This window comes from Melanostigma gelatinosum (assembly GCF_949748355.1).
Source record: "Melanostigma gelatinosum genome assembly, chromosome: 9".
Taxonomy (NCBI): domain Eukaryota; kingdom Metazoa; phylum Chordata; class Actinopteri; order Perciformes; family Zoarcidae; genus Melanostigma; species Melanostigma gelatinosum.
Window position 1 is genome coordinate 22961034 of NC_136642.1, and position 144179 is coordinate 23105212.

Genomic DNA, 144179 nt, shown 5'->3' on the forward strand with positions numbered 1-144179 from the left:
CAAACCGGCCGAACATATTTAATTACAGGCCAAAATAATAAATAGCCTTTTTGTATTTCAGTGCATTTCTTTGAGAATATGTATGCCACATTATTTTGCAATCACAGATGTGACTATCCACCATGACGGGACAGAAAAGTGTTGCTGCATTACCAGATTTTACATCTTCTTTTGCAGCACTGCTGTTTTATTTATTTTTAGTTGTTGAAACCTTCCTCTGATGCAGGGAATTCCTTTTTCCCCCTAGTCTGAATAGACTCATTTGTGTTTATTGTTTAATTAAGACTGAATTGTACACTAAAAAAAATTCTCTTATGTGAGTAGATGGTAGAAAATGCCTTGCTCATGAAACCTGGAGGTGAGGATGTCCTCGAAGAGTACAAGTCCGAAAATTCACTGAAGCACTGAAGCACAGAACGACTCGTATACATATATATATATGTGTGTGTGTGTATATATATATATATATATATATATATATATATACACACACACACACATATATATGTATGTATATATATATATATATATATATATATATATATATATATATATATATATATATATATATATATATATATATATATATATATATATATATATATATATATATGTATATATATATATATATATATATATATATATATGTATACGAGTCGTTCTGTTTCATCATCACATAAATTACAGTTACATTCACATGTATATAAATACAGTTGGGTTTTCGGATTTAAATCAGCATTTCATACTACAACAGTAGCAATATTGATTATTTATGGGCATCAGTGTCCTCAGGGTGCGACCCCGTGGATGTCTTTCGGGACAAACGGCGTGGAGGCGTGCCGTTATGTTGCATATTCACATATTCATTGTCACATCGCTGCAGATTTGAAGCAGAATATTTCGTTAGATTAAAAAAAAAACGTATCGGGAATTTCAGGATTGTTTACTTTCACTTAGCTTCGCTCACCTGCTCCAGTGGGTCCGTCAACCAGAGTGAGTTCCAACCCCACTGTTAGAACCATCGTCTAACTCTTTCTTGGTGCACTCCACACAACAGAACTATACTCACTTTGTCAAACCGTGCATGTTAAGGCCTCAACCCTGGTCTTAAATAAAGCTTCAGTGATATTGCACCTCTGCCAGTGTTCAGTGTTACCCAACCTTTCTGGATTAAAGCCCCCCCCCCCCCCCCACTTATCACAATTCACCCAAACAATATTTGGTTCTCAGACTTTTAATTTAGACTCCTGAAGATGTCAAATATTTCTGTATTTTAGTAGAAAAGCATTTTCTTCTTCTTCCTCTCTTGTCAATCATTTTGCGTCCCCTGAAGGGTCCTCACCCCCTGGGTTGAGAACCACTGACCTTAGCTGTCAATCAAATTCTCCTATTTGGCTTCTCCGGTAATAAAGTGGATAAAGTGCTTCTTCACTGTCAGCTTGAGTTACCCACTGAGCATGAGCATGAAATCGGGGGTGACCACCTGACATCTAAAACAACATCCTGTTCAAAGTTGTCTGAACAACATTAAATTGCTCAAAAAACTAAATAAAAAATGTTCTTTCCAACAGCTGGACTGACCCGTGTCCCTCCGGCTCAGCTCTTCCAGTCCCAGGGGACACACAGGTCCCCGTCCTGCATGACTGAGTAGAAGTGAGAAACACAGATGTGGAGGCCCTGCATGAGGGGGGAGCGCTGCTCCACCAGTCTCCTGCAGCACAGGATCATCTGGCTGGAGCTCACACTGGGCTCCTTGGACAGACTCCTCAGAGACAGATTCTGGAGACACATCTTCACCACAGCCTCCTCCTCTGCCTGCAGCCTGGACACACACAAACGGATGATCAGACAATCTTTTCAATTTCATTTCATTTATTGAAGTTCAGTCTCAGTGACTGAGGTTTGACTCACTGGTTCTTGCGTTGGGTGCGCTGTCGGGCCTCGGGGGCGTGGCTCTGGAGGAAGACCTGCAGCTTGGGGGGGTCAGCGTTGGTGGGGATAATGAAGTGGCCCATCTCATGAAGGCTGGGGTTGGAGCGGTCACTGTGAAGGACACAAACGACAGTTAAAGAAGCGGTGATTACAATTCCCGATCTGACCTGCCGATTCTGTCCGATTCTGAAGAACTGTAACCGACAGCAAGGCTGCAGACCAACTCTTTTATGACAATAAGTTCAGTTTAATGTAGTGTATCGCAGCATGTTTTGCTCCTGCTAATTTCCAATGCCCATCCTCATTGTCAGTGTAAACCATCAACACTTCTAAATGTTATGCTTTCTTATTGTCATCTACAGTGGTTATTTGAAAACACACGGTTCCTAAAAGTATTTGGAAGTTAAACAGGTCCTAATTACCTCTCTAATATCTATTTATGCTGCTGTGAAAACATTCAAGTTTCTCACGCAAGTGAGTATATAACCTGGTAACGTTAGCCGTGAGCTCGGTTATGAGCAGAACTGTGCTCGGGAGAGACAGCATGTCGTGTGTGTGTGTGAGCTCAGTAAAACTATCCGAATAGGAAATAAGAGACTCATCGGCCGATCAGCTGAAAAACGTGTGTTTTTACTCGGCTGCCGATCAATCGGTGCATCTTAATGCTGCCCTACTGAATAACAACACACAGCAGCGCGTCGTGTGTTTGAGGCGCGAGGGAGGCTAAGGGACGGCGTACTTCTCCAACAACATGGTGAGCCCCTGCAGGCTCCTGGGGTGCAGGCGAAGGCGTCGGGACATCAGGCTCTTGTGGAAGGTGCTGAGGGTGCCGTAGTGCTCGGCGATGGACTGGACCGGCCTCAGCCTCTCCACGTGGACCACCTGAGTCCCGCCCAGGAGAAGGCTGATCCTCTCCTTCAGCCAGTCCGTCTGCTGCTGCAGGCTGCGATAGCCGGGCAGCTGCTCGAACAGCTGGAGACACACACAGGCAGAGGACGGCTCAGAGAAAGCGAAGAGGAAACACAGAGAACACTCGGAGGCAGACGCACTGCGCCGGCTTTACTTTGGTCCACTGGTGATGGACGTCCATGGTTCCCAGCATGATGTGTCCAGAGGCGTTCATCCCGGACTGGTCAGCAAACACAACAGTGTGTCCTGGGACACAAATGAATAATCATGACCTCATTATGGATGAAAGTCATCGTGGGTCTCATTATCAGCGAGGCTCCTTACCTTGCAGGTTGATCAGGGCCTCGGGGTTCTGCTGGGACAGTCGGCTCAGACTCTGCAGCTGACAGCACCTGTGGGACACTCCCCAGCTGCGCTGCCACCTGCACCACACAACTGATGTCACCGTCGTGGTGACATGCACAACGATTGTGACGAGTTCACGTACGGGCTTGAATTAAAGCGCAACAGTCCCCAATAGAACCTTCACTGGTCTCTCATTTAAATCATGCTCTGCAGTGACTCACAGAGGAAAGCTTACTCCCAAGGCGTACACTATGAAACGCAGATCGGCAGAGATCTTTTCCAGACGTGGTTTGTGTGTGAGTAATTGCAGAATTGCGGTAGTGTATGGTTGATTGCGTGCAGCGTAATGTCTCAGGGAGACATCGATTATTGTTTCAATGTATGTTTTAAATCTCCTTTACTTTTTACGACTGAATTTTATTTCTTACACTGTTTCTTTAATTGTTTTTAAATCTCCTTTTCTTTTGCCTTATGTTTTGATGCTTTTAATGGTTTTATGTGAAGCACTTTGAATTACCTTGTTGTTGAAATGTGCTATACAAATAAACTTGCCTTGCCTAATCCGGACTGGGCTGACAGAAGCAGTCATTACGGCCCTACCGTACATTCAAAGGTTCTATTGAGGTTTACGAATGAACCCTCAGAATGACTCGTCATGTTCTATAATGCCGATCCCAGCTGACATTGGGCGAGTAGACACGTTCAAGTTGACAACAGTTTCGCTAGCAGCTCCCACAGCCCCAGTAAGAGTTAGAGCCAACAGTACCTGATATCGGACAGATCAAACTTGTGACACAGCTCCTCCTTCAGCCTGTTCAGCTCTGCCCTCCGAGGAAGACTAGCGCTGTGCTTCTTCGTCGCCTCGGGCTCGTTGTTTCTCAGCCACAAGCTGAGAAAGAAAAGGCAACATGAGATCAGTCTTGGAATTCTATAAAACTACTAAAAATGTACAGAAATGTAGGAAGCAACAGCTCCTCGCTGTGTACTGCAGGCATGCGAGCTGAGGTCCAGTGTTACTAACATGAGTGCAGGCTCCACTCTCTTGGCCTGCTGCAGCTCCTCCTCGGGGTCTCTGAATCCAGTGAAGGTGTAGTAGCTCTTGTCCCACTTGATGGGTCTGTAGAAAGGCAGCCCGGCCCCAGGTGGACTCTTGGATGTCTCCGCACTTGCCTTCGGCCCCTTCATGTGCTCCACGGGGAGGCTGCAGGACTTCAACACGTTGGTCACTGTGCTCAACACGTCGTTTGTGTGCAGGGTGACAGTCACTGACCGGAACCCTGCGAAACCAGGGCAAAGGCGGGAGCTTTGTTGGATTTGTAAAGACGGAACTTGGGAATATCATGAGCCGTGTTTAAGGGGAAACTGTACCCGAGGCGAGGAGGTCCGGCTGCACATCGCTGCTGTCCTTCGTGTCCCGGACGTAAAACGTGAGCTTCATTGGCTGAACTGAGCGGGAGCCGGGCTTCTGCAGGTTGTCCAGATAGCCATTCAGCCTCTTTAATGAATTCTCGTTCACTTCCTGTGAAACGCAACATTGAATGTCACACAGTCTGGTGATAATTAGTCCTGTGGTCTGACAGACTGCCGTCCCTGTTAACATGCGTCTAGGGTGATCCGATCACAAGGAGACCGCTCTCAGTACACACCTGGCATTAGACTGCAGGTGACCACTTGTGATCGGATCTCACTTCCCCGCTCTACATGCTGATAAACACGTCGTAAACACACGGCTACATACAGTCTGTAGTCATATCCTCCATAATCGAAAATTCAGGTACATTTTATAAACCTAAAAAAAACAAGGTTGTTGTTTCATGGCGGCCGCCCGAAGACAGATCTGTGACTATAAACAAAAAAGTATACGGTTGTACCGACAGGGATGCGGGAGTGCACAGAGGTAATGCGTCACGAGGCGGCGCAGTGAGACCCCGTGCCCCTTCAATGTCGCCCGGTGACACATTTGCGTACACGCAGCTAACAGGACGTGGCCACATGCGGCCCAGACCACCTCAGAATGTGGTCTGAGTGATCGGATCGCAATGCCTTTTGGGTGCATTCACACGAATCTCACACCTACGTAAAGCGGTCCACTTGTGATCAGATCACCCAGAGACATGTGACGCGAGGTCTGAACATGGCCTGTGTTGGTTTGGTCCTGTTGCTACAAACACAAAGACGACTGACAATCTGAACACCTCACGTCAGTCTACCGATAGTTCAATCACTTTACAGTATATCCATTTGGATTCTAAACAATTCATGATACATGAGAGACCTACCCGTTCTCTGGGATATTGGCCGAAGAAGTCAGGATGGACTGCAAAATAAAAGGGTCTGAGTGCGTTGACAGCATCGGCCCCTGACAGAGCTCTCTGATGGACTAAATGTGTGGCCACGTGTTTCCTCTTCAGCCTGCAGAGGGAAAGAAAATATGGGAATGAACTGTGATCGGTGGTGGTATTGTCACATTGAATGTCTAAGTAGCTCTCTAACTAATGATTATGTTGACTGTTGATCAATCTAGCGCTGGCTTTTCAACCAACTGTTTACTCTTTACCCTTCATCCGATTCTATTCCCTGATGCTCAATGTTTTCAGGGATGGAAACTCATCACGGGTGAAAGAAGGTGACGAAGATCCGAACCCTCCTCGGGGAAGTCCGGGATCAACATTTTATAAATATCAGCTTTAAAATGAGGATGTAGTGGATGAACTGACCCTAGAGCAGGGGTCTCAAACTCATTTTCACTCCGGGCCACATCAGCATCACGGTCGCCCACAAAAGGGCCGGTTGTAAATGTAACTACTCGTAACATATTGTCAAATAACTCTCTGCATTCACAGTTTAAAGTAGTCTTCAATGTACTCACAATACATTTCCATGTCAAATGTACAGTAACCAGCCAAAAAGCTGCTTCTATGACAGTGTGTTTAAGTATCTCATAATTTTGACTTTCAATCTCATCATTTTGACTTTCTATCATAATTTTGACTTTCTATCTCAGAATTATGACTTTCTATCATAGTTATGACTTTCTATCTCATAATTTCGACGATGGGGATATTTTTATTTATTTATAGAAATTACATTTTTTTTTTTGCTGGCGGATTCGCGGGCCGGGAGTTTGAGACCCCTGCCCTAGAATGAATGAAATCTTACTGCTACAGATAATGTAAGGGCGACATCGGTTTAGGGTACTTAAAGACGGTCAAGAGAGCGCAGAGTATTAAAGTGCATCACATCCACTATTCAATAAAGGTCATCATCATGCAAAGTATGCACAACAAACAGCAACAACTCACATTGAAGACACAGCTTGTGTTCTATTTTGGCAGACGATCCTAAAGCCCACGAATTAGTCTCATGTTGCAAAACTAATCCACAAGCAAATTGCTTATTTACATCATCTACACAAATCACACAAATGACATGTTTTAGTTGTTTTTTTTAAGTTTGCATCAATGATTTTGGCATAACATTTTTTTTCTTGTAACTTACATGTATCCTCACGTTAATGATGCTTTTTGTGTTTTAAGACACGTTGTGGTTATTGACCTATTGTGTACACAGAAGCTTTAATTCTCCAGCGTTATATTGTATACAGTAAAGGTCCTAATGTACATATAGTATTGTAGTTTTATACGGTTACTCGTCTTAACCGTGCATCTAATTACATACATGGTGACACATGGCACATGGCAACACATGTTAGATAGACAGCCGTAGCTACAGACCTCGATGAATCCTTAAATCTTGGTCTTTCGTCTATAGCATAATGATATGAACTTAAAGCTTAAGATGACACAGCTACAGTTCAACAAACACCATCACACCACGTGTCAAAGCACTGTTACCTGATGCTGTATCTCAGGAGGGAGTTGACAGACATTGCTGATGCAGCAGTCAACAGATGAGCATCAGATCATGGCCTCTGCAGCGAGTCCATCAGCAGTCCTGTTATCAAAGGATTTGACACAGTACAGCTTTCAGCAGTATCCATTCATTCAAAGAAACTTTGATGAAGAACTTCAGGCAGCCAGGGCAAAATGATCAACTTTACACCACGAAGGGAAATCAAGTTTAAAGTGAATCCGTTTAGTCTTCAATGATAAATACACCTTTTACACTACATATCCAAATAATAAGCAGTTTGGGCTCCTTTGTTTTTAGCTGCTGTGTAGGCTAACTTGGCTAATAGTAGTAGCATGTATCCCTATGTATGACACACAATGCGCTCATCAAAAAACAAATCAAATAAAGGCAGAATAACCACAGTGAGAAGGAGAGAGCTTCAGCTTTGTTTCTTTACGTTCTGTGACTTCTACTCAATGACAGCAACAAAACATGGCTCCTGTTAGCTTCTCCAGCTAGCATACTAAGTATTAGCAGTGTGGTGGGGGGGGGGGGGATGGGCCGTCAACTGTCACTGTCTACCTATAGCGAGGTGGACATAAGTTACAAGTGAGGGTGGTTGTTAAATTGCTCACTGACAACAGACAGCAAGGTGCATCTAACAAGGTGTGCCCTCACCGTGGGACCGCTAGCTTTACTTGGCCGTTCTGTTGACATTTTCCTTCTTCTTCTACTTCTTCTTCTGACGAAGCGGCCGCGCCATTCCGCCCCCTGCTGGACGCGAGGAGCGTTACGTGTGAGTGATAGCAATTCATCCAGATTTAATAACATTAGAGGGTTTTTTTTTTTTTTTAAAGATGACCAGTTAAATGACCTGTTAAGTTACCAGAATTTCATACACAAATGTTGTACTATATACATACCTTTAGCCCGTATGGCTCTTCCATGTGGAATAACAACAATCAAAAGAAAAACTTAAGTCAATCAACCCTAGAATGCAAAAGAAATAAGTTATTTTTGTTGGCCGTCCAACAGGACACGACTGTCTTTCGAATTTGAACAAAGTCAGGGAAAGGTTTGGTATAAAACCCTTTTAAATGGAATTTAATTGAACCTGTAAAAGTAATGCCACTTCAGGGTTCAGATGCTCGCCGGTGACGAACCGCAACATTTACAACATGTGTAGAAATACATTTAAAAAGAGTTGAGCTTGAGGCGGCTCCGCTGCCGTTTTTGCCTTGCAGAGCCGATACTGTCGAGCATCTCTTTCATTCATTTTCAGTCACATCACAGCTTTGGCTGGACCTGCATAACTGTTCTAATCTCAATAATGTTCCATCCTTATATTTTGCCATGTTTCTGCCTTCTGTGTTTGTTGAATGGGTCTCACTATGTAAATGCTTTAAGCTTCAATGATTCAGTTTATGAATCTGTTTTAGTTTTAAATGGTGCTCATGGATTAACCCATTGAATCTAAGCTTGAAGCACAGAATCCATGAGAGTTAAATATCCGACTGCATGCACATGACAGCCACAGTAGACTGGTCGACTTACTCTCATCTTACACTGAATGTATCCAAAAGAGTTTGTGTGCTGATCTCCATCAGGAGTCCATTTCTTCCTGACATTAGAGTAAAGGACAGAGTGCAGGCCACCTATAATGTTAAGTATTTAGGTGTGATTGTTGATAGCAACCCAATCTTGAAAAAGCTAATTAGAAAAATCTCAAGAACAATAAGCACAATTTGTTTTTTTTCCCAATTTATAAGAAATCAAATGAGTATAGATGCAACGCAGCTTTAAATGCACTCAATACTGTCACATTCACTGTGTCACCTCTTAGACACGTCTGTGTGTGTGTGTGTGTGTGAGCGCTGAGGCAACCGAGGAGTCTTTCGTGGATAAAGACGTTCTCGGATGGCAAAGTGAGTCATGTGACCTCAGTCCAACTGAGCATGTGTTTCACTTGCTGAAGATCGATGGCAGAAAAGCCCCTGAAACAAGGAAGTAAAGAGGGCTGCAGAGTGAAGAGTGAAGCTGCCACGTATTCGCCTTTTATTTGAGTTCACATGAACGTCTTCACCACTCTGTGCCTGTTAAAGAGGCCCGGTTATATTCAGAGAGACGGATACGACTGACTGTCAAAGTGTTGATGGGACACCTCCAAGGCCGCCTATTATTCTATGTGTATTATGAATTGTGTGATGATGAGGGTTTACCATTTGACTCATCTCCTTTTGAAGTCTCTTTGACAGGCATTTGGGCACAGGGGAAGGGACACTTCTGCACATGTGCAGTGGACCCCAAACCACAGAACCAAAACCAAGAAGACTAGTAAGAGGAGAAGTGACACGTCATATCAGTGGGGTTGAACCATAGACTGTACATAAGAAGTGGACGTAGTCATCGTGACATCACCCGTTGGTTTGTGGGACTGCAGTTTTTAAAGCCTCGAGTTTCGCTAAATTGTTTTTTTTTCAACCGATAAACAGAAGTTACCATACTTTGGATTCGGAGGAGTGACTTAGAGACGCTGTATACGTCTCTGGTAGCGGCAGCTACCTGTCAGTCACAAGGTAGCCCCGCCCTAAAGCATACTCCTCTTTATGGTCTATTTGACTCTAAATGGACCATCATGTACTAAATGGACATCATGCTGTATTGAAGAAGACTTGAAACTAGAGATTGAGACCATAAACTCATGTTTACAATGTTTACTGAGGGAATAAATCAAGAGAGAAGTAGAGCCATTTTCTCATAGACTTCTATACAACCAGAGGAGTCGCCCCCTGATGGACATTAGAGAGAATGCAAGTTTTAAGACACTTCCTCATCGCCGTCAGTCGGCAGAACCAGAGGTTGCCGCCTGGGTAAAACACATGTAATGTCAGAAGGTTACAGGAGCCTTTCAGCGAGTACAGACACAGATTTCTTTACCGCGCATGTGTTGTACCCAAACGATTTGACACGTGACATGTCCTCTTTTAATTCTCCTTGGAGAAAACCAGAGAGAGCAATCGTTCTTTGGGTCAAGTGATAGGTACTGCACCCCCCCCCCCCCCCCCACACACACACACACACACAGGAGGCGGCTCAAAAAGACATGAGTACAAGGTACACAGCAGGTGAGATTAATGCTTTAATGGACACGTTTTCACATGTACACGTTTCACTTTTACAGGACAAACTAAATAATTCAGGGTTCAAGCTGGTGCACAGCCGCTTCCCTAAACGTTCCAACGGGAAGCATCTGTGACAGACCCACCTGGACTGAGAGGACACTGAACCAAACAGTTACATAGAAAAGAGCTCGATACAAGACTTCGACTTACTACTTCTTACTTGGCAACAGTTTGGCAGTTCAGAGAGAAACGCTCACAGAAACACACCTGATATATGGAACACTGAGCTAATGCTGGTTTATCCAAAGGCATGATTAACGGACATTTAAGAGGCAGAAAATTTAAATGTATCGTGCTAGATGTCCCAGGAAGGATACTGTGAGGGTCGTTTTTTTTTAATTATCTTCATTCCTTTTGACAATGTTTAACACGAATGTATGTTCCCCTGAGTGAGAGTGAAAACGTACGAATACAAACCCTGTGAGGTTATAAAAATACTGAGATACACAAAGTAAACGTCCATTGCTGTTGTGCTTGTGCAGGAGTGCACCAGTATGAGCAGACTGGCTCGGAGTGGCTGATATTTCTGAGTCGTCTCAAGTAATGGACAGCACCTGTATGTTGATATTTAAGAAAGTCACTAGAGAAAACCACTGTACTGTCACAGTAAGAAAACACAGTTTCCATTTCAAATATCCGGTCACAAACCTGGAAATGTTTGCAAAGGTTCGGGGTGTTGGGATATACCGGTACGGACGATAACCCTGATATTAAAGAAATGAAATGTGGATAAATCTCAGGATATGAGACGAGACATCGTCTTAGATTTGGATATCGTTATATGGCATAAGTGTTGTGTTTTTCTGGTTTTAAATGTTCTATTACTTGCCATTACCCACGTAGTCACTATATCCACATCACTGATGATAATTTATCAAAAACCTCATTGTGTAAATATTTTGTAAAAATGGTGAATAGAGGTATTTGGTCCAAAATGATCTTTCATTCGTCCATTTCGGTTTAACTAGAATTGACATTGTCTTTTTTATGAACCTTGGTGTGACCGTGTTGAGTCAATCCACCGGCTGATCACATGTGCTCCGGGTGGCTCTGCAGGCAGGAGATCATCTCTTGGACCGGCTTCCCCTCGAAACAAATCTGATAGACCGCCGTGAACAGAGGGAACCTGTGGAGAGAGGACGGAGAGAATCAGAGACTGGAGAGAGAGCATCGGGAGGCACGCCGGAGCACCGAAGGATCGAAGGTGCTGTGTCAAAGCCCAGCCCAGTTGATACGCATCGAGCTGAAGACCTTTACACAGACATGAGGTTTTTAACTAGTATTTTACAATCTTTTTCTAAAACTAACCAGCGAGTAGTTTTGTTGCCCAAACCTAACGGAGCAGTTTCCTGTGAAGACGGAAAGTTCATCTTGAAAAGACTGTGTGCAAGTAACGAGCGTAAATTGACACGTGTTGCCGGATTTTCGTAGGAAAACGCACTAAAAAAAAAGGAGTAACTTTTCATATTAGATCATACGAACGATTGTACGAGGATACGCTGATGTTTACATCCATCTGACCATCTTACTCTTAGCAAGGAAGTGTCAAACTATTCCTGTAGGTCAGAATCAGAAACTGTTTATTGCCACGTACGGGACACATACAAGGAATTTGGCTCGGTGACTTGGTGCTCTCAAGATTGCTGCAGTAAAGAGCTCAAATGATACACGGACTTCAGATAGACGGGTGGATGAATGTACGTACTTGTCCACCAGGCCCTTCTGTTTGAGGATGTGGTAAACCTCGGCTGAGGTGGCAGGACCCTGCAGCTTCTGACCATTCAACATCTCCTTCTCCAGCTCCTCGATGCTCTAAGAGTGGGAATAAAAGTAAAAAACATGACGCATGCAAAGTGTTTCACAGTCACGCTGCAGAAACAGACTCCGCGTTGCGCCTACCTTCCCCGTTTTAGAGAAGGCCTCCGCCACTCGCCGGTTGCGGCCGCCGTAGCACGTGGTGATGAGGTCGGCCACGCCGCAGCTCTCCAGGAAGGTGGCCGTGGAGACGGTGCCGTTCTTGGAGAAGAGTTTGGCGAACGCTATCATCTCCATCAGCCCCAGGCGGATCACGGCCGCCTTGGTGTTGTCGCCGCACTGCAGCCCGTCGCAGAAGCCCGCGCCCACCGCGACGATGTTCTGCTCCGGACATGAAGACAGGGAGCGCACACACATTCACACACACACAGTCCACGACGCGTACCTGAATGCATCGGCAACCAGTGACTGGGACGGTGGTGGTGGTGTCGTCATCACACTGATGTTCCGGTTTAAGGTGAGTAGTAGTACACCATTATTATAGCTAGATTACATTAATTTGTTGTTATCACAGAGGAATAGAAAATCTCAAACACTGCTCTGAGATGCTGTCAGATACAGACACTTTTTTATTTCCTTTATAAATAAACAGTCCTTTATAAATTGCCCCGTTGTGCTGAACACGGGTTCTTTTCTGTACCATTCTTGCCAGTTTCCCATTTGTACCACTGACATTCTGTGGAAAAGAAAATTAAAATCTGAGCAAAAACACTTTGGATGACTTGACTACTAATAACCCTGATACACAATAACTAGAGAAATAGCGTTTTCATCAGTCTCATGTGTGTTCAGTGTGCGAGTGTGGTTGTGTACCTTCAGCGCTCCACACAGCTCCACTGTATCAGCATCATCCACCACTGTGATTCTGAAGTTTGGAGTCTGCAGCAGCTCTTTGAACAGCAGGCCGTTCTCCAGAATCCTACTGCCTACACACACACACACACACACACACACACACACACACACACACACACACACACACACACACACACACACACACACACACACACACACACACACACACACACACACACACACACACACACACACACACACACACACACACACACACACGTACACACACAGCTTGGGCTTAACCCTAACCCATTCACTATGAAGCTAGAGCTGGATGTCAATTAGCCTAGCTTAGCATAAAGACTGGAAGGAAAGGGCAACAGCGACTGGAAACTTATTATGATATGGATTATGGATTATTTTTTTAAGACAGCCATTAAACTCTGTGTGAACAGTACATCTTGTCAGCTTCTTGACGAACAAAGAAATCATTTAAAAATAGAAAACAGACACAAAGTATGACTCACCCTCCCATTTATTTTTAATGCCGCTTCCTAAAATAGATACTCCTCTTTTTGCAGCCCAGGTTGAAAACTAACATCCAGACACAGCATTGGTCAGGCTCAAATTCATAATATGGGCTATTTTATTGCTTAACTATTATTTTCTATAATTTCAGAGTAACTGCACAGCCGCATGTGTCCCTCCTACCAATAGTGGTTTCACAGAACTTCTCGTCGGCCACTTCGTTGGCGATGTTTGCTCCCATGAGGACGCTGACGTCAATTCCCATCTTCTCTCGGATGATGTCGGAGATGAGCTTCAGGCCCCCAGGACCCGCATCTATACCCTGACAGACACGGAGACAGACGGACGAGAGGAGCGTGAGACGGCGGGAAGAAGGTCAGACATGGCAGCTGAGGGGAGACAGAGGGTACGACATGTACGTCTGAGTATTGTGTTAATGCCACGCACTCTTGTTGTTGCTAACTAAGAGGCCGTAACACTTTATAACCCCAGGTGTTCAAAATCAGCAGATGATGATGATGATGAGAACAGTAGACACAACGTCTCATCCTTCACACTTTCATCTCATCTTCCCCTGACTCCCTCTGCTGCTCCCGATTTGGACTGAAATGTGTCTCTGAAGCACAAAAACAGTGTCGCAGGATCTGACTCACACAGAGACACCAAACACATCACACACACGCGCACACACACACACACGCACACACACACACACACGGATAGGAAGTGTTAATAAGTTGAATTTAACAACTATAAAACCGTGGCGCTTTGAGGATATGAAATGACTGATTATTAACCGCTGCAGCCATTGAAACATTAAATGCTACTTTTAACTGTCAAACATGTTATAAAGCTTTGTATTTACATAGTAACGCATACATTTAAAGGTTACAGCCCAACATGTCGACAGACGTGTTTGGTGCTTGTTTCCTGGAGTCAGATTAGTTATATCCCTGTTTGTCCAGTATTAGAGAATACGTTGGGACTGGAACCACTTTCGCTCCGTATCATCCCCTCTTTCCCCCCCGCTTCCTGTCTTTCTCCAGCTGCCCTAATAAAGGCAATAAAAGCCCTAAAAAAAATGATCTTTTAGCCACTAATGCTGTTTATGCCAACTTCCTACCACACCTCTCTAAGTTCTTTAACTCAAAAATAGTAACATCAGCCAAATGGGAAAAGTATCTCAATGGGGTAGTGTGACCCAAACGTTTTTAGTTTGGATGTATTGTGTAGTTGCTAAATGTGGCTGCATGGGAGCTGTCCGGTGCTGAAGTCGTTCACCTCTGCATGTGAAAGACGTTGTTGCCTTGCAGTCACTTGTATTTGGCTTGTAGCTCTTTCGTTGAATATTCTTTGGCCACATTTAGTTCAAAGACAGATTTATAATGAATGTGCTCTTTGCCATATCTGCTTTAGTTGAAAAATAAAAAAGGAGAACTTCCATTTAAAGTGGCATTGAAGACATGATAATCGACTACTTTCTGAGCTAAGGGAACAAACTTGTTTTAAAGTGTTTCAAGTTTCAACACATTTTTTTTGTTTGTATTCGTTGAAATGACACTTATATTCTGGAGGGTCAGTTATACTCAAAACTGACAGCTAGGAAACAGCTGTGGCCTCGTTTGCTCCTGACTTTCTCTCCTGAGGGGAATTGAGGGTAAATACAGCCTCGGTGTCTCCCTCCGTCCCGCAGCACCTGAAACCTATTTCCTCCAACATGTACACACACAGTACACACACAGTACACACACAGTACACACACACACACACACACACACACACACACACGCACACGCGCACACACGCACACACGCACACGCGCTGGAGAGAGATTGCGTGAGCTTTCATCTCTGTCATCTGGGTCGCAGTGGAAATGCAGCTGACCGTCCAAACAGGCCCAGAGCAGAGCAGACGGGCTGTTCTGTTTGAGAGGAATTATATGTTCTATAAATAGCCGCTTTCAGCAGATTTACAGACACTTCAGCGGTGTGACACATCCATACAACAGATCCTGATGAAAACTTGTGCAGCAGCTAAATTATATTTAAAGATAATGTTGTTGTTTTTATCTGTGTGAAGATTCGCTTCTTGTTTCTAATGCTAGTTCTTTCAGGGTTTTGTAGTTTTGCAATGACACACTAATGTTTTGCATGTGTGGTCAAATCTTTGGCAGCATTTTGCCAAAACACAGACTTTCAAGTTGAGTTTTTATAATGTTGAAATATATAACAATTAGGGCTCAATTCAATTCTATTTATACAATACAAAATGCTTTATTCGTCCCTCAAGTGGTATGAAGGCAAATCCGAGAGCGCAAATGAGACCGCGCGTGTAGAGGTTAACCAGCCGCGTGCGTATTTTACTTTGACGAGCGCTTTTATATCCCTCCGCGCAGAATATCTCTGCTCGCGCGAGCAAAATTGCTGGAGAAAACCATGCTTTGAGTGCGACTACTATCACTGCTCTTCTGCTCGCGAGTCTTTCACCTGCTCGCTCGCTTGTAGATTTTCTTTTTGACACCCAGTCACCGTTGTATAACTACATTGAATTGGTTACAATCCTTTGGATTGGGCGGATATCACTCTGACACAGATGCTAGGGGGCGATTAGATATGCATAATAGCATTTATCCTGCTCAAAATTGTATTGTCACAAGTCAGAATGGTAATAAAAGAATTCCACAATACTACAAATTGTAAATTGAAAATATTTACATTTACATCTTTAATTAAATCCTTAAAAGTGGCAAAACTCCCATTTCAGATATGTACAATCTCATTTTTGTAGTACCCTTCCTCCAACCAGGATGTGAATGAAGCTGAGAGTCTGCACTTTGAGCCCACAATCATTATACAACTGGAACTTGAATATGTTTTGGTAACTAGCTGGGTCTCGTCTAGTCTGGTCTTTATGTCCGTGCCTCTACAAAAGTATTTTTTATCCCTGGTGGAGACAAAATGAAGTCAGAAATAGACTTTTACTGTCAGCTCAGTAAATGGATCAGGGCTTGCCTCCTTCCTGCCTGAGATGTGGTGAAAAGTCAGAGAGAAGTCTGTCATCAAAGCATTCTCATGCTGACACATAGGTGTACACTGTAGCCTATTTATGTTTATGTTAACAGCACTTTGTGCTATTTTAAAGAGGTGTGTTGGCATGCCTGGCAGAGTGGCGCTATCCATGGTGCTGAAAAAGGAGGATTTAATTCTGGCATGTTTAACTAGCAGTGAACCTGTTTTTTTATCCGCTGTGTCAGCATGAGGAATAAACACGGCAAGAGAGGGGACATATTGCGCAACTTGATGAATTGCATTCATATTTCATTTTTAAAACAGATTCAAATATCCCTGCCAATGCAGTGGTTAAGTTTTATCAGAGTTCACAAATATTCTACAAATGCTCCATTAAAGCAGAGGAGCAGCGTGAGTCAGAGGACGGTACCTTTATGAGTGTGATCCCCCGAGCTTTGGCGGAGACGCAGCCCACCATCTCGTCGCAGAGGTTGCGGATGAACTGGTGGGGGACCACGAACACCAGCAGGTCGGCTCCCTCCGCGGCGTCCCGCAGCTTCGGGACAGCCACCTGTGAGGCACAAACAAAAAGGGACACGCGGATCAAAAACGAAGCACTGAGCGAGGCCTCCTATAGTCTCAGCGAGCACCGATTTGGATACAAAACGGTCTTAAATGTGGTTGCAATACTGTGTTGGTGGCTTCAAGAGACCACCAACACAGTATCGCCGACAGCTGGACTTGGAAGTTCAACACAGCTAAAAGAAGATTGTAATCCTCTCTTGATCTCTCACCACATTCTCTGGCAGTTTGTATCCGGGCAGATACTTGACGTTCTCGTGCTCCGTGTTGATGATGTCGGAGAGCTTCCTGCCATCGACATTCTCCTCGAAAACCCACATCTTCACCGTGGTGGCGAAACGCAGCGACGTGACGTTGTTTGCGATTATCCGGGCAATGGCCGAGCCCCTGCAACCAAGGCAGAGGTCAGGTGGTCAGCTAGCTTTCACTTGCTGCATACGTTTAGCCCCCAACTCACCTCCATGGAACACGTACTGAACCACAAAGGGCCGCTGTGAGACCAGACTGGTGACATTTGAAAGCGTTCACTCCCTGCACTCTTAGAAATTAGGGTTCCAAAAGGGTTCTTCCTGAAGGGCTGAGGCTCTAGCCCCTGACGTTAATTATCCTGCAAACGTCCCTGGTTCAAGACCCTCCCTCCACCGTAATGCCATTGAGCAAGGCAATGACTTCTTGTAGCTTGCAGAGACCATGTCCTCTGACCTCTCACCTAAAAGGTATGTATAGAGTGCTGCAGGAATGACTGAGACTACAAAATGTCATCACATCAAACACTAGTCCACCTTTACAGCCTTGTGTATATACTCGCACCCATGTGACTGTGGTATAGTTTGTTTATAGCCTAACTTTAGCTTTATACTTAAAAAAACATAAAAGTGGTGTTTATTTGTGAGGATTATCTTGCTGAACAAAACGCAACGATCCAAAAATCCAATGGACAAATCCCATTGGCTGTTTTGTGGAGGGAACCAGTGCGATGCTAACGTCTGGGTTGGCCTCCAAAAACACGTCATCCCTGCACCACTCTATCTTTACTATCATCACACCCAGCCCTGTCAGTGTCCAGTCATGCAGTCATGCTCTGAAATACACCATCAACAGTCCGTGCATTCACAGATGTAACGTCCCAACCAGGGCCTGAAGGGTGGTGGTGGGTCCCATAGAGAGAACAGGCCCTACAACTATGTGTTGGGCAGAGAGTGAGCCCTAAGTGATTCAAATTGTCACCACAGAAAACAACTCAATAAAAACACTACCTGCACTGCCATCTGCTAAATAAACCCTTTAAAAGGCAAACCCGTCTGTCACGGTTTTCAGTCAGTAGCAAATCAATAAAATTAATAATTTCGTATTTTCTTTGGTATTTTTGTCATAAACTGATATGCAATGATGATTGCTGGGTAATGCATTTTGATGTTGTCCATGTCAAGTCTCTATTCCATCACGTGAAGAGACAATACGATTTACGTCAGCTAGTTTAGGCGCCAAATCTCTCAAGACTTACGAGCTGGGCACATCCGCAAGCCGAGCGAGCGGTCATCCCTTTTGAACGTGAAGAAGGCGGCACTAAGTACATGGTCCTAACAGGTTGCAGCAGCGCATCATGTCCTCCATCACCTCACCCCAGCCCGCCTGACAGCTTACCAGTTTCCGGAGCCGACGATGCACACTTTGAGCGGGGAGGCCATCAGTGATGTTTTCCTGTGTTCAGCCGAGCTCTCTCGTGACTCTTCCCCGCTGGCTAGAGCATGGATGTGGGGCTACAGAAGATGCAGCTAGCCGGTTCACGAGCGAACGAGACGAGCTCGAGCAGTGCGTCTTCTTCTGATGACGTCGTAGTATGCGCCGCGCGCGCACAAGCCTGTTGGACGTTGCAGTTTTCGTGTATGATGACGTAAACGGTGCCTCCAGATTACATAACAGGGTGACTTAATTTTGGATAATGATTAACATAATTTGTAATGAATAATGGTTATGATTTATAATACTTATGCAATATATGTTGTGTTTTTCATGATAAATATAATAAAAATACAAACACCTTTATTGGGCGACTAAAATGACCTTATAGAAGACGGAATTTATTGATACCTGAGGCTTCACAGTATTTCTTTATGGGGAAGGAACAGGTTACCGATTCATCACAATTACAGGCATTAGTAATTTAAAAAACGAAAACATTTTTGGATTGTTGGATTCCCAGTTGCTTACTCTGTATATTATTATTATTAATAATAATTAATATTATTATTATTAATTATTATTATTATGTATTTTTAATTGGTAATGTATTATTTCATCAGTTAAAAAATACAAGGGGGGGGGGCTCTATATGTCTAACATTATTAAATATAGCCTAACTTTATGGTTAATAATATAAGTCAACACCAGCGGCCACTTTTACAAACCTGCATGTTAGGAAGAAGAGAAACATAGTGTATCTACAATCCATATTTTCTAAATATAAAGGAGTATCCGTGCATATACTTTCTGATATCGTTAAGCCATTTGTCGCCGTGATGTTTCTCTAATAATGGTGGAATAACATAAAATAACACAACCCACAGTTTGGATGCTCTCAGCGTGTGAAGCTCTCTAAGGTTTTACTGCATTACTGATTCCCTTGTTGCCGGTTGAGTGTGTGGGGGGGGACCAACCCGGGATTTCCAAAATAAAAAACGCAATAACGTCAGAGAGGGAGGGAGAGAGAGCGAGAAAGAGAGAGAGAGAGGGCGCGCTCCGCAGTGAAACAGTCGGAATATCCCTCCAGTCTGTAAACAGTGTCACAGCAGACTGGAGTAAAGCTCCACTTGTGTCTCACTCTCTCTCATCGCTGCATCACTTTGCCAAAAAAAAGAGCTGCATCAATTCTTTGACTTCAAATCTTTATCTCTCTTTCTATCTCCCGCGCTCTCTTTCTCTCTCTTTGGGTCTTTGCGCTGAAAAGCGTTCTCAAGTAGAAACGAATCGAGGGCAGCAAGCAAGCATCATGAACCGGCCAGCGCGTCAGGAGAGCCCCGCTTGGAGCCCCTGCAGGAAGCAGCAGCAGCAGCAGCAGCGGGTCGGCCAGCCGCGCAGCCTGGCTGCGACGGAGCAGCGAGCCGGGTCCGGGACCACCAGGGACGGCGGAGCGGGGTCGGGACCCCCGCTTCACAAGCCAGCCCGCAGCAAGCGGCACCTGGAGGGGATCCTGAAGAAATACACGAACCCGCTCCAGGGCTGGCAGAGCAGGTAGGTCACCGGACTGACGGACAAAGTGTGTTCAAATTCATTTTGGGGTCACCGTGCGTTGTCTTTTTAATGTTCTACCTCTAATATTCCTACTATTAGTCCGAGCAGTTCAATTATGACCATGCCACCCGATGGACAGAAGTGTTTGATCACCTTGGACTGGGGCCAAATGTTCCCAATGTATACGCTCCACAACTATTATTTCCCTATGTGAATGTTTAAAAACTGATTTGATGCCATTTTTATTATTATTTATCTTCTAAATGTTATTTGATGAACATGTTTGGCCCATAGATATTGAGTTAATCCCCGCCCCTCAGCCTATCTGTGGTTACAGAATTCATATAAAAGCAAACGTGTATCTTTGACAAATTCACTTGCAGCATCAGTTTTCGACAAAACTTTATTCAAATGTTCTGTATTCGACCAACATTGCATAAATAAACGGGGCGACATCCCACAGAATCTGTGAACCGGGTCAGGAGAAGCGGGGGTGGGAGTCCCAGAAACACTGAGTGAGTCATCCAGGATCAGGAAAGCCCTGCGCTCATTTCCTGCATCTCAATACTCCCTCTCCTCTCCTCTCCTCTCCTCTCCTCTCCTCTCCTCTCCTCTCCTCTCCTCTCCTCTCCTCTCCTCTCCTCTAAATGCTCACTCTCTGTCTCACTCTCCCACTGTAGTGGATCAATAGGAAGAGCATTCAAACATGTAATGAGCTCTATGATCACATTTTGACAATGTGTGGTATAAGCTTACTTACTTCCGCGCACACACACACACACACACACATTCATACACTGCTGACCTCGACTCAAACACACCAGAGTTTGCGTGTGTGTGTGTTTGCACCAGCGTGCGTCAGCAGGTAATGTGTTTGCGCGTGTGTTTTGAAGATGATATAAATATCCCGGTTATTTATAAAGCTTTCATTTTGCGTTTCCGAGCCTGGAGACAGGCGGACGGTGTCGTGTTTGTACTGTCGAAAATGATTGCTGCTTTATTGTTGTTTCTCAGTCCGTCAGAGTCGATTTAGTTGTTGTTATTTGTTGTGACTGGGTGGTTGACGGAGAATGAACCAACTCGGCCAGAGAGTTATAGCTGCTTTCAGTATGGCTGCCAAACTTGATTAACAATGTAGTCTCTGGAAGTCTTTTTCAGTTCGGATCTTTCCATGATCGGAAAAAATTGTGACATACCGAACCCCTCGGGGTTACAAACATGCACAACACACGGCAAACTAGGGTTCCCGCCAGTGTACTTAAGCCCCCCCCCACACACACCACCACCACCACACAACCACTTTCTTTGGCCCAGATCTTCTACGGGTGCCGTGCCATTGTACCGACAGCCCATTATTCCAAAAACACCAATAGTCCGAAATGTCCAACCGAGGCCCATTTGTCCGACAGCCCGTTATCCCGACAACAAATGCCTGTTGTTCCGAAGGTCAATCGCACCCGAAAAACACACACTCAGAAGCACATGGCTAACTATTATCTTCCACCATGGTGGAAGATAATAGTTCATTTCCAGCACTGGGCCAAAGGGTCTATATAATATAATATTTTGTCATGAACAAAAGCCTGAATTGTATCTGTGTTTTTTCTTAAAACTTTAACTTTGAACGAGCGTGACAGACAGAGAGAACAGCTCAGGTAAAGCTACTGAGATCACCTATCACTGACTCAACTGCCATCTCTCTCTGCCAACCTTGCTCTTTTGTTATGTGGGAGTGGCCATCATACTGCGTACGAAGAATATGTCCGTCTTATTTAAAATGCTGTCTCTTCTCTGTCTCTCTTCCTTTGTTACTCCGGTTTATCTGTCGGAGAAGGATCAAAGCCCTCACCGGCCGAGCTGTTCATTTAGCTTCCTTTTTTTGTCCAGCTCCTATTTCACCTTCCACGATATCTGCATTCTACGCCTCCATCTGGTCCAGTCGAATGACCTCTCTACCTGCATACGGCTGGGCTGGTTTCACTACACTGAAGCCAGTTCCTGTCATCTTTGTCTTTCACTCCCATCGGAGGCAGTCAACGTTGACTTATTTGTCACATACTTCAGTTACACCACCTCTGTTGTTATTTTAACCCAATAACTTATTTGTCATGTAACTTTGATGCCACCGCCGTAGTTTTTTTTAACCCAAACGTTGACTTATTTGTCGCTTTGCTTTTGTACTTAAGTGACACCACTTCCATTGTTATTTTAACCCAAAGGGTGATGTACTTGTTTCGTAACTTCTTAAGTAACGCTGCTTCTGTAGTTATTTTAAGTCAAAAGTTGACTTATTTGTTATGTAGCTATGCAACTGAGGCTGACACGTTAACATACTGCTCTCCACATTTTTTTTACATTTGACTTTACATCTGACTTTCGACACATAACTGGCTGGACACAAAGAAAGCAGTGCTGGATCAACCCTGCCTGGCTGCATCCGGCACCTTCCTGCAGGGTTGTGCCAAGGTGTGGGTCTCTTTATTTTGCGTTTTTGGAACGTAACCGTCGCGAAGCAACCGGAAAGTAACGTTTTATTTCTGATTCACTGCTTTGTTCTCACAAGCATTCATTCACTCCTTATACCTCGCTCGACCATCCTTTACCCCTCGCGCGTGGAGCCGAGGAGGATAGGCCAACTTTGAATGCTGTGTGTTTACAAACAGCAGGCGACAAATGTAACATATTGTACCTGTAACCGTGGTGCTGTTACATCATGAAACAGATTCATCTTTCAGCGATCTGTAATGGTTTTGGAAGGCACAGACGGGTGATCAGAAAATGCTTCTGTGTGTGATTGTGCGGTGCGTAGTGATTTTGTCATTTTCTTTGGAGCACATTGAGCGGCATTGTCCATGCAAGTGTCAGCAGTGTTAACGTGACATTATGCTCTGCCATGTCCCCCCCCCCCCCCCCCCCCTCTACCTAACACACACAAATGAAGTAGACAGGAGCTTATTGATTCACACTGCTTTATGCTTGGGTTGCTGATCATTTACATTTTGGTAAGGAGGGGAGGTCTGCCCGCTGCATGCCACACAGTCACATAACAGCAGTGGAGCGGAAGAAACAGATTGCTGTGTGAAAACAGATTTAAATTATTCATAGTGGCCTCTTTCTTCTCATCGCTGGGTATCCTTGTCTTATAGTAAACCTTTGTGCTTTTTTTCTCTACCCCTGTAGCACCCATTCACTCTCTTCATCCATCCCAGCTTCAGTCCCCCCCCCCCCCCCCCCCGTCAGAGGTTCTCATCAGTGCTTAGAGACACTGCTTCATGGTCATATTAAAGACTCCAGGGTGAAATAAGTCAGCCCTCAGTAGCTTGCATATGAGCTCCATTGTGAGATGGAACAAGATTTGTCCTCACTCTCATCACCAGTGGAGAACGCTGACTGAGCAATACTGCACAAACAGTGGTTGTGATTGTGTGTGTGTGTGTGTGTGTGTTTGTGAGACAGAGACAGTGTGAGCAGGAGGTTCAAAGGGGAGAGATAAAATACAACAACCGGAGCACAACAATGACTCTCAATAGATGTGCTCTTATGTTGTTTCAAGCCACAACACTGCAGAGGACGTTACAGTGATTTGTTCGTGTCTCACTCCCTCACCGTGTCTCTGTATTTAAAGATGAATAAGAGAATTGTTAAGTTTTGTTTTATGTGTAGTGAGCTTTCCCAAGTCAGTGAGTTAGAGAGAAGCAAGAGTGGAGTTGTGAATATGTCTGGATTTAGTCATTTTATTAGTTTTTGAAATCAAACAACAAAACAGATAAGAAGGCAAATACAAAAACAACCAACACACGATCATTCAAGCATGCAAAGAAGAATATCATCTGCATATGGTTAAACTTGATGTTATTACCACTCTATGGTTGCATCTGAAACCATTGTTTTATGTCTGTTCTTTTATCTGTACTTTATCAGAAAAGGTCCAAGCAAAGGGCTGAGACAGAATGAGACAGAGCGAAGTTCAGCTTAGATACAATTTATTTGAGTTGATGGCAACTATACTTGTAAGTGCAACACCTAGTGAGTAAGTCAATAAGAATAATTCATGAAAACACCTGTTTAACAAGCTTAAACTTGCAGAAAAGTGATGTTATTAATCGTTTTGTGTCCCCCATCCACTACTGGTAGGTTTTAACCATAGCACGCTTGTTAAGCCAATGGCAAATTGTTATGAACAACTTAAAGCTAAACTGTTTAGCCTAATTGGCTACATTTGGCTAATTGCCTCATTCCCTCACTCCCAAACCAGCCCCTCCGTCCTCTAGTCCCTCTCTGTCCCAACCATTTTGCCTTTGCTCTCGCCCAACCACTCTCCATCTCATGTTTCTTCTTTTGACGGTCTCTTTATGTCTCTCTCACTTGACTGCAAGAAACGGGACTGCAAGAAACGGCATTTCAAATTTTCTGTATGCATAACACATGTGGAAACTTTGACAATAAAGTGAACTTTGAACTTTGAACTTGAACTTTTCCTCCTGCAGATATTTTGTCCTGGACCCAGAGGTTAGCCAGCTCCAATATCATCTGAATGAACTCAGTAAAAGCCAGCGACCTCCCAGAGGGTCTCTGCCTCTTCTTGGAGCAATGGTGGTCTCCTGCGACGAGTATCCCTACATGTTTACCATTCAATCCACTACTGGGGACGCCTACAAACTCAGAGGTAAGAGAATGGGTCTTTATGTCTTGTGCAAAAAGAGATTTTCTCTCATAAGATCGGAAAATGGCCAGAGATGGGAATTCTGTAACTCAGCGATGTTGCTGTCCCTCCCATTCATTTGTTGTCATAATAATAATAATAACTTTATGTATATAGCACCTTTAAAAATAGAGTTTACAAAGTGCTTTGACAGACAAAGCTGCAAAAGCAAGGCAATGAAACAACTGAAAGCTCAACAGTGAGGCCCAAAAAAGCACGTCAACTAAGGTAAGAGTTAAACCCGGATAAAACAGTACAATAGATAACACAGAAAAAAACAACAACAGTCAATAGTCATGGGAACCAGACCCCCAGCATCTCAATAAAAGTTAGAGATTATCTGTTAGCGTAGCATGAAGGAGCCTTTAGTCTGTACTTTATTTTTACAGTGCACTGGAGTGATTGTTGACGCAGTGCTACAGTACCCTGTTTGCTTGTCACTTGTCTTATGTGTCAATAGCACAGAGTTGAATGTTATTGTCAGCAAAAACTGTGCACACAGTGTACAGGGAGACAAAATCTGTGAGGTCGGTACATAAATATGAAATAAATATTTTATATACAGGTTTCAGAGCATTAATATAGTATCAAACAACTATTTGCTGTGTGAAGATATAGTGGAGTGATGTCTAGAAAAGACAGACTTTCTTTTCGGCATGACAGCTAACCACGAACTGACTCTCTGTCAGAAAGCGCTATAGCAACAGCCCTGACAATGGCATATTGAATTAAGACACATGGTGCATTGTTTATCTTTATAAATTGGGTTAAAAAGTGGGAGAAAATATAAATGTCTATGCAAGCACTGAACACAAGTATGTTATTATTATCTTTAAGAGTGGTGAAAATCAGGACAATTTGGTAATGATTATTGAAAACCGGGACATTTTAGTCATGTTTGGTCACCTTACCACCTGTTCTTTGTTTGGATTATCAATTAGTTTGTTTCTGGCTGCTACTGGCTGGTCCTGGCTTCCATGTACCTCCTGGTTTGTTTTCTGTCTGCTAGCGTTAGCTATAGCAGTAGCGTTAGCAACATAGCTACCCTTAGCAGCCTGGCTACTTTTCAAAGCAGAAAACAAGCAAACAAATCCCAATTTTAATTAGAAACCAGTGTTTCTGTCAGAAAGAATTTTATTGAATTAAATGAAACCAGAATTAGCTAGCTAGTGCACTACGCAGTCCCGCCGCCTCACTCCCCACCGCTAAGACGCTACTTCCTGACTTTTAAAACTGCTTTTCTCCTGCAAATAATTTGTGTAGCCCAATGTGTTCGACCATAGTGAAGGGACTAACACAGGGCTGTCAAACTCAATCACAGAAAGGGACATTTAAAACTTAGACTATGTCGAGGGCCAAACAGGGTCAACATTTATTCAACAATATGGACAGGATATTGGTTAAAGTGCAAAAAGAAAACATATTTCGGCCTCCTTCTCCTGAAGCTGGAGGTTTAGCGCAGTGAGATGCTTCCTTGCACAAAAAGGCTCACATCGCCACTTTCCCTCCCAGAGCTCCGTGGTGTCTTTCCCTTTGCTTTTCAAAACCTTGCAGATTTCCTCATGCAACTAAAAAAAATCTATTCAGCACTTTCCCTCAACTTAGCCATCGCACCCCTTTGTGATAGGGCACATCGGCATGCTCAGAATCTTACTCCTCAAGAAAAGAGCGAAATTGGCGGAGTATGATGCAGTGAGACACCGTCGGCTCACCTGCTCATTTCGCCCGCATCCTCCCCACTAATCCGTTCTTTTCACCTCACATCGCAGGCGCTCCATCAGTCTTCAAATACCTCTTTTCCCGTGGTTGTGCCATGCATTGATTTAATTCCCACAAGTTCCCCAGTAACGCATAAACTGGAGTCCACTCCATGGATGAAGATTGACAGCTGTGCAGTATCAGTCACGCCAGCGCTCTCATCCACAGCAAGGGAATATGCAATGAAGTGGTGTGCGTCCGATATACCGGCGGGCCAGTTATGATAGACATATGATATTTTTTTGAGTTGTAGAGTTTGACATGTCTGGTCTAACACATTGCAGGCTATCATGGTGTTTGACTTAAAAATACTGATTTCTATGCAATAATCAGGCAGTCTGAGAAGTGTCAGTAAAACGCAGAGCAGACCAAATTGAGGTGTGTGTGTGTGTCTATATGTGTGTGTGTGTGTGTGTCTGACACATGAAGAATACTGTGTGATTGGCTGACCGCAGGGGTCACAGTATTCCTGTGGGACTGTCAGAGTTGTGTGAGTTGCCAATCTCCATACGTGACAGCTGTAATTTCCTCTTCACACTCTCCTCGCCTGTCTTGCCTCTCCCTCACTCTCTTTGTCACAATGGTGGCTTTTTGACGGAACTGTGTTCAAGTCAGATTAGATGTGTCTATCCCTCTTCCTTTGTGTAACCTCACAAAGCTTTCATTTCTTTCTCATCAGCAGAAAATTAAAGATATACCAGTTCAGACTACATTTGGCTTCTCTGGTCTTGTTTGTGAGATCTTTAATTTGCCTCTCAAACACATCGTTACAATCTGTTCTATCAGAGAGGCAGGTCTGGCATTCATACAAACAGTTGTTAGTGCCAGAGTTGTTATGGAGGCAGAAAGTTATTTCTCATTGGCTGAGTTAAATCTTACAACGATATAAAAGAGTGACATGGCAAAGAATGTGTGGAAAAAAACACAGTCCATGTTAGCGACTGCATGTGCGATCAATCCTATAGTAGAGAAACTCCCCTGTGGCCACGCAAGAAAATGAATATCCCATGGCTCATGGTTTAAAGAGGGAAATGCTGTCCACATCCCTCCATGTGGGTACTTTGCCAGGTTCGTGTTACACAGACCCATCTGAGATGCCGTCATTGGAAACTGTTTGGAAAAGAGCGGGCACTTCCAAAAAAAATACTTGGCAGGTGATTAGAAAAAAGAGCGGGAGAAGAGCTAAAACATCTTTTACATCGAGAAAAGCTTTTAGTGCAGATATTTGCATTCATGACAAAAGCAAACAGTTCAGCAAAATATATTGACGCACAAATGAATCACACAAAGAAATGTCCCCAGTATGTAAAGGCCTTTATACATTAACCCTTGTGTATATGACATCAGTTTGTATTGAAAATGTTCTCTTAGTATTTCAGTGTCTATTGAGTCTTGATTAAAGATTCCGAGCAAGAATGCTATATCCTGAGTCGTGTGTGGTTGTGAAACAAGTCTGATTCGCTATCTACAAATTTCCCCCTGGGGATAAATAAAGTACATATCTATCTGTCTGTCTGTCTGTCTGTCTGTCTGTCTGTCTGTCTGTCTGTCTGTCTGTCTGTCTGTCTGTCTATCTATCTATCTATCTATCTATCTACTTGATGGTACAACACTTAGGACACACCGTATTTTTTCATTCAGCAGGGGTGCAAACAACAAGAATAAATCTGGCAATGATATTGTTTTGCATCCCTTTCGATGCTCATTGTGTGCATGTGCCTTGCTGGAGGATGAGTGCAAGAAAAGACCCAAATGCAGGAAGTACAGGCAGACAGGAAGAACAGATACCAGTACCAGTAACGGTTCAGTGTTCAGGATTCAGGATGCAATTCTCAGAGTTAGATGTTCAGAGTCTGGATTGCGACGGCATTAAGCGACATTGACTGGCCGGGAGCAGCTGGAGATGGGCTGTCACTGCAGGGCTGATGAGGGAAAGTGGAAACAGGTGAACAGGTGAGCAGGTGGATAGGAGAGTCAGACCCAATTCCACTGGACCCCCTGAGGCCTAATGCTATACGTTTCAGACCACTCGGAGGTCGGAATCTTCCCCGTTAAAATGTCTAAGTTCCGACCTCTAAGAGGTGACACACCTTTACCGGAACCAGCTACCTAATAACATGGAGACATATTTTGACATAATTTTACATCCAGAACAGGTTTTACTAGTATGTGTTATGTGTGGCAATGATACTTAAAATTTGCCTTTAAGTTGATGGTTTACCATTTATAATGTGCAATTCCATTGTTGTCCTGCGTCAGACAGCTGCTTCTTTGTGAAGTCGGGGTAAATGGATTTGGCTCGAATTTGCAAGTAGGAACTCTGACTTTAAGGTGGCGTTACAGTGTACCTTTTCTAGTAGGAGGTGTTAGAGTTCCGGGTTGTCTGGAATGCAGCATTAGCCTTGACCCCTGACAGATATTATTGATGTCGCCTGAAAAGGGCTTGAGGCTGCAAGGGCTTGAAATGGTATCATGGTATATTGCGACATATCACATTACCCTGACAATGCCATTGTGGGTCTGGGACTTTTTATTTGACGTTTTTTACGACCACTGGTTTTAGAGTTGTGCACAGGATTGCCAAGAAGAATGGCAGATGCAAGTCTAAGGTTGAGGGGCCACGGATGGCTGTCATATACGAATTAAACACGCTGACATAGTTAGATTATTTTAACTACAAACATTCTTGTGGCCGTTGGTTGTGGAGGTGATGTACGTGACGCACAGATTTTGAGAAGCAGCGTAGTTCATTTCAGTTCCCTACCCCCACTTGTTTTTTCTCTCTTTGGAGATGCATAATTGTCTTGAGATTATAATCATAACTCCTTTCAGACACCCATTACAAGGGTGAATGCAGGAGTGCTTTAATAAAAAGCCTGGCAGGGCCTGTTCTATATTGAGAGGACGTTAAGGGTCATGAGGCTGGTATGGTAATAGCAATTAGGTAGCTCAGGTAGTCGTAATGAAGGATTGTCACCCACGTTCCGGTTCATTGATGTGGGGTTTTTCGACACCTCTTCTATATACGGCTTTGGTTATACACACAATACTTGTTAGTATCAGTGCTGTTTTGGGTGTTTTCCTGAAATTAGCTGACAAGAAAAATATAGAATAAAAGCAGCCCTCCCCTTTAACAGTAAACACACTGATTATAACTGGCAGAGCCTTCGATGTGCAGGTTATTTCATGGCTCAGGGACTGACATCAGGAAACACTCATTTTGATGCTGTGTCTCTGTTTTCTGTTCCTGTTAGCGCTGGACGCCCAGGAGCAAGAGTTGTGGATGACTCAGCTACAGCTGTGTTCCCGACGCCACTCTGAAAGCAGCGCCACGGTATTCACACACACATACACACACACACACACACACACACACACACACACACACAATCCTCTTCTCGTCTCTGCCTCCTTATTGGATTACAGCTATTCCAAATGTATAGATAAGTGTACATTTGGCCAGACAGGCAGGTGTGGTTTCTGGGCATAATGGAGCCAGACATTTCCATCCACTATATGCTCCAGTTCAGCTGCTCATTACAGCGAGGTTCATCTTATTCAGCCTTTCTGTTCTCAAACAGCTGAACCACCAGCCAATGATGTCACTAATGGTTTGTGCTCCCGGCCACCATTTTGCACTCCCAGGTACATTAAAGGCAATGCTTACTCTGGGTTATGATGTGTGCTGTGACATTAAAAGATAAGAGCATTTTGTGTCTCCTCTAAATGGACAAGCTACAGAAACACACACAAGCTGTGTGCTTTGATGCTGTTAGTTTTCGCACGACACTAAATTACACAATTTACCGCTCGGCTCCATCTCACTGCTGAAAGCCTCCAAACAGCAACATCTGTTCAGTCCCTTTCACACACAGCAAATCCAAGAGCACAATACCTTCTATCTGGACATCTTGGTTGCTTTAATGTGCTCCTGCATGGGCTTAAGTCGATACTTGTCAGGTTTTGGTGTATACATTCTCTTAATAGCTTCAGAATATGACTAATGTAAGACTGACCACAGACTGTCTCACAATGCATTATGGGTAAAATAAGTTACTCCAGAGAGGAGAAAAACATGGCACTACGCCAAGTATGGTAAAAAGATAACAGAAGAGAAAAACAGCATACATCCAACAGTTGTTAGAACAGTTAAAAATAATCTGAAACAGTTGAAGAATATGGTCCAAGAATGTAAAAAAGTAATGGATAAACGGTTGAAATAGGTAGCTAAAATTAGCTATGCATTCTCTTCATATCTTCAGAATATGACCAATGTAAGATTGACTTACAGCCAAGTGTGGCAGAAAATAAGAAAAAGGTAAACACATATATCCAACTAATGGGTAAACTGTTAAAATAGTTAGCTGAAGGTTAGGTAAAAGGAATGAAAGCCGTTACCCTTTCAATTGCCCTGTGAATTGCATATGCTAATCACTAGCATGAATCCCTCGTGCTAATTGCTGTTTTAGGAACACCAACATTCCTGTTTGTACCAGTTCTGCCTGGCGAAGCCAATCTGGAAGTGTCTTAAAACTTGCATTCTCTCTACTGACCAGCAGGGGCGACTCCTCCAGTTGAAAAAATGTCTGATTATAGAGAATGACTCTACTTCTCACTTGATTTATTCCCTCAGTAAACATTGTAAACATGAGTTTATGGTCTCAATCTCTAGTTTCAAGTCGTGTTCAATACAGAAAGATGTTCATTTCGTAAATGATGGTCCATTTAGAGTCAAACAGACCATAAAGCAGAGTATGCTTTAGGGCGAGGCTACTGTGATTCACGGGTCGAAACCACTACCAGAGCCGTATATGGCGTCTCTACGTCACTCCTCCACATTCCAAATATGGTAGCTTCTCTTCATTGCTTGCCACAAAAACAACATGGTGACGGCCATAATCCAAGATGGCGACGGGGAAATCTCTGAACTCGAGGCTTCAAAACGGTAGTCCACAAACCAATGGGTAACGTCACGATGACTACTATGTCCACTTATAAACAGTCTATGGTTTGTACAAGCGTTTCCTACACACAGATTTTGACCAAGTGTAACACTTGCTTCCAAAAATGAGAAATCCCTGCCTTACTCCATTTCCAAATGTTGGCTCTGTCACCTCGAGTCTTCCTCAAGGTAAGCTCATCAGGATGCTAGGGCGAGAGCTTCACCGGCCGAGAGGGGAGGATGGCAGAACTAATAATACACTTCCTGCATCATTGACGAAGGTTTTCTCAGTGGCCTACATATCAGGTCATGTTGAGGAATTGATTTGTCAGCCTGGCCACTAGCTCTCTGTGTTCATTGAGGTTGTGGGAGCAGCCTGTCTGCTGCCTGTGATGAGTCATTCACTGAAGATGTTGGAGTGTCTTCACTCGTTTCCCCCAGCTTAGAGAAAGAGAGAGAGAGAGGGATTCATCGGCTGTTTCTGCTTGCGATAATTCACAAAAGGTCAAAAAAAAATGTATGCATGTGTCTCATAGATTGTATTTAGAGATGGAAGACGCCTCCACTTCCTCCCACTGTGCAAAAATGAAGCCCACATATCCCAGATACGGGCGCTGCCATCTTGCACTTTTGACGTCATTTGAAGCCTATCGTCGGTAGTGATCGGGGAGACCAGTCACAGTGTCGACACACATGCCCGAGCCAAGCACGGCCAAAGCTTGTTAGCGTGAGAGCCACTTAGCTGCTGCGTTAGCACTATCCATCCATCTCTACAGTATGCTAAACAAGAGTAATGAATCAGCTTCACAAAGTTCTTTCAATTTTTTCAAGCACAAGTTGCACCTTTGGGTAACCAATTACTTTACCCGGACCAAAACTCCTTGTAGCAGATGACTGCACGACAGCTTTATGAGCTGTTTGACAGGGCTGACTGCCAGATCTACAGAGATAACTTAACAGTGGAATAGGTCGGCCGTCTCCAGTGTCAAAATCAGACACTTGGTACAAATCTGCTCATTTTTCTGTGCTGAAACAATGTCAAAATGAACGTCAGCATGGTTGGTTTTAAGTGTTTCAACAAACATACAATGCTGTAGTTTTTCGAGTGAAACCCATCTCGAAGATGTACTGGTGCATCTCTTTTTCCTGCTTGTGCGATTTTGCATCACGTCCAAATTGTTACTGTAGCTAATTACCACTATTACTGTTATAAACCAATACATCCTCCCATGTTCCTCCAGCAACATTTCGACTCTCCGGCTGTGTCTGCCGGGTGGGATGAGTGCATAGTGAGAGAGCGGTTGTGATCATCTCATTTTCCTCTTTTCCATTACACTGTACTTTTTTACAGAGCGATGAGAGAAAAAAAAAAGTCTCATGAGGCATGTGAAGTATACTTTTTATTTATTTTTATGAAGGGATACGAGGAAGCTCCAGCAAAAGCAATGCAAAGTCTGCCCTCTCACTGGCACACAGAGGAAATCCTGCTCTTAAACAGGCAGAAGCCCAGAGAGGCTTGATATTATACCTCGAGGGCTCTGGAATGCTCTGCCTGCAACTCTACGCCTCGCAGATACTGTGAATACTTTTAAGAACCAGCTCAAAACATACCTTTTTAGGCTGGCGTTTGAGTAAAAACCCATCCTAGACCTGCTCTTAAAATAAGTTTCACATTTTTATTTTATTTTTTATTATTTCTTATTTTATTTTTTTATTTTTTATTTTTCTCTGTGTATGTAATTTATGGACCCTAGGGTCACATTGTGTTTTTTATGCCTTTAAATGTCTGCTCTGTTAAGCACTTTGTGATGTTATGTCTGTGAAAAGCGCTCTACAAATAAATTTCATTCATTTCATTCATACCTGTGGGGGATACAGTATAGTAGGTCAGATGTTGTTGAGTCAAAAGAAATGGGGCAAAGTGTCTCTTTAAGACAAAAAAAAATACGCAGCAAATGTTCCATTCGGTTCACCATCTGTCGCACCAGAGGCCCCTACCTGAGAGCTGAGTCTTTGCACTCAGCTCTCACCTAGCCCTGCTTGCATTGCACGCTACTGCCCAAAGTAAAAGCTTGCAACCTCCTAACCCTCTGGCTCGGGCCCTGCTCTGAAATGAAGAGTGAATACCTCTGCAACAACAATATATATATATATATATTGTTGTTGATGCCTCGCTATAGATGTCCTCAAAGTGATATTTTTAGGCCGTCCTCTCCTGAACAGCAGCCTCCAGAAGCTTAGCTCAGCCCTTTCAGACAGAGCTATTCAACTTCAATATGGACACTGGAGACACATTTTAATACCTGTTGTAAATGTAAGCAGGTTAAATCATATTTTAATGTAGGGTGTAAAGGGGCTCTTTGAGTAACAGATTGATGCATTAAAATACTTATCAGATGCCAGAAACTGCAACGTTTTGTGATGCTCACGCATGATTTTACAATTATCATGTTGGCAACTATTTTAATTTACGTTGTGACGATCGCGAGTTAACAGTTGGAATACGGTGTTCATGTAACACTGTAATATACCAGGAATGTGCGCTTGCGTGTATGTGATTGGTCAATGCAGCGCCATGCCGAATGCTGCGTTGCATTGCAGAAAAAGTTGACGATTGACTGACTCGACTTCTTTGCCGGACGACCCTGCATTTTATTTATCAGCGCCCTCTACATTGGCAATCATTGGCCACAATGGACTGCCCCCATGGACCGAAAGAATTATCGTACAGAGCTGAACATGGCAAATGGGATAGTTATTCCTTATAAGATTATTAAATGCAACTAAAAAACACTAAGCCTTGTTTATACTCCAGCACCACGGCCCAGGCCTCCACAGAAGGCGCGTGCTAAGAGCACGGATAAAGGCTTTTATGCTTCACCCGTTGCCCGTCGCAGTATTCTCTCGTAAACACCAGGGGGCGTACAAAATAAATATACTGTGAAGAAGCAAGAAGTTAATGGATGTTCCCAAAAAGAACAGCATGGAACAGATGTTGCAAATCCTCAACGGTGAGAAGAATCAAATTTGTGGCAAAACGTGACAATGTCATTTTTGGCCCTCGCGCCAGGAGCACTATACTGCAAGCATTAATCTATCTTTAGAGATGGGTTTTGTGGGTGATAGATTGGTGTGAGATCCCATTAAACTTGTTTTCTCACTCATTAATGTGACTCATCCATGTTGGATTGCTGTAACTTAATAAATAAATTGCAAATACTCTTGTTCTGGGCTTTGTTGCAGTTACCAAACAGCTTCAGGCACATTACCATCCTCTGATTTACATACTGTATATCTAAAGACGTCAAAAACGGATGCATTGAGATTGATAATGGGGCTTACAGATATGCATGTATATAAAAGTTTTAAGAAATGACAAACAAAATATTTTATTGCATCTGGATTTAATCACTGAAAATAGAATGTGTAAATTGAGCCTCGCAGCCTCATAGCAAATCCATAGACTACAGAACATAAGCAGACATCTCGTCTCCTGGTGAGGTGTGTTTACTCCTTGTTTTCCTTTTGAGATGAACCCTTTTATCTGTGACAATTACGAGTAGCCCACATAAGAGACATCAAGGCAGTGAGTGTACACAGTAATGTCACACCAACAGCAGTGTGTATTTTAGCCTCATATAAGATAAGGAATGGTTATTCTGCGTGTAGTCCAGCATCACTGTCCACACACCAAGTGAACTGATGAGGTCCCTCTAAAACCCCTTCTACGTATCTGCACTTCATCTGCACTACAGAGAGATGACTGATGGACCCAAACAATAATCAAAGAAAGAGTTTGAGTATATTCTATTGGAGGCAGTGTGTGTGTGTGTGTGTGTGTGTGTGCATAGATGATTTGAACTGTGATAGCATTGTGTCTTGTAATAGCTCTTCTCTCGCCATTTCATCAGCAAGCGCCGATGACTCACCCTCCCCTGAGAGCAGCACGTGTGCGGGTGAGGCACGATCTGAGCGCTGGTTGTGTGTGTGTGAGAGTGTCGGAGTGAGTGATAGACAGTGCATGGAAAGTACTTAGATCTGTTATAGCCGCATCTTGGCCAGCATACATATGCAAAACGCACAAGTAGACGTTAAAGAACTGCTAAACCCTATTTTACTTAGGTATGAGGAGGACTCTACAATATTGTTCTTAAAGGGATACAAAGATGGGAAGATTCCTCCACACAGAGGAAATGTTGCTGCTTGTCACTTGAGGGACTATAATATAAATAATAGCTGAATTTGCAGCTCCTCTTGGCTTTAGAGGGCTTTATAGTGAGTTTCAGCTCATTGTTTGGCTGTCCGGCCCTCAACTTGACTGTTTTGGTTCTCTCTCACAGCGCTCATAGCGTGTCTTTCAGCCACAGCAGACAGAAACAGTTAGACACTAGCTGGTTAATAAAGTGGAGCATTGAGCAGTTGAAGAGACAGATATTTCCTTCAAGGGTTGGGAGAGACCAAAATCAGTGCTAAAAGTAAACAAGTAGACAAAATAAAAACAAGGCAAGTTTAAGAGGTTTCTCTCTCCATTTTGAAACCAATGCTCAACAGTCTTACTGGTAGAAATCACAGAATGAGGCAGGAACAGCAGGTTATTTACAGACAGCAGCCTCAGTAGACCATAGTGCAATTCAGCCTCAAGGCATACTGTGAATTGTCCCAAACTGATTACCAATTGTCACAGCCATAGAGGTAGAAGCATATCAAGCAGCATGATAGAGAGTAGGAAAAAATAATATATATAATATCAAATTAACTATAACTAACCCTTACGTCTTCTATGATTTATTGCAATGTTGTACAATTTCAAATTGTTGGTTGAAAGAAGCCACCCACCCACCAAAATATTTTGCTATTCCAAGAGCCTTGCCCGTCTTGCAAACTAGAGTTTGTTCGGAATGTGGTCCCTAGGGGGAAGCCTTGAATATGGTGGCATGTATGTTCAGCAATCTTTATGCCAATCTATATGTCAGATTTTAAAATGACTTGTGGGTAAAGTTGATGGTGTGCTAGCAGAAATCTTATTGAGTGTCCAAGATGCAAAAGGTTATTCTTGGGAGCATTGGTCTGTGCTCCCAAAGCTTCATTGCAATCTTTCCATTACAGATTGTGGCTATTGTATTTCAAGTGGATAGTCAATCATTCATATTCATCCCCTGGGGATCATGGATGACCGTTCGCTTTTGAGATTGTCTCACGGACGAAAAGGATTGACAAGAGGAGATTTTGACCTGATGGTCGTGGTAAATGAAAGAGGAAGGAGTCCGCAAAATCATGAGGATTGACTTTCAAATGACCATAAATATTCATAACAAATTACAGGAGAATCTGTGCAGTTGTTGTTCGGATATCTCGACCAAAGATAAACTGACAGACTGACAATCGAACGCTGCCATTCTAATGGGCTAGATATTGTCCAAAATTAGCCTGACCCGAGCATGGTGAGACAGAACTTATGCCACAGCGATCCGCTCAGCCACATGGATGCAGAAATGATAAATTATCACCAATGTGCACTGTGTCACTGTTATGTCTCTCTACCTCTTTTTTTGCTCCTCTTTCTCTATAGGTCCTTCGGTACCCATCTGTTTTTTTCATACTGTCTGTCTGGGTTAAAGTGGACGTATCATGCTCATTTTCAGGTTCATCCTTGTATTTTGGGATCCGATTAGAACGCTTTAATGTTCAAAAAACCAGCGCTAGCGTTAGTCGCTAACAGTACCTGGCCCTGCTGGGCCTCGCTCCTCCCCAGCTTTACCCCCTGGTCGATATATTATTCCCTTTGGTAAAATGAAACAAGGTAATGACAGCCAAAATGCAAAACTCCATGCTCCAAAAAATGGTCTTGTGTAGATGGCAACCCACAATTTGCGAAACTACAGCGAGATGGTTAAGATGAGGCATTGACCTTGAAGCGAGTCTTGCAAGAGTTTTTGCAAGTTTTACCAAATCCTTGGTAACCATCTAGACACAACATCAAAGCAGTAGTACACAAAACCAAAAGGTGGTTTACGTACACTCCTTATCTACAGTCTTTGATTGGCACACACCACAAATGGGGAAACACACAAGCCTGCAAAGTGATCATTAAAACAAGCTCAAATCATTTTAGGGTGTCAACAAAGTCAGTGCAGTTGGGTTATTGGTTCACAGTACAAAAACACAATCAGAATTGATCTTAACACTGAGTTGAACCTGCTGTGGATTTCTTTGCTGCTGCACTGATTGCAGCGTTTTCATGTATACACAGTATGTGTCCGACTGAGCCCTGAAGACTGGAAATCAGAGGTATTAATGTGTGCAGTTTCTGGGAAAGGGATGGAGGAAATAGCTGTGGTCACTGTTGGACCGAGTGCGTATGCGGGAGACATTCATCACAGCTCATCTCACACACTCATTAAACAAGCTGAGATGTCCCAGTGGCCCTGCTCTGCAGCAGCAGTGTCAGTACTAATTACCTCCTGGGATCAGAGAGAAAACCTCATCATCCCATGTCTCTTTCCTCTTTGCCGCTCTTCCTTTGTTCTCCTTCATTATCCAGAAGAAGTCAAACATTCTCACACTGTCCTCTTTTCCACAGTGTCCCTCTGGTTTATCACCCTTCAACTGCCTTTCTCTCTCTGTTCAAATTCTCACTGCTGACATATTGTAATCTCCATCTCTTCACAACCAGGGCTGGTAGTGTGAAACTCCTTTAAACCGCAACGTGACAACTGCAGAGGCCGTCACTGATTGTGTTTACTGAAGCTGTCTCCAGAATTATGCGGTGTCAATCACAGCAGCCACTCTGTATCTTGAGGCAAGTGGCAAGAGTTTGACATGGCTGCAGTGAGAGAATATATCCCCCTCTCTGTGAGGCAGTAGAGGTTACAACTCAATGTTTTGGACAAAGAGCTCTTACCATTAGTTTCCTATATTATTAATTTGTTTCTGTGTGTCTAGGTGACGATCCAGGCTGAAGGTCAGCAGAAGAGCCTGGTCAACTCGATAGAGTCCCTACCCCCCCGAGGTGGACCCCTATCTTCTCTGGATGAGGTAACATGCCATTTATTGTGTAGACCAGATAAGTAAGCGATGACAAACACGCCCACCCTGATCTCTTAAAAATGACCCGACCATACAATGAAACTGTGTCGTCAATAAGTTTCGAGGGAACGTTTTTTTCTCCTGGATTGCATTTGTATTTGACAATTTACAAAGTCCGCATTGGGGATAGGGTGTCAACAAACACAGTACTCTCATCCAGGAGCAGGAGCCTCATGAGGAACCCTGGGTGGGTTCTAGATGAAACCCTTATAATATAAAAGGGTTCTAGGTACAACCCCTGAGTGGGTTCTTGTTAGCACATTTAGAAGGTGAAAAGGTTCTCAATAGAACCTCCAGAGAGGTCTATAGGAGGAACCATAGACCACAGAAGGGTTCTCTGTAGAACCTATAGGGGGTTCTGTGTGGAGCCTTTCCCAGATTGTTCAAGGTACAACCCTTTATGTTGGATTCTACGTAGATTTTCAGTGGAACTTTTATAAAAGGTCTACCAGGAACCAAAAAGGTTTCTCCTATGGAGACAGGCCAAAAAGCCCCATATGGTTCTAGTTAGCGCCTTTATTTTTAAGAGTGGTAATCTCTGAGCGCACCAAAAGATCAGACAGCGATTAGAGAGGTTCTAAAAACGTCACCAGTTAGACCAGATTAACCACCATGTTTTTCTGAGGTAAAATGCAGTGACTGCTCATGTTTCTTGACCCTATTTTTAGCAAATTTTCCGAGCTGTCAGCTTTAGCTCTGATGAGTACAATGTTATTAGAAGCGTAAAGGGATAATTTGGTTGTTTTGAAGTGGGGTTATATGAGGTACTTATTCATAATCAGCATATTACCTACAGTAGATGGTGATCGGCAACCCCCAAAATGAATCATCCATGCTATAATATATGATAGTTTTCCTTTAATGGCCCCTCTTTGCTTAAGAGCCATGACCTGGCTTATGAAAAAATGAGCAATTTCAAAATTTCCAAGGAATAATTTCCAAGCAAGATAACTAATTCATGCTCTCTGCTGCATGAATGCCTTTGGGGATCAGTACAAACACTATTTCAGATGCATTCATTTGCCTGCTCTCTATTTTTTTGTGACATCTTGAACTTGGACAGCATTTGGGTGGAAGAATAGCTAAGGAGTAACTCGGAGTGTCCAAGACTGCCAGTTGAGTTCAATGGTACGCTTAGCCTAGCCTGAAGCTGTGGTGTTTTTATTTGCAACATGTGAGCCCACAACACTTATCTTTTTTAACATAAGCTAAAGCTTAAATGTAACTGGAAGCATCTCCTCCTGCTCCTCTTACTCACCTTCTTTTCTTTCTCTCTTTCCCCTTTCAATGGATCAAGGACCTACTCCTTTTTAAGGCCACCTCTGCAGCCACTTTGAGCTGCCTGGGGGAGTGCCTCAGTATGCTGCAGCACAATGTTGTCCAGGCCCTCAACCAGAACCAGAACCAAAACCAGAACCACTCCCCTAGTCCCAGCCTCAGCCCCAGTTCAGCTGGTTTGAATCAGGCGGCTCCCGCAGAAAGAGTCAAGTCGTGGAGTCAGCGCTGCAGCTCCAGTGTGAACCAGGGGGAGCCCGGTGTTCTTAGGTCCAGCAGTCAAAGCCCGACTCACGGCTTTCGTGAGAGCCAGAGTCCCAAAGACAGCAGCAACAGCGGAAGGCAAGAAAGTGGCCACAACCACATCCAAAGCCAGAGTCAGGGCCATGAACATGCAGGTGAGTTCACGGATGGCTGGTCAATTTGAATAATCAGGAGGCTATGTGAATCTTTTTGTGTCTTTGATCTGGATACGTGATCTGAATCACAAACAAAGCTGGTAAATAAGATGTAAATGCATGCAGAATGCAGTGCATCATCCGGGAACCACCTCTGGAGGTGGCTTCTTAAAATACCCTCTGACTGGTGATGCTTCCCTTCATAAGCCCGCCACAAGAGCAAATGAGTCTCAGTCACTCCTTTTCTTTTTTTCTATTGTTAGCAGGATGCAGTACTTTGTGGAGCTGGAACGGCCTCTCTGCACGTTGCACATTAGTCAATGTGGGTCAATGGACTAAAGGCTGGAAGGAATCCATAAAACATAAAGTTATACCTCACAGATTCTTCATCTGTGTTTGAAGTATGTGATGTATATTTGAGTCCAAGCAGCCATGACCAACTTTGGCTGAAAGCCCAAGGTCATATGGTTATGATCTGTTTGATAGCCAGCTCTAAAGAAATGTGCTTTGTCTTCAGTTATCACCAGAACCTTCCTGATTTTTGCTTCTTTTGAAAGTCAGGTAGCGTGACATCATTTTGTATTGCTACCTGGCTGCCCCAACGATGGAAATATTAGTTGGTTTCTGCTCAACAAACCCGACTGTTAGGTTAAAGCAGGATGCCGCTACTTGACCGACTGACGGAAACGTTGCCGTGGATGGTTATGGATCCTGTCAGACCCAATCATTTAATAATTTCCTGGAAATGTAGTAACTCCTGAAAATGTAGTAGAATTTGCACTAAACCTGATACAAATGTAGTAAAACCCATTAATGTAATAACTTGATCAATAATGTGATCAAATTTCCTGGCTGATATTACAGTAACATTTGTAATGATAATGTAATACTTATGAAGGTTTAATCATTTTGACGAATGTAAAACAAGATGCTTCTTTCCTGGAAATCTAAAGTGTGCAACTTTATCAAACGTATAATACTATTATTCTCATGTAAGCCCAGTGGTTCCAACTACTTCATGTCAAGGACCCCTAAACGTACACAAATTTGACCACAGACACCCATTTAATAAGTACCCCATCTGATAGGATTACTGCTTTTAAATGTTTTACGACTGAAAGTGTATAAAACTCATAAGCAAAATAGTCATGCATATTGTCATTTTGTTACTTATGGATGCAATTAAAATGTAAAAATAATTGAATATCCTTTATGTTTGGAAATGTAAACTCTAGACTTTGAACAACAGATGGCAAGTGGTACGTTGTTATCGGGTAGCGACGCATTAAACTAAAATCCCTGTCAATGGGAAATGTTGGTAAAGCAGAGTTAGCATTACTTAAAAATGTTATTTCAATATCAGTCAGTACATCTTACTAAATCATTGAGTTTTATCAGGTTGCATTTGCAGGCCTTATTACATTTTCGGAAGGTCATTCAATTATAGGGGCTAGAGTCCCGAAATTAATCTGTAGCCTACCACCAGTATAACGTAACAACTTGTTGTGCACAAGAAATATTTAAAGCCGTGGTCACTCTTGTCTATTCAATGCGACTTTTGTCATCCGATCGTGCCAGGACGCATGTCTGTACGCTCCGAGATCAGATCTTGCTCGCATTGGGTTCCGATCAGCCAGAGATGCCGAGGTGGACTGTCTCACATTGTGTCAGGATCTCACTGAGGTGTGGACAACATGTGGGCACAATCCGGAAAATGTATCAAATGTAGGTCTCCATCATCGTCCTCCCACAAAAGAGTTCCCCTCCAGAGGACAGCAAAGGGAAAATAGGGGAAATGGTTTTGAGCACAGCTGAGACCCGCTGTGAGCCCTGTTAAGTTACTGCTGAATCAAAACCCAACATTTCCTGATTGAGCTGCTTCAAAATAAAAGCTTTAAAATGATAAAATAGCTGCTGACTTTTATTGGGAAGAATTTATTGGGAAATGAGTTAATCACATAATTAGCTGAGCTTTAGCTGCTATTCTTCAATTGCAACAGGACTACTACTACCACAGGGAGGACTAGTAAGCAGCAAAAACAACAAAGAATTTATAGGAAAATAAATGTTTATCCAGCCACTCCTTTGACCACAAAATATATCCAATCACTATCCGATCAGGCGGGTTGCAATGAGGACAGCTTAGTTCCGATCACAAAAGTCGCATTGAGACATGGAACGTGTAAACACGGCCTGAAAGCAAAGGGCAGCTGTAAAAATGTACTTTGTGTGTTGCTGCTCTCCAAAAGGTGAACCTTCTGCACCTTGAACACATTTGCTTTCATCCAGACCAAAACATCGAGTTTGCACTTTCAGTCCACCCGAGGCAATAAACCCTTTTAATGACCCAATGCCACAGTCTACATTTTGTCCTCACCACTAGTAAGACTCCAAGAATAGCATAATCACCAATACGTGTTTCTGCTGTTGAGTGAGTGGTTAGGCGACCGGTTATGAGACAAATGTGATGCCTTCTAATTTGGGAATCCCAGTCTCAGCTTTACTATCCTGCTGCTGCCTTGTTGCCAAGTGGAGAAGATTTGAAAAAAACCTTTGTATTAATTGTTCTGATGGTGATGCTATTGATATTTCCCTTTCTCTCCAGATAGTTCCACTGGATGGTCCAGATCTCTTTCTGAGAAGAATAATGACGCACAAACACCTCTCTCCTCCTCTACCTGGCCTTCTTCCACCCAAACACACAAGGACCCTTCTGAGGTAATCCAAACCACATTACTGCTTCATACATCTCCTTCATCATTATGCAAAGTTAAATGGCAATCTACGGTGTCAACATAATTGTTGGAATGCTGTTAAGCATTCCAACAATTATATGACGTGATATGACGTATCGTGGAGTGCCAAATCAAGCCAATGATTTGAAAAGTGCCAGACGATCAGATGTGGGTACTTTGCACAATGCTGTGTAGCAACCCATGCTCCTCTGTCAAGCATTGCTGATGCTCCAGTAGAGGAAAAGGACACACAACACTCCCCCAAAAAAGTGGTCGTCTAACCCATGTTTATTCAGACATACTAGCACTGTCTTTGTGATATAATTTTCTGTCCAACTCGAGCAGCCCAAAAAGTATATTATCTGGCATCATGGCTCGGCGCCGGTAATAGCTGCCCTCAAAAATGTCTCCAGCACAGAGTTGCAGCTGATTGTGGTACATTGGTCAATCAGCACACACAGTTTTAGTTTTCTTTTTTTTTTACCAGCGGCTGTAGTTTCAGGTCGTCCGTCCGTACCATTGTCATGAAGGAGATGAGACCATGACCGGCTGCTAGTTTGTTCAATCCATAAATGTTCTCCAGATCTAAAAGTGCCACAATTTACGTCACGGTTTTAACAGTCCATCCAGTTCATTGTTGGAATGCTGTTAAGCATTCCAACTATTGTTCTTCGAATCTTCATTCAACTTCTTCTATTTCTTCCGTCCCACCTCTTCTTCTCCATATTTTAAGCTACAGAAACCGTTAAACCATCAAAATGTTCAGCTCTTTCACCAGAGGGGTGCTATGACTTTTCATATTTCTCACCTTTAAACTTTTTTAATTATTAAGCTTTTTATTTTCAATGGGATCTCTATGGAGAATATTTTCAAATGGCTTCAGGCACACAGGTGTTGGCGATTGAGCCAATTAGTGATGTTGATAAACACACAGACACACGCGCACATACACTCCTCTCCCTCTCTCTCTCTCTGTGTCTCTCATACATTCAGGTCATTCAGGTCTTAGGGATCTTTAGAGGTCTTTCCCCCCTCATCCACCCCCCCCACACACACGCGCACACGCCATTTCAAAATAAAAGCCCCACAGAATGAATCCCAACTGAAATGCTTGTGATGAGCCTGTGATTTAATTACCGGTTTGTGTTTATCTAGCATTATGATTCTGTCTCCTCTCCCCTTCTCCCCCACACCCCACACCCCATTTCAAAATAAAAGCCCCAGAGAGTGAATTCTAACTGAAATGCTTGTGATGAAGCCTGTCATTTAATAACCTCTGTTTATCTGTGTCAAACATTATGATTATGTCTCCTCTCCCCCTCCCTCCCCCACCCAGCCCCACCCTTTCAAAATAAAAGCCTCATGGATTAACTGTATTTAAACGTTTAGCTCAAAATTTGGCTTTTTTGTTGAAATAATGAATGCTCTTACTAATACTGCGACAACTACTACTACTGCTGCTAATATTTCTAGTATTACTACTACTACTACTACTACTACTACTACTACTTCAACTTTTGCTGTTGCTTCTATTACTACTACTGCTACTGCTATTACTGCTACCATAAATATTATTACTACCACTACTGCTATTACTACCACTACCACTACTATTATTACTTATACCACAACTGCTAATACTGCTATTCCTGCTACTACCAGTACTAATAACCAGTACTAATACTACTACAGCTATTAGTACGACTGCTACTAGTACTACGACTACTGCTACTTCAAAAACTGACTTTACTATTACTACTACTACTACTTATTATACTACTACTACTGTTATATTAAATACTACGACCACTACTATAGCTATTACTACGACTACTGATACTACTACTTCTACTACTTCTTCTAATTACTCATACTTCGACTACAACTTATACTACTACTGCCACTACAAATATCACTACTGCTACAGCTAGTACTTATTCAAATGCTACTCATACTTATACTGCCAATAATACTTCTACTACAACTTCTACTACTACTACTACTACTACTACTACTACTACTACAACAAATATCACTACTGCTGGAATTCTTTTAAGCTACAGAAACAGTTCGAACATCAAAATGTTCAGCTCTTTCAGGAGAGGGGTGATATGACTTCATATTTGTAATCTTTCAACTTTTTGAATTATTAAGCTTTTTGCAATTTTTAAAAAATTGGATATCTATTTTAGCAATGTTTTTGAGATTCATTTCAGCTTTCAGCATTCCAACGCATTTTCAGCAGGAAATGCATTTTCTAGTTCATTTTCTGATTCAGTACCATCCTAACGATACACTTAGACAGCACACGCAATGTGATGATGGAAGTAAATTCATTTTTTCTTTTCCTGGAGCTCGAGTTGGCTCATGTGTCATCATGTGACCGAAGTATGGAATATCTGTCATGTGGTTGTGGATGAAGAGGAGGTTGCAACTCCTGTCTCTGCTCAAAGATGGGGTACATCCCAAGTCTCTTATTTGTCATATCTTCGCTTCTCGCTTGAACCGGAAGTTGTTCTGCGTCGCCATATTGACGGCTGTCCCAAAGCTCTTATTTCTGCTCTGAGGAGAAGATCGAGGACGCACGAGAGCAGCCCTCCAGGAAGCGTTTTAACGCTTGACACGCCCCCTCATTGTTCATCAGTTATTTTATTGGACGCTGCAGCCTATTTGTTAGAAAGATTTGTCTTTTCATGATCTGTTATTTCCCTCAATAACTTTTATGATGGATACAATTAAAGTCAGAGAGTGGGAGAGACAAAACACTTTTTAAATCATTTATCGTCATTTCCATTCAGTCACATGAGGCTGATCATTCCTGAGTGTCAGGTTTGATGAGTTATATCATTTAAATTTCCCCCGAAACAATGAGCCGAATACATTTATTCCAGTGTTCAAGAGAAACCAGAATCATATTCTGGGTTATTTAATAATGACGTCACAATCTGAAGTTCAAAACATACAGACACAAATAATTCATAAATAAGACAAATGCATTCTGCCGGTAGAAGTCTGTCCTGCGCTTATGAACAGGACACAGAACACAGTATAAATACCACAAACTGTTTGTTAAACAGGTAACAGGCTACAGAGAGAAAACACCTCGACCCCGGCAGCGATGATAACTGTGTCTTTATTTGTATTAGCACAGTGATCATGTGTACAGACACAAACTCCATCAAAAGTCTCTGCAGCTGTTACAGCCGACTGACAGCTGATCTGATCAGAAACAGACGTTGCTTCACGTGACGCTTCAGAGGAAAGGACGTCTCATTTCTCTTAAAACCAGTTTCCTCGTTTCCTCTCTCCTCGCATGGAAAAGACGCAAGTGAGTTAAACGTGGAAGCAATCAAGAGATTTGGGATGCACCCAAGGTCTCTTGATCTTTCTCTGACCGATGGCCTTTGACCTCTTCCCAGTGGATGCTGTGAGCAGTTTGCCTCCGGTGTCGATTGATGTTTCTCGTGTTAATTCCGTCTCTCACAGACGGACCGTTTCCCACAGCTGTGACAGGTGATGACATAATGACGTCACACACCACTCAGAGAGATCTTAGGTTGTTGAGTGGTTTGCGACTTTGAAGACTCGATTGACAGACAGACAGTCCAGCCCCACGAGGGAGTCTGATGATACGTCTAAGGGTGTGTTCGTCCTGCTTTTAAAGGTGGAGTTGGTCGGAGTTCAAATGAAGATACTGGTCCGTGTGAGTAGGTTTCCTGTACATTGTGGTCTTCATGCCCCGATCAGTCACTGAATGAACACAGGTGGAAACAGCTCACCATCTTCTTCCTTCTTAGGTTTCTGCAAAGATCATGGTTTTGGTTGGAATACGTAAAATAGATACAATTGTTACGTAAGTGCATTAATTAAGTCCAGAAGTTACGAGACAGACCCATGGTGCAATAAGTCAACCTTGACTTGGTTTCAGACAGAACACTTCCTTTTTGTCTGGTCCATCCAGCCTCCCCTCCCAACCACCCTACGCGGACTCTCTGCTCTTTATATTGCGCCGGTTGCCTTGATCGTCGAACAATGACGCGGTTGGGTTTACATGGGAGATGACAGAGTGTTGCACGCTTATACGGACTCTGAAGCGAGCCTCGGTGCGTCCGAGGGGCACTGACCAAGCGTCGGTGTTTAGGTCCTTTTGGAGTGAGACCAGCTTGTCTGAGTACTGGCGTCAGATGGGCTACAGCTTTTGTCAGGGCAAATCTGTTCAACATGCCTCTGTAGTACTATATCACTCAGTAACCTCAGAGCAATATGCTTTGGGATTCATTATCTAACTCTTTAACTGCTTCCTAACATCAGTTAATACAAAGGCAGGGCCACGTTGTAGCTGTGACATCCACTATATACCACAGCGATATAAGTGAAACCGGACCAACAAATAAAGATCATAAAGCAGCCACTCCGCTCACGCATCTCATGGTGAAACGGAGCGGTGCATCTCTCCGTCTCTGGGATCGCCTTGTGTGCAGGACCAGGGCCGTAAAGAACAGCTGTACAGAGCTCTTCCACCACCATTAGGTGAGCAGTAAATATCCCTTAGAGGGGAAGAGGACAGCGCAATATTACATCTAGACGGCAGAACCTCACACGAGGGCAGAGAGGTGTAAACCATCTGCATTCAGACCACCTGCACACCCAGAGTGAAGTGTATGGCGGGAAAGAAAATGGAGAGAAAAAGTAACATTTTACCAGTACAGGGAGATCATTCTGTGCTTTTTTCCCTTCAGTTTTCAGTCTTTTCAGTCCATCATTTCAGTTGCTTCATTTCTCCATCTCTCTCTCTCTCTTTTATTCTCATTTCATCTCTAAAACAGCATTTATTCCCAAACACCAGGGGGCGCCACATAGCACAAGCCTGTGCGTGATCATGCCAGAGGGAGAAGAGCAGGGGGGAGATTTCTGGGACGATGATGTTGAACGTCAGAACTGTAACTGTGTCAAAGGAGTAACAACTCACCCTATCAGTTTGATATTAAATCCGATGAGGTAATAAATGAAAAAAAAATGAAAGTAGGGTCCAGCAGAAATCGTTTGCTCGACGACAGGAAAATTTACATTTATTTATTAAAATATTATGACTTTATTTTTATTAAATACCAACTTTTCGCTCAATATATACGGTTTGAGCTGTTAAAGTCCCGGGGTTTGTAAATTATTTCAAATTAAATAATATTTAATTGACATGAAAATTTGAAAGCAATACAGAATTCCAGAGAGCCTTACCGAACTGTATTCCATTACATTTAGAATTTCACCTGCTGAATGGAATTTTGTGCTTTCATGTACATACATAAAGAGTATTTCCAGCATACATTGGTGGATTAGAAATTGACCAGACTGCAGGTGTTTGACACTCAAAATGAACTGCGGAGGTCTTACACATCGCTTTATATGTGTGTGTCCCCCTCAATGTTGAAACAAAAGCTAAGCCCTTGAACAGCTGAGGGTGACAAAAGACTCCAACACATGACAAATTGAACACTTATATCAACAAGCCATTCATCAGTCCAGTAAGCGCGGTGCAGTGTGGACGAGAAGAGCAGCTTTAAATCAAGGTACAACACCACGATGGTGCTGATGTGTGTTCAAAGCCGCGGCTCAGGGATGGTGCCACACACCACGGACTCGGGCTCAGTGCGCTGGGCAGAGAAGCCGCTCATGCACAGCAGACTGGAACAGAATGTTGTCACAGAAGAGAGGAGTGCATCGGTGGGCGATGCTGTCTGTCTCTCAGCGGGGAAATCAAAGCAAACACAACTCTTTAATGACATTTTGCAGATGTGCGTGTCAGTGAGGAAGTGGTGTGTGACAGTTGGAGGAGGCCGGTTCCCCAGCGCTCTGGGACAATACCTTCACAGTTTACTTGAGGGAGCTTTTGGTCCGAACACCTCCAGGGTTTGGCTGACTAAGTAGTATTTGATCGTAGAAATGTTTCTTTTTTATTTAAACCGTGTGGATTTAAATTGTATTCCAATGTTGTACTCACTGTGTTCAATCAGATTTCTGGCACCATCAAGCCTCTGACTTAATTAGTGATGTTTGATAAACCACCTTAACCTTTTCAATTATGACATCTTTTCTCATATTTATCAGGTATGGCCACCATTTCTTTTTCCTTTGGCGTATGCAATGGGCCTCCGTAGTCCCACCAGGTTATTCCACTATCGATGCTGCTCTCCAGAATACTGGAGTATGTGGTGTAGAATTGGGACACCGCTATAGTCCTTTACTGCAACTCTACTCGGGCCTTGCGTGAGAATGAAATGGCGTGCTCGAGTAAAGTCAGGATATGCCTGCGTGTTAAAAAAGCACTCCATCCACCGTGACACACACACACACACACCTCCATGTTGTGTCTTTTCTGCCTCCGTCATCACTCTTCTCTGAGGACCGCCCACTCATTTATTATTCAGGAGGAAGGAGCTTTTGAAAGATTCCTGCTTCACTCTGCTGAGACACACGTAACATGCTAACACACACGTTTACTGGTATCCATCCATTCATAGCGTTGACAACACATAAAAGCTTAAAATACATTGACACGGTCAAAAAACAAGTGTATGCTTTGTATGGGGGGGGGCACGTCACATACTTCTTTAAACATGGGGGGGGGGTCTTTTATTTTGGCAATAGGGAGAGCTTTACACAATCTTCACAAATGAACACCACTTTTATGATTTTTGAAACGTAAAGCAGAAGTCTCATTTAGTCACTTGTTGGCAACCGCCTTTGTTAAGACACGCGATAGCTTCAAAATTCATGACCGGGGTATTTACTTGAAGTATTTCATGTCGTATAAAACAAAACTTAAAATCTCTTAAGCTTGCGTTAACCACAGACCTTGTTTCAGGCATCGAACCAAAAACCGGTTGACAAAAAAACCCATCGACTTCGAGACCCAGGAACCGGAAGTGCAAACATGCCGACACATTTCCTGGTTTAAGGACTCGTTCCAATACCAGCTGCTCGGATTCAACAATGTCGGGCAGAAACAAGCGTGCATGTAGGCTGACATTAAACAGAGTAAGAGGAGAGGACCCGTATTCTGCTGAGGCGCACACACAGCGAGTGTGATGATGCATGTTTTTATAAGGAGGATTTGCATTTTGCTTAAGAAGTCAGCTGTTTGTTTTGGTGATTACTCTCACTCTGTTTGCTCGTTGATGGTTGGTGTTTTTTTTGCTATTTATTTTCGCTAATACTCCCTAACTTTGTTGTTAATATAACAAATTATGGTTATTTGTGAATGGGGGGAGGGTCAGTTATTTTACCCGTCACTCAAAAAACTATTTGTATCTCTGGGGAGGGTCAGGAAAAATAAAACACAAAAATGAAGTCCCAGCCACTAGCCCCTCTGGTGAATCACGAACACTCCCTCAGAATGCAATGAAGCAACTACACACACACACACACACACAAAATACACACACTTCTACAATCATCCACACAAGCCAGCATAGACAATTTACACATATAAGTGTCTATAAACACAAAAAACTACACTTCTATCAAAGTGTATCCAAATCCCTGTTTTGTCCATCATGACAAGGTGGTGATCTGCGGAAGAAACCGGTTGATCCCATAAGCTGCTGGTTGCCATGACAGTGAACATGGAATAGTTCAACCTGAATCAATCTGATGGAAGGAGTGGAGGGATGCTCTCAATCCGTCTCTTTAGCATGTAAATGTGGAATCATGTGACCTTATGACCCTGTGTCTGAATGCCTTGTCGCATCATCTGTCTATCTTCAAATTCCTTGTCTCGTCTTTCCACTGTACAATAAAAGTTTTTAGAAAAAACAACAGCAAGAAAAAAGTGGGAGATAGTCATGTGTGTGTTTGGTCTGCTGCTGATCAGCCCGCTGGGAATAAAGAGGAGTCATGGGGTATGAGAAGGATTATTAGGAGGATAGACGTTCACAAATACCCACATGCACTAATACACACTCCAAAATGGAAATACTTATTCGTTCAAATGCCTCAAGTATATATTTCATAGGTGTCATGTCAGCCTCGCTAGCAGAAATGCAGAATATATCAAATGTAAACATGTAAAATAACAGTGAGCCGCAGAGCAGGGTCCGGCAGCTGTGCAGCGCTGCGTGTACTGATAGTTATGTTAGCTGTTAGCCAACACACTGCAAACTGTTATCCCCCCTCTGTGGGCGCAGGGTGGCGGATGGGGGGGGGGGTCAGAGATGTACTCAGCTGTGTGATCACTTGTGGTCCCTATCAGCCAGGGACTATCAGCAGTCGGTACAAAACACTGATGGCAGGGGCTACCATGCAAGGTGCCACTATCCATTAGGACCAACTACCCATTTACAACACATATACAGCCAACTGGGGCTACGTGTCTTGCCCAAGGACACATCAACATGGACTGTAGGAGCCGGGTGACCGAACCGCCGATCTTCTGACTGGAAGAGTGCAACCACGAGAGCTCCTTCAGCATGCAGCCACAACTGGCCACCCACAATGTTATGCAGTTTTGCGGCAGAATGGTCCACTGGCGGATATAATGAACTGGGACCATCCCTTGAGGTTTCCATAAGTGTTTTCCTTCTTCTTTTTTTTCAAAAAACTGCATAACTGGGCTGCCCGTTAACACCAACACGTCATGTGCACCGTTGCTGAGTTGACAATAAGCTCATAAGGAGCTGCTGCACTCAGCCCTCAGCCCACAGTTGCTTCCATAGTGGTAATTACACAGACTGTACCACAGCACTGTGTAGCCAGGGGTGGATGGAGGTGTTGAAGGAAGAGGGGGATGGGACGCCGGAAAGAGGACATAAAAGTGAACGAGTGAAACAGGCAGGGAAGGAGCACCGAGGGAGGGAACGGGGGTGAGTGAGGGGAGGCAGGAGGCAAGAGGGAGATGGTGAGAGGAGGAGGAGGCACTGGAGTAGGGCGGGCTCTGATGTAACACAGTGTGTATGTGCAGGGGGCGGGGCTTATGTGAAGAGGGAGGCCGGTGGGGATAGAGAGGATTGTCGGCATCACTTTTAATCTGCCTGTCAAAAGTGTAGCAGGCAGAGCTCTATACTCTCCCGCCTTTTCTCTCTCTCTCTCTCCGTCCATTTCCTCTTTCCTCCTTTCTCCTCTTCTTCTCGTCTCACCTCACTTTCGTGAATGTCTGTCAGCCTCTCCTCACTCTGGCTCTGTCACCCTGCCCTCGGCTCCGTCTGTCACTTGCTGTGGTAGTGTCGGTGCTGGGACATCAGCGAGGGTCTCTCCCACCACCTCTCTGTCTGCCTTACTCCGGATGGTGGACATGAAATCTAGCCGGACTCCCAACAAGTCAGCAGGGGTTACATGCCAGCCCAACAACGTGAGTGGGAAATCACTACTGTGTGTGTTTGTGTGTGCATGTGTGTCAGTGTGTGCGCACATGTTGTGATATTAGTTCATCATTTTGTTAGCGATGACCCGGAGAGTGGATGGATAATAGTTGTTTGTCCATAAAAGTTGGCAGGATGATATTGTTTGTGAATCTGTATGGCCAAGAGTGTGAGACTGTGTGTGCACTTTGTGTGAAATGTGATGTGTGTAAATGGCAGGGTGGGCAGATGGTTGAAACAGCCCAGCCATTTACAACTTGTATTAACCTTCCTGGAGCTGGGCATTGGAGAGGAACTGGGCACACAGATAAGAAAGTGTGAGTGTGTGTGTGTGTGTGTGTGTGTGTGTGTGTGTGTGTGTGTGTGTGTGTGTGTAGGTCTGTAGGTGTGTGTATGAGAGAGACAGAGGGAATGTGTGTGGCACATTCTTACATAAGATTCTTACATGAGTAAACCCCATTGTTAATGAATTATTCAAAAGAAATATTTTCCTATTTTAGATTGTCAGGCTTAAAGGGACAGTCTGAGAGTTTTGTTACTACTCTTGTTTGTTGTCTTACCCAAAGACTTTGTCAGTGGCCCAACGCTTCAACGTGACAACATTCGCTCGATACATGCATCCACTGTTTTCAAAAAAAACTTCTGTTTTCATAGGAGACAGCTCAGGTTTAGGCAACAAACCTACTTGGCTGAAAAAATATGGTGCACCGAAGCTGCAACCTCTGGGTCCGAAAAGTGAAGCAAATGTGGAATTGTCTTAAATTTGCATTCCTTCAAATGAAGAAGTCAGATTGTATAGAAGTCTATGAGAAGATGACTCTACTTCCCTCTTGATTTATTCCCTCAGTAAACATTGGAAACATGAGTTTATGGTTCAATCTCTAGTTTCAAGTCTTCTTCAAAACAGCGTGATGTTCATGTAGTACATTATGATCCATCATAACAGACCATAAAGCAGAGAATGCTCTGGGACGGGGCTACCTTGTGATTGACAGGTCGCCACCACGGCGTTGTCCGGTCTGGGAGTTGTCCGTGTTTTCGTCTTAGAAAGACCATAGTTAGTAAATTGTAACTCTTTTGGTGTCATAAAAATGATTCAGCGTTCAGTTGAACTTAGCTCCGCCCTCTCGTGTCACATTTGGTTGCACTAAAACAAGATGGTGGGCCAGTTTGAGAGTTGCAATGCGCCATTCACGCACTACTAACATCATCAATAATTTGAATCCTCCAGCATGGCGTCATTGCTTATTTTACTGCCAGACTATTCTGAGTATATATTTGTACATCATTTGTGAGAATACAGTCTTTCCTCAGAGACCTCGTGGTCTGGTTGAGCCCCCAAAAATGTATGTTGTTACAACCCTCAATATTAAGGGGAGTTAGCAGGTTTTCTGCTAACATAAAGTCATGATCGGCGTACAGTATCATTACTATGCACACGCAAGGTACTAACGGGATGTAACCTTTTGCCTTATTTATGATGATGATGACTTGGGGTGATGCAGAGTTATGTTTTGTGCAAAAGCAATTCAAAAGTTAATGTGCACTTGTTGCGTACAACCAACACATACAACCAGACATAATATTATCAATTTCCAACTCAGACCTTATTAAAATGACGCAAAGGACAACTACATTGACAGCTGTAAAAATGAGAAACCAACCACTGAGTTAATTTGTATTTCTATATCTCCCAGTAAAGGTAACCTGTAAGATCTGGGATGACACACACTTGCTTTGGGATATTTTGAGTCACAAATCATAGTTATTTATGGATGATATTTAATATCAGGATACTTTGTTATCGTGAACAAACAATGGAACTATTAGTAATGCTGTTTGATGCCTAAAAGCGTTGCTTTAAATGGAAGTATTACACATCTTTACCCGTTTTTTAAATTGCTCCCCCCTTTTTCAGACTCAGTTCTGCTGTCACAGAAAACAAATGTATTCATTAAAAAATGAAATAGAAGGGAAACGTAGCACTTGTATAACAAACGTTACGGTACCTTTAAGGACATGTGACGTCTCCGATCCTGCACCTGATGCTGTTCCCTCCTGTGGACAGGGAGCAGCGTTTACATTCATTCAGGTCAATGGGCAATTTAAATGTTGCTTTGGTCACAAGTTTCACTTGTCTTGTTCGTGAATTTTGTTTTTCATTTGGGGAAATATTTTGTCCTGCCTATGATTTTGGGTTCACATTCGTGATTTAGATGATACATTCACAAAATAATTGTTTTTCATGCTAGATGGTTACAAAAACATGTTTTTTACATTTGCATTACTCTGAGCTTAATTTCATGGCATATCCATGAACTTGAGCCTGGTATGATCAAACATCATGATTTACTTTTTTACATGTGACGAACTTCATGGAGCTGGATTGTAACTCACAAACTAAACCTGTGTGACAGTCCCTGTACTATTTTTCTGCTTCCACATGTTACAGTGTTAAATCACAAAGACTAATGAGTAATGGGCCAGTGGAGGGATCTCTTTTGAGTCCCCTCTATGCTGTGGGGCCTGGGGGCTCCTTCTTACATCATGCATTAGCAACAATAAGAGTACGGCTCTCTTTCGCCTCAGCTGCTGCAGATTGAGGATCCAAGTGGCTGCAGAGTGCTGGGAGGCTGGACAGGGAAAGCCGTGATGGACTCAGGAATCTCTCCAAAACCATACTTATAATAATACACATTCAAATTGAAATGGTTCCATTTTGAAGCCACAGTTTCCTCTTTTAATGACAGACTCTTCAAATGGGATCCTTACGAATCTTTCCCTTTTTCGTTCAGTTAGAATGGTTCGATGATATTAACCTAATCTGGAAATAGGAGGGCAGCGACTGAGAGGCCAATCTGTCCTGTTCTTCTGATCGATCGATTAATTTCATGCTCCAGCTGAGGATGTACAGCAAAGTCAATAGGCAAAGGAACAGACAGAAGAAGGGAAATTAGATAGACGGGAGAGAGGGTCGAGAAATTATGGTAGTTGTCTTTTCACCAGACCAGCTGACAACACTCTTGATCTTTGGTCTCCCATGTACCGGCCAGAAAAAATGTTGGCATTGTACATTTCTGCAAACCAACGGGATACGTTGAATGTCTACGTTTCTGATCCAAAATAATGTTTCATGAATATGTTTCACATCAGCCTCGCATCACGCTTGCAGAAATGCACAAGCGTGGACAGAAGGAACAGAAAATGATCAAACACAAACTGTTGCCTCAAAGCCGAAAGCGCATGATTATCTAAAGTTATCTAAGTTTTCCGTGCTTGGAACTAAGTACAACTAACACAACTACAAACAGCCAAAGGCAAAAAGGTATGTGGAAGGGTTGTCCCCATCCTTTTGACCACACAGTGTACACCTTTAAAATTACACGATGAGAGTGTTTGTTGAGCTGGACTTTGTTTTGCTCTTCCAAAAGTCCCAAACAAACGTCTAAATAGATAACGGAACTTGCCGATATGTGCATTAAGTCTGCCTACATCTGTCTATGCCCCTGTAGTCTGACTCACCGGATGTAGAGTGGATATAAGCCTGCCATTGGAGTTCTACCCCCCTCTTCGCTATCTGTGCTATCTATTTCACAAGGCCCTCTTCTTGCTAGTTTTACCAACAGTCATTTGTGTCTCCGCCACCAGGGACAGCAGCAGAGCCAAACCAGCAGCCAAGAAACCCTGGATCCCTGCGACGAGACCACCGACACAGAGGACAATGAGGAGGAAGACCTGGGAGTTCTGGATGACCAGAGAAGCATCATGCTTCACCTCCTGTCCCAGCTGAAACTTGGCATGGACCTCACACGGGTAAGTCTAAGATTCTACCTTCATCAATTAGGTTTTAGGTAGCGTGTGAAAAGACCAAACCATCAACGAGATGGACCCTGTCCAAGAAACACCCGGGGCCTTTCCAAGCCGACATAGAGCGCGCAACGGCTATTGAGTTGGGAGTGTGAACAGGTTGGATTAATGAACCCAGCCCGGCAGTTTAGACCACCGCAAATGGTAGACCACAAAATTCTGCAGTGCTACTAGTTGTTACCACCAGTACCGTGGTGAAACTAGTGTCTATATTTGGGCCAGTGCTATAAATAATACACCATCTCGTCTTCAATTAACACTTGCCTTCCTCTTTGTCCCCCCCGCCCTGGTTTTTGGTTGTAGTTAGTCAGATGTCCTCTGGTCATGTGATTGTGATGACTCTCTCAGACCAGTGAGCTCAATCTGATTACTGCTGGACCAGTGCTCTGGATCACAGGGATAATGTGCCAACGATGTGCAACAGAAGGGGATTCTGACCTCGAATACCTGAGAGACGGGGGGGGGGGTCTGTGGGCAGATTATGGAAGAACCATTTGCTCTTGCCATGTCCATATTGACTCGTGGCGTTGCAGTGTGACAGGGATCGACGTTTTGACTCCGGCCCTCTGGTGTGGCTCGATCAAAACGTCACATTGAGTCAGGTTGTGTAACGGGCTTGACTTTATGTAATCTGAAGGACGATTGAGAGTTTTGGCAAATGATGAAGTAAAACTTTCCCCATGACATGAAACCACACCGTACCATTGGAGCTGTTAGTGGACCTATAATACATATGGGCCAGTTCATGTGTCAGTCCCCTGATGATGTTTGTCAGGAAAGAGATGGGAAAGGACAGTGCTTGCTATCGCATTATTGATTCTACTCCTGCCTAAAATACACATAGAGCTGTCAAACAGCCCTCTGTATTAGTTACCATGATATACCTTTATTGATTTATCAAGCTTAAGCTAGGATGTGTGTTTGTGTGTATGAAATGCCGGTGTGTCACCAATGACTAGTGTTAATACAAGTGTTCTTTAGGATTGTAAGCTATAGGTGAATATAATTGTCCATAAAAGCCCAAATTTGATCTAAATTGTTGCATTTTCCGAGGCAATCATACTTTACTTTTACTTTTACTAAAATGACTAAAAGAGTGTATGGGTGATGTGATGGAGGCCACGCTATAAGGAAAGCAAAAGGATGAAAGGAAAGAGAAAATAAATTAGACACCGCTGTCACATTCCACTGCAGCAAGACGACGAGATACAAACTCACTTGCCTTGGATGACTCAACCGGCAATATAGACAATGAAAATGCATTTCCTTTCAAATGTAATCGACAATGCAGTTTCCTTGCATGGGAACCTAATTTCTAAGATTTCAGGCTGGTGTTTAAGGATAAGAAGGTATCTGTCCTGGAGGTATTCAAGGGTGCTTTAGAGACACATAAGTCACATTATGGGTCAGGTTTCTTTGGATCCTCTCAGACGTCAGCTTGTCTTTCATGTTGAAAGCAAAAACACCTCTGTTCACTTGTGTATCTTTTTCATACGACCACAACTGTAGGACGTCTGCACAATGATCACACAGTAGATTTTACATGTTTTTGTTGTCATCTCTGTCCATCCCTCTGTCAGGTGGTGCTCCCTACCTTCATTCTGGAGAAGCGCTCCCTGCTGGAGATGTACGCCAACTTCATTGGTCACCCCGACATGTTCCTCTCCATCACCTCCGGCTGCACGCCAGAGGAGCGCTTTGTCCGCTTTGTGGAGTACTACCTGGCTGCCTTCCACGAGGGCCGGAAGGGCGCCGTGGCCAAGAAGCCCTACAACCCAATCCTGGGTGAGAACTTCCACTGTTCCTGGTATGTGCCTCGGGACCGGGTTCGATATCTCAGGAATACCAACTGTACCGCGCCCAACTCGGCACCCACGGCCACTTCTACCATTCCCGGGTCCCCACAGAGGGGGACGGACGGCAGCAGCAGAAGAAACTCAGACTGCTATCGTGTTCGGTTCGTGGCGGAGCAGGTGTCCCACCACCCACCTGTGTCGGGCTTCTACTGCGAGTGCAAGGAGAAGAAGATGTGTGTCAACACTCATGTCTGGACCAAGAGCAAGTTCCTGGGCATGTCTGTTGGAGTGTCCATGGTCGGGGAAGGTAAGACGTGTAGCCTGTTCTAAAAAAACAAGTGTGTGCCTGATTTCCAAAGCATTGCAAATAATTGCACAAGGAACATGGTTACAGGTTGATATTCTCCTGACCTCGAAGAGCTGTTTCTTCCATTTGTTTGGGATTGTAATGCCCTGCTGTGGTGCAGATGGTACAAGAGTGCACACTCTGTATACCTACGAACAGCAATGCACTGTAATTCATATACAACCCACGTTATCATTTTGTATGTACACCACGTAATCGTGACCCAGGACAGGTGATGTAGTACAAAGAGGGGAGGAAAAGTTGGGGTGGATGGGTGGGTCTAAAAACACCAGACAGGCTGGCTGGTCTCATCCAGCGTTCGTAGCTATACCTAATAAAATGAGTGTGGCGTAATTGGTAGGTACCCCACAAAATCATTGCTTATGTAATCATAAACGAGGAAGTATAGAGACCGCAAAAGCCAGGGGCGGGTGGGAGGGGCAGTGTTTGGGTCCAACAATCAGCGATCTTTGACCCGGGAGACTGCTGTTAGGTCCCCATTTGGAACAAGAAGTCACACTGATTTATTTATCAGGTAACTTGCGTACTTCCGTAACGGCACTTCCGTAGTTATTTTGACCCAAACAGCGATCTTTTCCGAAACCTAACTAAGTGGTTTTGTTGCCTAAACCTAACTTTGTTGTTTACTGTGAAGACAGAAGTTTATTTTGAAAAGACCATATGCATGTAATGATCGGAAATGTATATGTATTTCTGGCTTTTGTAGGAAAACGCACAAAAAATGAGTAGTAACTTTTCTTAAGATATCGTACAAACTGTTGTATGAGGATAAGTTGACCCAGGAGACCGCTGTTTGTGTCCCATGTGAAACCAAAGTCAACATCGACTTATTTGTCACATAACTACCATTCTTAAGTAACGTACCTTTCTTAGTTATTCTAACCCAAATGTTGACCCATTTCTTTGGTAACTTCTGAAATTAATACTTTAGTAGTTATTTTAACCCAAACCACGATCATTTTCTGATACCTAACCAAATAGTTGTTTGGCCTAAACACCACAGGGTGTTGTCCAAACACACTGATTGCTTGTGTTTCTGGACATTTGTAGGAAAGCACAATCAAAACCCAACAAAAATGATTGTAAGTTATCATACAAACTGTTGGATCTGGCAGAAATGTCTTAATAATGTTGGATGAAATACATAAATTGCCATTACCAAAAACCAGTAGACATATTTGGATCATTATTAAAAGAAGTTCGTGGGGTTTTGAATAACAATAACGAGAAAAATGTCAGAGCAGTCTGTTGTCAGATGGATTAAATGGTTAATCATTAGCGCAATCTGACATCCACAGCTGTTTGCAGACTGTACGAGAGCATCCTTCAGCTGATTAAATCCCCACAGCTCTCCGAAACAGCAGCACTCGTATGTGTGCTCCGTCTGCAGCCTCTAATTGGAAAACCGTTTCAGCAAAACAGAGTGCTGTCATCCACGTTTGCATTTTGTCTTCACATTGATTACATTTTACACAGCTAACGCCAGGCTGCTGCGAAACTAGACAGACAGTAGACACCCATGCATTGGATGAGCTGACTTCAAACCTATTCCTCAAGTGTATGTGTAGGACAGCGCCGGGCGAGGATAAGGTGACATCCTGAGGATGCATTGAGCTCAGAGTGACAAATCCTCCTCACATCACCGAAGTCACTTAGAATCAGTGACCTCTGGCAGTCCTCTCTCTGCATCAGTCATTTTTTAGAATAACAACTGTCAGCTTATATGAAATCATGTAAATGGACCTTTTGGCAGCAGTTTGGCAACATATGAGCAGAACCAAATTTAACTGAATGTAACCTCAAGATAACTTTAGGACAAAGTAACTAAAGGCAACCAGCAAAATAGTGTTACTTATTTTATTACGTAATAAGTGTGTGTGTGTGTGTGTGTGTTTATTAGAGAGAGAGAGAGAGAGAGAGAGAGAGAGCAAAGCATGCCAGTGTGGTTGCATAGCCTCGGGCCAGTGAAAGCTAGCTTTAATTAGGCCAGCAGTAAGCATTCATCAGCAGGGACCAGTCCTCGATGACGCCGCACAGCCAGCTTTGCCGCAACAGCACATGATGCCTTTCGACATACGGATGCAGATGTACGAATACAAATACTTGCTGGTGAAAAATGCCACGGGCCACGTGCCTAAAACTCTGGGGAAAAGCCCCTTTACGCCATGTCCCAGGAACCGAGGGGATCCTCCACTCATTGCCAGACGCAGGTTGATGCTGTTCGCTCTGCCGTTGCTGCTTTAGAAACACGCCCAAAGGGAAAGTTCATGCCAGAAAACACACACGCACAGGAACTCCATGAGACCATTGCACAGCGTGTGGCTGCATGACCGTATTACAAAATGTGATTTTGATAAACACTGATTAAATGATCCGTGACCAGCTAATTTAACATGCGACCAATCCCAGCGTCAATGCTGCATGCTGGACCAGATTCAACACCGGATAAAGCGGTTACAATTGCAACAAAAGTAGAATCGCCTGTTCAACAAGCCAAAACAATGGCAGCAGATAGTAGTGTCCCAGGATAAGCTGTGCAGCGCTGTTCACATGCCTCTTAAAATATTTAAAAAAATTTAAAAAACGTACCCTCACCCAAGTCCTCCCACGCCACTGCTACATCCTCCTGCACCTGTTTGTTGGTGTCCTTCTGAAAAACATCGAGCTAATTTTCCTCAGTGCCCTGAAGCCAAAGACAGGCTGTAAAAGGCTCTCTATACAAGATGCAGAGCATTAATACAGCAGCAAACAACTATTCACTATGTAGAGATAGAGTGAACTAATGTCTGACTGAGCAGAGAATGAACCCACTCTCCCTCTGTGTGAGAGACAGCGAGATCCTTGTGGCACTGGCACCTCTGCGTCACTCATTGTCAGTCTGCGTCACTCATCGGCAGTCTGTGGCAGTCAGCGTCACTCAGCGTCAGTCTCTGGCAGTCAGCGTCACTCAGCGGCAGTCTGAGGCAGTCAGCGTCACTCAGCGGCAGTCTGAGGCAGTCAGTGTCACTCAGCGTCAGTCTGTGGCAGTCAGCGTCACTCAGCGTCAGTCTGTGGCAGTCAGCGTCACTCAGCGTCAGTCTGTGTCAGTCAGCGTCACTCAGCGTCAGTCTGTGGCAGTCAGCGTCACTCAGCGGCAGTCTGAGGCAGTCAGCGTCACTCAGCGTCAGTCTGTGGCAGTCAGCGTCACTCAGCGTCAGTCTGTGGCAGTCAGCGTCACTCAGCGGCAGTCTGAGGCAGCCAGCGTCACTCAGCGGCAGTCTGTGTCAGTTCAGCGGAAAGATTCAGCTGTGGCAGGCGAGCATACTTCGGCAACCGTCAAGAAGCTGCGGAGCTGAGGGGGCGGAGCCACATTTCCTGAGAACACCCATTGTTGTTACGACAGATCAGCTTCCATAAATCAGTTTTATGATTTTAGTTGAGTCACCGGAGCTCCCTGTTCTCTGTATGCATCCTTAGAGTAATAATTACGATGTTCTGATTATAGGAGAACATTCTTCTTTTAAAGTGCTGCTATTCACGCTGCCTGTATGCATGACATGAAATTACAGATCTGTTATTTCTGATGTCACAATTAAACTTAATGTTGATATGGCACACTGATTAACAAGAACATCGAAAAAAGGTTGCCGACCTCTGCAACTGTGAGATACAGAACAGGCCCAAACTCTTTCTTCTTCAGCGATGACAGCATCTGGAATGCATGTCACCGTGCCCACTTTCCCTCTGCAGCCGAACAAGACTGTAGCACTTCCAGGCTGCTGCAAGTGCTCTCTCACCCTCGGAAAAAAACCACGTGTTAAATACAAGCCTGAGCGGCACACAAGGACAATGTTATGCTATGAACTGTACTGTTTTGTGATAAGAAATCTAAACTAACCAGTTTCCTTTCCTTTATTTATGACATATCAACCTGGATTAAGCTGTCAGCTCCCTGTGTAGCAGCGGCTAGAGCATGACTGACTGACTGCAGCGTGGGGGTCTTTGTTTCACAGATGCACAAATACACACATGCATGGATGCACGCAATCAAGTGAAAACATCTGGGGGGGGGGAATCACACACTATAGGAAATAAGGACATTATGTGTGTGTTCTGCTTGTGGGTCTTTTAGATGAGGAAGTGTGTGTCCATATGTGTGTGTCTTGGGCAAACAGATGTGTATGTGTTAGACCTGGGTCCATGGCAGCAGACTGGGCACAGGACAGCTGTCTGTTATATAAGCAGCAGAGACAAAATCCATGGAAGCTAGAGACAGGAACTCAGGAGGGCGAGTCCAACATACAACAAGGCTCACCATAGTCAGTAGGATCCATCCTCTGGGGACCAGGAATGTCTGTATGCGACGTCATGACCATCTATCCAGTGTGTGTTGAGTTATTTTATCCTGGACCAAAGTGGTGCAATCCCCAGAGCAATGCAGGGCAGCAGGGCTGAAATAACTCCGCACAAATCTGCAGCCAGAGGCAGATGGTGGTTTTCACAGCTCCGTTTATGTTTGTGGAGATAATGAAAGTTCGTTGACACTGTATCTGCTAACACTGCCACTTTTGATTCGCAACACGGCGATCAAAATAGTAAATCTGCATAACAAGTGCTATATTCATCACAAGGGATTCCAAGAATATAACACGAAACCACACTTTTGCTGGAAATAGAGGTCATGGCGGCGCACAGAATGTCGTTCGTTTTACTCCACTTCAAATATGTAACTGCTATGCTTTGTCTTTGTAGATTCACATGGTGTCTGAAGGTCTATTGTGTTAATCGCAGCAGTAATTCTACATTAACAACCCGTTCTCACTCCCAACCCGTCAAATACCAACGCTTGGTCAGCGTTTCTTGGGGTCTGATACTGACACACGAAGCACTCTTTAGCGTCGTTACGAGAAGCACCACGCTTTCAACTCACTCCAATACAAACCCACTCAAGTCATTATTAGACAGAGCAACCAATGTAGAATATAGACTGAGGAAGTTCACTCAGCGTGGCTGGGATGAGTTTGGGTCTTACAAACACAGGACTTTCACCCAGGAGACCAATGTTTGTGTCCCGTGTGAAACTGAGTCAATGTTGACTTATTTTATCGTAGTTTTGTTTTGTAAATTTCGAACGAAGGCCAGTTACATACAAATCTATTTGTTCTAACCCAAACCACAATCTTTTCTTAAGCTTAACGAAGTACTTTTATTTTGAAAATATACAATGAATAACTGACACATCCAAAACTGATGCTACAGGGGTACCTTGAGCCTCATAGTTTGAAGTGTAGGGCCACTGACCAAGCGTCGGTATTTGACTAGTTGAGAGTGAGAACGTGTTGACAACAGGTGGTTCTTCCCACTGTCTCTCTTTTCAACCTGTCCTGTTTCTCCCAGGTGTGCTGTATTTATTGGAGCACGATGAGGAGTATGTGTTCACACTGCCCTGTGCCTACGCCCGCTCCATCCTGACCGTGCCGTGGGTGGAACTCGGGGGAAAGGTCACTATCAACTGTGCCAAGAGTGGGTACTCCGCCACTGTCACTTTCCACACCAAACCCTTCTACGGAGGAAAAGTACACAGGTAGGCAGAGAGCCAATGGTTTAGAAAAACCCTATTTTGTGCCAAAAAAGCCACCAAAATCCCACTCACTCTCCTCCCACCTCAACACAAACACATTCCTTTGGAGCCAAGAAATTACAGGTGCAAAATAGATTAGCACCGTGTAATTGTATAAAAACAAAAAGCTATCCCAACCACTGGCATTGTGACCACAGTAAAGTAGAGCCTGTGTCTCTGCGAATACTGTATGTGTCTGAGCATATGTGCATAAAGCCAGATATTATTAGTACTCCAACAACATTTCTTTCTGTATTTCAAGTGTCTTGAGTGATTTTATTTATTTGCAGCATTTTTTATGCCTCCGCACTGGCAACAGCCGTGGCTGGAGGCATAACATGTCGGGGTTGTTCATCCGGTCCATTATTCCTGAATACCTTGAGGGAATTTCTTCAAATTTGGCACTAACATCCACCTGAACTCTGAGTTTGAAGGGGCACCCGACTTTTAAAAGCAATGGGAGTATTGTGAGTCTGATAATGTTATAGGAGTGAAGTGCTTAATCAAGGATTGTTTTAAGGAATGTAGACTGATTAGTATCAACCGTGGTGTGATAATAGTGGAATGGTACAATAAACCATTTACAGATTCAAAGACTGAGCATCCCATTGACTTGTGTTTGTCCTCAAGGAGGGAATCTTATATCTAGATTGTCTTTGAGCCAACAGGGTAGCAAAACACTTGCTGGTGTATTTTGCAGAGGTTCGGAACATGCTGTATTATGTGATAATGACTTGTTGAAAGGCAGCACATTCGAACAAAATGTACAGGTGGTGATAATAATAACATGGCTGTGCTCGTCAGTCACGAATGCTAAAGAACCCGATGTTCATTCCTCACAGAGTAACAGCAGAGGTGAAGCACAACCAGACAGGAAACGTTGTGTGCAAGGCCCAGGGGGAGTGGAACGGGATGCTGGAGTTCACCTACAGCAACGGGGAAAGCAAGGTGATTGATACCTCCAAGCAGCCAATCATCAAGAAGAAGGTCCAGCCTCCAGAGAAGCAGGGCCCGTATGAGTCACGGTGAGTCTTCGCGTTTCACTTCAACACGTCAAGTCTATTTTGTTATTTTAGGCTGCCTTGAAACATCTGGCCGGGGACAGCAGATGGAAATTAGCCTCTCTGGCTAACTCTGGCTCACTTACAGTGTAACTGTTAATTACCGTAGTGTGCATTGTCCCTGAAAAATAAATAAATAAATTAAATTAATATTTTTAAAGTTAAACACTGTTTTAAGTTGTAAGCCGTAAGATACGTATAGTTCTGTCTTGGTGCACTATCAGTGTGGCAAGTGCAGCTTGTAGCAAACTAAAGCTGTTGCTCAGGTGCGTTTATCTTCATGCTCGACTCGGCCTTATATGTGAATGGGACCAGGGTCTCGTCTCAGCAACTGACTGATCAGAACTTTTGCAATTAAGAATCATGAGACCTTATTTTAGTATTACTTTTAATCAATTTATTGACCCCTTCACTGTACGGTTTATCAGGCCCGATGATGGTTAGAGGAAATAAAGATGATTTATTTGTTCATTCATTAAGCCCATAAACGAGTGCTCTTGTTCTGTGTGTCCCGGTTCTGTAGGCGTCTTTGGCAGCACGTCACAGCGTCGCTGAAGGTGGGAAATATGGACGCAGCCACAGAACACAAACACCGCCTGGAAGAGAGGCAGCGCAGGGAGGGCAAGCAGAGAGCTGCAACCAAAACCGCCTGGAAACCCAAATATTTTATTAAAGAGGTGAAGAACAGTGCACGCCAGTGACAGCCACCGTCTTAGTGTCACTAGAAGTGGCCAGTAACAGGTTCTATTGCCATCACAACTTAGGAACTCAGCCAACTCTGTTGAGTACAGCAGGGGTTCCTTTTCCGATACGAGTGTCCTGGGACAGACCATATGCTGTACCGATTATAAAGCCCTCGAAGGCAAAGTTGTGATTGTGGGCAAAATAAATTGAATTGAACTGACACAATAACAAACAGAACAGGTCAAGCAAAAGGTAAAGAAAAAGAAAAAGGTTTTATTACTCTATTGGGTCCTTTCCAAAGTGTTGTCACTGATAATAACAAGCTGAGCCTACGTGGAGTTCCCCGAGCGATTACATTACAACCCGTCTGCAGTGTTCTCCCTCAATACTAGACCAAGAATTGCTGTCCCCATTAGTCACTTAGACACAGAAACACGGGAAAATAGGTGGAAAAATACCCTTTAAGTTGAGTTGCTGTTGACTCTTTCATTCTGTGTGTGTGTGTGTGTGTGTGTGTGTGTGTGTGTGTGTGGGTGTGTGTGTGTGTGTGTGTGTGTGTGTGTGTGTGTGTGTGTGTGTGTGTGTGTGCGTGCGTGTGTGTGTAGGGTGAAGGCTGGGTGTACCACAACCCTCTGTGGAAAGCTCACTGACCAGGAGCCTCGGAAGCAGCTGTCCAATCCCAGACGACTAGAGGGGAGAGATCGAGGCCGAGGGCTGGCCGACAAAAGATGCGAGGAGAGAGGGAGAGAGAGAGACTGTGAAGAGGAGACGGAGAGAACAGAACAAGTGGTACCAAAGACAGGAGGGGGAAAAGGACACACTTCCAGTCCTGTCCAATCAGAGACATGTTGGCTCAGCAGTGAATTGAGACCGATCTTACACGGTTACAGCCACTTTTGAGATTCCAGTATTACATTATGACGGAACGGACAAAACGAGACAATTTTTTTCTGATACTAGATCCAAGCAACCCCCCCCCCCCCCCCCCCCCCCCCCCCCCCTTACTTTTTAGTCGTTTGCACAAAGTACTAAACAACCTTGTCGGTCACAACAGTTTTGCACAGTTCACTGTACAGTATAGCGTAAACTGCATACGTGTGAGCAATGTGTGTGTTTTTATGTTTAGGTGTACGTTTGTGAGAATGGATGGATGAACTATTTAGCCACTATGAAAAACAACCCAGGGTGGAATGTAGTCGGACTAGTTTCTCTTTTGAGCTGAAGCTGCAGCGCACTGATCTTCTCTGTGTTGGAACTCATTTCAACGTTGTATGACAGAGAGCTTTTGTTTCTTCATGAAGGGAAGGCTCCATCCTTGATCACATGGAGGTTCACTTTCACGGTCATAACATTGAATAAAAACCCTCCAGTCAACCATTATGTTACAATAGACATGGGCTGGGAAAAGAAGTGCATCTGTGCCCCATTAAACACCAGCTAAATATCTCACTGGGACATTTACTGTGCTGCAGTTTGATCCTGAAGCTGGGAAAAGGTTCTCGCTTTAATGGGTCACTTCACTCATGTTTCTGTGTTAGCCGGCAGAAATACTCGCTCACTTCCCTCTAGTGGTATCGCTCCATGCAGGGACTTTTAGTTTTAGTTGTCCAGGTCAGATGACGGATTTACATGACACTCTCACTTATTATATTTCATTTATTTACTGGATTTGGGAGAGCTGGCTCAAACATGGTTAAAATCAAGATATGAGCCGTGCTGCTTTAGCTGTTACTTCAGCTGTGAGGTTTCACTATTTAGCCTGTTGACTTTGAATTCTGTGTCCATAGATGAGCGATTAAAGGTAATGATTACAATTCATGTTCAAATGTAAATTTTGACCAGAGTTCCGTCTTTGCTTTTTATAAGTTTGATGGTTTGGTACAGTTACTACAAGGAACTTTTCCCTGGTTATGAAACAGACTCAATGTAAGGAGACCAGAAACTCTTTCAGCTCAGACTCCAGCAAACGCCTTCAAACCTCCGGCGGGAGGTGTGGAGCTCGGCACCGGGCAGCAGCGGCTCCGCCTCTGGCCAGGAGCAGAGCTGCGCCAGGTTTTCTTTTTTTTTTGCCAGTCCCAGCTGATCTAGATGGGACCAGCAAAGACCAGGTGGTGGTCGGGAGGATCTTTCACGTTGTCCAGGACGACCTATTTATCGACTTCGGCGGGAAGTGCCTGTGCTGGTGGACGGACAGTAGCTGCACCTGGAGCTCACCAAACCGTCAACACCGACACCATGCTGCTGGAGGCCCAGGCCCTATTAATGGGCCCACTGGAGGGAAGGGAGGCACGGCAGAACCAGAACTCACTGTCAGAACCTTCTGCCAGTAAAATGAGTGGTTTTCCAAAGGGACTTTCCAACAGCTGATCTTAACAACATGAAGCTGCGGTGCTCACAGAAACACTACTGCCTTTGTCCACTCGGGCTGCCAAACTCGAGACAAAATGAAAGTTCCTTGTAGTAACTAACTTGAGTTGGCCTCCTGCAGTTATCTGGCTCCTCCGCCTATGAGCTGCTCTACCTCTGACAAGGTGCGTCAAACCAAAACTCCATCACCTCAAAGAATCCAATAACATATCTGCTTTCTTAACCCTCCAACTCTTCCCACACACTGTTCCTCAAACAGCTGCATCTGACCAAATGAAGTCACAAGTAATGATTGATGTGTATAGGAATGCCTGAGTGTCTGCTATTTGTAACTGATAAGTGCCATACTGCACTTTGTAGATACATTTGTAGTGAGGGTCAGGACCTCTGCACCAGTGTGGTGTGAAAGTCCAGTACTTATGAGAGTACCTGACCAAAATGGATTATTGTAGTACTTTGAAGTCCAGTCTTGTGGATCCAAGTATGTGAAGTCGATGACTCAACGCTAAAACAAGCAGTCCTGAAATATGATAATCTGTAGTATTTTGATCTGCAGCATCGTAGCTCTGAACTATTTCTCTCTATTCTCAATCTTTGATAGAATCAGCATTAACTGGAGCCAGGCTCCTCCTGCAGCTTTGACACCTTGTCCTCCATCTGATCTTTGTAGTAAACAAACCTATGCAACACGAACACGTGACTGTAGACCGTAGTCTCAGGGTAGGGTGTGGGGGGGGGGGGGGGGGGGGGGACTGAACAAGCTCTGTATTTGTTTTTCAAATAAAGATCTCTTATCACATCTGTTGTCTCCTGGATTGTTGGGTGCTTTATTGTCTTGGTTCACCACATGGTACACTTACAAAGAACAAGTTGAATTCACCTGCCGTGTTTAAGTTGGAACAACTTCCCAAAATGAAGTAAACTTAACAAGTAAACGTAACATAAGATGAAAATATTTACTTACATTTTTAAGTAAAATCAACATGTACGATTTTACATTCGGGGCAGGTTGTTAAACATAGAGAGGTGAAGTACCAGTGCAGTACATAACACCAGTAATTCAACAGTGTAAACACTCAGTAACTTATACTCAAAGGTTAAAGTTGACAGAGTGCAGAATGACACACTTCATATTGTTATATGTACATACTGTATATGTATTATATTATTGGATCATCATTATTATTGACACATGGAAACCAAGCTGGTTGAGGTGGAGCTGCTGTAATGTTCACTATTTTAGTACACTGTTCAGTAGTTTAATCCATGACAATACATTATACGTCTGTCAAATCTGGAGCTCTAAAGAAACTCATACCTGTGATCATATACACTAGAGGAGAAATATGGTGGAGTACATGTATTGAGAACCTCGGTTGTACATCAGAAAACTACTTGAGTAGATGTATTTACTTACTTTTCACCACAGATAAATACAATATAAGACAAGATCTAAAGAGATCCACAGCTGCACTGACACTCATGTGTGTGTCAGTGCAGCTAAACACTTGGAATAGTGGAACACCTTCACTTGGCGAACAGAGGAATGGACACTACTGCCATCTGTGACAACTGCATTAGTATGTGCACGCTGCCATCTGGTGAGCAAACTGGAACAGCACCATCGGCAGGAATAAGAAAACACTGGAAGAGTTCCTATGCCAGGGACCCGACCTTGAATATCTTACCTCCATCCATAAGGGGAGTACGCCTGTGAAGGTGGGGGGGGGGGGGTGCAGCAGGAACAAGCAGTTCAGTTTGTGTTGTTATCACCTGGCTCAAGGCCGGCAACAAAGAGGGAATACAAACAAAACTGATGAGCAAAGATTTGGTTGCTCCATAACTCCTTTATTATAGTTGAACACACAAAGCAAATTGTTTCTTGCGCTCTGTTCAAGTATGCTGTCAGTTTACACAATGTGGCTGTTCAACATGTAGCCTACTTCACCCTCAGGACCAGTTTGATAGCACCATTATGAAAGGCACAGTAAAATAGGATTCACACACACATTATTGTACGCAACGTTATTCTTTAAAACAAGGAATACAACTGTAAAAAAAGACAAAAAACAACAGTAAGTAGCTAATAACTGCAACTCTGTCTGAATGGGGAGATATTCTCTTCCATGAGCTTCCTCTGAAAAGATATCTGAGCTCTTCTCTTCTTGCCACTGGGTTTGGAAGACTTAAAACATATGCAAACAGAACACAACTGACAGTTAAAGTATAAATCATACCATAGCATTTTATAGTTATATGTATGGTCAGCATTAACACTAAAAAGTGTGTTACAGACTATTGAAAACTAGATCCCGTTCTACATGATGCGGTAGTTTGGTGTATGCACCAAAACGTCGTCATTGCAATCTTCCAAAAATGGCAAAGAAGAAGAAAACATTAGAAGTGATATCATATTAAAAAAGAGTTTTGCTGACAATAGTTATCGCCTATGAATGGCCTCAAGAAGACAGAAAGAAGTTCTGGTTATACACACAGTAGATTTGACTTTATGCAGCGTAAAGTACAACATATACATATACACAGTATGTTGACACCTGTAGCATTCACCAGATGCACGAGAAGTAATCAAAGTGTTGGACTGTTTTGATCTGTGCAGCGAATGTGGTCAAATTGGAGCTTTTCTGGAAAGTTGGCATGCAACAGCAGCAGGGGGGGGGGGAAATCAGTGGCGTGTTCCCAACAGCTGGTTTACATAGAAAACAATGAGTGTCGGTGTTTTGAACCCACATAACAGTTGCCTATTGTGCAAACAATGAGCAACTAAGCATCAGCCATCACAGAAAACATGTCCCGCTCTCTATTAAATACCTTCTTGTGCCGTGTTTGTACTACGTGCTTGTTGATGCTGTGTTGCACCAACAATATTTGTTGATTGTGATGGAGGAAAAAGAATAAAGCCATGACACAGCTACATGTTGGTTCTCCTCTGCAGGCTAATGTGACAAAGCAGGAAGTGCCTTCAAAAGTGACCCATGGTTCAAACAACAGCCATCTCTGTCATGTAGCAATATGGTTTTCATATATCCCTAATGAGATTTGGTATCACGTCACATGACATGTAATCATTGACAGTTTAATTAAGGGCTAATATATTGGCAACTAAATTGACAGAGGTAATAGCCTGTTAATACCCTGGTAATAAGCCTTGTTACAATATTGGGGATTCATTCGGTTACCAGACAAAGATGAGGCACAAACAGGAGGGTTATAATGGGGAAAGACATCTCAGTAATGCCATTGTAAAACTAAGCATCATCTAGTTGTATTCGGGAAATATTTTCTCAAAATATATTGGGGTAATATCAGTGAAATACCGTCATAGTTACAAGAAAACAACAGTCAAAATGCTCCTTCAAATGTTGTTATTTCGTACTTGGAAACACAGTTTTGTCATAAAAACCAAGAATCAGGGCTGGAAAATACAAAACATCTGTATCTTCCAGATATGCGGAGGATGCTGTCCTGTTGTTTCCCTATTGTTAACAAGTTCATGCTGAGATATGTCTTTCCCTGCTGGGTTGGTCTTCCTGTTATTCTCATGTTACTATGATATTCTCTTTATTATCAGCACTATATTAACCAGGTTATTGCCTCTGTTATTACCATTGTATAGCCCCACTATTACCCTGTTGTTCCCAAGATATTATCACTTTATTATCAAGTGATCTCTGGTAAAAAGTTCTACCTGATATTATATTTAGACAGCCGTGTGTGTGTGTCCGTGTGTGTGTGTTTGTGTGTATTTGTATTACTCCCCATGTGTACGGCTCAGAGCTGTTGGCTCAACACATGAGACAAACCATTGTGAGTGTGAACAGGGCTCAATAGCAGTGCAGGGGATTAGCATTAGAATGGTGTGCGAGTGCTGGAAGGCCAGTACTTGGTTTCTGTCACTGCAGCTCATGCTCTCTCCCCTCAGCCCTCCGCTCCTCCACACACTCCGCTCTGTGAGCTCCGTCAGTGGCGCCTCTCTCCCACTGCTCGTCATCTTCTTCACCTCGACCCTCCTTGTTCTTGTCTCCCCGCTGGCAGAAGCAGGTGCCAACATGGAGAATCACCTCACCTTCCTGTACTTCGCATATGGCAGCAACCTGCTGAAGGAGCGGCTCCAGCTCAAGAACCCGTCTGCTAAGGTCCACTGCGTGGCCAGGCTGAAGGTACGGCCTGATATCAGGCGCATCAATGTTCTGTCCCACGTGAGCTGTGCATACTTATGACCTTTTTTCTCCTTTTCAGGACTATAGATTGGTGTTTGGGAACTACAAAGGCCTTGCCAGTGACCGGTGGCACGGAGGTGTGGCCACCATAGAGCACAGCCCGAAGGGCGAGGTGTGGGGTGTGGTGTGGAGGATGAGCATGTCTGATCTGGAGTCTCTAGACAGGTAAAGTTCTCACTTATTAATTCCTTTAATGGCCTCCCCTGGATCGCTGTTCCTGTGAAACTGACCTCGACCACTTGTGTGTTTTCATTTGTGTGCATGTGTTCTCAGCCAAGAGAATGTGACATTAGGTGCGTACACTCCCGTGGAGCTGTCAGTGAAGACGAAAGAGCAGGAGCTCAACTGTCGTACCTACATAATGAACAGCTGTGTGTACGCCCCACCATCGCCACAGTACCTGAAGGTAAGACCGCTTTCTCTGCATGCATGCTTGTGGGCTCGGAGCCCTTACATCTAATGGAGGAGGGATTCTTTCTGGCATTTCACACACAGACAAAATAGAACACAGATCATAAGATGATAAATCCAAAAGTGCAGTTTAAAAACTGTGCATGTCTTGTGAATGCCAAACAAATTCTTCAACCCTGAGAATTTCATCATTCCTAACATTCTAGATGATAAGGCTGATGTTATTCTACATTTTTTTATTGCTAACAATTCTCACATAAAAACCCAAACCAACAATGTGTTAGTCCGTCTTCAAATACTTTCTGACTTCAGTGGCACTCAGCTTAAGGCCTATTGGTTCCTACTGAAGATGCAAAACTTTCAAAATGGCTCACGCATATATAGAGTTATGTTTTAAAAAGGTTAAGGCATTTCCTAAAACAACAGGTCACTGTAACTATTGGCAAACATTACCGAAATAGGAGGAAATAGTGTATTTATTGGGGACTATTTTCAGTGGTGGAAGAAGAGAAGAGATCATTTATTAATGTAAAAGTAACAATACAGCAATGTATGTTTTTATTCATTATTTCCCTCTGAAATGTAGTGGAGTAGAAGTATGAAGTAATATAAAATGGATATACTCAAGTAAAGCACAAGTACTTCAGAATTTAGAAGTAGGCTTACAGTTCATGAGTAAATCTACTTTTCTCAAGAACTATTTTCAGCTTCAGATTAATCCACATTTGGTGCCTAAGTGAGTACTTGGGTCAGCAGGTCGGTGTGTATGGGATTGAGTCAAAATAAACTACAGTGTGTGTGTGTGTGTGTGTTCATGGTTATGAAGGAACATGCCAACAGAAGGGCTTATTGATGTGTTTTAACAACATGGAGCTCTGTGGCACAGAGGAAGAAGATATAGCAGGCTTTGATATACACACACTACTTGTTAGGAGACAGAGTCACTGCTGGAAAAAATAAATACATACACTCGGTTATGTATATTATACACCTCAATAAAACTAATGCAGTCTAATACAACAGCCCTGCAATAAATCCTGCATGAAGCTTCAAATGTTCAGCTTTTGTTGAAGCTGATGATTTGACTGTATGGTCATTTCGGAGGATGCAGTTTGTGGTGCTCTTAAATTGACAGGTGTTTCTACTATTTTGTCCACACCATTAATATCAATGAGGGGAGGCTGAATAACATTAGCACCTTGACATTGGACAACATCAGCATACATATTACCCAGCGATCATCATTGCATATCTGTGTATCAAAAATACCAAAGAAACTAAGAAATGTATCATTTATTGTTGGAATGCTGTTAAGCATTCCAAGTATTGTTATCCTGTTTCTTTATTCCACTATTTCTTCCGTCCCCCGTTTCGTCGCAACGCTTCTTCTTCTTCATTTTTTAAGCTACAGAAACCGTTCAACTATCAAAATGTTCAGCTCCTTCAGCTCATGTCTGCTATGACTTTTTCTATTTCTAACCTTTAAACTTTTTGAATTATTAAGCTTTTAGCAACTTTTTTTTGAATGGGTTTCTATGGAGATTTTCAAATCCTTCAAAAACTTCAAAAACTTCTTCAACTTTCAAATCCTTCAACTTCCTCATACTTTCAGCGACAGACACCATTTCAACTTTCAAATGTTGAGAAAACCCTCAACTATTGCCAACATGATTCAGCTTTTTGATATCTTTTAAACTTTTTGAACTGCAGCTATTTAACTTTTATGATTTTTCAGCCCTTTTCTGACTTTATAATGGGTGTGTATTGCGCAGGTTAGAGTGCGTGATGTCACCGCTAGAGTGAAGAGCAGCTTGAGATTCTTGTGAAAAAAACATTTGTATTTTGCCACTGTGTCCACAATCTTCACTCTCCATGCATAATTTCTGGATGTAGAAGTAGCTAATATTGTCCTTGTCGTAGAAAAATTACTGTGGAATCCCACAGATTTCCACATTTGACACGGAAGCCGTTAATTGAGGAAAACCAACTTTCTGCTCCATAGAGACCAATGTTAAATTTTGCTTCAAAAACATCTTCCACAGAACACGGTACCCCATTTCTAGATCGCCAGTTAAGCCACATTTTTTACACTACAGACACAATTTTTACAGGATCTGTTCTTCAACTCATTCTTCCCCTCAATTATTAATATCGGAGCAATAGGAGCTACAGTTATGGGAGTTTTGATGATTTGTTTGAGAGGTGTTTTCCTGTTTTATCTCCATGAAATGGCTTCAGGCACACAGGTGTTTGCGATTGAGCCAATTAGTGATGTTGATAAACACACAGACTCACAGACACACGCGCACATACACTCCTCTCACTCTCTCTCTCTGTGTCTCTCATACAGTCATTCAGGTCTTAGGGATCTTTAGAGGTATTTCCCCCCTCCTCCACCCCGCCCCCCCACACACACACACACATACACACACACACACGCCATTTTAAAATAAAAGCCCCACAGAATGAATCCTAACTGAAATGCTTGTGATGAGCCTGTCATTTAATAACCGGTTTGTGTTTATCTAACATCATGATTCTGTCTCCTCTCCCCTTCTCCCCCACACCCCACACCCCATTTCAAAATAAAAGCCCCAGAGAGTGAATTCTAACTGAACTGCTTGTGATGAAGCCTGTCATTTAATAACCTCTGTTTATGTGTCAAACATGATGATTATGTCTCCTCTCCCCCTCCCTCCCCCACCCAGTCCCACCCTTTCAAAATAAAAGCCTCATGGATTAACTGTATTTAAACGTTTCGCTCAAAATTAGGCTTTTTTGTTGAAATAATGAATGCTCTTACTAATACTGCGACAACTACTACTACTGCTAATATTTCTAGTATTACCACTACTACTACAACTTTTGCTGTTGCTACTATTATTACTATTGCTACTGCTATTACTGCTACCATAAATATTATTACTACCACTACTGCGATTACTGATACCACAACTGCTAATACTGCTATTCCTGCTACTACCAGTACTAATAACCAGTACTAATACTACTACAGCTATTAGTACGACTGCTGATACTACTACTTCTACTACTTCTTCTAATTACAAATACTTCGACGACAACTTCTACTACTACTGCTACTACAAATATCACTACTGCTACAACTAGTAGTTATTCAAATGCTACTCATACTTATACTGCGAATAATACTTCTACTACTACTACAACAAATATCACTACTGCTGGAATTCTTTTAAGCTACAGAAACTGTTCGAATATCAAAATGTTTAGCTCTTTCAGGAGAGGGGTGACATAACTTCATATTTGTAATCTTTCAACTTTTTGAATTATTCAGCTTTTTGCAATTTGTTTTAAATTGGATATCTATTTTCAGCAATGTTTTTGAGATTCATTTCAGCTTTCAGCATTCCAACGCATTTTCAGCAGGAAATGCATTTTCTAGTTTGAATAGTTTTTATATGTAGAATCAGCATATCATTTTGTTATCGATTGCTACTGACTTTACCAAAAAAAAAAGAAAGAAGTCATGAAGGTGATGAAGGTGATGAGTTTTCCTTTTTCAAGGTGGATACAGAAAATGACAGCATTGATAAATCAACTGGTTTCTTGTTTGAACACAGGCGTATTTCTGAGGTGAATCCGTCCCAAGAGCATGTTCTCTGCTCAACACATTGGTGGAGGCCCTTCTCTCTCTATGGGCCCTCCCATTCCAAGGGCCCCCAATGCATCCTCACTGTCTGCACTGACTGTAGCTACGCCCCTGTGCAGTGCTACATTTGCAATCTGCAACAATGAAGATACCATCTTTGCATTTGAAGTAATTTGCTGCAGAACTTTATAATAATATAATTCTAACCAGTTAACGACATTATAAACCTTTTGCATTGTTTTTAATGGACCTTTCTCACTCTATGTGATTCTCTGTGAACGTGGTTGTTTGTTTGGCGTTGTTTTGAATCAGGAAGCTAAGAGAAGATGATCATGAATCAGCTCAGGGGCATCATCACCTATTCACTCCCATCCCATTTCTCTCTGTGAAGCATCTAGATCAGGAATCGGTCTACTCACAGCCCTCATCACCTGACCATGTGATCAACGGGTCACAACAGTCAGGACACGCCCCCTATACAATACAGCGTCCAGTACAGTACAGAGGTGGAAAGACTGTATTTACCCTTTGCTCAGTATCTGCTTGTATAACTCATTAATTCAGAAGGCCTTTACTTTTTCAAATAATACGTTGTTCTCTTACATTTAACCAAATTGTGACTTTGTAATATCCTCCGATATCTGACCATCTGAACCAACTCAACACAGCTGAGTTTCAAAACATCCACAGTGAGCTGGGAGGAAACTTGGGGATTTGTGGCTGTTATTGGTTATAAAGAGAGAAAATCAGGGACTTTCTTCATGGACAGTCAATGTATTCAACTCCATCAACCACTGCAGGTGATCATGATGGGAGCAGAGCAGAACGGCTTGCCAAAGGACTACCAGGAGAAGCTGAGAACAATCAAGACCAACATGTATGAGGGTCCTCTACCCATGATGGCTGAACTGGAGAGAGCCAGAAGGAGAGCCAAAGAAAGGGCCAACCACCGTTGAATGTAATACTCACATTGTGACAGTATAGAGGTGTGAGATCCACCAGAAACATATCACCATAAGGAACAATAACACAGGTTATTTTCTTCTTGGCTTCACCATCGTGCCTTTATGTCTTTTGTGGTTGAAATATAAGACTACCATATTACAATGCTTATTTCTTGCTTGTAACAAGACTTTAAGTAATGGACAACTAAAATATTCCTTAGTTGACCAAACCAGCGTTTTTGTACCGTTGTGCATTGGTACTGCAAGTAGAGTATTGCAGAGTGATTTGTCACTTCTGCCCCACAGTACAATCTACAATAAAATAACTGCCTGAAATGATAGCGGGTATAATGTTTTTACCTAAATAAAGCCAGTTAATAAAGTTAGTCACTGCTGGTGTAATATTTGTGATGCTACTTGTCATTTCCCACATAAGGCAACTGTACCATTGTGTAAAACATACATTAAAGTGGTTTATGTCAACAACAATGACACAACTTCTACTTTGTCATTTCACTGAACTAAACAATATGATAGAACTAGAAAATGCATTTCCTGCTGAAAATGCGTTGGAATACTGAAAGCTGAAATTAATTGTGAAAAAATTGCTGAAAATTAAGAAATGGGAGACAACCTGTCTGAAAGCATTTAAACTGCACTGCTGAAAAACCTAGTTGAAATGTCTAACAATGGTGTCTGCAGCTGAAAGTATGAGGAAGAAGAAGGCTTTGAAAGTTGAAGAAGTTTAACAGGATTTGAAGATTTTCTCCATAGAGATCCCAGTCAAAAGAAAATTGCAAAAAGCTTCATTTAAAAAGTTTAAAGATTACAAATATGAAAAGTCAAAGCACCCCTCTCCTGAAAGAGCTGAACATTTTGATATTTGAACAATTTCTGTAGCTTAAACTAATTTCAGAAGTAGTGATATTTGTAATAGTCGTAGTAGAAGTCGTAGTTGTAGTAGAAGTATCATTAGTAGTAGAAGTATTAGTATTTTGAAGAAGTATTAGTATTTAGAAGAAGTAGTAGCCTAGTATCAGTAGTAGTAGTAATAGCTATAGTAGTGGTCGTAGTATTTAATATAACAGTAGTAGTAGTAGTAGTAGTAGTAGTAGTATAAGTAATGGCAGTATTTGAAGTAGCAGTAGTGGTAGTACTAGTAGCAGTTGTACTAATAGCTGTAGTAGTATTAGTACTGGTAGTAGCATGAATAGCAGTAGTAGCAGTTGTAGTATAAGTAATAGTAGTAGTGGTAGTATTAGCAGTAGTGGTAGTAATAATATTGATGGTAGCAGTAATAGCACTCGTAATAGTAGCAACAGCAAAAGTTGTAGTCAAAGTAGTAGCAGCAGTAGTAGTAGTAATACTAGAAATATTAGCAGCAGTAGTAGTTGTCGCAGTATTAGTAAGAGCATTCATTATTTTTAAAAAAGCAGAATTTTGAGCTTAATGTTTACATACAGTTAATCCATGGGGCTTTTATTTTGAAAGGGTGGGGCTGGGTGGGGGAGGGAGGGGGAGGGAGGGGGAGAGGAGACAATCATAATGTTTGACACACAAACAGAGGTTATTAAATGACAGGCTTCATCACAAGCAGTTCAGTTAGAATTCACTCTCTGGGGCTTTTATTTTGAAATGGGGTGTGGGGTGTGGGGGAGAAGGGGAGAGGAGACAGAATCATAATGTTAGATAAACACAAACCGGTTATTAAATGACAGGCTCATCACAAGCATTTCAGTTAGGATTCATTCTGTGGGGCTTTTATTTTAAAATGGCGTGTGAGGCTGGGGGGTGTAAATAAAAATATACATTCATTCAATGTTAAACACAGCTTATACGCGGATATGTGAGTTCTAGTACACGAAGGTCAAAAACGCCAGGTGGGGCACTCTCGCACTCGCCTGAACAAAGTGGAAATTACTAGAACTCTGAAGGATAACTTTTGCCTCAGTTAAATGTCACATAGTCTTACAGAGAACCAGTCTCAACTGCCTGCTCCATCTTAGAGATAGAAAGAGGCGCCCTTGCATATCTAGCGCCTAGCTTATCTAGTTGGCCGAACATAACAATATGCGGCTGAATCAACATCTCACACTGACGTTCCAGAGAAGGCGGATCCCGGACGTGAGCCAGTGTGGGCGGAGATGCTCAGTGCTCCATCAGGCCATTTGAATGCTAGAAACAAATCCGCCTCCTACTATTGCTTTGACCAATAGGCTCCAAAAGGAGGACCTAATATATGAACGCATGCGCACTCTGTCTAAGCGCCTTTTAGCTTTTCATTCACTCCTACAGAGTGAACTTTTTAGGTCCGTGCACGTTTAACTGCTGGACATAATACTTCTGTCACAAATAAACCTTATTGCTTGAATTGAGCTAAACGCCTCGACCTAAGTCTGTTCACCTGAGTTTTCTCCTCAACATGAGATTTATTCTCAACATGGTAGCAGAGTTTGGTTTTAACGATCAGTAGGAGAGACATCTCGTGACGGACTTTTTCTTCTGTCCACAGACAAAACAACAGGTGTTTTCCCGAGAGGCTGGGAAGGCCGGAGGCCTGCCGGAACGATTCTTATCACCTCGGGAACCTGATCAAACAGCGCTGAATCAAAAGGTAAGAGCAGAGCCTATTTAAATGAAATCTGCAGAATTGTATGTAGGAAAAACCAAATTGAATTGATCAGAAGTACCGGGTGTGAGTAAGAATTGCTTTGACTAAATTCTTTAAAGATAAATTGACGAAGCATTGTGACAGGATTGTTATGACAGCAGTGGGGGTTTTTTAGCATAGAATGTACATGTGTGTGAGTGGATCTAACAGAAATTAAGGATTGTAAATTCTATAAACTGGCATCGTGTTCACCGTGTAAGTTTTGATAACTGTTCGGAGGTTACACAGCCGTGGCGAAAGCTTCGGTTCGCTGACCAATGACGGTCTGAAAGACTGAATTCCGGGCCACACTGTTGATTTATGCGAAGTTGCAAGCTGAGATTTGGATCGAGTATATAGAAATGTTGTTGAAATACGCTGATGTGAAAAGTAGTGTGTCTGGAGACTGCAAAACGCCATTTCCTAAAGGGGACCACGTTCATGCATGTTGTACACTGTAAAACGAAGATCCATCCAGAGAATTTTAATTGAGAAAAATAAATTGATGAGGTCAAATTGATGAGGTAATTGATGAGGTTTGTGTACCAGTATTGCAGAAGTGGCAGTGTATGGGTTTGCATGCAGCATAGATGATCTCAGGGAGACATCGATTCAATTGTAGCACAAGAATTCGCCATTTCCTTAGGGACCGTGCTCGCACAAGGCGTACACTGTAAACAATAAGATCAATAGATCTTTCCTGACGAGGTCTGTGTGCGATTATTTGTGGAATCACGGCAGTGTATGGTCGATTGAGTGTTGAGTAATGCCTATTAGGTATCCATTTCCTTCGGGACCGTGCTCGTGAAAACGCTATAAGAGCAGATCTATATGTGATTTGTGCGTATTTCAGCGACGGCAGTGTATGGTGTCAATCTGGTATGGATGTGAGTGACTGTGTGAAGCGTACAGGTGTTAGAGAGTACATGTGAAGTTGTAAAGTTGTAGTGTTTTTCACCAGGTTGGTGTGCTTTTCAGAGATTGACGGTCAGTGGAGCAGAGCACACGCATAAGACACAAACTTTGCACTCAAACACAGAACCACAAAACACTAGGATAGAAGAGGAAAGCTGAGGGTTAATATATGTGTGAGTTTTACTGGTAGAGTTACAAAGAATACAGATTTATTGGAAATTGTGTTCCATAGGGACCGTGAACAGAGTTAGGAGCGAAGACACAGCAGGCAAAGGCACAGAGGCAAGGGAGTGAACATCTTAGATAAGAAAGACAGCTGCAGCCAAAACAGGGAGAGATAACAACTAGGACAGAGGGCACAAGAACATTTGACAGGAGCTTTGGCTCCCTCTGTGGGTGCTTCAGGAACTGCAAGAAGAACATTTGAGAGGAGCTTTGGCTCCATCTGGTGGACATTCGGGAGTACTGCATCCAAACATTTTATATTGAAAAATTTGAAATTTAAAATTTAAAATTTGAAATTTGAAATTTGAAAAAAAAAAAAAAAAAAGAATTTTGAAAAAAAGAAGATTGGAATTGAAAAAGATTGATTGAAAGAAAAAAAAAAAACTTGAACTGAAAAAAAGAAAAGAAGAACACAAGAAGACATGGCTGGAGCTGTGGCTCCATCTGGTGGCTACTCAGGAGCACTGCGTGCAAAACTGAAAAAGCTGTAACAGACACAAGAGGCAAGATTGCATGGAAAAGAGACAAGATTCATTGGGATAACTGCATGAAACGATGGCAAGAGGAGGGATGGTGGAAGGCGGCTAGTCCACTGCCTCCATCAGCCAACAACCTCCGATTCTTTGCCAAAGATTCGACAAAACGAGTGGCCTACGCACAGACAGCAGAGAATAATCAAACCAAACGACGTGTGTTCATTAACCCCCTGAAGCAAGCCCGCAAAGACAGAGAAGAGGAACATCGAGTGGCGATGATAGCATTAGAATTGGCCATGACAGATCGGATACAGGTGGACATGCTGACCGAAAAAGAACAAACCAGGCCCCATCAGTTACTCGACATCACCCCCTTCGACATCACCCCTACCACACAAGCCCCGGTAGGTCTGGAAAAGACTGCACAGGAACCGGGCCAGGCATCTCTGGCCTCGGCCCCTCCCCCGCCCTCAACTGGCCTGTATCCAGCACTCCCTCCAGTTGCTCCCCCATACTCCTCCAACAATCCGTTTATACAAGCACCAGTGAGAACAGTGAAAGGAGGAATGTTGTCAGGAGCATTCAAGATGGCACTAGATGATGGGTGCACCATCGAGACGAGCTCCACCCCAACAGAGCGAGCAATGAAAGACATGATGAAGAGGATGGAGATGTTGGAAAGAGTTGTGACAGGAGTCACCAGTGGGGAACACAAAGAGGATCTTCAAGGAGCAGCGAGAGGCCAGTGGTACAACGAGGAGGAAGGAGACGACAAGGGGCAGCGAGATTTCAATCAGGAGTACATTCAGCGACTTCGCGACAAACTCGCTGACACATCACCTCGCCCCATGCACTCAGAAGATACCTATGTGACAAACAACCTGTACCATAATCCTGCAGCTGAAAGACAGCCATCACGAAGAGACTCAAGCGGACCAACTATATTGGAGCAGCTCTCTGTCGTGCGAACAGAGGCAGAATAACTAGTACAGACTCTAACCTCAATTATGGGCAGCGGCAGAGAGTTCAGCAACCAAGGAGCACCGGTGGAGCGGTCAACATATGAGGTGGAGGGCACTCTACACGGAAAAGTCACCCCCCTTCGGGCAGGGACTATCGCTACTCCGCCCCACCATTACCTTCGGTCCCATGGCCCGCCCCCCGAAACAAAAACAGAGGAGACTGTCAGTGAATATCCCCTGAGAGCAGCCCCCACTCTCGCGCAACCACAGCGTGTTCAATTTGTGCCTTTTGGGTTTGCAGACCTGACCAGCATAGTACAACAGCTTCCATCCCTCCATGCAGGAGCCGATCCGTGGATTCAGCTCACGGAAGCTTTGACAGCTGGCCGTCAGCTGGCGGTAGGCGACCTGAGAGCACTTCTCTTCCGCTGTCTGGACCCAACCCAGTGTACTACCCTACTATACATGGCAGGCACCGGTGTGGCACCAGATGCCGACCCCTTTGATCGATATCGTACAGCGTTGTGGCAGGAGCTCAGAACTAAGTTCCCCACTCCAGTGAACCAAGGCACAGTGGCAGCATTCATCTGGGCCCCGGCAGAGCCCCCGCCCCTGTACTTGGCCAGAGCAGAACAGGTGTGGCGCGAGGCCTTCAGAGAACCACATGATGCAAGCATTACCACAGTGGCACTATGGCGCACAATGGTAAAACGAGGCCTACCTGATGGACCTCGCCAGAGCATGGACGCAGTGGTTGGCCTAGAGGAAATGACACAAGACATGTGGAACGCCCAGCTCCGACATTACCTCTCCAAGCACATTCAAACTGAGGCTGGAAGTGAAACAGAAATTAAGACCTTGCAGAAGGCCCTACTCAAGAAACAACTCAAAGAACATGACGCGGCTGAGGCCGCTGCGAAATCTAGGGTTTAACAGGCTACTCACGAGCCCATATCCCAGACTACACCAACAACACCACCATTCTCAGAGAGATGTTGAAGGAAGTGGGCACCAGAAATCTTACTGCCACCCTCACATGGACAAAAGAGGCTGAAGCAGCTTTCTCCCACTTGAAGCAAGCACTTGCACATGCCGCCGCACTCATGTCCCCAGACTACTCCCTACCGTTCCACCTTGATGTTTCCGAAAGAGACAGCCTACTCAATGCTGTACTCTTCCAGAAAAAGGGGGGTGAGAGACAGGTACTGATGTATCATTCTTCAAAACCATTTCCGGCCCACCTGAGCTCACAATCGAGCACATCAAAGAACATCAAAAGAAAGCAGGACCTTATGAATGGTCCGAATGAACACGAAAAGGAGCCTCAAAAGACAAAGAAGGTCTGTGGAGAGCCCACGACGGCAGAGTGGTTGCCTCAGCAGAACTGTGTGCAGCACTCCTACCAGGGGCCCACGGACCTACACACGAGGGAAAGAAACGGACATTGGACAATTTGAAACAACTATGGTGGCATCCGCACATGGAAGCGATATCTTTCCTCTTCTGCGATGAATGTCAAATTTGTGGAAATCACAACCCAAGAAAACCATTCAAGACACCGATGGGATCTTATCCCGTGCCCTCTGCCTGTTTCCAAGACATCAGCATAGATTATACAGATATGGGACTAGAGAACAGAGTGCAGGGAAAGAGGTACATCTTGGTAATGGTAGACAGATTTTCAAGATGGGTGGAAGCAATTCCCACCAAGAGAGAAGACGCGCAGACAGTTGTAAGGTGGCTGCAGACAGAACTGATTCCCCGTTACGGAGTGCCGAGATGCATCCGCTCTGATAACGGATCACACTTTAGCAACACCATGCTCGCACAGGTAGAGCAATTTCTGGGAATCACACACCGATTCGGGTCAGTCTATCACCCGCAATCTCAGGGCCTGGTGGAACGAGCGAATCAGACCCTTAAGGCCAAAATTGCCAAAGTTTGCGCGGGCTCCAAATTAACATGGGTTGAGGCCCTGCCCCTGGCCCTTATGGCCATGAGGTCCGGAAAAGGGGGAGAAACACATCTCTCCCCACACGAGATCATGACTGGCCGGCCGATGCCAGGTCCACCCAGAGATGGAGGTCATATGCCACCTCTGGATGTACAGCAGATTGAAATGTCTGACTATATGAGTGCCCTAACTTCTCTTGCTGAAGCTCTCTCCAAGCAGATCGAGAGGACTCGAGCAGTACCTGAAGCAGCGGCAGCTGGAAAGCAGATACAAGTAGGTGATTGGGTCAGGGTCAAGGTTCACAAGCGCAAGTGGACTGACCCCAGGTGGACTGGGCCGTACGAGGTGAAGGAGGTTACTTCACACTCGGTCCAGGTCAAGGGCAAATCAGGCGCCCCTTGGCACCACCTGACACATTGTGTCCCAGCACCGGTACCAACCAGAACACTAGGAGAAATTCGCACTAATTTGGAAAATGCATCAGGAACTTAGACGCTGTCTAGGGGACCCTTATGCAAACCCCGCCGACCGAGGTCGGCAGCGCTTCACCTGGGAAAGGGTGGGATGTGGGAAGAAAACTATAATGGGGGTGGGAATGGGCATACTAGTTGCCTTACTGATCTGGGGATTAGAAACCAAGTATCAGACACACCAGCACCCATCTCATTCAACTGCCCCTCTTCCCTCTCCATCCCCGAATCAGACACACACCCGAACTAGACATAGCACCCCACCAGTTTCCGATCCAGACGATTCAGATGATAGGGACCTAAACATAGAGTTACAGCCATTGAATGAGTAGTTCCAAAACATAGAAGTTCACACCTAGCAGGTGTGAAAAGGGGGATTTGTAAATAAAAATATACATTCATTCAATGTTAAACACAGCTTATACGCGGATATGTGAGTTCTAGTACACGAAGGTCAAAAACGCCAGGTGGGGCACTCTCGCACTCGCCTGAACAAAGTGGAAATTACTAGAACTCTGAAGGATAGCTTTTGCCCCAGTTAAATGTCACATAGTCTTACAGAGAACCAGTCTCAACTGCCTGCTCCATCTTAGAGATAGAAAGAGGCGCCCTTGCATATCTAGCGCCTAGCTTATCTAGTTGGCCGAACATAACAATATGCGGCTGAATCAACATCTCACACTGACGTTCCAGAGAAGGCGGATCCCGGACGTGAGCCAGTGTGGGCGGAGATGCTCAGTGCTCCATCAGGCCATTTGAATGCTAGAAACAAATCCGCCTCCTACTATTGCTTTGACCAATAGGCTCCAAAAGGAGGACCTAATATATGAACGCATGCGCACTCTGTCTAAGCGCCTTTTAGCTTTTCATTCACTCCTACAGAGTGAACTTTTTAGGTCCGTGCACGTTTAACTGCTGGACATAATACTTCTGTCACAAATAAACCTTATTGCTTGAATTGAGCTAAACGCCTCGACCTAAGTCTGTTCACCTGAGTTTTCTCCTCAACATGAGATTTATTCTCAACAGGGGTGGGGGGGGGGGGGGGTGGAGGAGGGGGGAAAAACCTCTAAAGATCCCTAAGACCTGAAAGACTGTATGAGAGACACACAGAGAGAGAGGGAGAGGAGTGTATGTGCGCGTGTGTCTGTGATTCTGTGTGTTTATCAACATCACTAATTGGCTTCATCGCGAACACCTGTGTGCCTGAAGCCATTTGAAAATATTCTCCATAGAGATCCTGTTGAAAAAATAAAAAGCTTAATAATTCAAAAAGTTTAAAGGTTAGAAATATAAAAAGTCATAGCACCCCTCTGGTGAAAGAGCTGAAGATTTTGATAGTTGAATGGTTTCTGTTAGATAAACACAAACCGGTTATTAAATGACAGGCTCATCACAAGCATTTCAGTTGTGATTCATTCTGTGGGGCTTTTATCTTTAAAATGGCGTGTGTGTGTGGGGGGGGGGAGGAGGGGGGAAAGATCTCTAAAGATCCCTAAGACCTGAATGACTGTATGAGAGAGAGACACAGAGAGAGAGGGAGAGGAGTGTATGTGCGTGTGTGTCTGTGAGTCTGTGTGTTTATCAACATCACTAATTGGCTCAATCGCGAACACCTGTGTGCCTGAAGCCATTTGAAAATATTCTCCATAGAGATCCTGTTGAAAAAATAAAAAGCTTAATAATTCAAAAAGTTTAAAGGTTAGAAATATAAAAAGTCATAGCAGACCTCTGGTGAAAGAGCTGAACATTTTAATAGTTGAACGGTTTCTGTAGCTTAAAAAATGAAGGAGGAGAAGCGGTGCGACGGAAGAAATAGAAGAAGTTGAATAAAGAAACAGGATAACAATAGTTGGAATGCTTAACAGCATTCCAACAATGAGTGTGTCTGAGCTGCCCGTCTCTCTCTCACACACACACACACACAGTCCGAGTTGTTGTCACAGCTGTGCTGTCAGTCAAGGATCTAGTCCATTGGCTGTTTGAGGCCAAAAGACACAGAATGGACTTAACATTGTGTCAGTGGGATGGAGCGTTATCTTAGAGCAAGAGAGAGAGAGCTGCTCCTAGATGCTCCACTCCCACTATGCACCCAGTATGGGATCCATTTGACAAGACTTGATATCGTGTCCTCGTGCATTTTGTGGCCACAGTGTTGTTACCAGTGTCAGAGTAGAGTTTAACATAAACACCAAGCACTTAATTGATTTGGTGAAACCTTGGTGATGGTAAAGCGGATAATCCGCCGAGTGGGCGCAGGTGCTTTATCCTACTTATGCCTACTAGAGGCCAACTGAAACTTAGCAGCAGGTTCAGCCGGAACAGGTTTCATTATGACCAGAGCGCCATAGCTGGCAGGCGGCACAAAGTCAACGTTTTAACTGGATCCTCTGTGACGGTGCAACTGATGCTGTGACGGGATGTGTACAGGACAACCTAGCAGCCACCGGGGGAAAAAACATTCAGACTTATTTCAATCTGTTTTTTTCCGTGCTAGTTGAGAACATTTTCGGAACGACTTTTTCCCGCAACATAAGTCACATGTAGCTAAATGCCACTGCCACTGCCTGGATTTATAAGTCAAATTCGACTGGAACCTCAAATATTGAGTAAGCGCGTCTTCACTCGTCAGCAGGACACTTCTGAGGGAAGCTTCAACCTGAGGGAACGTGTCCTTCCTCCCATCTGATATTCCCATAATGGCCTATACGAGGCCCTCTTGATTGAAGTGGATAAATGACTACACAATCATGCTTACTTGTGGTTCAATAGCAGGAAGAAATGATTTCAGAAGAGAAAGAATGAATGAAAAAAATGAGATGGAGAAGAAGAGGTTGGGGGAAAATGTCCATTTTGAGAATCAAAAAAAGAAAAGCAGTAACCCCAACTTCAGCAAGGGTTTGTGTGTGCATGTGTGTGCGTGTGTGTGTGTGTGGGGGGGGTATATCATTTTTTACAAACCTCCGTATTTAAATCGGCAACATTTCAGACCATGGCGTCTCTAGTTAGTCATTGACAGAAAGAGGAGACCCCATATATAGGCAGACAGAGAGGAGATGTCAAGATGTCTTCCAGCTGTGCATCAGCACTGGTCTCATCCTCACAGTCCTGTTCCTTTCCTGGGAGCAGCCATCTCCCGGCAACTGAGCGCCTCTACTCCAGGGCAGGGTAGGGGCTGGGGCTGATGCGGTAGCTAAGCTAGCGACTAGCCTTTAGCTGCTCTAGCAGATGATTGCTGCAGATCTGCAGAGGACAGTCGGGGGTTGCCGGCTGGCCATCCACATGTCACATCGGGGTATAACCACCTACTACACACGAGAGAATATGTATGAAGCAACACATCCATCCATCTCACATGTCTCCCATTATTAACCGGCATCCTTTTCCATTCTATTTGGTGTCGTGCGTTGACTCAGGGCAGGTCGCGATACCTCTGCTACTGAAGCTTGCCTAGATACACACACACACGCGCGCACACACACACTGATCGCATCAATTGTTCGCCTCTTTATGACTAACCCAACACTTGGTGAAGTCGCCAGATTGTTAGCAGTTAGAAACAAAACGGTACACTACAAGGGGCTATCGTTAGACTTAGAGGACATTGCATGCTGCTTAAACGGGGTAACGTTATGTAGTCCATCATCATACTGCACGTCTCCGCTACTGTAGTTACGACAGCCAAGCCTTAATTGTTCAACACGACCCATTGTCCGACGCCGATATTAACCCATTTATATCACCGAAGCCTAACCCCCCCCCCCCCCCCCCCTGACCAGCAGAGGAATGGGGACACGAGGCCGGGTGACAGGGGCGAATAACGAAGGAAGCGGTAACATCATGCTACCAAGCACTGTTACCACTGATGGACTGTCACACCTCCAACACAGATATTAGAGACAAGAACCAACCAACCCCAAATTCATACATCAATGGGGAAAAAGATACCGACGACCGGCTATGTCTTACCTCAGGCGGTGTGTCGAACCAAGCTCCAGCCATGTTCAGTAGCAGCCATGTTCGGAACCCCTCTCCCTCCGTCCACACGAACCGAGCCCCCTCCCCCGGGTCAGGCGGCCCTCTTCCACAGCACAAATCCAAGTAATGTCTTCCAGAATTGTTTGCCGATAAAATCCCAGTGAAATTAGTTTCCAGTAAGATTGTGTTATTCTCCGGAGCGCAGAGAGCGGGTTGTGGATGGGGACTGATTGCCGGCGCAGCTAGCCGTGCCTAAAGGGAGGTGGGCACCTCGACCACCTCCAACTCTTCTTCTCTCCACTCAGCAAACGTAATTTACTTGTTCCAAGATTTATTCTCAGATATACAAGATGCTACCATACATTTACAGCGTGGGCCGGTCGGGTTAACAAGGCAGTCAGAATTTTTTAAATATTAATTTAAAAGGCAAGAAGCTAACATTAGCTAGCTATTAGCTAGCATGCTAGCTGTCTAATAAAACACTGCCATTGGAATTAAGAGGAAGACAGTCCGCACACTGCAGGCTGCTTGTCGGGCAACGTCCAGCCGATTTGGCCGCTGGACAATCCAGGCAGGCGTTATGCAGAAGTTAATGTGTTTTAGCAGGCACAGCTACAGCTAGCTCTGAGCTGGCCAGCCCCTCCGTGATGTTAATATCGGTCAAAGGAGAGGGGCTGCATTGAGAGCGCACTCCCGACACCAGGCAAGTACGGCCCAGCGCGTTCCAGAGAAATGTTCCCACAAAATGGCTGCCAAAACAAATCCACCGCGGACAGTCACCCAAGTAACTTCCAAAAGTTGGTATTTAACGTAGTTTGTACTTTCGTTTCATGTAGCAAAAACCCTACCGGAACTCCCCGGAGTCCGCGTACGAGCTTCGAGGACACAGAGGCAGTTTGACGCGAGCCGGCGGAGTTAACGGTGTTGCTTAACATCTACATTTAATAACGTTTACAGCAAACACTCAGCATCGGAAGACCGGTTCACTCAAACTAGCGGACTGAAGACAAATGTATGAGTTCTAAACCCAGGTTTTACTAATACCAACGACATCTCAGACATGCTGGTGCTGCACTAAGGACCTGAACCGACACATTGTCACTTTTGGAAATCTATTAACAGGAGGACGTCCATTGTTTTTAATAATCACGAATTGGTCGTAAAGGCAATATTTTGTGTAGTCAAAGATCAGAAACAATCAAAAATAGCAATCATAAACATTTTATTAAAACAAAGTTGCCGTTATATGTCAAAAAAAATATATATAAACTGTTCAAAGCATACATTGTTGCAAATTACAACCGCTCTCCTTCATACTCTGTGAACACGAAGGATTCTGCTGTCAAACTACATGAGTGGAGAAAAGGCACCATCTCTATTTGTCTGTACACACGTTTACCACCTCACCGCTAAACAGATCAGCATTAAGGGTCCTTAACTAAGTGTGGGTATTGTGCAATAAGTACACAACATTAAGCCCGTAGACAAGTTCTGACAGATGATGTATTGTACACAAACACCAGTCATCCGAGCTGTATGTGTGGATAGTTGGGATATCCGTACCAAACCGGGGTTGAGCTATCTGGAGTCTATATATATATACATATATATATATATACATATATATATACATATATATATATACATATATATATACATATATATATACATATATATATATATATATATATATATATATATATATATATATATACATATATATATATACATATATATATACGTATATATATATATATATATACATATCTATATATATATGTATATATACGTATATATATATATATACGTATATATATATATATACACATATATATATATAAATATATATATATATACGTATATATACATATATATAGATAAACATATACATATATATAGATACATATATATATACATATACATATATATATATATATATATACATATATATATATACATATACATATATATATATATATATATACATATATATATACATATATATATACATATACATATATATATATATATATACATATATATATATATATATATATATATATATATATATATAGATATATATATATGTATATATATGTATATATACGTATATATATATATATATATATATATATATATATACACACACACACTGTATATATTCTAATATGTAGAGCAGGGATTCCCAAAGTGTGGTTCCCACACTTTGGGAACTTCACGGACTCTTGGAGACTCATCTCTTGCTGTAATATCGATGTTGTAGACCAGCGGTTCCCAAACTTTTTAGGCCACGCACCCCCTTCTACATCCCGACCGGGTTCACGCACCCCCCCCCCCCACACACACACACACCGTAAAAAAAAAAAGCAACAGAGCCGCATAAAAATCGGACCAATGAGAGAACAGTTTGCTCGCGCGTGGCGTTTGTTTACAAGATAAAAAAACACAAAAACTCTTCCTGCACCGTGCCTTTGTTAAGAATGAAGATCGAGTTAACAGACTGAGATCGAGGCATTTAGCTCAATTCAAGCAATAACATTTATTTGTGACAGAAGTATTATGTCCAGCAGTTAAACGTGCACGGACCCTAGCAAAAGCAAAGAGTGCCAAAAGTGAAACCAAAGAGCGCTTATAGCAGAGTGCGCAGGCGTGTCCATCTGGTTCTCCTTGTGGAGCCATTGGTCAAAATCAAAGCAGAGGCGGATTTGTTTCTAGCATTCAAATGGCCTGATGGAGCTCTGGACAGCTTCATCCACACTGGCTCACGTCCGAAACCTGCCTTCTCTGGAACGTCAGTGTGTGTGTGAAATGTTGATCTACAGCATATTGTTAACACTTAAGGTGAAGAAAATGAAAGGAGTACAGTTCTAAACTATTTCGAAGTTTCTGTGTGAATAGATAAAAAGAGCTCTTCTCCTACCCTAAAATGGCAGTTTCTGCCCTAATCTGGTGGTTTAAGCAAGCGTTACTTTCAGGGCCACTGTATCTGTTCCTATCGTACGAACGGGTGACGGAATGCCCCATTCTGCGTTTTTGACCTACTTACAGTGACCGCACAACTCCGCAATATAAGCTTTACAAGTATAGCGCATATTATTTAACAGTGAATGAATATATTTTATTTACACCTTCGAAAAGGTAACGGACGTAACGTTACGAAGGTAACAGACGATTGGCCAGATTGGCCACATCTGTAGACTCGTCTACTTGCAGAGAGTAAAACTCACTCTTCTTCACGCGACCGACTAATGTAGCCAGGATGTCTTCGGACAAAGCATCGATGCGCGCGACAGTGTTGTTGGACACCGGGATCACGTCCAACTTTTTCGCTTCTCTCTCTCCAATCATACATTCCACCATCTCTTTAACATTTTTCCCTCTCCACCACCGCCTCTCCTTCTCCCTATTACGCGGTCAGAATACTACCACAACACGCCGCCTGTCTCCGGCAGATATGCGCTCATCCACGCACGGAAACAACACCGAGTTGTAATATATACCTCCATAACACCCGCCACTCTCGGCTCATACCTCCCCAGCAACGAGGCACATCACCCGGTCACAATACCTCCAGAATGTCCCCTGGGTGAAATCCGGGACTTGGTTTCATGGTTCCGAGTGGCGGGCGCTCACTCGTTGGCGCTGGGACGCGAGGTCTCCAGCCGTCCCCGCCGTGAGGCACCCAATCGTCAGGTCTGTCAGCCCTCGGAACAGGCCGCGGGTCAATAACTTGTGGGTGGCGGGGTAGAGGCAAGGCAGATCACAGAAAAATAATAAAGACTAAAGTACAGCAAAGATATGTTGATGAGAAGCGTATTTGTACGTCAAACACAAACGTAATCAGGGAGAAAATACGTTCGTGGTAAAACGTAATTGAGAATGCATTTTAGTTTTGGGGGAACGTAAGTTTTAGGAGACGGGACTGCACCGCCATTCGATTTTTCCTCTCGCGCACCCCCTAGAGGCAGCTCGCGCACCCCCAGGGGTGCGCGCACCCCACTTTGGGAATCCCTGTTGTAGACTGTTGTCTGCACGAAAGTGAAGAGCTGGACCAGGGTTTCATCACAAGACAGGTTGAACATGTAGTGGGATTTAAACAGTTCATCAAAAGCACCCAATGAGCTGGTGGCTCTCTTTTTAATTGAGTTAATATAACTGAAAAACTGGCTTGTGGGATTTAACCAGATCATACATACCTTGTGAAAGTGTAACATTTTGCCCACTGCATCACTGGGACTTATTTTGATCCTCTTCCTTCAAGCATCTTGGAAGCTGTTTCAGCACCAAACAGCAGGAGGAAGTCTTGATTCAGCTGTTGATCATACATAGATGCAAAAAAAGAGAAGCAAATCAAGCAAATGGTGTGTGCCCGGTTAACTACTTACATCCAACCAAATTAAGGACTAGAGTTTAAATAAAAGATAAGCACAACTCACAAGTCCTTTGACATCTAAAAAACATGGAAATGTTTTTAAGACATCTGTGGTTCTCTGCGGGTCATGCACTAGGTCCTGGTGATGTTGCAAGGTCATCTTCATCTTCTGAAACACTCGTTTCATCAGGAGAGTGAACAGGAAATGATATAGCCTCCCTACAGGCATCTCCATCAAGCTGCTGAGGCTCTGTGGCTGCTGATGTTCGGCGGTTTGGTCCCTGTGCTTGAGGCTCTGTGGATGCCTTGACTGGCCGTTGGTATTTATTCCTGGACATGGTCTTGAGGCGCCATGCTAAATATCCTGTGCCATTTTCCCCATCATAGAAGTGCTCCTGTTAAGTTATTTAAAAAATATGAAATTACAAAGGTCACTCATTGATCTTATATAAAAAGGCAATTATGGGATTGTGAATGAATGACTTCATAACAATGCCAATCAAATCAATACATACAATATGTTGTGTGTTTGTACATCCAGTTTTTTGATGTTTTGAAGAAAAAATAGTTTTTGTGCAAAACTCTAGTCTGTAAAACTGGTGTGTATTGTGGAAGTAATCCTTTTAAAAACTTACATAGCCCTTTGGAGAAAAGGGAACCTTCAGCGAAGGAAAGAGTGTAATGATTCCCAGGGCAAACTTCTCCTTCTGGTTACGGGAAGGAATCCTCCTTTAGAGCAAAGACGATAAAATAAAACATGAAATTGAAATGCCCCCTAATAACTATAGGGAACCACCTTTGTTACTTCCCTGCCATGCATTCTGAAAATGAATTACATTCCTTCTTAATATAAACCCTTTCAGTCTGAAATGGTTTAAAATTCTACAATTTATTGAAGAAACACTTACCCATGCATTTCCGTCATATGGCTAGCCAATATGTTGACAAACTGTCTACGGGTGCGGTGCTTCAGTGAATTTTCGGACTTGTACTCTTCGAGGACATCCTCACCTCCAGGTTTCATGAGCAAGGCATTTTCTACCATCTACTCACATAAGAGAATTTTTTTTAGTGTACAATTCAGTCTTAATTAAACAATAAACACAAATGAGTCTATTCAGACTAGGGGGAAAAGGAATTCCCTGCATCAGAGGAAGGTTTCAACAACTAAAAATAAATAAAACAGCAGTGCTGCAAAAGAAGATGAAAAATCTGGTAATGCAGCAACACTTTTCTGTCCCGTCATGGTGGATAGTCACATCTGTGATTGCAAAATAATGTGGCATACATATTCTCAAAGAAATGCACTGAAATACAAAAAGGCTATTTATTATTTTGGCCTGTAATTAAATATGTTCGGCCGGTTTGGACACCAGTGTTCACCAGGCATATTGACTGATTTTTAACGTTAGCTAGCATTGAACGTCAGCTATATTAGCTATTGCATTGACAATAATTCACTTCCGAATAGCAAAACCATTTAACTTTGGCCATCTGAATAACATTGAAACACACTTAGCGAAGCAATACATTTGATGTTCTACCAGAGAAAATGCCCCTCAATTGACAAAGTTAACTGCTTGCTAGCTAGCATCTTAACCTACATTTGTATTAGCTAGTTAGCTATTAGCCACCAGCTTCAATGACATATATCACGTCACACCACACTTGACGTTGACACATAATTTCATATGAAGATAAATAGCCTGGTTAAGTAAATATATTTGTTCTTACCTTCTGTAATACTATATTCCGGACACCGAGTTTTGTCCACCGTCACCGTGAGTTCAAAAAGAAAGTGCGCGTTACAAACCGGATGTGTAAGTAACTCAGTCAGGAGAGCTTTACGTTAACTCGCCCCCAGAGCTATTTCAGCATTGCCAGTGTTAAAGTACCCAAATCAACACTGATCAACTCAAAATATTTGACACTGGAAAATTAACACCAATTAACACTACCAATTGTGCTGTGTATATGTATATATATATAATTGAACTATATATATATAAATGTATATATGTATGTATGGTTACATATAGTTTCATTTCTTTGCCATTTAAGAACCTCTGCCAGGCTACAGTTGATGAGCAGTTAGATGTCAGCAGTAACCTCAAGGAGGATCTTGACAAGGCCAAGCAGGAGCTGAAAAATGGTCATCTTCAATGGCAAGAGGAGAAGTCTTCCTATCAAGCCCAGATGGACGAACAGAGAGCGGAGACAAACAGGATCGCAGCAGCTCTAAAAGAAACAGGACCTGCTGGAGAATGAGCGTCAAGTTCAGCCTAAAACTACCACCGAGGAGGAGATGGAGGTATTTAAGAACCTCTGTCAGGCTAGAATTAATGAACTGTTAGACGTCAACAGTACGCTCAAGACGTATCTTGATAACGCCAAGCTGGAGCTGAAAAATGGTCATCTTCAATGGCAAGAGGAGAAGTCTTCCTATCAAGCCCAGATGGACGAACAGAGAGTGGAGACAAACAGGATACTTTCACTCCCAGGTGCAGTTCATCGCTTCCATTCGAGCACAAGAGAAGGAAGCAGTAAAAGAGACACTGGAAAAAGCCCAGGCTCTCAATAAAGCCCAGATGGACGAACAGAGAGCGGAGACAAACAGGATCGCAGCAGCTCTGAAAGAAACACAGGACCTGCTGGAGACTGCACGTCAAGTTCAGCCTAAAACTACCACGGAGGAGGAGATGAAGGTATTTAAGACCCGCTGTCAGATGACAATTAATCAACAGGTAGATGAGAACAGTAAGCTCAAGGCAGCTTTTATCAAGGCTGAGAATGAGCTGAAGAATAGACATCTACTGTGGCAAAAGGAGAAGTCTTCCTTCGTAAACCAGAATAAAAAAGCCTCTGAACTTTATCAGACAGGTGAAGATCACAGCTGATTTTGGAAGAATGGAGAGGGAGGCTAAGCAGACGCTGCAGAGATTCCAGGAAGCCCATAAAGGCCAGATGGACGAACAGAGAGCAGAGACCAGCAAGATCTTGGCAGTTCTGAAAAAGACTGCAGATCAGTTAGAAGCTGAGCATCTCAATTGTCTGGAACTGGCATCCCGCAATGCACACCTGGAAAAAACATGCAGGGACCTCGATCATGCCCAGCTGAAGAACCTAGCTACTCTTCAAACATTGGAGGAGGAAACTACGCAGATGTCCAAAAGAAACCAGGCGTCCCAAGCCCAGCTGGAGGAGCAGAGAGCGGAGACAAACGGGATCAAAGCGGCCCAGAAAAAGACAGAAGATCTGTTCGAAAATGAGCGTCTTCTTTGGCAGCAGGAGAAGTACCTCCTTAAGACCACCGAAGAAGATCTTCAGAGCCAGATCACCGACATGCAGAAGAAGAAGAAAAAATGGTTCAAACTCCTCTAATGCCGGGGTTGAAAAACATGCAGCATACACGTTAATGTAGCAATATATATCCTAAAACATCAGATAAAACAGACGGGATACATTTTACTGCACGGGTACTTCTACTTTTGTAAGTAAGGACTTACTTGGCAAACAGTTAATGTTATTATTATGAGGACATCTGATAACTTCTACTGTGATAGTAGAAGTTAACAGATGTTCTAATAATCTACTAAAAAAACAAACAAATCTGAACTGGACCAAGTGACGAGCCTGTAATTAATATGGGCATCACTCCTCCTCACAGAGGTCCAACTTCCTTGTAGATGTCTATTCTTCAGCTCATTCTAAATATTAACTGTTTGCCAAGTAAGGACGTACTTAAAGTACCAAAAGTAGAAGTACCCTTGCAGTAAATAACCCCACGCCCCTAGAGTTCATTCTGTACACAAGACATCATTGCACTTCTGTCCATCCTGGGACAGGGATCCCTCCTATGTTGCTCTCCCACAGGTTTCAGGGGAGAGCCCAGACTAAGAGCGGTACAAAACGACCCCTATAATAGTTAGCCCACGGACTTTAGCCACCTCGCCCGGACCAGGGAAACCGGGACACCCTCCCGGAGCCAGACCCAGGAGGGGAGCTCGTAGGCGAGCGTCTGGTGGCCGGGCCATTGCCCATGTGGCCCGGTCGGGCTCAGCCCGAATAAACACCATGGAGCAGCCACCCTGTGGACCCACCACCCGCAGGGACATGCATCGGGGTCGGGTGCTATGCAGACCGGGCGGCGGGTCGGGCGGGAGGCCTGGGCATGCCGATCGCCGGCGGCATAGACCAGCTCTAGGGACGTTGAACGTCACCTCGCTAGCGGGGAAAGAGCCGGAGCTGGTGCAGGAGGTGGAGCGATACCAGCTAGATATAGTTGGACTCACCTCCACACAGCGTTGGCTCTGGAACCAAGCTCCTGGAGAGGGGTTGGACTTTGTCCTTTTCCGGAGTTGCCCAGGGTGAGAGGTGCCGGGCGGGAGTGGGGATACTCACGAGGCCCCCGGCTGAGCGCCGCTGTGTTGGAGTTCTCCCGGGAGAGCGAGAGGGTCGCCTCCATGCGCTACGGGTTGCGGGGAGCAAGGCTCTGACTGTGGTTTGTGCTTATGCACCAAACAGCAGTTCGGAGTATCCGGCCTCCTTGGAGTCGGTGGGCGGGGTCCTGGAAAGGGCGCCGCCTACCGACTCCATAGTTTTCCTGGGGGACTTCAACGCTCACGTGGGCAATGACGGAGAAACCTGGCGGGGGACTCAACACTCACATACTCGTGTTCCACACACTGCTGTTACTCCTTTTCACCAGTACCTCATGTTGTCATCTCCCCCTTTCAAGATATGGGGACCCCCCCCCCACACACACACACACACACCCCTACACAGTGGGCCAGTGTTCTCCCCCAGGGGGCTTGCCAAGATGAAAGGAGGAGTGGTGAAGGGGACAGAAGAAGCAGATGAAACAGATGCGATGACCTCGCTCCGTCCATACTGGATACTTGTATTCCTACTCTGAGCTTTAGCGTAAATTTGTATCAACTTTGCTGCTTCTGACAGTCGGACATTGCGACATAGCTTATAAACACTCAATGTTCACATCACTGTACCTTTAGGTAATCTAGTACATGTCATGCCATCCTGTGCAAGATAACTTAGTACATTTAAAGCAAGATTGAAGACTTTTCTGTTTGCTGCTGCCTTTAATTGAACCACATTCAATTAATATATTAATCAATTTCCTGCATTTCTGCATTTTACTACTGTATTTTATTTCTTACACTGTTCTTAATTGCTGTTAAATCTCCTTTTCTTTTGCCTATGTTTTGATGCTTTTAATGGTTTTAAAAGGACTGCACAATATATTGGCATTTCCTCCGGGACCGAGTTCGTGCAAGGCGTACACTATAAAACGCAGATCGGCAGAGATCTTTTCCAGACGTGGTTTGTGTGCGAGTAATTGCAGAATTGCGGCAGTGTATGGTTGATTGCGTGAAGCGCAATGTCTCAGGGAGACATCTATTCAAATTTAGAAAGTGCACAATATGTCGCCATTTCCTCCAGGACGAGTTCGTGCAAGGCGTACACTATAAAACACAGATCGGCAGAGATCTCTTCCAGACGTGGTTTGTGTGCGAGTAATTGCAGAATTGCGGCAGTGTATGGTTGATTGCGTGCAGCGTAATGTCTCAGGGAGACATTAATTATTGTTTCAATGTATGTTTTAAATCTCCTTTACTTTTTACAACTGAATTTTATTTCTTACACTGTTTCTTTAATTGTTTTTAAATCTCCTTTTCTTTTGCCTTATGTTTTGATGCTTTTAATGGTTTCATGTGAAGCACTTTGAATTACCTTGTTGTTGAAATGTGCTATACAAATAAACTTGCCTTGCCTTGCCTTGCCTTACATGAACGTGGGAACTCCTCTTCAGGGGACGCTGCGTGGTTTTGGTCTGTCTCTATTTTCAATTCAATTCCATTCAATTTACTTTGTATAGCCCCAAATCACAAATTTGCCTCAGCGGGCTTTACAATCTGTACACATGTGACATCCTCTGTCCCGGACCCCTCACATCAGAACAGGAAGAACTTCCCCAAAAAAACCTTTAACAGGGAGAAAAGAGGGAGAAACCTTAGAGAGAGCAACAGAGGAGGATCCTCTATCAGGATGAACAGAAGTGTGATAGATATCATGTGAACAGAATGAACACCATAACAGGTTGCTTAGCCAGGTTGAACATTAACAAAGACCTTCTACAGTGTTGTTCCGTTGTGTGCATATGGGGAAAGGACTAACTGTGTGATGCAGCGTGTGGACTAAGATGTGCGATGGTGGGACGCTTCACCGGATGGAGATGTTTTGGACATTTCAGATGCTGCTGTGCAGTTTTGAGTCCTGACTTCTCGTATCACTCGAAGCACTGTACACACTGGGAGGCGGGTTTGGACTTTGTAACGGTACCACAGCTGTGAAACAACAATGTTCCTTTCAAATAAAACTGCTCACATCAGACCTGAATGTTTATTGTGACGCCTATTGAGTGTGAGAAAGACCTGGACTGGGGACGGCCGGGGAGTTGGACTCGGCCCTCGTCTACGCCCCCTCCCTTTCTCTCTCTCTCTCCTCCACCTCACTCCACCTGTTTATGTGCTTCTTTGCAGTGAGGAACACAGACATACATTACATGATGCTCCTGTTTCTGACATTGTCAGCTGTTTAAATACTGTAACCGTTACATTTGTAAGCAGATTTTTTTATTTTAGGAGGCAGAAATAATCGCATATATTTAAAATCAGTGATTTTGAGATTTGTGGATCTATTTTGATGGTCTACGGATTACACTCCGCTGCTCTGCCCGCCTTGTGTTAAACGGACTACACTCGCCGTCAAGCTGCCAGCCCTCCGGTGTCGAGCCACGGGACTCACACCGTCTATCTGTCTACTCTCTGGTATCAAGCCACGGGACTTCACGCCGTCAACCTACCAGCCCTCCGGTGTCGAGCCACGGGCCTCACACCGTCGATCTGCCACTCGGGTGTCGGACCACGGGCTCCACACCTTCACACAGTCTAAATACAACCTGTTAAAATTAACTTCTGTCTCCTGTGGTCTTGCGTTTGGGTCCTACCTGTGAACTCCCGTGACGGCCGGCTAGGATTACTTCTAAAACCGTAAGGGATTGTTAAGTGGATTCGGTCTTCTAGGATAACCTTACAGAACTCAGTTGTTAGACATACAATGGATTTAACTTTTTACTGCCACGAGGAACTTTTTACTACTTGCGCAAAGAAATGCACTTGAGAATTTTACTTTAAATGCAGATTAGATATTTATTGCAGGTTATATTTAGTTAGTTTGCAAGGGTTAAGCTACAGCTCACATAAAATGTCACTACACTTGATTCGTTACTTTAATTTTCTTCTCAGGTTATACTCATTGGTTTTTAGATGCCGAGACGGCTCTGTTGGAGCTGGATTTCCAAAGGTGCGATGAAAAGGTTCTTTTGGAGTTGTTAGGAGCGAAGGTCTGGCCAGACCCTCGGTCCTCCTGCTCTGCAGCGGAGTCTGTTAAACAGTCCTCAAAACTCAGTACAAAGTCTTTCTAGGGCTGCTGCGTTTTCTCCGTTGTTCAGTTGTTAGAGTTGAGCAGTGGGGAGAGGAAAATCTCCGTCTTTCAATTCTTTGTCCACGAACTGCGGTCTTCTTTCCGTGAACAGAGACAAAGTCCTCGAATACTTCAGTTACGATCGTCCGTATCTTCTTCTCAGAGCACTTGGACGGCTCTCGTGTAGAAATCCCAGTTTGGGGCTTGCAAGCGTCTCCTTTTATCCTTTATTTGGGCTATCTGTTCTCCCCCCACCTATCCTAAACACATGATCTTCACCCCTCCCTTATGTGTGTGCGTTTGTTTCTGGAACGTACCAGACTTTTCCCTCACGAGTGTATGCGTCACCTCTTACAACAGATTTCCATGTCCCATGACTGTTTTCCTAACTTACGCCCAAAAACATCTGTTCCTGACTCACTCGGTCTGCGGACACACCCTATGACTCACTTTTTTCCACATCTCAGCTCCGGTACACAGAACATTATTATAATCAGTTTTTACATTTGTTAAATCACTCTATGCATTAAACATTTGTTATATAATGATCATAAAACTTATCTTTCGAATACACTTTAACTATTGATTTCTGAGTATATGCTTCGTGATTTTATATCCTGTCTTTCCCCTGAACGTGTATGAATGTATTCAAGGCGGCTTTCTCTGTGAGCTCAACTCTTCTTGACAGTATGTAAGAAACAAATATTTAGTATAGTGTGGAGCGTAGTCCCATTTTTATTAGAGACTTTATAAAACAAATAAATGATCGGGCATGTGATCTCATCCCCCCCCCCCCTGTCCTATCATTTTGTAGGTCTGTGCTGTTTGGGCAGCAACAGAGTAGAATATGGTGAGTATGGAGTGTAATACATAATCATAAAGTATTGTAAGCTGTACACTCAGGTCGTACTGAACACTCCAGTTATTGTTTTTACACATTTTCTTTGGCTTCTGTAACAAAAAGTTTTTGATCCGTTTGTGAGGCCAGAACAACACATTTCATTCACTATTCTGTTGTGTGATTTTAATACATATCTTTTTTTAAACCTTTTTGTTTTTCTTTTGTATTTATGATATAACCATGTTGACATTGATGTGACATCACTGTAGCATAATATTCTAATAGCCCAGTTTGTCCCGATAAAGAGATGTGAACAACATGATCGTGCATTACAGTGAGGAGACATGAGGTTATACATTCATTAGAACAAAAGGACACCAACAATAGGAACAATGGCTCAGAGGGTTTTGTAAAGAAGACACAGAATACTTTGACAGCATGGAACTTAAAAACTAAAAATATTTTGTAACATTATCTAATAAGGTGGCGCTTGGAGTCTAGTTAAAAATAAAACGAGGAACATTTTAGTGCTTGTTTTTAGAGCCGTGTCAGGCTGCTGCCTCCACCTGTGATCTGTTGAGATCCTCAGCAATGGTTCTAGAGTCTCGACACTAAAGGTTTTGCTGCTCGGGCCCTCAGCTTTGGAGCTCCAGCATCCCGTTAATGTCTTTTTAAAAACGCACTCATCTTATGACTTCTCCTTAAGACTGGCCTAAAAACCTTTTTATTCAGGAAAGCCTTTCTGACCTAAATCACTGTCAGTTATTTCTTTTGTGTTTCTGTTCATTCACTGGTTTTTATTTTATTATAGTTTTTTTTTTAAACTATGTTTTAACTATATTTTAACTATGTTTTAACTATGCTTTTCACTATGTTTTTACTATGTACTGGCTCTGTGGCACTCTGAGATTGTTTTTAAATGAAAAGTGCGTTACAAATAAAATGCATTATTATTATTATTATAACTGTTGGTATAAAACTCTAAGTTGATTTTATGTGCAAGTCTGACTCAGGAACAGCTTTTCTACAGAGAAAACTGTCAAAAAGCTTTCAGTATGTTACTCCGAAGTATTTGCCAAACTTTCTGTAAGCACATGACATAATGAAGGGCATAACCACTATTTTATACACACCCGCTCTCCCTATGTCTGTAACACTGCATGCATTTAGGTGTTCAACCACCAACACAAAGTAAGTAACTAACTCAGGTAAGAAGCTGCAGTCAGGGCCTACTGAAAACACTGAGACCCATTTAAACAGACCTATAGGAGCCATTTCGATATTGTCGTATTATTTTTGCTCTTAAAAACAAATCGCGGGGGGGGGGGGGGGGTTTGGGGAACTCATGACATTAGTATTTTTTTTAAAGTCCTGCCTATAGCCCTGGTTGCATACCTGATGAACAATTAATTTAAAAACTGACAAGTGTGCAAATAAAGTAAACTGTAATACCACATTAACTGTCTCCTGGTGTGTGTGTGTAATGTGAGAGAATTTAGGCAGTATTTCAGTTCAAGCTAGCCACTGTACACATGCATTTCATGTAGGCCATGTTGTGTCTCAATAGGAGGTCATGTTTGACTGTGTAATGATCCTGACAGTCTTTCAGCATTCCACTCCTGTCTGATCCGCAGGCCAAGCGAGCGTGGTTGCCCTGCCGTGTCATTAGAGTCACTGTGCAGGTTTGTTTGTAGTTTGTTTCCTGTTTCTTTTGCCTTTTCTCCGCCTGTTTTTTAAATGGTGTTGAAGAAAATCATCATATAACTGTGAATTGAACTCGAATTGAACTGAACGCATCCCGACTCACATGTAAACAGTTACATAACGTGTTATTCTGGTTCTCAGCAGCGTTTTTGGGAAATGATTCTCAGGACCAGATAGAGAGTGATTAATCTCTCAAGAGCACCAAAACAACTCCGTACATGGAGTTGTGTTCTGTGTGCCAAGAACAAAATAGGAACCTGCCCAAATTAGGAGTCCAGATGTGTCCTGATCCTTGATTCAACAGACTGGTTTGATTGGTGGAACGTAGCAAAAGGAGGCGTGAATTTTGACTATAAGAGTGATCTGTGAAGAGCAGTACATTGGGAGTTTTCAATATGCTGAACTTGTTGATGTTGGCTTGTTCTTATTAAAACACGACCCGCTGGTTGGCAACTCCAGTTGACCCTCTGTCCTCGTCATTTTCGCTACGACAATGGCAGCCCTGTTTCGATAGTTTATTAGTCCCTTGTGTATTTATTTTGTGTGCTCTCCCTCTTTCAGTTGTTAGGTCCTCTGCGTTTGTCGCTTGTCTTTCTGATTTCCCGACCTGTAGTCCTCGTGCCACATCAGTTGAGTTTTTGGCCGTGTTTCCTTTGTATCACCTTGCTTTTTGGAACCAGCTTCTTCTTTCAAATGAAAGTTCCTCTTTTGTTCACTTTACATATCCACCTGCTTTCCTGTATTTGGATCCTCTTTCTTTTAACTGAATAGTAATGTATTTGCATCCTTGTATGTCCTTAAAGTTATAATCCTTCATTGCATGATGTCAAACTCCTTTTCAGGGGTTAAAACAAGCTCGGACAAGCCAACCATTTGTAAATAAAATATACATTCATTCAATGTTAAACACAGCTTATACGCGGATATGTGAGTTCTAGTGCACGAAGGTCAAAGACTCCAGGTGGGGCACTCTAGCACTCGCCTGAACAAAGTGGAAAATACTAGAACTCTGAAGGATAGCCTTTGCCCCAGTTAAATGTCACATAGTCTTACAGAGAACTAGTTTCAACTGCCTGCTCCATCTTAGAGATAGAAAGAGGCGCCCTTGCATATCTAGCGCCTAGCATATCTAGTCGGTCGAACATAACAATATGCTGTTACATCAACATTTCACACACACTGACGTTCCAGAGAAGGCGGGACCCGGACGTGAGCCAGTGTGGGCGGAGATGCCCAGAGCTCCATCAGGTCATCTGAACGCTAAAAAACAGATCCACCTTCTACTTTGTATTCAACCAATAGGCTTCCATCAGAAGAACCTTTAACACACATGCGCACTCTGTCTAAGCGCCTTTTAGCTTTTCATTCGCTCCTACAGAGTGAACTTTCTAGGTCCGCGCACGTTTAACTGCTGGACATAATACTTCTGTTACAAATAAACCTTATTGCTTGAATTGAGCTAAACGCCTCGACCTAAGTCTGTTCACCTGAGTTTTCTCCTCAACATGAGTTTTATTCTCAACACTTCACAAAACCTTTCAATGGGAACTGCAGTGGATGAGACTAGGCCGCATGTGTATTTTAGAATTTTAAAAAGGCATTATTGTTGTAATTTTCTTTACAAACTATTAGTTTGGTTGGTCCCTTTCTAAAAGATGATGACTATGAACAGCCAAACTGTTTACCTTGACAGTACAAGTAAATCCACAAAACTTAATCTTTACCTATTTATACAACTGCAGAACTTTATATGAATGGGAAACGGCAGAGAAGTTATTGGTACACTGCGCGTTAAATCCTTGTTTTAGCGGTTATAACCATAAAGGTTCAGCGTGTAGGATTAGTGACATCTAGTGGTGAGGTTGCAGATTGCAGCCAACTGCATACACTCTAGCTCACCCCTCCCCTGTTGGAGAATTATAGTCGCCTTCAGATAACGTAAAAACACACTACTGTAGAAATGTTCTTATAATATACGATATTTTGAATATTGTAATGCATTTCTGCAAATAAACACCCCTAAATCTTACACACTGGTCGTTTAAGACAAACATGTCGACTGCATTTCCGACTAGGAAGCATTTGTAAAGCTTTTTAAAAAATGTTTTAAAACCTGTATTCTTGACATTGATGCAGACTATGAGGATTACCATACCCTGCGGCAAACTATCGGCCTGTTTGTCTTTGTCATTTGTTCTTTAACTCTGACGATTCCCAGACAAGTTGAAACTTGAGCAATCCCCTGTAGCTCAACTACAGGTCAGCCACCTGGCTTTCAAAAGAAAGGTGGGCGTCAAATATTACACCCAAAATATGAGCACCTTGCCTTTCATTAGAGGATAAACAGCCAGAGAGTAAGTCTACATCTATACTACTCCCGTTTTCGTTTGAAAACGGAGTAGTATGAACATGCTCAAAGTCTTAGATTTGAACTGAGGAAGTCCTATAAAGCACAGGGGCTAAGGATAGCCCTGGGCTAAGAGTATGCAGCGTTAGAAGCCCAATACATGACTTGCAAATAAAACTGATTCTGAATCTGGAATAAAATCATTCCCCTGACTGGAGTCATTTCACAATATTGCAAACCCATACAAGATACACAAAACTACTACCAGCAGACACACAGTGACAGAGACACAACATGACTACAGAGACACACCACAACTACTAAAAGACACAAAATGACCACAAAGTGACACAAAATGACTGCAAAGAGATACAAAACACCTACTAAGAGGCACAACACAACTATAGAAATCCTGCTGTTGGTTTACAAAGCACTGAATGGTTTAGGGCCAAAATACATCTCTGATCTGCTGCTACCTTATGAACCATCCCGACCCCTCAGGTCGTCTGGGACCGGTCTACTTTCTGTTCCCAGAGTCAGAACTAAACATGGAGAAGCAGCGTTCAGTTGTTCTGCTCCACATATCTGGAACAAAGTCCCAGAAAGCTGCAGGTCTGCTGAGACCCTCAGCTCATTTAAATCAAGATTGAAGACTTTTCTGTTTGCTGCTGCCTTTAATTGAACCACATTCAATTAATATATTAATCAATTTCCTGCATTTCTGCATTTTACTATTGTATTTTATTTCTTGCACTGTTTTTATTGTTTTAATGCAATGCATGTTCTTAATTGTTTTTGAAATCTTGAAAAAAAAAGCACTATTACTTTGTGTTGATTTTTCATCACAACATCGCTTTTGTTGAAAGTCCTATATTTTTTTATTTATTTTTGTTTTAATATTTTGTTTGTTTTTTTAGTGCCTCCCGAAATAACCCATCAGAAACCATTGTTTCTGTATGACCCGAAGAGATGGGACGCACTCTGGTGTTTAGACTTTGTACAGCGAACTATTGAGACCTGTAATTTTCAGTACAAATACAGGACCAACCTGAACGTGCATGCTTTTAAACTATGTTTTAATGTTGTATTTGTCTGTGATTGGCCCTATGGTCACATTGTGTTTTTTACGTTTGTAATTTCTGCCCTGTAAAACACTTTGTGTCTTTTGTCTGTGAAAAGCGCTTGATGAATAAATTTGACTTACTTACTTTTACATACTCTTAGGGATTGTTTCCTCAGCACACTGAATAATTACATCATCCAGCACCAATGCGCCCTCGCTGCAGGAGCGCTGATCGTGGCCAAAGGTGCTTTCACTGCAACATTTCTTTGTGTGTCCACATGGTGGCGGTGGTGGCTAGAGGGAGAGATATTTGTAGCATCTATTTCATCAGGTGTAGTCTCATTCTGATCAAGAATTATTTTGCAAGAGTCACCTGAGTGCACCTTTCATTGGTCACGTTGTCAATGGCTGTTGAATTGTGCCTTCCTGACTAAAAGGTGTATTTATTATTGTGTCAATTGCATTATTATTTAGCCCAAAATATGTGCTTGTTAAACCATTTGATACTGTTTCCACAGGAAACAAACTTAGGGAAATGAGGCATTATCCGATGTAGCTGATTTTTTATTCATTTATTTTTGCTGCTAAGAACCGCATCCTCTTTTTTTTAAGCCAGGTGAAAGGTCAGGATAAGGCACGAGGGATTTTGAATTTGCATAGTGGACCCCAAATCTACCTATTTGGAGAGCAAGGAATGAAATGGTGTTACAAGCACATATGTTATTTAAAGCCACGTTGGTTTAGTGTGACAGGCTCAAAGTTCTTTATAAAAACAGTGAAAATGCTATTCACAGCTAATACAAAAATGATCACTCTTATGGTCATAAACGATTCGATTTGAACCTGGAAGTGAAGATATCGTTGTTGGACAGCAATTTCCCTTGTAATTAATACAAATATATATACATATATATGATATAATAATACTATATTATAGTATTATTATTTTCTATAAAATATATATATTTTTCTTTGTTTGCAATAATTATATTGTGAAAGTTTATGCCGGAAGTCTTGCGGTTTATTTTGGTAGCACGGCGACGTGAGCCTAAATTTGCTGAAGGTTTGGAACGTGACGAAAGGAAAGCGAAACAGACTTCTAGCTTTGCTATACTGACTTCATTGCATCGACCATGAGTACATTTTCAACGTACTGAGACAAAGACGTCACAGTCTGGACGGAGAGAGGCAACACGCGCACGTTAAAGTACTCGGTGTGGCTCACGTTAGCCACCGGGTGTGCACGGTGTGACAGAACGCTATGAAAGGCGGTGACACCATGATTCCAATTACACATCGTTACAGCCTCCTGTAGAGTCTGATAGCGCCGATAGTGTGCCTCGTAGGCCAGGTTCCATTCAACAAATCTGCTCATTTACGATAGTTTTAGATCATGGCAACATTGCAATCAACATTTACCTCATCGTACGAGACCTCTCTTTATTTCGGCAGATGCATAACCCTTAATGTAACACATTCATAAGTAAATATATTTTAGGAGATAGTTCTCCTTCATGCTCACTGTGTAGTTCTGAAATAGAATCAGTGTTGCAGGATGCTACAATGAATTTAGTCAGATTAGTCTTTGTTAGTGTTTAGTTGCTTGAGCACATTTATTTATTATTATTTTTAATAATACAAAGATCTATCTGCTGATAACAGATTAATGACCAATGATTATTAATGATTGTATGAGACTTAATTGTCTGCTAAGAAATCATGTTCCCAATTTCAGACTCATTTCAGTTGATGTGGACATTTATTTGTTACTTAACAATCTCTTCAGGAAGACAGAGGCAAGGTTGTGTTTTGTCAGCTGGTTATATTTTATTATAATTAACTTGATCTGTTTTTTATGCCGTGCCAGTACCAACTTTCAGCACCTGACACTTTTCCTGTGTGTGTGTGTGTGTGTGTGCTGCAGCCATGCTGACCTGTGAAATCTGCGGTGAGGACATTATGTTGGAGGAGGACATGAGGACGCATGTCCTTCTCAGCCACCTGGAAAATGACATGCACTGCCCACTCTGTCCCCTCTCTGGTGTGTGCTACGACGAACTCTGCTTCCACATCAGCTCGGCGCACCCAGAGAAGCAGCACGGAGCGCAGCATCCGGCCCGCTTCGCATCCACTTCGGACCGCTCGGCCGGAATGGGGAGCAAAAAGCCCCGAACGCCTCAGTCCTGCCCGGCCGGGGACGGCTGCGAAGCAGCACCCACCGGTGCCTCTCGTGTCACCAGAGACTCCGTGCGGCCGAAACCGAATAGTACACCAGGAAGCGGAGGTTCATCCACTGGGGAGGCTGCACCCGTCACTTTGACTTTGACAACATGGAGCCCTGAAACCAGACAGGAGTCTGTCAGGCGCTGTGTTGAGGACAAAGATGGGCTTAAAGCCAAGCACAGTGAAGCCAAACAGAAGCGACGGTCTTCACCGGGAGAAGGTGATTGAACTATATCAAACTTTAATTCAAACTTTAAAGTCACCGTTGACTTGAATTGTCCTGCATCTGTTCCAGAGAAGCTGTTCTCCTGCCCCATGTGTGCGCTGGTCTGCAGCAGCTGTTTCATCCTGCAGGAGCATGTGGAGTTACATCTGCAGCAGCAGCGCGCAGCTGAAGGTAACGGTGTCTCCGAGAGTCGCGTCTTTGCTGCCATGTCTGGAACATTTCCTTTTCGGTCACTCTGTCACCGACGGTTATCGGCACATAATCAATCTGTAGGATCTGGGCAAATTTCTCAAGGGGTCACAGATACCTACCCAGTCAGGGGTGTTGATACAGGGGCCTCGGGATGAGGGGGCCCATAGAGAGAGCAGGCCTTCCAATAACGAAAAGGCCCTTGCGAGCAATGGTTTGGAAGAATTTACATATTATGGCAATTTTTCTATATTATCCCGCTGAAAACGAAAACCCATCTTCGTCATGGTTTTAAGTAAAAACATAATTTTTTTTTAAATGTGCATGTTGATGTTGTCCAATATCAAGTCTCTGTTTGTCTAGTTTAGACTGACGAGCTGAGCACATCAAGCCAGCAGGGCGAGCAGTTATGAAATGGCATCAACACAAAGACGCCCTGAGCCAGATACTTGTACACCATGTACCTTGTATTCATGACCGTTTCTTTGTTCAGGGTCAACACTGGAGGCGTGTTCGCTTTCCCCGTCAGCCAGCAGCCTCTCAGGTGCGTCTCCTCTTGACTTTGTTTTTAGCTCGCTGGGAACAGTATTTTGTTGTTATGGTAATATGAAGAAAGGGAAAGAAAGATCTCGCCATCCAACCGAGGTGTTTGTATCTTCACCTGTAAGAAAAACACAACATCGCTGCCTGAAAGCTGTTGTCAACTCGCCGATGACGCAATGGTTTTGGCGATCTGTCTGTCTGACATACCGCGGTTGGATGGGTGTCCGTGACCTTTTTGCACAGACATTCTCGGTCCCGAGAAGCTGACGGATTGCCTCTTGCATGGCTGTAGACTGTCTAGTCTACAGCTCTGATCTGCTAACCACGGATCAATTGAGTAAATTCAGTATTTCTAATATAAAGTAATGATGATGCTGGGTTCCTTTAATTTTATTATACTGTATTGATCCCGTTAAGGGGGAGATTTGTCTCTGCATAGAGATCCCATCCCTACAAATAGGGAGCAGCAATGACAGACCATAGATTAGCGTCATAGTTTACGGATCCCAGCTGGATGAGTGTTCCGAAGGGTTTGGGCTCTTTTATAATAAGCCTTTACCCACGAATCCCGACTATAACCCACATGAGACCCACTTGGATTTGTTGGTCGTCTTTTAGGAACACTTCGTGACACAAACAAACAGCGGGCAGCACTATTAATAACTGATATCCACGCTGACAGCGATGAGTCGGTCATCTGAATGGGTTGTTAGATCCTGGGGTACTTCTGGCCCGATACGGGGCTACTTACTGACTCAGCTCTCTATTAAAAGATTGTCGAGCTGTCGAGGGAACTCGCCTGGCTCTGCTAACTGCCGTTACTCCCGACAAATAAATGCACTTGAGAAATTTACTTTAAATGCAGATTAGATATTTATTGCAGGTTATATTTAGTTAGTTAGCAAGGGTTAAGCTACAGCTCACATAAAATGTTACTACACTTGATTCGTTACTTTGATTTTCTTCTTAGACGGCTCGGTTGGAGCTGGATTTCAATGGTGCGATGAAAAGGTTCTTTTGGAGTTGTTAGGAGCGAAGGTCTGGCCAGACCCTCGGTCCTCCTGCTCCTGCAGCGGAGTCCGTTCAACAGTCCTGAAGGCTCAGTACAAAGTCTTTCTAAGACTGCCGTGTTCCTCCGTTGTTCAGTTGTTAAAGTTGAGCTGTGGGGAGAGGAAAATCTCCGTCTTTCAATCTTTGTCCACGAACAGCGGTTCATCACTTTACTTAGTACACATTTGCTTATAAAATGATTATTGATCTCATCCTTCATCATTATTGTGCTTTGTGTCTTTTTTCTCAACCACCATTATTTCCCCATCCCTTGAAGCCAACACCCTGCTTACTTCCTCTTTCTCCGTACTTTCTACACTCAGACTGCACTATACTCAGATACACATATTATTATTATCAGGTTTACATTTGTTAAAATCACTTTACATTTGTTATGTAATACCCGCTTGCTTTAAAATGATTATTAGATTTCATCCATTAAACTATAATTATACGCTCTATGTCCCATTAGCCTAATTTACATACCGAACATGTATTCCCTCATTTAAGGCAGCTTCCCTGGGATCTCAACTATTTTTGACAGTGAACTGTCGTTCTTCTGCTCCGCTTTTATTTCTCTCTCAGATAATCGTGCACATTTCTCTCATTCGCCAGAAGAAATATCAATTAGACAGGAAAGGGAATGAGTCGTATGAATGAAAATTACGACGGAATCAACGGATAATTCAGGTTCTGATTCAGTGTTGCGTGAACACAAGACAAATATTGAAGCAACTCCTTCATGCTGTTAAGTCCTGAGTTAACTAGTGCGCATGCGTGGGACGCAGTTAGTTCTAGAGGAACGGAAGACGTGTGACAGTTGTTCGTGGATACGTATTAAAGTAGTCTGAAACATGTACAGTTGTCGCTGGATTTATTGAATTAACACATGCAAGCTTCAGTCAGGTTTCACGGTGCTTCAGTGATCTTCGTAACTGTATGGTAGAATTGTAGAAACATGAACGGTTAATACTGTGTCTATTTGTCTGTTGTAAGGTGTTTAAACACAAATGTTTCCAGTGGAATTTCCCTCCAATGGATGACACGGACTGGACCAGAGAAAGGACCATTAACCTACCTGTGTCAGTGGTCAGCCCTCATAGGAAACATGTTTAAAAGCTACATGGGGTTTCCCTTCTGTTTTGTAGGAGAGAAGAGATTCGAGTGCCCGATGTGCTCTGTCGCCTGCAGTGACAGTGTCTCTCTGCAGGAACACGTGGAACTGCATTTAGACCACGGAGCTGCTGGGAACTCTGCAGGTGGGCATGTGTTCCTGCCCCCCCCCCCCCCCCCCCCGTGCTGCATAAGTCACTCAGGTCCCTCTGTTAAACTCTTTTTTTCCCACTTCTGTCTCGCACACTGGTATAAATGTCATATCTTTCTGTGCCTTTGGTTCACGTGTGCGTCCGCAGGGAGCCCGGGCTCTGACCTGAAGCTGGCCAGACAGCTCCAGCAGGAGGAGGAGCAGAGGAGGAGGCTGGAGGAGGACCAGCAGGAGAGGGAAGAGTTCAAGAAGCTGCAGGTCTGGATTCTACGCGAGAGCACACTCACTGTGCAGACCGTTTAGACAGTGATGTTGTTGGATATCCAATAAGTTAGCATTCATTCGAGGGTTTCATAAGTACGTATACTTTGTAAGAACTACAAATCCCTCCTTTACTGTTAACCCCGTAGGGTTGTCTGTGTGTCACTTTTAGGGCGAACCCAACTGATAAGATTATAATATGCAATACCGTATTTGAGTATCGCGATAGCGATATTATTTGCGATAAATGAGAGGATAATAAAGTGTTAAACTGCTAAAACACAACTTTTTGCTTGTTGAATTTAAACAAATTAAATTAAATTATTTCCGACACACTTTTGTTGAACAAACTGAACATTGAACTGAACACAAAAGGCACCAAAAAAAAAAGAAAAAAGAATGATAGTTCCATTGCAGTTTTATGTCAACCACTGTGTGATATGTTGACATGTTGACATGTTGTGCAGAGGCAGTTCGGTCTGGACGGCAGCGGGGGCTACAGCAGACAGATGGAGAGGACCATGGAGAGGGCTGTGGCCAGGGGTCTTATGGCCCCTGCAGAGTTCCACTGTAAGAGGGCCGAGATGATGGAGTCCCTGGCCTCAGGGGTTGATGATGGCAGAACCAGAACTCAAGGTATGTTTGTTCGCATCCTTGAACCACAATTCTGCAAAAGCACACCGAGACAACACTGCTGGTTTAGAGCAGTGGTTCTCAACTGGTCCGGCTGCAGGACCCACCGTCACCCCTTAATGACAAGCCGCGACCCAAATCAAGGAAAATGTTCAACTTCTGAAATGTATTTAATGTAAAGGTGGTGCAGTTTGAACCGGAGCTGAAAATGTCCTCTTCAGTCGTAGTGTAGGGAGCTCTCTAGTGCAGAGAAATTGTCCCCGTCCCACACAGGTTTCACGTAAACGAGTCAAACTGCTTTGTTTGTTTATGTCTGTACATTCGGCCATTTGTAATGCAGAATGACCACTTGCCTTAATTCGAGCTGTGGTCTGTTGTTTGATGTCATCTAACATGTCTTCAATTCGTCTATTTATAGTGTCATTTGACAGAGGTATAGTTTTCAGTTCATCCTCTGCTGATATTATCATTATAAGGCAGAGGTCTTCAACAGGGGGTAAAATCTTTTTTTGTTTGTTCTCTAAACATGAATGTGTCCATTATTTTAAGAGTTCAGTATTGTATGCAAGATAACAGGTATCTTTATGCATGGCAGTGGCACTAATAGGCCATCACTCATTTTTCGTTTCCACATTTATGTTTAAAATGAAAACATCAATTTGAATAGCTTGTATGCATGATTATCATGCAATTGACAATGTTGATATTGGCATTGGTATCAGCTGACAAGGTGTGTTTATAAATGGCAGTGGCACGGCTGCCCTACTCACTGTACCTTGCATGAAAGCATGAATATATGAACCTGTGTATTATTTGAATAACTTAGTATTGAATGCACAACAAAGAGGTATGTTTATACGTGGCACTAGGCCCATTTCATATAAAACACAATTTTATACAATATATATAGTCGGGGGTCCCTGCTCCATCTCTCGATCAGTTTGGGGGTCCTTGGCCTGAAAAACGTTGAAGACCCCTGTTATAAGGCATTAACGCCAAATATCATTAAGAAGTGTGAATAGACGGCACTCCGCTGCATAAAAAAATCCCCTTCAAAATAAAGCACAGGATTATTTTTTTTTTTTTCAGGCAAAGGCCCGCGACCCACCAGTTGAGAGTCACTGGTTTAAAGGGATACAACAAAGTTCCTGTAGGTTTAGGCAACTCTGACATTTGTTACAGTAACCCAGCAGCTATTCCCAACCACTGTGGACTGCAAAGGGGAATGCACAAAAGAGACTTTCCGCTTCTTCTCTGGGTCCTTTGGTATAATTCCTTTGGTTGCATATTTCCTTATTTCCTGGAACATTTTGGTTGAAATTAAGAGAGAAGAGAGTAGGACCTAAAATTGAGCCTTGGAGGACCCCAGATTGAATATCTGATGCAGAGTTTGGAATTAAGAGTAGATCGAAATTGTCATGGGTGCTAACAGTTAATGAGTTTTGTACTGCAGTGTTTGCAAGGGAAATGCATCGTCAAATCCTCAAATTTTTGAATTGTTCAAAATAATTTCTGAAAAAGGAGTGGTAACGTCGATGAATAAATGAATACATCTGGACTGTTGTTCATGCTCTTGCATGTCAACTCCCCTTTTCAGTCCTTGTCCTGAACCAGTTCTTCAGCATTCCCTCAACGTTCACAAAATGTTCTTTCAGTTAATCTGTCATTGTCTGGTTGTGGAATAGGCTACTAAAATACATGCCACACATACGTGTGTGTGTGTGTGTGTGTGTGTGTGTGTGTGTGTGTGTGCGTGTGTGTATTAACCCGCCGAATCACATGTGCTTTATTCAGTCGTTATGGAAATCAATTGAGCGAGACATGCAGTGAGAGGAAGATCCGTGTGGTTACACTGTCAATATCCTGTTGTCTGGTAGGTCACGGTGGCACCTTGCATGGTGGCCCCTGCCATCAACGTACAAAGGTGTGTGTGCAGCACTTTGAGTGGCAGGAAGACATAAAAGGCTACATGCGAACGTCCATTTACGTAGCAGGGCTGGCCGTGCGTGCATGTTCATGCATTTGGGTCTCTGTTGTGCCGGCTAGCTGATCCCGCCTCTCTGCACTGCGCTCATGCGGCGGTTACTGCTTCTCACGCCGTCCCGACCAACAGCGTTGAAGCGTAGCACCCACCCTGCGGTTCCCCTTGTGGTCAATGTCTGCTTCTATAGCACTTGTTAAAGCGATAGCCAGTTTAGCCGCTAGCCACTGGCTCAGTCGTCTCCATGTCGACAGCCGAGTGGAGGCAATCCCTCTGCTCTGAATATCGTATTGAGAACCATTAAAAAAAAGAAGCTGAACTCTAGTGTGTACTGCCTGGCACAGATTAACCTTAACCAGCGTTTATTTCAGCAGGGATTTTATTTTTATTTTGGTCACATTTATTTTCCAGTCCATTCGTTGAAAACGAGTGCCTACAACAGTTATCTCATACACAGTGTTTGTCGGTCAGCGGGTGCCGATTGGGCTGGCAGTACAGCAGCACACGCTCAGCTAGTCAACTGTGCATGTGCTGTACTGAAGCACATTGCATTACCTGCTCATTTTGACTTCAGGATATTGTAATCATGGCTTATCCGCCCATAAATAAAATCTCTAGGATTCAAATACACTCAAGAGATGGCTTAAAGCTGTCACATGCACTGCTCACACGTTTTAACTAAAAGCAGGCGCCTCCCCCGCTCCTGGAGCGGAGACCCTCAGAAGTGTGCCCAAACTGAGGGGCCCTCGCTGGCGACAAACATATTCACCTAATCTGTCACCCGAGGTGATCACGGATGAAAAGGACACGGCTAGCAGGCCCGTAGCCTCCAGGGAAATACAGCTAGATTCTCAGTCCTGATGTCCGGTCGCCCCCCGTGGGTTCCCCTACACAACCTTAGCCCAGGCTCACGGTATCCTGGCCCTGACTTCAGGAGTCCCGTGAGTTTTGAGGTCCCGGCGGGGTCTGTGGGGAGGGGAAGCGGGGCGGAGGCCAAGCCCTCTCTATTAGACTCACCCACTTGGGCTGATATTGAGCCCGTGGAGAAAGACCCGACGTACCACTCAGTTACCACCTGGGTGCATATAAACCACGGAGACAGTTCACACACGGGCCTCACCCAGTCCTGCCTCGCACGCCTCCGTGAAGAGAAACCTTTCGGGAAAGTCAATTGAGCTTAATTCAAAACCATCAGATCAGATTAAGCTCTCACTGCCACTCATTATTATTTTTGTTGTCATTGTTACTGATTATCGGTATTCATTTTTATGCCTTTATTTTAATAACCCGATCTTATTTCAGTTCTATTTAAGTTCCTTTTTACTTCGTTAGTCTCTCCTACTCTGTGGTGGAATAAAGTGTGTGTGCACGTGGTTATAATGCACGTGCACTAGCACCCCTGAAATCCCTAACATCTGCATGTACTCAGGACATATTGGAACATGGCTCACCGGTAGAGCGTGGGTGTGTATGACTGGCCCTCTGCATGTACAGGAAGGCCGGCTGATCTTAAGAGACACAGATCCATTTTTCTTCCAGTTCCATTCATATTCTTTTTTTGTTCCTTGTTTTCCAGTGCTGATCAATAACACCCGAGTAATTCAATGACCAAGGAACTACATTTTAATTGGCATCACTCTCGGCTCTTCCAACAAAGCAAACCAAACCTGCAATCACGAGTAGTCACCACCTCATCTCTGGCACTGCCGTTGCTCTCATTGTTTCTACATGTTTGCATGGTATTTGTTTGTTTTTATTGTATTCTATCTGTTTTGTTGCATTGTGCTGTACAATAGTGCTTGCCGTAGCATTGTATTGACTATATTAGGCCACCAGTTTGTAATAACCTGCCCAGGGACGACAGACTGAGGTGGAAACATCCCATACCCGCTTTGTGCAAGTCTTTTAATGCTGAAATACAGAATACAAAAACCAGAGGTTGTCTTTCAAATATGAATTCTCTGCGCAGAGAAGGTTCAATCATCACAACAGAATGCGTTCAGTCTCAGTGAGGAAGAACCAAGTATAAAGTGAATGTGCTTTCTTCATACAGAAGAAGAGTGTCACCGTGGTATAGGAGAGTATAAGGAGTACCCAGACCTGTCCCCTTCCACTCATGACCTGGACAATGATTCACTGATACATGGTTTAGCTGCACCTTTGATGCATGTTGATCAGTGAGATGTGATGGCTGCTGGTTTAGCTGTGTGTCCGTAACACTGCTGAGCTGGAATGTACCGAGCTGAACTTGTTTCCTCTCTGTCTAGGTGTGGTCCGAGCTTTGTATGAATATTACCAGACCGAATGCAAGGACTCCGTGCACGTGTGGCTGAGTGCTGACACCGACCACTACTGCTCCTCAGCGGGGGATAAAGGCTGGGGCTGTGGATACAGAAACCTCCAGATGCTCCTCTCCTCGCTACACACAACCGATGCATATGCTCCCCTCCTACAAGGTACACAATCCCTGCATGATGTCTGACCTGAAATCAGCACGACTACATGTGCTTGTTTCAAATAAATTGCTGATTCTTTGTGAGGTTGAGATAAATATCTGAGAATTGAAAGTAGTTCTGTCACAATATTTTGATATATTAAAGGATAGATGGATTCATTTGAGTCGAGTTTGTTCGCCACCTGAATCCTGACCACCGCAGCCAGTGTGGAGGACTGTGTCCTCCACACAGCCACCAATTGGTGGATCCTGAGGTTATGTGCTTGACACTAACTAGTGTCACGCACATAACCTCAGGAGCCATCATGCAACATAAATGGGAGGGCATTCTGATCAGATGGTTTGTGCATCTGATCCTCCACACAGTCCCCCCGTCTGTGTGGAGGACGAGATGAAAACACGAGTGGTTCTCTCGTCTCTGCCTACCAGCGTGAGTCCGAGCTGGAGCCAATTCAGAACGCTTCCTTGTTGCAGTTGGAAACTAAATGCGGCGTCGTAGTTGCGGAGTTCTTCCAACAGAGCCAGAATCCAATGGTTCATCAGTTTTGACCTGCCTTTATTTTTATGATTTGTTTTTATGCTGAAGTGCTTTCTAGAAACATAACAATTTAAAGACGAACTCTCTTTATTTCCCCTTTGGTAAGCGGTCTCGGTAGAAGCATGATGAAGCACTTTCTTCGATCATCGACCTTGATGAGAGAGTGCAGTCGCTTTGCTGCTTGCTCTTGCCTCTGCTTGCCTCTGCTTGCATTTTCTTGCATTTTCTTGCTTCAATTTGCCAGATATATCACATATATCTTTGCCAGATATATCACATATATCACTCTTCAACGTTTGAGTGAAGACAAATCCAGAAAGTCGTCGAGCTATTTGGATTGTTGGCTAATGCTAACTAGCAGCTAAGTTAACGCTAAGTAGCAGCAAGATGCCTCCCTTCTCCACGGATGACTACTACAAACTCCTACAGAAGATTGCAGTCTTGGAAACAAAAATCTACCGACTAGAAGTAAACGCGGAAGTAAATGGACTGTGTGGGAATAATACCACTCTACCATGGACTCAAAACACTGGACAAATGCTAGCTAAGACACAGCTAACTAGCATAACCAGGCCTACCAAGAAACAGGAGGAGAGAGCAGATAATGAATCTTATGCGACTGACTGGCCTGCACTAGCACACGGGCAGAACTCCTCCTCAACCCCTGCACCCAGACGGACAAAGCAAAGGACAGCTAAGGAAAGTAAAACCAGCAAAATACCTCCACAACAACCAAGCCTACAACTTCAAAACAGATTTGCTCCATTGTCGCAGGATCATAAATCTCCATCTGATGACCTGGATGAGCAGCTATCTCCTCAAAGCAGGGTAAGAACTGAGAGTCAATGTGAGAAAAGGCCTCAGGCAAAGCTAGTGACTGGGCCTGAGACTCTGATTGTTGGTGACTATGCTGTAAAAGATGTCAGAAAACTGTGCAGCAAGAACACCAAAATACTCTGCTTTCCGAAAGATATGGTCTCTGACATGAGAGACAAATTCCTGGACATCGTGGCTAACTATCCCACAGCGAAAAACATCATTGTGCATACAGGAAGCTGTGATATTGTGAAACAACAGTCTGAAGTTCTAAAGCGAGACTTTATTTATCTGTTAAACACAGTCAGCTCTGTCAAGGCTGAGGTGTTCATCAGTGGCCCTCTTCCACCAGTCAAGAGGAGGAGATGAAGGATTCAGCTGGCTGTTTGCACTGAACAGATGGCTGTCAACTGCATATGCTGACCATTCAGTACATTTAATCAACAATTTCTACCTTTTCTGGGAGCGCAGACATCTTTTTGCAGCGCATGGAATTTGCCTGAACAAGTCAGGGGTAAAACTATTTACCTCGAACCTGTTTTTCTCCCTGCATCACCCGTCTGTGCCTACTGTCAAGGACAAGATACAAGAGGAGTCTAAACACAAGATAACCACACAGCATCGCCATGGAGACCTTACGGGAAGGATACCCCCGCCTAACGACAGCCAAAAGGAGGAGTCTCCAACCTCATCATCAGAGACCGCCTCCGATCTCCCACTTTCCACACCCTTCCCAGACGCGGAGTCTTTACCTCCCTCCCCAGCACCTACTAAAAGTCCATACTTTGGACTGCAAAGTATGGACTTCCTAGACGAGGAGTCTTTACCTCCCTCCCCAGCACCTACTTCTATTTCGGGTCCATACTTTGGATCGCAATCCTCTCTCACACTCTCCCCATCCTCCCCCCACCTGGAGTTCACTGACCACATGGAAAAGCTGGTCATTGCTGGAACCAAACACACTCCTCTCCCCACTCCTCAACGGTACCACAATTGATATCTTCTGGGTCCAGGCTACAAGGCTTATGACACCAATGACTCTCTCCAGGAAAAGTCGGGGCCCTGTATGCAGCTAGCCGTTTCAATTCCTGTCCTGCAAGTTTATAGAAAAAGAAAGGTGAGGCTGCGAAGAAACAATAGTAAACATGCTAACTTATCAAACTTAGCATACATTCCTCGTCAGCCTGTCCAAATAAATTGGGCAAAGAAAGCTTTAACCACATTAAACCTAGCTTTATTAAATGTCAGGTCTCTGTCAGGAAAAACATTTTTAATCAATGATTTTATTGTTAGGCACAAACTGGACATTTTGTTTTTAACTGAAACTTTGTTAAATCAAGATAACAGTGCAGCTGTTCTTATTGAATCAACACCTCCCAACTTCAGTTTCATGAGCGAAACAAGAGCACATAAGAAAGGAGGTGGAGTTGCTGTTTTATTTAATGATTCTCTTCAATGCAAGCAGATGCCCTTTGGTCATTTTAGTTCTTTTGAATATGTGGCTCTTAATTCCTCTCAAGCTTTATTCCTAAACATTTACAGACCGCCTAAATACTGTGCAACCTTCTTTGATGAGTTTACTGAACTGCTGTCTGTAATCTGTATTGATTTTGACTGTGTTGTTATTGTTGGTGATTTTAATATCCATTTTGATAATCCCCAGGACAGAGAGTCTATAGAACTATGTGGTGTCCTTGATAACTATGATCTGACTCAGCATGTGACAGGACCCACCCACAACAGGGGGCACACTCTGGACCTAATCATCACCAAAGGTGTAAACATTTCCAAGGTTGCTGTGACTGATGTTGCACTCTCTGACCATTTCTGTGTTTTCTTTGAGAGTGCAATCTCCTTGCACACAAATGTCCAAACCAAGGTTGTGACAAAGCGTTACATCTCTGAAAACACCAGTGAACTATTTATTCAGAAGTTCTCCTCCACACCAGCCCTCTCTTGGCTCTCAGTCAATGAGCTTGTAGATGGCTTCAATTTTAAAGTTAAAAATATTATTGATGCCATTGCACCCACTAAAGTGAAGGTTGTCTCGGGTAAGCAAAGATCTCCTTGGAGAAATGCTACGCTGGTCATGTCGTAGCGGAAATGAGGAGAAGACAGGCTGGAGTTGCAATCCAGCGGGAATCGTTTAATGCACATTCGTTAACAACACACGAACTTGGCATATGGAAACAGATTCAAAGTCTTACTGTCCGAGGACCACTTTTATAGTCTAAATGCACGCCTCTGTGCCTCTACAGTTGCATCCCTCAAACCTGTCTGTTCAATCAAAACAGGACACATCTGGACTCCTAATATGGGCAGGTTCCTATTTTGTTCTGGGCACACAAAACACAACTCCATGTAAGGGGTTGTTTTGGTGCACTTGAGAGATTAATCATGCTCTCGAGAATCATTTCCCAAAAACGGTGCTGCGAGTCAGAATAACACGTTATGTAACTGTTTATGTGTGAGCCCAGATGCGTTCCGTTCAATTCAAGTTCAGTTCACAGTTATAATGCTGATTTTGTTCTACAGTCAAAATAGAGAAACGAGAGTGTCGGAAAGCTGAGCGCAGGTGGCGAAAAACGAATCTCCAGGTTCACTGTGACATCTATAAAGAGAGACTTCGCAAATATAATTTGGAACTTAGAAATGCAAGGCAGTCATTCTTCTCTGACATCATAACCAAAAAGAAGAACAATACACGCGCCTTATAGAAATGCAAGGCAGTCATTCTTCTCTGACATCATAACCAAAAACAAGAACAATACACGCGCCTTATTTGCTACTGTCGACAGGCTAACAAACCCTCCAGTGTCGGTAGCTGCTGAACTCCAATCCACCTGGGCATGCAATCAATTTGCCTCCTTTTTTACTGCCAAAATTCAGAAAATTAGACAAGCAGTCAGTGCCTCCACACCAACCACAGGATATGTGTTGTCCCGATCTCTGAATAACATCCATTCAAATATCATGACACAATTTCATTCAATCGACCGTAGAAGCCTAGAAGACATTATACAACATCTGAAGTCATCCTCCTGCTGCTTGGATATTCTACCAACACACTTTTTCAAAAATATTTCAAACTGCATGACCACTGATCTTTTACAAATTGTAAAACACATCCCTTCTCTCAGGTGTCTTCCCACAAGCCATAAAAACTGCAGTTATTAAACCACTCCTAAAGAAGGTTTGTTTAGACTCCGCAACGATGAAAAATTATAGGCCAATATCAAACCTCCCATTTTTGAGTAAAATGATTGAAAAAGCGGTTTTCCAACAGCTGACCAACTTCTTGACCGTAAATAACTGCTTTGATGTTTTCCAGTCAGGCTTTCGACAGCACCACAGCACTGAAACTGCTCTTGTTAAGGTTTTCAACGACATCCACTTAAACATAGACAATGGCAGAAGTTCAGTCTTAGTCTTACTAGATCTCAGTGCTGCATTCGACACGGTCGACCATGCCATACTCCTAGAAAGACTAAAAATCTGGGTGGGACTCTCTGGCACAGCACTTAACTGGTTTGAATCCTACTTGAAGGACCGAGAATACTTTGTGTCTGTAGCTGATTACACATCAGAGCTGACTAAAATGACATGTGGTGTTCCCCAAGGTTCAATACTGGGGCCTCTTCTGTTCAACATCTACATGCTTCCACTAGCTCAGATTATGGAAAACAACAAAGTGTGTTATCATAATTATGCAGCCGACACACAAATCTACATAACTATGTCACCAGGGGACTACAATCCCATACAAGGGCTGGGTAACTGCATTGAACAAATCAACAACTGGATGTGCCAGAATTTTCTTCAATTAAACAAAAATAAAACAGAAGTAATTGTTTTCGGTACCAAGGACGAACAATTGAAAATCACCGCTCAGCTTCAGTCACTGATGTTAAAACCCACAAACCAAGCCAGAAATCTAGGTGTAGTTATGGATTCAGATCTCAACCTGAACAGCCATATCAAGACAATTACAAAATCAGCCTACTATCACCTGAAGAATATATCAAGGATTAGAGGACTTATGTCTCAACAGGATTTGGAAAAACTTGTCCATGCATTTATCTTCAGCAGACTGGACTACTGTAATGGTGTGTTTACAGGTCTCTGTAAAAAGTCTGTCAGAAAGCTGCAGCTGATTCAGAACGCTGCAGCTCGAGTCCTCACTAAGACCAGGAGGGTGGATCACATCACTCCAGTTCTGAGGTCTTTGCACTAGCTTCCTGTCCAACAAAGAATTGACTTTAAAATCCTGCTGTTGGTTTACAAAGCACTGAATGGTTTAGGGCCAAAATACATCTCTGATCTGCTGCTACCTTATGAACCATCCCGACCCCTCAGGTCGTCTGGGAGCGGTCTACTTTCTGTTCCCAGAGTCAGAACTAAACATGGAGAAGCAGCGTTCAGTTTTTCTGCTCCACATATCTGGAACAAAGTCCCAGAAAGCTGCAGGTCTGCTGAGACCCTCAGCTCATTTAAATCAAGATTGAAGACTTTTCTGTTTGCTGCTGCCTTTAATTGAACCACATTCAATTAATATATTAATCAATTTCCTGCATTTCTGCATTTTACTACTGCATTTTATTTCTTGCACTGTTTTTTAATGTTTTAATGAATGCTCTTACTTGTTTTAAAATCTCCTTTTCTTTTGCCTTATGTTTTGATGCTTTTAATGGTTTTATGTGAAGCACTTTGAATTACCTTGTTTTTGAAATGTGCTATACAAATAAACTTGCCTTGCCTAAGCTCGGGGCGTGTCTCCAACCACACTGTTTACTCAAAGCACATCACGTCTTGTCCGTGTTCTGCATTCTGATCTGGGTGCACTATTGTTGTTGGGATGAGTATCTGTCCTCCTGTACGGTTGTTGTCAGTGGGTGCAAAACAACAGCAATGGCTGCTGTCAAGTGTCACTGTAGCCGTCCTGGAACCATCTTGGCGTGACATCACATCGACGGCTGTTACAGTTAGCCATGTATAATAATATCAATGTATGGCAGATAAACTCATATTAAAAACAGTAACAACTTTTTACCTGTACCCATTCTTTCCATTTCCTCGACGTGCTCCTCCTCCTCCAGAGAAGGCCGTGCCCAGCATCCCTCGGGTGCAGAGTATGATCGAGGAGGCCTGGAGAGCAGGGCTGGACCCGCATGGTGCGTCCCACTTCAACCAGCGGCTGCAGGGAACAAGAGCCTGGATCGGAGCCACGGAGATCTACGCCCTCCTCACCTCTCTGGGAATCAGGTGAGCGACTGTGACTTGAGATTCTCTCCATGAAAATCAGAAACTGTTATGAATGAAGATCGAGTGAACAGACTGAGATCGAGGCGTTTAGCTCAATTCAAGCAATAACATTTATTTGTGACAGAAGTATTATGTCCAGCAGTTAAACGTGCACGGACCCTAGCAAAAGGCAAAGAGTCCAAAAGTGAAACCTAAGAGCGCTTATACAGAGTACGCAGGCGTGTCCATTCTGGTTCTCCTTGTGGAGCCATTGGTCAAAATCAAAGCAGAGGCGGATTTGTTTTTAGCATTCAAATGGCCTGATGGAGCACTGGGAAACTTCACCCACAATGGCTCACGTCCGGAACCCGCCTTCTCTGGAACGTCAGTGTGTGTGAAATGTTGATGTACAGCATATTGTTAACACTTAAAGTGCTGAGAAAAAAGGGTGCAGTTCTAAACTATTTCGAAGTCTCTGTGTGAATAAATAAAAAGAGCTCTTCTCCTACTCTAAGATGGCAGTTTCTGCCCTAATCTGGTGGTTTAAGCAAGCGTTACTTTCAGGGCCACTGTATCTGTTCCTATCGTACCAACGGGTGATGGAATGCCCCATTCGGCGTTTTTGACCTACTTACAGTGACCTCACAACTATATATATATATAAGCTTTACAAGTATAGCGCATATTATTTAACAGTGCATGAATATATTTTATTTACAAAACAGAAGCTGTGACAAGGGATAAACCTGGCGGAGCCCAACACCCATTGAGAGCGTGTTAGACTTCCTGCCGGTGATACGGACACGGCTCTCGCTCTGGTTATATCAGGACCGGATGGCTCGTAGCAACAACCCCGGTACCCCATGCTCCTGCAAACTCTGGGTCCTCCACAGAGGATGTGTTGGTCGGGTTTAAGAGTTCCTGAAAGTGCTCTTCTCACTAAATGATCAAATCCTGAGTCGGGGTCAGCGGTTCTCCTCCCCTGCTGAATACAGCCGGAGCAAAGCCCTGCTTTCCCTTCCAGAGTCGTGTTGACGGTTTGCCAGATCTTCCTTGCGGCCAACCAAAGGTCCTTCTCCATACCCTCCCCAAACTCCTCCTGCACTTTTTGCTTTAGTTACCTGTGAAGCAGCAGCCCTTCTGACCTCCCGCTCTTCTGATACCCGTCTGCTGCTTCCGGAGACCCCTCGGCAAACCAAGCCCGAAGGTCCTCAGAGTCAGTCAAGCTCAGGCACAGACAACCTTCTCATGAAAATTCCTTGTATCTGCTTTCACAATGGAGGCTTGGAAAATGGCCTACTCAGATTCCACACCCCCAACCTCCCCCATGAGAAACATGATTGTGGAGGTGGGAGTTAAAGACCTTGTGGACAAGGGCCTCGGCCAGGTTTTCCCAGTTCTCCCTCACTACACGTTTGGGTTTACCAGGTCTGTTCACACAGCTGCTCCCTGATGTTCTTTCATGCTGTGGCCGACTGACCAAGGCCCGGCCGCCAGATGCTCTTCAGCGAGTTTCCCTCCGAGATTTGGCTCCAGGAGGGGGCCCCGGAGGTGCTGCAGCTCCTTTTTGCAACTCTTAATCCATTCAGTGACCGCTCCAGAATCTCATTCTGGTCACATTTTAGTTGTAGTTTAGTGAAACTCTCCATGAAGTTATCAGCTCAATGTAACACCGAGGCTTGTATTGTATGTTTTCAGTGCTCGCATCATTGACTTCCACAAGCCGACCGGCCCAGGTGACACCCACCCCCGGCTGTTTGAGTGGGTGAAGCAGTACTTCAAGTCCGGCAGGAGCAGCCGGCTGCCCCCCAGACTCATCCACACTTCCCTGCCCCCGCTCTACCTGCAGCACCAAGGTACACAGCAACATCACCTGCTGTATTCCTTCATCACACACTATATGTACGGGATCGGCGAGGTCTTATACATTTGCATGTACATGCTCCTTTGATTGGATAATGTTCTCGGGCCGGAGTCATTCATATATATCCCCAAATACATCAGTGAATCCTTCTGCGTGCATTCATCAATAGGGTTAATATTTTGATGTATTAATGGATAGGTAGATATCGGCACACAATTCACATTCCTTAAGCTCGGGGCATGTCTACAACCGCACTGTTTACTCAAAGCACATCACGTCTTGTCCGTGTTCTGCATTCTGATCTGGGTGCACTATTGTTGTTTGCATTAGTATCTGGTATCTGTCCTCCTGTACGGTTGACTGCTGTCAGGTGTCACTGTAGCCGTCCTGGAACTATCTTGGCGTGACATCACATAGACGGCTGTTATGAGACTGATCTGACTCCCTCGAGGCTAACGTTCACCCGAAATGGCTTTTTAATGATCCGCTCATAATATCACCTCAATTGAAAAGCGTTTTTGGAAGTCTAAACATAGGAGAGCATTGAACTTTATGACTCGTTTAATCTTTCACAAGTGTTGTAATGCGGAGCTAATTGCAGGTTTCAATGTTCAGGTTGACTGACGCAACACAAGGTGCAGTATATGCACTACTGTTGGTCTGTCGGTCACTCTGTTTATGCCATAAACAGCTAGAACTGCGTGTTTTGACTTTACTCAAATTGGAGGAGTTCTGGCTTTTACTCTGGAATGTTATTGACATAACAAGGTAATCCTGCTTCCTCATTTCAATGACTTATGATGTAACTGGCGAAATGTGATATGAGGCATTAAAGGAGAACTTGAGACTTTACACATAGTACGGAGATAATAAGGAGAACTACGCAGCCTGTGAAAACTATTGCACAGTGTGACAAAATAATCCAAACTCAAAGTCCATTGATTTGCTTGTCCTGGACCTTTTGACCATATCCCACAGTGTGCTTTGCTCGGTTCTCATGGAACTGTGGATGTTGATGCTGAGTTGAGATTGTTTCACAAACCGGAGGTGTGGAGTTTCAAAGAAATGATCCTATTGAGTTGCATTTTTGGGATTTGTACAATCTAGGGAGTAAAAGCCAGATGTCTCGGCCTCCGTTGCTTCAATTTTGACCATTATTTGAATTAGATTTTCTTTTAGTCGTCAAACTTTGAGTTTGTGCTCTTTTAATGCAGACTGAGATGGAATAATTCCGGACATGCTGATGCAAAGCTACTAGTGACCCTCTCCCGCTCCACACTGCTGCCACAGTAAAACGCTCTGTCCTAGCTCTCTTCCAAACACTTGTTCATCCAGTAACATGTTTTCAGAAAAACTTCGTTGTTCTGGTAATCAGGTTTGTGTTACGCAAGTTTCTCTAATCCCTCAGCGTGAAAACAGAGTTTGGGTTTTCTGTTTTCACCGATGTTTCTGAAATCGCATTGCTGCACATTCCTGTCTGCTCACACTGTGCCGGTCTGTGTCTCTCCGCTCCGTTGCTGACACACCGATATATAGCGCCACACAGCAGAGAGACCGACGGGGCAAACACATGCGCACGGAAGCCTGTCAACGCACGCGGCGATGTAGCAACCTCGTTCTCCGCCCGCTTTGATTCAGACGCTAAAGAGTGCCACATACCATGAGCCGGTCTTTGACCTGGGAACGAGAACGGGCTGCACATCCTGTTTGTTGGCTGGGGGTTGCACTCCCATATGCCCCAGAAGAGTCCCGAACACCAATCAACAAGAAAAGAGAAGATACAGGCAGAGTGCAGGGTCTCTGCAGATACAGACACCGCCTGGATTTGTCACAAATAATTCCCTAAAAAAAACAAAACCAGTATTAACATATCTGAGGATTTCACAAAGACCAACAATTTGTTTTTAAATGCTTTAGAAACAAGAGGTCTTAATAATTACATTTGAGTATATATTTTGCCAGCTAAATCTAATTGTTTATAGGATACTCAACCTTTGTTTCATTATAATACTTTTAATACTTGAATTCTTTCTGAGCAGGGCTTGTAGAAAGTCAATTTAGTAATCCATGAATATGAGGTATGAGTTTGCAGTGAACCCTCTGAACCCCAAAACCCACCAGCGGGATGGAAACAATAGGGAAAACTACACTGTTTAGCAAAGCCAGAATTTCCATCTTTCTGATGGTCTCGTTTCAAAGTTTGCTCCAAATAAACAGTTTGCTCTAAACAGATCGTGAAACTGTTTTTATTCTGAGCTCCTCAGCGCAGCTAGAAAGCCGTGATTGATGCGGCTGAGACCAACAGTCACGTGACAACAATTCTGTGAAACTTGGACAGAACAGCAGGCTGCTGAACACATTTAATATTTATAGCCCTTGGAGCCTCCATTATTTTTCCAACATTGGTAACACTTCTGGCAACTTGGAAAAATGTTGGACATATAGATTCCGTTGTTTTGCAATTTTTGTAAAATAAATTATCAAAGGAATTCAACTTGTGTTCTTTTCTTTTTTATGATTTATTGTAACTGTCATACTGCACTAAAGACGTGTTTGAGTTCTCTCTACTTCTAGCCGTGGTTGAGCGGTTTCCACAGAGGTGCAAGACTTTTATATTGCAGAGAAAATCAAGGCAACAGAGAGAAAAATGTGGTGGGAGCGAAAAACGCGCCATGAAACTGCTTCGGGTTCAGAGGGTTGATTACAATTCCTCCTCTGCATTTAGGAGGTTTGTTTATGGCGTTTTGCTGGTGACACTCGCTGTCTTGTAAGGTCTATTAAATAGAGAAGCAAAGTCCCGCCCCTCCCAGTGTCCACCATAGTACTTTATTTAGAAATAAATATGTACACCCGTGGACAAAAGTTTTGAGAATGACACAAATATTAATTTTCACAGAGTCTGCTGCCTCAGTTTTTATGATGGCTTTTGCATATGCAGAATGTTATGAAGAGTGATCAGATGAATTGCTAGTAAGATTGCACCTAAACCATTTATCGGATCATCAAGAGCTTCAAGGAGAGAGGTTCAATTGTTGTGAAGAAGGCTTCAGGGCGCCCAACAAGTCCAGCAAGCGCCAGGACCGTCTCCTAAAGCTAATCCAGCTGCGGGATCATCGGGGCATCACCAGTGCAGAGCTTGCTCATGTATGGCAGCAGGCAGGTGTGAGTGCATCTGTACGCACAGTGAGGCGAAGACTTTTTGTGGATGACCTGGTGTCAAGAAGGGCAGCAAAGAAGCCACTTCTGTGCAGAACATCAGGGGTAAAGTCATTTTCTCTGATGAATCTCCTTTCCGATTGTTTGGGGCATCCGGAAAAAAAGCTTGTCCGGAGAAGAAAAGGTGAGCGCTACCATCAGTCCTGTGTCATGCCAACAGTAAAGCATCCTGAGAGCATTCATCATGTGTGGGGTTGCTTCTCAGCCAGGGGAGAGGGCTCACTCACAAGGTAGCCTCAGAACACAGCCCTGAATAAAGAATGGTACCAAAACATCCTCCGAGAGCAACTTCTCGTCAACACTTCAAATATTGACTCCTTGCATAAACGTAATATAATTGTCAAGAACAGCCTTTGACACTTGTAATTATACTTCAGTAGTAACATCGTACAAAAAGATATAAAAACACCGAAGCAGCAAACTTTGTGAAAACCAATACTTTCTCAAAACGTTTGGCAACGGGTGTACAATAGTCAACGGAGAAAGAAGAAAGAGTGACTCCCGACTTTTCACAAACGCTTTTACCTTCTGACATGGTTGAAAACCCCGTGTCCTCCTGCAGGTCACAGCCGCTCTATAGTGGGCTTGGAGCAGAAGAAGAACGGGAGCCTGTGCCTACTGCTTCTGGATCCCGGCATCTCAGCGTCGGACACCAGGAGGCTGCTAAGCAGGGACGCCGTCTCACCGGCCGTCCGCCAGGTCAGGAAGTTCGCCGGCAGCCTGAAGCACAAACAGTACCAGGTGGTGTCGGTGCACGGTGTGATGTCTGCTGAGGAGAAACAGGTGAGGTGTCGTGGAACAGACACGTGTGCATGTAGGTGTGAGAGTGGCTTTATAAGATAAGATGACAGTCCAGCTGAGGTTTAGAACTAAATGTGACTGAACATGATTCAAACTATCATCAAAATTAAATAAACTGGTTTGCTTGTTGCCCTCGTATGGAGATCTTTACAGTCGTTGAATTACAAGTTTGATGTGCACACGACGAATCAGTGTCAAATGAAATGCTCTTAATCCGTTAATCAACACACTTTGTTTTTACAGATGAGCATCTTGAACTCCAGGACATTATGTGCTGAACGGATCCCGTGAACAGGAGCGCACTTCATCTCCTCCATCTCGTTTGGTTCTACTGTGAACATGCATTTGATTTCTGCACTTCAGGAACTATTTAATGTTGTCATTCGCTAATAAATTATATAATGTACACTTTTTAAAATTTTAGTTTTTTAATAAACTCCTACTACTGCTACTCCGTGCTGTCCAGTCATTTACACTTAGCAGTTAATGGTTGAGGGGAAATAGAGCAGAACAAACCTGGCTGTCCTTAAAAGAACGCTGCACAACAAGAAAACAGAGAGTCCATCTGAGAACCTCACAAAGGACAAACATGAAACCTCAAATATTTGCTTGTGTAAGTGATTCACCCATTATCATGTGACACACCTAAAGCATCACTCAGCAGCCATCTGTTTGTGGAAGTCACATGAGAATCCAGACGGGGTCATCAGAGTGTTTAACCAAGGTGTGGTGAGTGACTTTCGGTCAAATGCAGCAGGCGGTCAGACAGCTGGTCAGTGTTTTCTTGTAGTGTTTTATAGAAGACCAGCCACCACCTCTAGTAACATCATAAAGAAATTATTACAACAAATAGAACATGAATATGAGGGGGAAATAATTCTTCCTATCTCTTTCGTCTGGTAGTGACCAAGAGAAAAATGCCTAAAAGCTGCTCTGTGGTAGTATGTTTCACCAACAGGGTAAAGAACCCACAACTAAGAACCGAGGATGCAGGCGATGGGAAAACTGGGGGATCCTGAGAGGCAGTATCCCTAACGTTACATGTGCAGCTAGCATTTCGTCCAGATTAAGCTAACTATATTTATGTAAGTTAAACTAAAGCATTTCTATAGGATGCAACTTGTGTGGAATCCGTGGAACAGTGAAATGTGCATACACCAGTAAGCTATGCTGTATTATGCTTATAAGTATCATCATATAGCTAACTACAGTTATTTGCTAATACAGAGCTCGCTAACAGCTAACTTGTCCCATCATCATTTTAGTTATCAACTGCATCCCTGGAAGACATAGGGTGCTAAAATAGTCCTTTGACATGCTGACATCTAACTTGTTAGCTAGCTACAGGCATTTTGTTAGAGTTCCAGCCCTTTGTTGCATATTGTGGCGCCTTTTGTTTTCCCCTTTCCCTGTTTTTATAAAGAACTTTGAGCCTGTCACACTAAACCAGTGATTCTTAACCATAGGGCCACCTAGAGGGCCGCGAAAAACTTTCAGTTTTGCACCTTTGGGCCGCGAGGGCCGCGGGGCCGCATAGGTTATCAATTGAAGACACCAGAGATATCACTGTTATCCATGAGACGCTCAGTTACAATATAGCTTCCCACCACCTTGTGGCGGTAATGCCTCAGTCAGTTGTTTAACAAGCTGCAATAAGCAGAAGAAGACACTCAGCTAGCCGCTAGCCTGTAGCGAAAGTTATGGATAAGTTATTAAAAAGAAAAAATGAAGACGACAGTGGTGCCATACCCCCCAAAAGTCTAAATGTGTGTGCAAGTACAACCCTGACTTTCTTAAGTACGGCTTTGTGAACGGAGGCAACGAGGCAGAGCCGAGGGCTCAGTGTGTGGAATGTGAGCTAATGCTATCAAACGAAGCACTGAAGCCTTCAAAAATAAAGCGACACCAAGCGACGAAACATCCAACGTTCGTGGGAAAGCCTGTTGGGCTTCTTGTTGTGTATGCAGGTTTCCATACACATGATAATAAATGTCTTTGTGATCATCACATTGTATCATCTTATTTATTTAACAAGGGTTTTGCCTGTTCAACACCGGCATCCTCGATCCCCTCCCCTTCCGTTCCTACGGCTTGTTTGCGCAAATACGTAACAAAACATGTCCGTGTTTGGTATCCCAGCATGCCCAAAATCCTCATCCTTGCAAAGAAATCATCGATTTTCTTTCATTTCTTATAGTTTCTCCACAAAAGGAGCCCACACACACACTGTCCAAAGTCGCCATAACCGCTGCAAATCGTATCTTGCAGCATTTCGACGGAAAAAGACACATTACAGACCCGACAACGTGCTAGCGGATGTTACCATGGAGCTACTGCCTTCAGAAAACGCTAGTACTTATAGTACAAACCTTATCCTCCTCTTCCATAAGCCGTCAACCAACGTTTGCGTAACTGAGCTATTCTCATTCTCGATCATGCGCTCGGTCGCAGCCATTAAGCACAGCAAGTCTGCTACTCACACACCATGTCTTCGACCATATATACATAGTTTTTGCAATTTGCAAAGGCTAATAATAAAAGGAAAATAATATAATATCACAATATAAAGGGAGAAACACCTTTAGTGTGTCAGAATATCATGTGCTTACCATGTGTCCATTTGGGTCTCCAAATGTCCTTTTAGAGCTCCGCCTGAATCTCTTCATGGAAGAAACTCTGTAGAATGGTCATACTTTGTCCAATCTTCTTCAAATTTGAGGCAGTTGTTCACTGATAGTGTAGTTACAGCCCTATACTGTCCTTTACCTGTACAGATACAGCCACCGGCAGTTATTTATCCTGAAAGATACTTTTTTATTTTATGCGGACAAAAATCTTACCCACTTATCCCACTCTGAATCTATTTGAGGGCGCTGATTGGCTAAATTGTATGTCACTCATTTATATCTTGAATCAGCAATTGGCTAAACTGCTTCATAGCCCCGTCTCTTTTGGGCCAAAACGATCAGGCCCCACTAGCTGCGCGTTCTCAGAGTGTCGTGCACACAGACAGAGAGCACACAGACGGAGAGCACGAGCAGAGAGTACACAGGCGGAGAGCACGAGCAGGAAAAGCATATATTTTGCGCAGATATCATATTTTACACACATTACTGGGTACATTCCATAGTTCAAAAACACAAATATTGACAATTTGTATAATTTATGATGATTATAATTTTTTGTTTTTGTTTTTGTGTGGCTCATGGTGGGGCCATGCCCCATGGCCCTCTATTGACCAGCCGCCACTGATAATGACACTACTTAAGGAGCAACGGAAGTCAGACGGCGGCTGGTGATACCCAATTTTTGGACTATGCTGCTCACATTACCGCAATTTCACAAGCGTGTTGGAGAACTACGGTGGCCTTCATCGGGCTCTCTCTACAGCCAGTGTTTGGTTTGTCCGTTCTGGGCTGCTGTAGAAACATGGCGGGCTCCATGAAGGGGACCCGCTTCATATGTAGGTATAAAGGGTTCACACATTTGAAAAAACAATCATTCAGTTTCTCACAGTCTTCACTATCATTTGCTCATTAGGACTGTTAGTTGGGATTAATGGAGTTTAAATACAAATGGATATTTTTGTCAATACATTATTTTCCTCGATTAGTTGGTTAATCTTGTTTTCTATTCAAAAAAAGCCCCTCACAACACCAAGGAGTCTTGTTCAAATGTCTTGTTTTGCCGAACTAACTGTCCAAACCACCAAAAAAAATCAGTTCCTGTTGTGTACTGGAACATCCTGTTTCAGGACAGGCAGGCCACAGCATTTAAAGAAGTAAAATAAGTGCTTTCTCAGTGTAACAACAGACAGATACGTTTTATCCTTAAGGCATAGAACATGTGAATATACAAGAATTGTTATCCAACACAGAGAAGAAGAGGATATGTGTGCAGGCAGTCAGCTGCTGCACAGATCACAAGTTACATGATGCAAGATGATAGCCTGTTTCAAAAACAGTTATATTTAAAAGATAATGAAATACTCATAAGGATATCATATTTCCATTCAAAAAACAGCAAGATACATTTGAGCATGTACGCTAACACAAAGGGTGAAGGTGTACTGAGTTCAGAGCAAAAGTACAAGCGCTTAGGCATTTACACAATATACGGAGTAGAAATATACACTCAGTAGAACTGTAGCATTACAAGGGAGACAAGCATCTTTACTGAAAACTATCAAGGGAGCGACACAAGACAAGTGTCCTCAGGGAAAAAGGGTCAGTCATAGAAATGGGCAAACAGTCACAGCTGTAAATCTGAATAGAACAAGCGGTAAAAATGAACAGACCCCTACTGTCAGCTCTGACAGGCGTGTGGGAGGTTTATGGACATGAAGTCCAGTCCAGACTGTGTATTTGGACTTGACATATATTGTTGTTCCCTCACAGTCTCCAGCTGGAGAGAGTTTGAGTCGTTTTCTAAAGAGGAATGTAAGAAAATGTCCGGACGTGCCTCTATGCCTCTACTGACTTGAAGGGGATGAATACTTTTGTGTTTTATAATTAAACTGAACTTAGATCTGATTGTCGATAATTAGTTTCCTTTTGACGTATCTTAAAGTGTCAAAATCCTAGTCATGGGCCATAACTCAAGAGTATATATATGATAATCATTTGGATGTTAACTGCAACTTAGCATGGCATTGTTGGAGGAAGCCTGAGAACAAGAATTCCATGGCTAAAAACTGCTCCACTGTAATTGTTGTGCACATAACAAATAAAGACTTAAAAAGAATCATGCTTATGGCTCGATGACAGCTAGACTGTTAGCATCTCTGAGGCACTGATCGAACCAAACCCCATTCAGAAAACAAGCATTTTTAAAAGTCGTTAGGTTTCAGTCTACACTGCTACGGCACTCAGCCTGTGAACGCGGTTGTAGAATATATTCTGTGGCTCCGCAAGTGCTCGGTCATATCAGAGAAAATGACCCTGGTGATGTCACAGGGATGTCATCAGGGTTATTTCAGCTTGGATTTACACTTTTTTTTAACAGAACTCACAAACTCGGGGTGTGGAGTTGGACAGATGTGACAAGGCTTTCGGCCCCTAGTTTACTTGTTCTGTTTTTCTGACTGTTTGTCTAAACTGTTTTTGTCTAAACTGTTACTCTTGTAAAGCGGCCTTGGGTCCCCTGAAAGGCGCTATATAAATTAAAGTTATTATTATTATTATTATTAATATTGCAGGCACAAAGGGTTTAATGAAGGGCAGTCAAGTTGCATTTGGGCGAAATTCAGGATCCAGTGTTTGTTTTTTAACTTGCACTATTTCTGGGGCCTTAAAATCAGCACGTCCCGGGGCCTCTGCTGCATCCGGTCCAACGTCCTTGTTTTTTTCTGTCTCTCGTCTGTTGATTCTGTCGGGTTTGTTTATGTTCCTGGTGCTTTGGAGAACATGCTGTCTTACTTGGCTCACTAACAGCGCTGCTTATGAAACAGCAGACTCTTGTTTTTGGTTTTTGTCCCGTAGCAGTGTCCCGTGGCGGTCGTCAGATGGGAAGCATAGTGCTAGTGCATTGAACCACGCGCCGCTGACTGGTAAGTGACCTGCTGGGAATTCCTTCCCTCCTTCCTTCTTCCTTCTCCCCCCGCCCCCCCCCTCGCTGTAGACACATACTTTTCTGAGGTGAGCTGAGGTGAACGGGAAGCTCTCTCGCTCTTTTTTTTCCGAACAGCGTTGTTTTCCTTTTTTAAAAGGCACGAGTGTTCAGCGAACAGAAGGAGGCGGGACCGCCCGCACGTATTGTATCCCGATGGTTCACGGAGAGAGGGGATCTTAAAACGCTACTGGACGAAGTTGATTCTGCTTCGGACTGAAGAGCGAACAGAGCAGGTACGCAACGCGTTGGTTACTTTCCGTTTGGTACAACATGCGAATCGCTTTTTTTGCCGTTTAAACTCATTCTACTTGGCCATTGAAAAACAAAAAACACTTTTGTTTCATGCACCTGTCAATTAAGATGTTGAGCGTGAACACGTCATCTTTCCAGACGTGTGGAAAGATGACATACAAAATAGTCACTTAACGTTAGGTCTCTTTGCCTCTGTAGCTTTCTAATAAATACCAAAAGTCATCTTTAGATAATGCCTCGTTTGCATATTCAAACATAACATTTCAGAAAACGTGTAATACAAAAATAATATATATTATTATTATTATTATTATTATTATTATCTTAAATTAATCAACTGGGGAAGTTTCATGGTGATGTATTGGGCCGTTTTCTCAAAAATACTTTTTTCTCAGACTCAATCTCCACTCCAGCAGCACTTCTACACCACACTGTCCTGTTTCATTCTTATCTATATTCTGAAGGTTTTTACGTAGAGATTTCCTCCTCTTCTCTCGCCTGATTGAAACAACATTGTATTACAAAAAACATTTTTTATTGTGTTGTTTTAAAAAAAATATGGCTATTGGGTCCGTGCACGAAGTATAATTTATTTTCCATTGTTCACGTTGTACAATGAACAATGTCAGTTTAGGGGTAATCTCATTGGTCTACTTGTGTTAATGTAAATGTCTTCTGCTAGCTGAGGCTCCCTGAACGCGCTTAACGCTGTCTGTGGTATTGTTGCATTGAATGAACACGTGCAATGCAATTCAGCGCACCAAAACATCCGCTTGTTCCATTATCCAACTTTAATAATGAAAACTGAGTAACGGAAGTCGAGAGTCGGAAACAGACAGCTCGCCTTCAAAGTAAAAGTTTACCCTAACGTTTGACTTTATTGCTGTTCTGTTGTGTTTCCACTTTTAACTATTCTACATAAAATAAATAAAAATCCTTTTGCAGGATTATCCCCTGGGCTGTGTATAGAGTGCTTCATGACTTTCCACAGCATACAAATCACTTTTAGACGGCAGTCAGCAACAGGGTGCACATATTTCTGCTCACAACACGGGTCTGTATTAGAATATTTACCGGTATTACCAATAGTAATAACATATAAAACATACTTTCACTCTTCAAATTGCTTAACTTTTAACAAATTACAGACGTTTTCTACCTGTGTCTGCTGCCTGTTGGCATCATGGTAACATTGATTTCAGGCCAGCAAATCAGCTCCTTCCAATCTAAAAACCTTAGTTCAGACTCTTTTGTCATCTATTAGCAAGTAGTACTAATTATTATTGCAGCTTCCTTGTGAAATGACATTTGATTGATTCAGAGTAGGCAACGCAGAGACACTGTACACATGAAAAGCTAAATTAAGTTGTTCAATAACTTTATGAGAGAAAAATGATAACTGCTGATGGCCTCAGTATTTGTCTTCGCATGTATGTGTCAAAGCACAACAAGTTTCATGCTACATAGTCGTTTTAAAATGGTCAATACACTGTAGTTAATGAACAGGTTCTGGGTTTCATAAAACAACTTTTAATGAACAATGAATTGATCCTGATCAAACTCGCCTTTTCATATTCAGATCCTGTCAGAAAAAGTACTAATATCACACTTAAGAGTTTCCTGAAAACTTGTTTTACTTAAGTAACAGATCCAATGCAGGACTTTTACTTGTAACAGTTATTTTCAAAGTAATTCAGGTAAAAGTACATACAATAGAGTCAAACCTTTCATATGTCTTCTGTACATATATTTCCCTCTGAAAAGTAGTGGGGACGGAAGTGGCATGACAAGAAAGGACTCCAGTATCTCAAAATTGTACTTAAGTACAGTACTTGAGTAAATGTACTTTGTTACATTGAAGATCTGTCAGTGTTGTTTGACAACACGGTCAATAACAATCCTAGGCAGTTGTGGTAATAATGGGAGATATTATTCATATTTTCTTAGAAAAAAAGGGATGTTTTACACTTCTTGTTTAAGGTGGCATTTTGTGATGAGTTAGAGATGATAAATGGAAATAAGACTTTTACTGTGCACCCACGGTGTGTACATGCCCCTAGTTTTTGGGTCAATGTTAGTTTAAATGTTGTGAAATTCCTTAAACACAGTATTGCCGACGCAAATCGATGCAGCTGTGGTGCTTTTGGCAATAATTCTATTGACAAATGAATTACACTTAGTACACGGACCCTATTGACAGTATCGACAGTATTTTCTGGTTCATGAATAATACAAAGATATCTAAAATCCTCTAATATGTCAACAAAATGAAACAAGCATTTTGAACCTGGCTTCATCCAATGTTCCAATATTTCTGTTCTGGAAATGTATGCAAATTAGCATATATTTGATAAGATGATTCCTCATTTGCATATTCAAATTCACCTGGGGTGTCTCCCCTTAAATGAAGGTCAACTACAGCCAACGGTCCACATTGTATCTGCAACTACTCTGTAGCACACAGACATCTTTCTTTGTGTGCATGTATAAACGGAAACACCTCAGGTGTATATTTATTTGTTTTTGCCGTCTCACTCCAACCAGTCTCCAACTACTTTTGTTGTTAGCTTTACAGCAGTATGTGACCAGGTCTTTATTTAGCCTGAACATATTTCATTTAATAAATGGACCCGTCTCTTCTTGCAGTCACAACATTGCCTCTAATCATCACCTCTTCCATCATAATGATAAATGACACCGTACGGGTCTCCTTCACATCAATTTCTAATTTATTAATTTTACCCAGGGACAAATTTCAAATCATGCCATTTAGGAAAAGACAATATCAGACTCATGTCCAAAATATCTTAATCTTTAAATGGCACTATTTTATCAAACCTATAAACCACAGCCTACGACATTCTTGACTTCTTTATGTAATACAGTTACAGGCATTGCCTGGTAATATGTACTAATACAAATAATAGCAGCACAAAACAATTGGAATATGGTGGCAAAAACATGGCACTAATATCAAGAAGAAATGGAACCAGACCAATACTACTGGTGGGAATGGAGGTTTCATAGGTGAATGGTGAAAAACCACCCAGTCTTGTAAATGTAAATAAACTGTATCCACTCATCATGCCTTTAATAGGTTCAGGCAAACATTCCATGGCAGCCTATAACTGTAAGAACTCCACACTTCAATAATGCTTGGTACATATTTGGTGTACGACAGCTGTAAAATGTTCCAGCTCATGCAGCAGTGACGTTTAAACGGTGTTTCCGTTTATACATGCACACAAAGAAAGATGTCTGTGTGCTACAGAGTAGTTGCAGATACAATGTGGACCGTTGGCTGTAGTTGACCTTCATTTAAGGGGAGACACCCCAGGTGAATTTGTTTGTATTACAATTTTCTGAAAATGTATGTTTGAATATGCAAATGAGGTGTTGTCTGCGAAAATAGATTTGAGCATAGTGTCACAGCATACTCCCAATTTCAGATGACAACACACTTAAAGACAAGTCGTAACCCGCCCCTGAACGAAGACTGGCCAATCATAGCGTAGCATCGACAACTATCCGGCTCTGCTCCATAGACTCTCGTGCAATTGTTTTAAGATTTTCTTCATTTTCCGGCTGTATTTTTTGGATTTGGAGCTAGTCACGGTTAAACGTCGTGCGACATTGATACTCGTTACCCAGAGAGGTTGGAAGGAGATATGCGTTTCTAAAATGTTGCGTTTCTACATAAAAACCTGTGGAGCTAACATTAGTATGTTGGCGCATCATTTTTTAGCATTTGCACTTCTATTGATTGATTGATTGTAATAGTGATTTAAGACTTACACGGCTTTACAGGAACAGTGTTTCTGAATTAAATTTTCTTCGTTCTCAATCGCTCGGTGATGTGGTGGTTTACTTTCACACTGATCTTTAGCTTCTATCTTTTTAACCTGTTTTCACTGCTGAATCTGTTTGACATCCTGGACATATCCTTCAAACGTATATTGTAGACGCTTCTCTCTGAAATCACTTTTCGTTTTTCAAATAATTACATAATATTTCTTCAGGGAGTGCAGTTGGTGACAGTGTGGGCTCCATGGTAGTTCTGATGGCGTAGCAGCAGGAGGCGGGGCTTAGCGAAGGGTCAATATTGCATATTGTATTCCAGGAAAATGGTGTGTGGTTAGATTCAATGGCATTTTTGAGGTTCCATTTCAAATGGGGCAAACACTTGCCATCATGGTCATTACTTTTAATAACCTATATGAACAACTTTAAAAATAGTAAAGCAGAGAAATGTTTTGGAAAATGGAAATGAACCGTTGTAAGATTGAACCAGGATTACATTGCACCTACATCGTTGAGACATTTAGGTTGTCATCACGTTTATAATAATACATTCACACGCACAATGGATGACACTTTAAAATGGCGATAGATGTCGCAATCATGTGCAAACATTGCGGCGACATATATGTGCTTACTGGACACTGTTGTTTTTCAATTGCTTTACAACCAACAGAACACACGGATAAGAGTGGGTTAAGGAGACCACGTGTCCTTTTATTTTGCTTCAGCTATCATGGACGTAAATGAGGTCAAGATTCATGACCATGACCTGGTGCCACACAAAGGCTTCAAGTTGATCAACGGGACTCATGATCCAGATGACGTGGACCAGATTTACAACTTGGAGACCAGAGACTCTGATGTGTTTGTCGTCACATACCCGAAATCAGGTGAGAGGAAAACCAAGATGGAAGAGCCCTTTTGTGCACACAGAACTTATTTATACTTCATTTTAGAATGCGTCTTGGGCGATTAGATCACCAGAAATTATTCAATATTTTATTTATTTCTTTAAATTGTTCACTTTTTTCAGTAACCATGTCATGTTGCAGCAAGTGCCTTTTAAAAATTCAAGGGTGCACGACCAAGTGCGCAACAACTTGCGGCCCCTTCACGCGTGATTCATCCAAGATGCCAATTTTTTATTGTTTTCCCAGGATGGTGAAGTCATGACCAGCCCTACTCTGCCTGTGATTGGCTAGTACTTGTTTCCTTCGCTGGTTGGGTTGGTTAGGTTTAGGCATGAAGACTGAGATTGGTTATGGTTAGGATAAGAATTTTAGGGTAAGTCAATCAGAAGCAGTGTAGGGTGGATCATGCCTTTGCCACAAGAGGGGGGTAAATTAGGCAAGAACACAACATCTCGAGTTGGTTCTTAAATCAAAGCCCATAGAGATATTTTATGTCAATATTGTGTGTTTTGCCTGGATCACACCAAGAAATAGATAGACCCGTCTGTATTGTTTTGATTTCTTCTTTTTTTAAAATTCGGCAGCCTAGGCAGGGGAAGTGCGTTGCTGCCTCCTGCCAACGCATTTGATCTTTGCAAAATGAAAAGGACGTGTATTCCAATGCCAGATGTGAACTTACGTACTTAGAGCCGTCCTCGTGATTGGATCACCCAGGACCAGGTGTAAACAGGGCGACAGAGGAGGAGGCTCCTCCATTAGATACACAGTGGTTGGTTCCCAGTGTCCTGCAGTGGAAGTGCACTTAAGGTCAGAGGGATTCTTGGAGCTCTCGGCACAGGAAGGAACAAGGCTGATTAGTATGTACACACGAATGTCCTGCTCCTTTGTGTGTTGCAAATTAATTTCAACTGAGCGCAGGGTATCAAATGATCATGTGTTTTGTGGAAAAGAGAAACCAGGACAAAGCTCCACACAGAGAACAGGAGAGGTGTGCGCTCACACACACGGTTGACCTAATTGCTGCCATTGGACACGCAGGGTGTGGGAGATGGAAATGAGGCCTGTCTGCTCTGTTTGACAGGGACCATCTGGATGCAGCAGATCCTGCTGCTCCTTGAGGCAAAGGGAGATCTGACAGCCATCAGCAAGCACTTGAATGGTGACCTCGTCCCCTGGATCGAGGTGTACGGCCAAAGACAGATGTTTATCACGGCCCCGTCGCCAAGGATGAGAGTCAGCCATCTGCCGTTCCAGTTCATGCCTTCTGCTCTGAGCCAGAAGGGCAAGGTCAGCTCTCTAGCCAGGTGTCTTTTCTTTTTACATACTCACTGAGAAGGTTTCTCTTTGATATGCACGCCAGGTTTCTCTATCAGGTGTGTACAAATCTGGTATTGTTGATTAACGTTACTCTTTTTAAAATAACACTCGCATTGTGACGGTACATGTTCAGAGAAACTCGTATTTTCTTCAGCCACTATAAAAACGAACAAAAAACAACATTTGCTTGCCAACACGAGTCATCATCCGAGAATGATCTGCCTCCACCTACAGAAAGTACGTCATCATGTTTACAAACAGAAACAGAAACCGGTCCAACAACCCAGTTGCCAGGAAAACATGTTGGCATTGTAAATTTCTGCAAACCACTGACGTGTTGACTGTCCACATTTTTGCAATTGTTTAGAGCAAGTGACAGCCAGGGTTTGCAGAGAAAATAATGTAGTATATCGAGCAACCGTTATTGAAAGGTAGGTGGTATGAAAGTAACGCGGTATAATATCGAGTACAATAAGCGAGGACGTCCAATGAGAGCTGGTGGAAGGGGTCGAACAAACACAGGACTTTCACAGAGGAGACCACTGTTCATGACCTAAAAGTCCAGTAAGGGTGGTTGCTATTTATCAACGCTGGTTACGGTTGTCATGTTATAACTTTAACACTGGTTAAAGCTCGTTAAGCAGAATTCATAGAAATCTCTCCAGCTGTTGTTGCATGTTCTGGACCAAAGTGTTGGATCATTCTTAAGGCTTGCGGCCAAGGTGACAACAAACAGAAACCCCAATCATTTCGTTCCAGCAGTTTTGTTGCCCTGTCTTCATCCTGCTTTGCACTGTTGATTGTAGCAGTTGGTCATGTGTCTTCCTGTTCTGTAGCTGTAGGACATGGCACACACCCAAATCGTCCCATGAACACTGATAGGCCAAGTTCAGGTCTCAGAAGAGTAGCTTTGGCCAGAGAGAGGTAGGGGTGGGGGGGGGGGGAATCAACCTGTAGCTTGGCTTGTCTCCATGACACGACTCAAAACAGACATTTCTCCGTTCTCCACTGAGATGGATGCAGAAATGTCTGTTTGAGTAACAGGAAGTGATGTTCAGGAAGTTCCTTGTGCCCAATGAACTCAGAGAGTGAGCATCTCAGTGTTATAATCCTGTGCCTCAAAGTCCACACAATTGCCTTCATCCGTAAGTCAGCTACTATTTACAGTTATTTTAACATGTTTACATTAATATTTATTTGGTGTGACTACAGTATTGTTGATGTTAGTTTACTCTCATCTAAATATGTACCTATCAGTGGTTAAAATACACGCGCCTTATTTGCTACCGTCGGTAGGCTAACAAACCCTCCAGTGTCGGTAGCTGCTGAGCTCCAATCCACCTGGGCATGCAATCAATTTGCCTCCTTTTTTACTGACAAAATTCAGAAAATTAGACAAGCAGTCAGTGCCTCCACACCAACCACAGGATATGTGTTGTCCCGATCTCTGAATAACATCCATTCAAATATCATGACACAATTTCATTCAATCGACCGTAGAAGCCTAGAAGACATTATACAACATCTGAAGTCATCCTCCTGCTGCTTGGATATTCTACCAACACACTTTTTCAAAAATATTTCAAACTGCATGACCACTGATCTCTTACATATTGTAAACACATCCCTTCTCTCAGGTGTCTTCCCACAAGCCCTAAAAACTACATTTATTAAACCACTCCTAATGAAGGTTAGTTTAGACTCCGCAACGATGAAAAATTATAGGCCAATATCAAACCTCCCAATAATTGAAAAAGCGGTTTTCCAACAGCTGACCAACTTCTTGGCCGTAAATAACTGCTTTGATGTTTTCGAGTCAGGCTTTCGACAGCACCACAGTACTGAAACTGCTCTTGTTAAGGTTTTCAACGACATCCACTTAAACATAGACAATGGCAGAAGTTCAGTCTTAGTGTCACTGGATCTCAGTGCTGCATTCGACACGGTCGACCATGCCATACTCCTAGGAAGACTAAACATCTGGGTGGGACTCTCTGGCACAGCACTTAACTGGTTTGAATCCTACTTGAAGGACCGAGAATACTTTGTGTCTGTGGCTGATTACACATCAGAGCTGACTAAAATGACATGTGGTGTTCCCCAAGGTTCAACACTGGGGCCTCTTCTGTTCAAC

General features: G+C 43.3%; 6 protein-coding genes across 6 annotated transcripts in view; 4 read left to right on the top strand and 2 right to left on the bottom strand.

Moving 5' to 3' along the window:
- Positions 1–1211: 1211 nt before the first annotated feature.
- Positions 1212–7766, bottom strand: tcaim (T cell activation inhibitor, mitochondrial). Its single transcript, XM_079275076.1, has 11 exons — positions 7717–7766; positions 7041–7140; positions 5466–5598; positions 4555–4705; positions 4208–4463; positions 3953–4075; positions 3166–3263; positions 2996–3087; positions 2672–2904; positions 1912–2043; positions 1212–1822 (listed from the first exon to the last, which is right to left on the bottom strand). The coding sequence occupies exons 2-11, from the start codon at positions 7073–7075 to the stop codon at positions 1597–1599; spliced, it is 1479 nt and encodes a 492-aa protein (XP_079131202.1). The 5' UTR covers positions 7076–7140; positions 7717–7766; the 3' UTR covers positions 1212–1596.
- Positions 7767–10191: 2425 nt separating this feature from the next.
- On the bottom strand, positions 10192–18721 carry gpd1l (glycerol-3-phosphate dehydrogenase 1 like). Its single transcript, XM_079274972.1, has 8 exons — positions 18593–18721; positions 17161–17335; positions 16797–16937; positions 13542–13680; positions 12849–12961; positions 12120–12356; positions 11926–12032; positions 10192–11346 (listed from the first exon to the last, which is right to left on the bottom strand). The coding sequence occupies exons 1-8, from the start codon at positions 18634–18636 to the stop codon at positions 11250–11252; spliced, it is 1053 nt and encodes a 350-aa protein (XP_079131098.1). The 5' UTR covers positions 18637–18721; the 3' UTR covers positions 10192–11249.
- A 1216-nt stretch (positions 18722–19937) lies between these two features.
- On the top strand, positions 19938–66735 carry LOC306782121 (oxysterol-binding protein-related protein 10-like; the record flags this gene model as incomplete). The annotated part of the gene is made up of 12 exons (XM_079275315.1): positions 19938–20179; positions 24667–24845; positions 29894–29973; positions 38524–38616; positions 39965–40340; positions 42946–43058; positions 56077–56241; positions 57876–58398; positions 63835–64021; positions 64900–65082; positions 65642–65795; positions 66408–66735. 12 exons carry the CDS (start codon positions 19938–19940, stop codon positions 66450–66452), a joined length of 2340 nt encoding a protein of 779 aa, XP_079131441.1. The 3' UTR covers positions 66453–66735.
- A 5501-nt stretch (positions 66736–72236) lies between these two features.
- Positions 72237–77405, top strand: LOC306781643 (gamma-glutamylcyclotransferase-like; the record flags this gene model as incomplete). Its single annotated transcript, XM_079274583.1, has 4 exons — positions 72237–72347; positions 72427–72572; positions 72681–72813; positions 77250–77405. The coding sequence occupies 4 exons, from the start codon at positions 72237–72239 to the stop codon at positions 77403–77405; spliced, it is 546 nt and encodes a 181-aa protein (XP_079130709.1).
- A 31371-nt stretch (positions 77406–108776) lies between these two features.
- On the top strand, positions 108777–130506 carry zufsp (zinc finger containing ubiquitin peptidase 1). The gene is made up of 11 exons (XM_079274572.1): positions 108777–109296; positions 109372–109473; positions 109985–110035; positions 112233–112343; positions 112497–112606; positions 113077–113245; positions 117491–117679; positions 124129–124294; positions 125972–126129; positions 129916–130136; positions 130398–130506. Exons 1-11 carry the CDS (start codon positions 108780–108782, stop codon positions 130443–130445), a joined length of 1842 nt encoding a protein of 613 aa, XP_079130698.1. The 5' UTR covers positions 108777–108779; the 3' UTR covers positions 130446–130506.
- Positions 130507–140550: 10044 nt separating this feature from the next.
- The window catches only part of LOC306782122 (amine sulfotransferase-like), a gene marked incomplete at its 5' end in the record, with an annotated part of 8103 nt that continues 4474 nt past the window's right edge, over positions 140551–144179 (top strand). The window contains 2 exons of the mRNA XM_079275316.1: positions 140551–140707; positions 141810–142015. Of these exons, the coding sequence (XP_079131442.1) occupies positions 140551–140707; positions 141810–142015 (363 nt within the window). The remainder of the gene's footprint in view (positions 140708–141809; positions 142016–144179) is intronic.

Excerpts from the sequence above, each read along its gene's own strand:
- gpd1l (XM_079274972.1), bottom strand. The coding sequence starts at position 18,636 with ATGGCCTCCCCGCTCAAAGTGTGCATCGTCGGCTCCGGAAACTG. Across the intron at positions 12,962-13,541 it reads GTTCTGTGAAACCACTATTG|GCAGTAGGATTCTGGAGAAC; the intron begins GTAGGAGGGACA and ends GTGTGTGTGTAG. Across the intron at positions 11,347-11,925 it reads CAGAAGGGCCTGGTGGACAA|GTTCCCTCTGTTCACGGCGG; the intron begins GTACGTACATTC and ends CTCTCTCCACAG.
- tcaim (XM_079275076.1), bottom strand. The coding sequence starts at position 7,075 with ATGTCTGTCAACTCCCTCCTGAGATACAGCATCAG. Across the intron at positions 5,599-7,040 it reads CTCCTGAGATACAGCATCAG|GCTGAAGAGGAAACACGTGG; the intron begins GTAACAGTGCTT and ends TTCCCTCTGCAG. Across the intron at positions 3,088-3,165 it reads GGCCCTGATCAACCTGCAAG|GACACACTGTTGTGTTTGCT; the intron begins GTAAGGAGCCTC and ends TTTGTGTCCCAG.
- zufsp (XM_079274572.1), top strand. The coding sequence starts at position 108,780 with ATGCTGACCTGTGAAATCTGCGGTGAGGACATTATGTTGGAGGAGGAC. Across the intron at positions 117,680-124,128 it reads ATATGCTCCCCTCCTACAAG|AGAAGGCCGTGCCCAGCATC; the intron begins GTACACAATCCC and ends CTCCTCCTCCAG. Across the intron at positions 130,137-130,397 it reads TGTCTGCTGAGGAGAAACAG|ATGAGCATCTTGAACTCCAG; the intron begins GTGAGGTGTCGT and ends TTGTTTTTACAG.